Genomic DNA, 144,179 nt, shown 5'->3' with positions numbered 1-144,179 from the left:
TTGAAAAACCACTTTTCGCACTTGTGTTAGTGTTGAAAAACCACTTTTCCCACTTGTGTTAGTGTTGAAAAACCACTGTTCGCACTTGTGTTGGTGCAGGAAACCACTTTTGCACTTGTATTAGTGTGGAAAAAACACTTTTTGCACTTGTGATAGTGTTGAAAAACCACTTTTCGCACTTGTGTTAGTGTTGAAAAAACACTTTTCGCACTTGTGTTGATGCAGGAAACCACTTTTGCACTTGTATTAGTGTGGAAAAACACTTTTTGCACTTGTGATAGTGTTGAAAAACCACTTTTCGCACTTGTGTTAGTGTTGAAAAACCACTTTTCGCACTTGTGTTGGTGCAGGGAACCACTTTTGCACTTGTATTAGTGTGGAAAAAACACTTTTTGCACTTGTGTTAGTGTTGAAAAACCACTTTTCGCACTTGTGTTAGTGTTGAAAAACCACTTTTCGCACTTGTGTTGGTGCAGGAAACCACTTTTGCACTTGTGTTAGTGTTGAAAAACCACTTTTCGCACTTGTGTTGTGGCAGGAAACCACTTTTGCACTTGTATTCGTGTGGAAAACCACTTTTCGCACTTGTGTTAGTGTTGAAAAACCACTTTTCGCACTTGTGTTAGTGTTGAAAAACCACTTTGCGCACTTGTGTTGGTGCAGGAAACCACTTCTGCACTTGTATTAGTGTGGAAAAAACACTTTTTGCACTTGTGATAGTGTTGAAAAACCACGTTTCTCACTTGTGTTAGTGTTGAAAAACCACTTTTTGCACTTGTGTTGGTGCAGGAAACCACTTTTGCACTTGTATTAGTGTGGAAAAAACACTTTTCGCACTTGTGTTAGTGTTGAAAAACCACTTTTCGCACTTGTGTTAGTGTTGAAAAACCACTTTTCGCACTTGTGTTGGTGCAGGAAACCACTTTTGCACTTGTATTAGTGTGGAAAAAACACTTTTTGCACTTGTGATAGTGTTGAAAAACCACTTTTTGCACTTGTGTTAGTGTTGAAAAACCACTTTTCACATTTGTGTTGGTGCAGGAAACCACTTTTGCACTTGTATTAGTGTGGAAAAAACACTTTTCGCACTTGTGTTAGTGTTGAAAAACCACTTTTCGCACTTGTGTTAGTGTTGAAAAACCACTTTTCCCACTTGTGTTAGTGTTGAAAAACCACTGTTCGCACTTGTGTTGGTGCAGGAAACCACTTTTGCACTTGTATTAGTGTGGAAAAAACACTTTTTGCACCTGTGTTAATGTTGAAAAACCACTTTTCGCACTTGTGTTAGTGTTGAAAAACCACTTTTCGCACTTGTGTTAGGGTTGAAAAAACACTTTTCGCACTTGTGTTGGTGCAGGAAACCACTTTTGCACTTGTATTAGTGTGGAAAAAACGCTTTTCGCACTTGTGTTAGTGTTGAAAAACCACTTTTCGCACTTGTGTTAGTGTTGAAAAACCACTTTTCGCACTTGTGTTAGTGTTGAAAAACCACTTTTCGCACTTGTGTTGTTGCAGGAAACCACTTTTGCACTTGTATTAGTGTGGAAAAAACACTTTTTGCACTTGTGATAGTGTTGAAAAACCACATTTCGCACTTGTGTTAGTGTTGAAAAACCACTTTTCTCGCTTGTGTTGGTGCAGGCAACCACTTTTGCACTTGTATTAGTGTGGAAAAACCACTTTTCGCACTTGTGTTAGTGTTGAAAAACCACTTTTCGCACGTGTGTTGGTGCAGGAAACCACTTTTGCACTTGTATTAGTGTGGAAAAACCACTTTTCGCACTTGTGTTAGTGTTGAAAAACCACTTTTCGCACTCGTGTTAGTGTTGAAAACCACTTTTCGCACTTGTGTTATTGTTGAAAAACCACTTTTCGCACTTGTGTTGGTGCAGGAAACCACTTTTCCACTTGTATTAGTGTGGAAAAAACACCTTTTGCACTTGTGATAGTGTTGAAAAACCACTTTTCACACTTGTGTTAGTGTTGAAAAACCACATTTCGCACTTGTGTTAGTGTTGAAAAACCACTTTTCGCACCTGTGTTGGTGCAGGAAACCACTTTTGCACTTGTATTATTGTGGAAAAAACACTTTTTGCACTTGTGATAGTGTTGAAAAACCACTTTTCGCACTTGTGTTAGTGTTGAAAAACCACTTTTCGCACTTGTGGTAGTGTTGAAAACCACTTTTCGCACTTGTGTTGGTGCAGGAAACCACTTTTGCACTTGCATTAGTGTGGAAAAAACACTTTTTGCACTTGTGATAGTGTTGAAAAACCACTTTTCGCACTTGTGTTCGTGTTGAAAAACCACTTTTCGCACTTGTGTTGGCGCAGGAAACCACTTTTGCACTTGTATTAGTGTGGAAAAATCACTTTTTGCACTTGTGATAGTGTTGAAAAACCACTTTTCGCACTTGTGTTAGTGTTGAAAAACCACTTTTCGCTCTTGTGTTAGTGTTGAAAAACCACTTTTCGCACTTGTGTTCGTGTTGAAAAACCACTTTTTGCACTTTTGTTAGTGTTAAAAAACCACTTTTCGCACTTGTGTTGGTGCAGGAAACCACTTTTGCACTTGTATTAGTGTGGAAAAACACTTTTTGCACTTGTGATAGTGTTGAAAAACCACTTTTCGCACTTGTGTTAGTGTTGAAAAACCACTTTTCGCACTTGTGTTGGTGCAGGAAACCACTTTTGCACTTGTATTAGTGTGGAAAAAACACTTTTCGCACTTGTGTTAGTGTTGAAAAACCACTTTTCGCACTTGTGTTAGTGTTGAAAAACCACTTTTCGCACTTGTGTTGGTGCAGGAAACCACTTTTGCACTTGTATTAGTGTGGAAAAAACACTTTTCGCACTTGTGTTAGTGTTGAAAAACCACTTTTCGCACTTGTGTTAGTGTTGAAAAACCACTTTTCGCACTTGTGTTGGTGCAGGAAACCACTTTTGCACTTGTATTAGTGTGGAAAAAACACTTTTTGCACTTGTGATAGTGTTGAAAAACCACTTTTCGCACTTGTGTTAGTGTTGAAAAACCACTTTTCACATTTGTGTTGGTGCAGGAAACCACTTTTGCACTTGTATTAGTGTGGAAAAACCACTTTTCGCACTTGTGTTAGTGTTGAAAAACCACTTTTCGCACTTGTGTTAGTGTTGAAAAACCACTTTTCCCACTTGTGTTAGTGTTGAAAAACCACTGTTCGCACTTGTGTTGGTGCAGGAAACCACTTTTGCACTTGTATTAGTGTGGAAAAAACACTTTTTGCACTTGTGATAGTGTTGAAAAACCACTTTTCGCACTTGTGTTAGTGTTGAAAAAACACTTTTCGCACTTGTGTTGATGCAGGAAACCACTTTTGCACTTGTATTAGTGTGGAAAAACACTTTTTGCACTTGTGATAGTGTTGAAAAACCACTTTTCGCACTTGTGTTAGTGTTGAAAAACCACTTTTCGCACTTGTGTTGGTGCAGGGAACCACTTTTGCACTTGTATTAGTGTGGAAAAAACACTTTTTGCACTTGTGTTAGTGTTGAAAAACCACTTTTCGCACTTGTGTTAGTGTTGAAAAACCACTTTTCGCACTTGTGTTGGTGCAGGAAACCACTTTTGCACTTGTATTAGTGTGGAAAAAACACTTTTTGCACTTGTGATAGTGTTGAAAAACCACTTTTCCCACTTGTGTTAGTGTTGAAAAACCACTTTTCGCACTTGTGTTGGTGCAGGAAACCACTTTTGCACTTGTATTCGTGTGGAAAACCACTTTTCGCACTTGTGTTAGTGTTGAAAAACCACTTTTCGCACTTGTGTTAGTGTTGAAAAACCACTTTTCGCACTTGTGTTGGTGCAGGAAACCACTTCTGCACTTGTATTAGTGTGGAAAAAACACTTTTTGCACTTGTGATAGTGTTGAAAAACCACGTTTCTCACTTGTGTTAGTGTTGAAAAACCACTTTTCGCACTTGTGTTGGTGCAGGAAACCACTTTTGCACTTGTATTAGTGTGGAAAAAACACTTTTCGCACTTGTGTTAGTGTTGAAAAACCACTTTTCGCACTTGTGTTGGTGCAGGAAACCACTTTTGCACTTGTATTAGTGTGGAAAAAACACTTTTTGCACTTGTGATAGTGTTGAAAAACCACTTTTCGCACTTGTGTTAGTGTTGAAAAACCACTTTTCACATTTGTGTTGGTGCATGAAACTACTTTTGCACTTGTATTAGTGTGGAAAAAACACTTTTCGCACTTGTGTTAGTGTTGAAAAACCACTTTTCGCACCTGTGTTAGTGTTGAAAAACCACTTTTCCCACTTGTGTTAGTGTTGAAAAACCACTGTTCGCACTTGTGTTGGTGCAGGAAACCACTTTTGCACTTGTATTAGTGTGGAAAAAACACTTTTTGCACTTGTGTTAATGTTGAAAAACCACTTTTCGCACTTGTGTTAGTGTTGAAAAACCACTTTTCGCACTTGTGTTAGGGTTGAAAAAACACTTTTCGCACTTGTGTTAGTGTTGAAAAACCACTTTTCGCACTTTTGTTGGTGCAGGAAACCACTTTTGCACTTGTGTTAGTGTTGAAAAACCACTTTTTGCACTTTTGTTAGTGTTAAAAAACCACTTTTTGCACTTGTGTTGGTGCAGGAAACCACTTTTGCACTTGTATTAGTGTGGAAAAAACACTTTTTGCACTTGTGATAGTGTTGAAAAACCACTTTTTGCACTTGTGTTAGTGTTGAAAAACCACTTTTCGCACTTTTGTTGGTGCAGGAAACCACTTTTGCACTTGTATTCGTGTGGAAAAACCACTTTTCGCACTTGTGTTAGTGTTGAAAAACCACTTTTCGCACTTGTGTTAGTGTTGAAAAACCACTTTTCGCACTTGTGTTGGTGCAGGAAACCACTTTTGCACTTGTATTAGTGTGGAAAAAACACTTTTTGCACTTGAGATAGTGTTGAAAAACCACGTTTCGCACTTGTGTTAGTGTTGAAAAACCACTTTTCGCACTTGTGTTGGAGCAGGAAACCACTTTTGCACTTGTATTAGTGTGGAAAAACCACTTTTCGCACTTTTGTTAGTGTTGAAAAACCACTTTTCGCACTTGTGTTAGTGTTGAAAAACCACTTTTCGCACTTGTGTTATTGTTGAAAAAACACTTTTCGCACTTGTGTTGGTGCAGGAAACCACTTTTGCACTTATATTAGTGCGGAAAAAACACTTTTTGCACTTGTGATAGTGTTGAAAAACTACTTTTCGCACTTGTGTTAGTGTTGAAAAAACACTTTTCGCACTTGTGTTGATGCAGGAAACCACTTTTGCACTTGTATTAGTGTGGAAAAAACACTTTTTGCACTTGTGATAGTGTTGAAAAACCACTTTTCGCACTTGTGTTAGTGTTGAAAAACCACTTTTCGCACTTGTGTTGGTGCAGGGAACCACTTTTGCACTTGTATTAGTGTGGAAAAAACACTTTTTGCACTTGTGTTAGTGTTGAAAAACCACTTTTCGCACTTGTGTTAGTGTTGAAAAACCACTTTTCGCACTTGTGTTGGTGCAGGAAACCACTTTTGCACTTGTATTAGTGTGGAAAAAACACTTTTTGCACTTGTGATAGTGTTGAAAAACCACTTTTCGCACTTGTGTTAGTGTTGAAAAACCACTTTTCGCACTTGTGTTGTGGCAGGAAACCACTTTTGCACTTGTATTCGTGTGGAAAACCACTTTTCGCACTTGTGTTAGTGTTGAAAAACCACTTTTCGCACTTGTGTTAGTGTTGAAAAACCACTTTTCGCACTTGTGTTGGTGCAGGAAACCACTTCTGCACTTGTATTAGTGTGGAAAAAACACTTTTTGCACTTGTGATAGTGTTGAAAAACCACGTTTCTCACTTGTGTTAGTGTTGAAAAACCACTTTTCGCACTTGTGTTGGTGCAGGAAACCACTTTTGCACTTGTATTAGTGTGGAAAAAACACTTTTCGCACTTGTGTTAGTGTTGAAAAACCACTTTTCGCACTTGTGTTAGTGTTGAAAAACCACTTTTCGCACTTGTGTTGGTGCAGGAAACCACTTTTGCACTTGTATTAGTGTGGAAAACACTTTTTGCACTTGTGATAGTGTTGAAAAACCACTTTTCGCACTTGTGTTAGTGTTGAAAAACCACTTTTCACATTTGTGTTGGTGCAGGAAACCACTTTTGCACTTGTATTAGTGTGGAAAAAACACTTTTCGCACTTGTGTTAGTGTTGAAAAACCACTTTTCGCACTTGTGTTAGTGTTGAAAAACCACTTTTCCCACTTGTGTTAGTGTTGAAAAACCACTGTTCGCACTTGTGTTGGTGCAGGAAACCACTTTTTGCACTTGTATTAGTGTGGAAAAAACACTTTTTGCACCTGTGTTAATGTTGAAAAACCACTTTTCGTACTTGTGTTAGTGTTGAAAAACCACTTTTCGCACTTGTGTTAGGGTTGAAAAAACACTTTTCGCACTTGTGTTGGTGCAGGAAACCACTTTTGCACTTGTATTAGTGTGGAAAAAACGCTTTTCGCACTTGTGTTAGTGTTGAAAAACCACTTTTCGCACTTGTGTTAGTGTTGAAAAACCACTTTTCGCACTTGTGTTAGTGTTGAAAAACCACTTTTCGCACTTGTGTTGTTGCAGGAAACCACTTTTGCACTTGTATTAGTGTGGAAAAAACACTTTTTGCACTTGTGATAGTGTTGAAAAACCACATTTCGCACTTGTGTTAGTGTTGAAAAACCACTTTTCTCACTTGTGTTGGTGCAGGCAACCACTTTTGCACTTGTATTAGTGTGGAAAAACCACTTTTCGGACTTGTGTTAGTGTTGAAAAACCACTTTTCGCACTTGTGTTGGTGCAGGAAACCACTTTTGCACTTGTATTAGTGTGGAAAAACCACTTTTCGCACTTGTGTTAGTGTTGAAAAACCACTTTTCGCACTCGTGTTAGTGTTGAAAACCACTTTTCGCACTTGTGTTATTGTTGAAAAACCACTTTTCGCACTTGTGTTGGTGCAGGAAACCACTTTTCCACTTGTATTAGTGTGGAAAAAACACCTTTTGCACTTGTGATAGTGTTGAAAAACCACTTTTCACACTTGTGTTAGTGTTGAAAAACCACATTTCGCACTTGTGTTAGTGTTGAAAAACCACTTTTCGCACCTGTGTTGGTGCAGGAAACCACTTTTGCACTTGTATTATTGTGGAAAAAACACTTTTTGCACTTGTGATAGTGTTGAAAAACCACTTTTCGCACTTGTGTTAGTGTTGAAAAACCACTTTTCGCACTTGTGGTAGTGTTGAAAACCACTTTTCGCACTTGTGTTGGTGCAGGAAACCACTTTTGCACTTGCATTAGTGTGGAAAAAACACTTTTTGCACTTGTGATAGTGTTGAAAAACCACTTTTCGCACTTGTGTTCGTGTTGAAAAACCACTTTTCGCACTTGTGTTGGCGCAGGAAACAACTTTTGCACTTGTATTAGTGTGGAAAAATCACTTTTTGCACTTGTGATAGTGTTGAAAAACCACTTTTCGCACTTGTGTTAGTGTTGAAAAACCACTTTTCGCACTTGTGTTGGTGCAGGAAACCACTTTTGCACTTGTATTAGTGTGGAAAAAACCACTTTTCGCACCTGTGTTAGTGTTGAAAAACCACTTTTCGCACTTGTGTTAGTGTTGAAAAACTACTTTTCGCACTTGTGTTGGTGCAGGAAACCACTTCTGCACTTGTATTAGTGTGGAAAAAACATTTTTTGCACTTGTGATAGTGTTGAAAAACCACTTTTCGCTCTTGTGTTAGTGTTGAAAAACCACTTTTCGCACTTGTGTTCGTGTTGAAAAACCACTTTTTGCACTTTTGTTAGTGTTAAAAAACCACTTTTCGCACTTGTGTTGGTGCAGGAAACCACTTTTGCACTTGTATTAGTGTGGAAAAAATACTTTTTGCACTTGTGTTAGTGTTGAAAAACCACTTTTCGCACTTGTGTTAGTGTTGAAAAACCACTTTTCGCACTTGTGTTGGTGCAGGAAACCACTTTTGCACTTGTATTAGTGTGGAAAAAACACTTTTCGCACTTGTGTTAGTGTTGAAAAACCACTTTTCGCACTTGTGTTAGTGTTGAAAAACCACTTTTCGCACTTGTGTTGGTGCAGGAAACCACTTTTGCACTTGTATTAGTGTGGAAAAAACACTTTTCGCACTTGTGTTAGTGTTGAAAAACCACTTTTCGCACTTGTGTTAGTGTTGAAAAACCACTTTTCGCACTTGTGTTGGTGCAGGAAACCACTTTTGCACTTGTATTAGTGTGGAAAAAACACTTTTTGCACTTGTGATAGTGTTGAAAAACCACTTTTCGCACTTGTGTTAGTGTTGAAAAACCACTTTTCACATTTGTGTTGGTGCAGGAAACCACTTTTGCACTTGTATTAGTGTGGAAAAACCACTTTTCGCACTTGTGTTAGTGTTGAAAAACCACTTTTCGCACTTGTGTTAGTGTTGAAAAACCACTTTTCCCACTTGTGTTAGTGTTGAAAAACCACTGTTCGCACTTGTGTTGGTGCAGGAAACCACTTTTGCACTTGTATTAGTGTGGAAAAAACACTTTTTGCACTTGTGATAGTGTTGAAAAACCACTTTTCGCACTTGTGTTAGTGTTGAAAAAACACTTTTCGCATTTGTGTTGGTGCAGGAAACCACTTTTGCACTTGTATTAGTGTGGAAAAACACTTTTCGCACTTGTGTTAGTGTTGAAAAACCACTTTTTCCACTTGTGTTAGTGTTGAAAAACCACTTTTCCCACTTGTGTTAGTGTTGAAAAACCACTGTTCGCACTTGTGTTGGTGCAGGAAACCACTTTTGCACTTGTATTAGTGTGGAAAAAACACTTTTTGCACTTGTGTTAATGTTGAAAAACCACTTTTCGCACTTGTGTTAGTGTTGAAAAACCACTTTTCGCACTTGTGTTAGGGTTGAAAAAACACTTTTCGCACTTGTGTTGGTGCAGGAAACCACTTTTGCACTTGTATTAGTGTGGAAAAAACACTTTTCGCACTTGTGTTAGTGTTGAAAAACCACTTTTCGCACTTGTGTTAGTGTTGAAAAACCACTTTTCGCACTTGTGTTAGTGTTGAAAAACCACTTTTCGCACTTGTGTTGTTGCAGGAAACCACTTTTGCACTTGTATTAGTGTGGAAAAAACACTTTTTGCACTTGTGATAGTGTTGAAAAACCACATTTCGCACTTGTGTTAGTGTTGAAAAACCACTTTTCTCACTTGTGTTGGTGCAGGCAACCACTTTTGCACTTGTATTAGTGTGGAAAAACCACTTTTCGCACTTGTGATAGTGTGGAAAAAACACTTTTTGCACTTGTGTTGGTGCAGGAAACCACTTCTGCACTTGTATTAGTGTGGAAAAAACACTTTTTGCACTTGTGATAGTGTTGAAAAACCACTTTTCGCACTTGTGTTAGTGTTGAAAAACCACTTTTCGCACTTGTGTTGGTGCAGGAAACCACTTTTGCACTTGTATTATTGTGGAAAAAATACTTTTTGCACTTGTGATAGTGTTGAAAAACCACTTTTCGCACTTGTGTTAGTGTTGAAAAACCACTTTTCGCACTTGTGTTGGTGCAGGAAACCACTTTTGCACTTGTATTAGTGTGGAAAAAACACTTTTTGCACTTGTGATAGTGTTGAAAAACCACTTTTCGCACTTGTGTTAGTGTTGAAAAACCACTTTTCACATTTGTGTTGGTGCAGGAAACCACTTTTGCACTTGTATTAGTGTGGAAAAACACTTTTCGCACTTGTGTTAGTGTTGAAAAACCACTTTTCGCACTTGTGTTAGTGTTGAAAAACCAATTTTCGCACTTGTGTTAGTGTTGAAAAACCACTTTTCGCACTTGTGTTGGTGCAGGAAACCACTTTTGCACTTGTATTAGTGTGGAAAAAACACTTTTTGCACTTGAGATAGTGTTGAAAAACCACGTTTCGCACTTGTGTTAGTGTTGAAAAACCACTTTTCGCACTTGTGTTGGAGCAGGAAACCACTTTTGCAATTGTATTAGTGTGGAAAAACCACTTTTCGCACTTTTGTTAGTGTTGAAAAACCACTTTTTGCACTTGTGTTAGTGTTGAAAAACCACTTTTCGCACTTGTGTTATTGTTGAAAAAACACTTTTCGCACTTGTGTTGGTGCAGGAAACCACTTTTGCACTTATATTAGTGCGGAAAAAACACTTTTTGCACTTGTGATAGTGTTGAAAAACCACTTTTCGCACTTGTGTTAGTGTTGAAAAAACACTTTTCGCACTTGTGTTGATGCAGGAAACCACTTTTGCACTTGTATTAGTGTGGAAAAAACACTTTTTGCACTTGTGATAGTGTTGAAAAACCACTTTTCGCACTTGTGTTAGTGTTGAAAAACCACTTTTCGCACTTGTGTTGGTGCAGGGAACCACTTTTGCACTTGTATTAGTGTGGAAAAAACACTTTTTGCACTTGTGTTAGTGTTGAAAAACCACTTTTCGCACTTGTGTTAGTGTTGAAAAACCACTTTTCGCACTTGTGTTGGTGCAGGAAACCACTTTTGCACTTGTATTAGTGTGGAAAAAACACTTTTTGCACTTGTGATAGTGTTGAAAAACCACTTTTCGCACTTGTGTTAGTGTTGAAAAACCACTTTTCGCACTTGTGTTGTGGCAGGAAACCACTTTTGCACTTGTATTCGTGTGGAAAACCACTTTTCGCACTTGTGTTAGTGTTGAAAAACCACTTTTCGCACTTGTGTTAGTGTTGAAAAACCACTTTGCGCACTTGTGTTGGTGCAGGAAACCACTTCTGCACTTGTATTAGTGTGGAAAAAACACTTTTTGCACTTGTGATAGTGTTGAAAAACCACGTTTCTCACTTGTGTTAGTGTTGAAAAACCACTTTTCGCACTTGTGTTGGTGCAGGAAACCACTTTTGCACTTGTATTAGTGTGGAAAAAACACTTTTCGCACTTGTGTTAGTGTTGAAAAACCACTTTTCGCACTTGTGTTAGTGTTGAAAAACCACTTTTCGCACTTGTGTTGGTGCAGGAAACCACTTTTGCACTTGTATTAGTGTGGAAAAAACACTTTTTGCACTTGTGATAGTGTTGAAAAACCACTTTTTGCACTTGTGTTAGTGTTGAAAAACCACTTTTCACATTTGTGTTGGTGCAGGAAACCACTTTTGCACTTGTATTAGTGTGGAAAAAACACTTTTCGCACTTGTGTTAGTGTTGAAAAACCACTTTTCGCACTTGTGTTAGTGTTGAAAAACCACTTTTCCCACTTGTGTTAGTGTTGAAAAACCACTGTTCGCACTTGTGTTGGTGCAGGAAACCACTTTTGCACTTGTATTAGTGTGGAAAAAACACTTTTTGCACCTGTGTTAATGTTGAAAAACCACTTTTCGCACTTGTGTTAGTGTTGAAAAACCACTTTTCGCACTTGTGTTAGGGTTGAAAAAACACTTTTCGCACTTGTGTTGGTGCAGGAAACCACTTTTGCACATGTATTAGTGTGGAAAAAACGCTTTTCGCACTTGTGTTAGTGTTGAAAAACCACTTTTCGCACTTGTGTTAGTGTTGAAAAACCACTTTTCGCACTTGTGTTAGTGTTGAAAAACCACTTTTCGCACTTGTGTTGTTGCAGGAAACCACTTTTGCACTTGTATTAGTGTGGAAAAAACACTTTTTGCACTTGTGATAGTGTTGAAAAACCACATTTCGCACTTGTGTTAGTGTTGAAAAACCACTTTTCTCACTTGTGTTGGTGCAGGCAACCACTTTTGCACTTGTATTAGTGTGGAAAAACCACTTTTCGCACTTGTGTTATTGTTGAAAAACCACTTTTCGCACTTGTGTTGGTGCAGGAAACCACTTTTCCACTTGTATTAGTGTGGAAAAAACACCTTTTGCACTTGTGATAGTGTTTTGAAAAACCACTTTTCACACTTGTGTTAGTGTTGAAAAACCACATTTCGCACTTGTGTTAGTGTTGAAAAACCACTTTTCGCACCTGTGTTGGTGCAGGAAACCACTTTTGCACTTGTATTATTGTGGAAAAAACACTTTTTGCACTTGTGATAGTGTTGAAAAACCACTTTTCGCACTTGTGTTAGTGTTGAAAAACCACTTTTCGCACTTGTGGTAGTGTTGAAAACCACTTTTCGCACTTGTGTTGGTGCAGGAAACCACTTTTGCACTTGCATTAGTGTGGAAAAAACACTTTTTGCACTTGTGATAGTGTTGAAAAACCACTTTTCGCACTTTGTGTTCGTGTTGAAAAACCACTTTTCGCACTTGTGTTGGCGCAGGAAACCACTTTTGCACTTGTATTAGTGTGGAAAAATCACTTTTTGCACTTGTGATAGTGTTGAAAAACCACTTTTCGCACTTGTGTTAGTGTTGAAAAACCACTTTTCGCTCTTGTGTTAGTGTTGAAAAACCACTTTTCGCACTTGTGTTCGTGTTGAAAAACCACTTTTTGCACTTTTGTTAGTGTTAAAAAACCACTTTTCGCACTTGTGTTGGTGCAGGAAACCACTTTTGCACTTGTATTAGTGTGGAAAAACACTTTTTGCACTTGTGATAGTGTTGAAAAACCACTTTTCGCACTTGTGTTAGTGTTGAAAAACCACTTTTCGCACTTGTGTTGGTGCAGGAAACCACTTTTGCACTTGTATTAGTGTGGAAAAAACACTTTTCGCACTTGTGTTAGTGTTGAAAAACCACTTTTCGCACTTGTGTTAGTGTTGAAAAACCACTTTTCGCACTTGTGTTGGTGCAGGAAACCACTTTTTGCACTTGTATTAGTGTGGAAAAAACACTTTTCGCACTTGTGTTAGTGTTGAAAAACCACTTTTCGCACTTGTGTTAGTGTTGAAAAACCACTTTTCGCACTTGTGTTGGTGCAGGAAACCACTTTTGCACTTGTATTAGTGTGGAAAAAACACTTTTTGCACTTGTGATAGTGTTGAAAAACCACTTTTCGCACTTGTGTTAGTGTTGAAAAACCACTTTTCACATTTGTGTTGGTGCAGGAAACCACTTTTGCACTTGTATTAGTGTGGAAAAACCACTTTTCGCACTTGTGTTAGTGTTGAAAAACCACTTTTCGCACTTGTGTTAGTGTTGAAAAACCACTTTTCCCACTTGTGTTAGTGTTGAAAAACCACTGTTCGCACTTGTGTTGGTGCAGGAAACCACTTTTGCACTTGTATTAGTGTGGAAAAAACACTTTTTGCACTTGTGATAGTGTTGAAAAACCACTTTTCGCACTTGTGTTAGTGTTGAAAAAACACTTTTCGCACTTGTGTTGATGCAGGAAACCACTTTTGCACTTGTATTAGTGTGGAAAAACACTTTTTGCACTTGTGATAGTGTTGAAAAACCACTTTTCGCACTTGTGTTAGTGTTGAAAAACCACTTTTCGCACTTGTGTTGGTGCAGGGAACCACTTTTGCACTTGTATTAGTGTGGAAAAAACACTTTTTGCACTTGTGTTAGTGTTGAAAAACCACTTTTCGCACTTGTGTTAGTGTTGAAAAACCACTTTTCGCACTTGTGTTGGTGCAGGAAACCACTTTTGCACTTGTGTTAGTGTTGAAAAAACCACTTTTCGCACTTGTGTTGTGGCAGGAAACCACTTTTGCACTTGTATTCGTGTGGAAAACCACTTTTCGCACTTGTGTTAGTGTTGAAAAAACCACTTTTCGCACTTGTGTTAGTGTTGAAAAACCACTTTGCGCACTTGTGTTGGTGCAGGAAACCACTTCTGCACTTGTATTAGTGTGGAAAAAACACTTTTTGCACTTGTGATAGTGTTGAAAAACCACGTTTCTCACTTGTGTTAGTGTTGAAAAACCACTTTTTGCACTTGTGTTGGTGCAGGAAACCACTTTTGCACTTGTATTAGTGTGGAAAAAACACTTTTCGCACTTGTGTTAGTGTTGAAAAACCACTTTTCGCACTTGTGTTAGTGTTGAAAAACCACTTTTCGCACTTGTGTTGGTGCAGGAAACCACTTTTGCACTTGTATTAGTGTGGAAAAAACACTTTTTGCACTTGTGATAGTGTTGAAAAACCACTTTTTGCACTTGTGTTAGTGTTGAAAAACCACTTTTCACATTTGTGTTGGTGCAGGAAACCACTTTTGCACTTGTATTAGTGTGGAAAAAACACTTTTCGCACTTGTGTTAGTGTTGAAAAACCACTTTTCGCACTTGTGTTAGTGTTGAAAAACCACTTTTCCCACTTGTGTTAGTGTTGAAAAACCACTGTTCGCACTTGTGTTGGTGCAGGAAACCACTTTTGCACTTGTATTAGTGTGGAAAAAACACTTTTTGCACCTGTGTTAATGTTGAAAAACCACTTTTCGCACTTGTGTTAGTGTTGAAAAACCACTTTTCGCACTTGTGTTAGGGTTGAAAAAACACTTTTCGCACTTGTGTTGGTGCAGGAAACCACTTTTGCACTTGTATTAGTGTGGAAAAAACGCTTTTCGCACTTGTGTTAGTGTTGAAAAACCACTTTTCGCACTTGTGTTAGTGTTGAAAAACCACTTTTCGCACTTGTGTTAGTGTTGAAAAACCACTTTTCGCACTTGTGTTGTTGCAGGAAACCACTTTTGCACTTGTATTAGTGTGGAAAAAACACTTTTTGCACTTGTGATAGTGTTGAAAAACCACATTTCGCACTTGTGTTAGTGTTGAAAAACCACTTTTCTCGCTTGTGTTGGTGCAGGCAACCACTTTTGCACTTGTATTAGTGTGGAAAAACCACTTTTCGCACTTGTGTTAGTGTTGAAAAACCACTTTTCGCACGTGTGTTGGTGCAGGAAACCACTTTTGCACTTGTATTAGTGTGGAAAAACCACTTTTCGCACTTGTGTTAGTGTTGAAAAACCACTTTTCGCACTCGTGTTAGTGTTGAAAACCACTTTTCGCACTTGTGTTATTGTTGAAAAACCACTTTTCGCACTTGTGTTGGTGCAGGAAACCACTTTTCCACTTGTATTAGTGTGGAAAAAACACCTTTTGCACTTGTGATAGTGTTGAAAAACCACTTTTCACACTTGTGTTAGTGTTGAAAAACCACATTTCGCACTTGTGTTAGTGTTGAAAAACCACTTTTCGCACCTGTGTTGGTGCAGGAAACCACTTTTGCACTTGTATTATTGTGGAAAAAACACTTTTTGCACTTGTGATAGTGTTGAAAAACCACTTTTCGCACTTGTGTTAGTGTTGAAAAACCACTTTTCGCACTTGTGGTAGTGTTGAAAACCACTTTTCGCACTTGTGTTGGTGCAGGAAACCACTTTTGCACTTGCATTAGTGTGGAAAAAACACTTTTTGCACTTGTGATAGTGTTGAAAAACCACTTTTCGCACTTGTGTTCGTGTTGAAAAACCACTTTTCGCACTTGTGTTGGCGCAGGAAACCACTTTTGCACTTGTATTAGTGTGGAAAAATCACTTTTTGCACTTGTGATAGTGTTGAAAAACCACTTTTCGCACTTGTGTTAGTGTTGAAAAACCACTTTTCGCTCTTGTGTTAGTGTTGAAAAACCACTTTTCGCACTTGTGTTCGTGTTGAAAAACCACTTTTTGCACTTTTGTTAGTGTTAAAAAACCACTTTTCGCACTTGTGTTGGTGCAGGAAACCACTTTTGCACTTGTATTAGTGTGGAAAAACACTTTTTGCACTTGTGATAGTGTTGAAAAACCACTTTTCGCACTTGTGTTAGTGTTGAAAAACCACTTTTCGCACTTGTGTTGGTGCAGGAAACCACTTTTGCACTTGTATTAGTGTGGAAAAAACACTTTTCGCACTTGTGTTAGTGTTGAAAAACCACTTTTCGCACTTGTGTTAGTGTTGAAAAACCACTTTTCGCACTTGTGTTGGTGCAGGAAACCACTTTTGCACTTGTATTAGTGTGGAAAAAACACTTTTCGCACTTGTGTTAGTGTTGAAAAACCACTTTTCGCACTTGTGTTAGTGTTGAAAAACCACTTTTCGCACTTGTGTTGGTGCAGGAAACCACTTTTGCACTTGTATTAGTGTGGAAAAAACACTTTTTGCACTTGTGATAGTGTTGAAAAACCACTTTTCGCACTTGTGTTAGTGTTGAAAAACCACTTTTCACATTTGTGTTGGTGCAGGAAACCACTTTTGCACTTGTATTAGTGTGGAAAAACCACTTTTCGCACTTGTGTTAGTGTTGAAAAACCACTTTTCGCACTTGTGTTAGTGTTGAAAAACCACTTTTCCCACTTGTGTTAGTGTTGAAAAACCACTGTTCGCACTTGTGTTGGTGCAGGAAACCACTTTTGCACTTGTATTAGTGTGGAAAAAACACTTTTTGCACTTGTGATAGTGTTGAAAAACCACTTTTCGCACTTGTGTTAGTGTTGAAAAAACACTTTTCGCACTTGTGTTGATGCAGGAAACCACTTTTGCACTTGTATTAGTGTGGAAAAACACTTTTTGCACTTGTGATAGTGTTGAAAAACCACTTTTCGCACTTGTGTTAGTGTTGAAAAACCACTTTTCGCACTTGTGTTGGTGCAGGGAACCACTTTTGCACTTGTATTAGTGTGGAAAAAACACTTTTTGCACTTGTGTTAGTGTTGAAAAACCACTTTTCGCACTTGTGTTAGTGTTGAAAAACCACTTTTCGCACTTGTGTTGGTGCAGGAAACCACTTTTGCACTTGTATTAGTGTGGAAAAAACACTTTTTGCACTTGTGATAGTGTTGAAAAACCACTTTTCCCACTTGTGTTAGTGTTGAAAAACCACTTTTCGCACTTGTGTTGGTGCAGGAAACCACTTTTGCACTTGTATTCGTGTGGAAAACCACTTTTCGCACTTGTGTTAGTGTTGAAAAACCACTTTTCGCACTTGTGTTAGTGTTGAAAAACCACTTTTCGCACTTGTGTTGGTGCAGGAAACCACTTCTGCACTTGTATTAGTGTGGAAAAAACACTTTTTGCACTTGTGATAGTGTTGAAAAACCACGTTTCTCACTTGTGTTAGTGTTGAAAAACCACTTTTCGCACTTGTGTTGGTGCAGGAAACCACTTTTGCACTTGTATTAGTGTGGAAAAAACACTTTTCGCACTTGTGTTAGTGTTGAAAAACCACTTTTCGCACTTGTGTTGGTGCAGGAAACCACTTTTGCACTTGTATTAGTGTGGAAAAAACACTTTTTGCACTTGTGATAGTGTTGAAAAACCACTTTTCGCACTTGTGTTAGTGTTGAAAAACCACTTTTCACATTTGTGTTGGTGCATGAAACTACTTTTGCACTTGTATTAGTGTGGAAAAAACACTTTTCGCACTTGTGTTAGTGTTGAAAAACCACTTTTCGCACCTGTGTTAGTGTTGAAAAACCACTTTTCCCACTTGTGTTAGTGTTGAAAAACCACTGTTCGCACTTGTGTTGGTGCAGGAAACCACTTTTGCACTTGTATTAGTGTGGAAAAAACACTTTTTGCACTTGTGTTAATGTTGAAAAACCACTTTTCGCACTTGTGTTAGTGTTGAAAAACCACTTTTCGCACTTGTGTTAGGGTTGAAAAAACACTTTTCGCACTTGTGTTAGTGTTGAAAAACCACTTTTCGCACTTTTGTTGGTGCAGGAAACCACTTTTGCACTTGTGTTAGTGTTGAAAAACCACTTTTTGCACTTTTGTTAGTGTTAAAAAACCACTTTTTGCACTTGTGTTGGTGCAGGAAACCACTTTTGCACTTGTATTAGTGTGGAAAAAACACTTTTTGCACTTGTGATAGTGTTGAAAAACCACTTTTTGCACTTGTGTTAGTGTTGAAAAACCACTTTTCGCACTTTTGTTGGTGCAGGAAACCACTTTTGCACTTGTATTCGTGTGGAAAAACCACTTTTCGCACTTGTGTTAGTGTTGAAAAACCACTTTTCGCACTTGTGTTAGTGTTGAAAAACCACTTTTCGCACTTGTGTTGGTGCAGGAAACCACTTTTGCACTTGTATTAGTGTGGAAAAAACACTTTTTGCACTTGAGATAGTGTTGAAAAACCACGTTTCGCACTTGTGTTAGTGTTGAAAAACCACTTTTCGCACTTGTGTTGGAGCAGGAAACCACTTTTGCACTTGTATTAGTGTGGAAAAACCACTTTTCGCACTTTTGTTAGTGTTGAAAAACCACTTTTCGCACTTGTGTTAGTGTTGAAAAACCACTTTTCGCACTTGTGTTATTGTTGAAAAAACACTTTTCGCACTTGTGTTGGTGCAGGAAACCACTTTTGCACTTATATTAGTGCGGAAAAAACACTTTTTGCACTTGTGATAGTGTTGAAAAACTACTTTTCGCACTTGTGTTAGTGTTGAAAAAACACTTTTCGCACTTGTGTTGATGCAGGAAACCACTTTTGCACTTGTATTAGTGTGGAAAAAACACTTTTTGCACTTGTGATAGTGTTGAAAAACCACTTTTCGCACTTGTGTTAGTGTTGAAAAACCACTTTTCGCACTTGTGTTGGTGCAGGGAACCACTTTTGCACTTGTATTAGTGTGGAAAAAACACTTTTTGCACTTGTGTTAGTGTTGAAAAACCACTTTTCGCACTTGTGTTAGTGTTGAAAAACCACTTTTCGCACTTGTGTTGGTGCAGGAAACCACTTTTGCACTTGTATTAGTGTGGAAAAAACACTTTTTGCACTTGTGATAGTGTTGAAAAACCACTTTTCGCACTTGTGTTAGTGTTGAAAAACCACTTTTCGCACTTGTGTTGTGGCAGGAAACCACTTTTGCACTTGTATTCGTGTGGAAAACCACTTTTCGCACTTGTGTTAGTGTTGAAAAACCACTTTTCGCACTTGTGTTAGTGTTGAAAAACCACTTTTCGCACTTGTGTTGGTGCAGGAAACCACTTCTGCACTTGTATTAGTGTGGAAAAAACACTTTTTGCACTTGTGATAGTGTTGAAAAACCACGTTTCTCACTTGTGTTAGTGTTGAAAAACCACTTTTCGCACTTGTGTTGGTGCAGGAAACCACTTTTGCACTTGTATTAGTGTGGAAAAAACACTTTTCGCACTTGTGTTAGTGTTGAAAAACCACTTTTCGCACTTGTGTTAGTGTTGAAAAACCACTTTTCGCACTTGTGTTGGTGCAGGAAACCACTTTTGCACTTGTATTAGTGTGGAAAACACTTTTTGCACTTGTGATAGTGTTGAAAAACCACTTTTCGCACTTGTGTTAGTGTTGAAAAACCACTTTTCACATTTGTGTTGGTGCAGGAAACCACTTTTGCACTTGTATTAGTGTGGAAAAAACACTTTTCGCACTTGTGTTAGTGTTGAAAAACCACTTTTCGCACTTGTGTTAGTGTTGAAAAACCACTTTTCCCACTTGTGTTAGTGTTGAAAAACCACTGTTCGCACTTGTGTTGGTGCAGGAAACCACTTTTTGCACTTGTATTAGTGTGGAAAAAACACTTTTTGCACCTGTGTTAATGTTGAAAAACCACTTTTCGTACTTGTGTTAGTGTTGAAAAACCACTTTTCGCACTTGTGTTAGGGTTGAAAAAACACTTTTCGCACTTGTGTTGGTGCAGGAAACCACTTTTGCACTTGTATTAGTGTGGAAAAAACGCTTTTCGCACTTGTGTTAGTGTTGAAAAACCACTTTTCGCACTTGTGTTAGTGTTGAAAAACCACTTTTCGCACTTGTGTTAGTGTTGAAAAACCACTTTTCGCACTTGTGTTGTTGCAGGAAACCACTTTTGCACTTGTATTAGTGTGGAAAAAACACTTTTTGCACTTGTGATAGTGTTGAAAAACCACATTTCGCACTTGTGTTAGTGTTGAAAAACCACTTTTCTCACTTGTGTTGGTGCAGGCAACCACTTTTGCACTTGTATTAGTGTGGAAAAACCACTTTTCGGACTTGTGTTAGTGTTGAAAAACCACTTTTCGCACTTGTGTTGGTGCAGGAAACCACTTTTGCACTTGTATTAGTGTGGAAAAACCACTTTTCGCACTTGTGTTAGTGTTGAAAAACCACTTTTCGCACTCGTGTTAGTGTTGAAAACCACTTTTCGCACTTGTGTTATTGTTGAAAAACCACTTTTCGCACTTGTGTTGGTGCAGGAAACCACTTTTCCACTTGTATTAGTGTGGAAAAAACACCTTTTGCACTTGTGATAGTGTTGAAAAACCACTTTTCACACTTGTGTTAGTGTTGAAAAACCACATTTCGCACTTGTGTTAGTGTTGAAAAACCACTTTTCGCACCTGTGTTGGTGCAGGAAACCACTTTTGCACTTGTATTATTGTGGAAAAAACACTTTTTGCACTTGTGATAGTGTTGAAAAACCACTTTTCGCACTTGTGTTAGTGTTGAAAAACCACTTTTCGCACTTGTGGTAGTGTTGAAAACCACTTTTCGCACTTGTGTTGGTGCAGGAAACCACTTTTGCACTTGCATTAGTGTGGAAAAAACACTTTTTGCACTTGTGATAGTGTTGAAAAACCACTTTTCGCACTTGTGTTCGTGTTGAAAAACCACTTTTCGCACTTGTGTTGGCGCAGGAAACAACTTTTGCACTTGTATTAGTGTGGAAAAATCACTTTTTGCACTTGTGATAGTGTTGAAAAACCACTTTTCGCACTTGTGTTAGTGTTGAAAAACCACTTTTCGCACTTGTGTTGGTGCAGGAAACCACTTTTGCACTTGTATTAGTGTGGAAAAAACCACTTTTCGCACCTGTGTTAGTGTTGAAAAACCACTTTTCGCACTTGTGTTAGTGTTGAAAAACTACTTTTCGCACTTGTGTTGGTGCAGGAAACCACTTCTGCACTTGTATTAGTGTGGAAAAAACATTTTTTGCACTTGTGATAGTGTTGAAAAACCACTTTTCGCTCTTGTGTTAGTGTTGAAAAACCACTTTTCGCACTTGTGTTCGTGTTGAAAAACCACTTTTTGCACTTTTGTTAGTGTTAAAAAACCACTTTTCGCACTTGTGTTGGTGCAGGAAACCACTTTTGCACTTGTATTAGTGTGGAAAAAATACTTTTTGCACTTGTGTTAGTGTTGAAAAACCACTTTTCGCACTTGTGTTAGTGTTGAAAAACCACTTTTCGCACTTGTGTTGGTGCAGGAAACCACTTTTGCACTTGTATTAGTGTGGAAAAAACACTTTTCGCACTTGTGTTAGTGTTGAAAAACCACTTTTCGCACTTGTGTTAGTGTTGAAAAACCACTTTTCGCACTTGTGTTGGTGCAGGAAACCACTTTTGCACTTGTATTAGTGTGGAAAAAACACTTTTCGCACTTGTGTTAGTGTTGAAAAACCACTTTTCGCACTTGTGTTAGTGTTGAAAAACCACTTTTCGCACTTGTGTTGGTGCAGGAAACCACTTTTGCACTTGTATTAGTGTGGAAAAAACACTTTTTGCACTTGTGATAGTGTTGAAAAACCACTTTTCGCACTTGTGTTAGTGTTGAAAAACCACTTTTCACATTTGTGTTGGTGCAGGAAACCACTTTTGCACTTGTATTAGTGTGGAAAAACCACTTTTCGCACTTGTGTTAGTGTTGAAAAACCACTTTTCGCACTTGTGTTAGTGTTGAAAAACCACTTTTCCCACTTGTGTTAGTGTTGAAAAACCACTGTTCGCACTTGTGTTGGTGCAGGAAACCACTTTTGCACTTGTATTAGTGTGGAAAAAACACTTTTTGCACTTGTGATAGTGTTGAAAAACCACTTTTCGCACTTGTGTTAGTGTTGAAAAAACACTTTTCGCATTTGTGTTGGTGCAGGAAACCACTTTTGCACTTGTATTAGTGTGGAAAAACACTTTTCGCACTTGTGTTAGTGTTGAAAAACCACTTTTTCCACTTGTGTTAGTGTTGAAAAACCACTTTTCCCACTTGTGTTAGTGTTGAAAAACCACTGTTCGCACTTGTGTTGGTGCAGGAAACCACTTTTGCACTTGTATTAGTGTGGAAAAAACACTTTTTGCACTTGTGTTAATGTTGAAAAACCACTTTTCGCACTTGTGTTAGTGTTGAAAAACCACTTTTCGCACTTGTGTTAGGGTTGAAAAAACACTTTTCGCACTTGTGTTGGTGCAGGAAACCACTTTTGCACTTGTATTAGTGTGGAAAAAACACTTTTCGCACTTGTGTTAGTGTTGAAAAACCACTTTTCGCACTTGTGTTAGTGTTGAAAAACCACTTTTCGCACTTGTGTTAGTGTTGAAAAACCACTTTTCGCACTTGTGTTGTTGCAGGAAACCACTTTTGCACTTGTATTAGTGTGGAAAAAACACTTTTTGCACTTGTGATAGTGTTGAAAAACCACATTTCGCACTTGTGTTAGTGTTGAAAAACCACTTTTCTCACTTGTGTTGGTGCAGGCAACCACTTTTGCACTTGTATTAGTGTGGAAAAACCACTTTTCGCACTTGTGATAGTGTGGAAAAAACACTTTTTGCACTTGTGTTGGTGCAGGAAACCACTTCTGCACTTGTATTAGTGTGGAAAAAACACTTTTTGCACTTGTGATAGTGTTGAAAAACCACTTTTCGCACTTGTGTTAGTGTTGAAAAACCACTTTTCGCACTTGTGTTGGTGCAGGAAACCACTTTTGCACTTGTATTATTGTGGAAAAAATACTTTTTGCACTTGTGATAGTGTTGAAAAACCACTTTTCGCACTTGTGTTAGTGTTGAAAAACCACTTTTCGCACTTGTGTTGGTGCAGGAAACCACTTTTGCACTTGTATTAGTGTGGAAAAAACACTTTTTGCACTTGTGATAGTGTTGAAAAACCACTTTTCGCACTTGTGTTAGTGTTGAAAAACCACTTTTCACATTTGTGTTGGTGCAGGAAACCACTTTTGCACTTGTATTAGTGTGGAAAAACACTTTTCGCACTTGTGTTAGTGTTGAAAAACCACTTTTCGCACTTGTGTTAGTGTTGAAAAACCAATTTTCGCACTTGTGTTAGTGTTGAAAAACCACTTTTCGCACTTGTGTTGGTGCAGGAAACCACTTTTGCACTTGTATTAGTGTGGAAAAAACACTTTTTGCACTTGAGATAGTGTTGAAAAACCACGTTTCGCACTTGTGTTAGTGTTGAAAAACCACTTTTCGCACTTGTGTTGGAGCAGGAAACCACTTTTGCAATTGTATTAGTGTGGAAAAACCACTTTTCGCACTTTTGTTAGTGTTGAAAAACCACTTTTTGCACTTGTGTTAGTGTTGAAAAACCACTTTTCGCACTTGTGTTATTGTTGAAAAAACACTTTTCGCACTTGTGTTGGTGCAGGAAACCACTTTTGCACTTATATTAGTGCGGAAAAAACACTTTTTGCACTTGTGATAGTGTTGAAAAACCACTTTTCGCACTTGTGTTAGTGTTGAAAAAACACTTTTCGCACTTGTGTTGATGCAGGAAACCACTTTTGCACTTGTATTAGTGTGGAAAAAACACTTTTTGCACTTGTGATAGTGTTGAAAAACCACTTTTCGCACTTGTGTTAGTGTTGAAAAACCACTTTTCGCACTTGTGTTGGTGCAGGGAACCACTTTTGCACTTGTATTAGTGTGGAAAAAACACTTTTTGCACTTGTGTTAGTGTTGAAAAACCACTTTTCGCACTTGTGTTAGTGTTGAAAAACCACTTTTCGCACTTGTGTTGGTGCAGGAAACCACTTTTGCACTTGTATTAGTGTGGAAAAAACACTTTTTGCACTTGTGATAGTGTTGAAAAACCACTTTTCGCACTTGTGTTAGTGTTGAAAAACCACTTTTCGCACTTGTGTTGTGGCAGGAAACCACTTTTGCACTTGTATTCGTGTGGAAAACCACTTTTCGCACTTGTGTTAGTGTTGAAAAACCACTTTTCGCACTTGTGTTAGTGTTGAAAAACCACTTTGCGCACTTGTGTTGGTGCAGGAAACCACTTCTGCACTTGTATTAGTGTGGAAAAAACACTTTTTGCACTTGTGATAGTGTTGAAAAACCACGTTTCTCACTTGTGTTAGTGTTGAAAAACCACTTTTCGCACTTGTGTTGGTGCAGGAAACCACTTTTGCACTTGTATTAGTGTGGAAAAAACACTTTTCGCACTTGTGTTAGTGTTGAAAAACCACTTTTCGCACTTGTGTTAGTGTTGAAAAACCACTTTTCGCACTTGTGTTGGTGCAGGAAACCACTTTTGCACTTGTATTAGTGTGGAAAAAACACTTTTTGCACTTGTGATAGTGTTGAAAAACCACTTTTTGCACTTGTGTTAGTGTTGAAAAACCACTTTTCACATTTGTGTTGGTGCAGGAAACCACTTTTGCACTTGTATTAGTGTGGAAAAAACACTTTTCGCACTTGTGTTAGTGTTGAAAAACCACTTTTCGCACTTGTGTTAGTGTTGAAAAACCACTTTTCCCACTTGTGTTAGTGTTGAAAAACCACTGTTCGCACTTGTGTTGGTGCAGGAAACCACTTTTGCACTTGTATTAGTGTGGAAAAAACACTTTTTGCACCTGTGTTAATGTTGAAAAACCACTTTTCGCACTTGTGTTAGTGTTGAAAAACCACTTTTCGCACTTGTGTTAGGGTTGAAAAAACACTTTTCGCACTTGTGTTGGTGCAGGAAACCACTTTTGCACATGTATTAGTGTGGAAAAAACGCTTTTCGCACTTGTGTTAGTGTTGAAAAACCACTTTTCGCACTTGTGTTAGTGTTGAAAAACCACTTTTCGCACTTGTGTTAGTGTTGAAAAACCACTTTTCGCACTTGTGTTGTTGCAGGAAACCACTTTTGCACTTGTATTAGTGTGGAAAAAACACTTTTTGCACTTGTGATAGTGTTGAAAAACCACATTTCGCACTTGTGTTAGTGTTGAAAAACCACTTTTCTCACTTGTGTTGGTGCAGGCAACCACTTTTGCACTTGTATTAGTGTGGAAAAACCACTTTTCGCACTTGTGTTATTGTTGAAAAACCACTTTTCGCACTTGTGTTGGTGCAGGAAACCACTTTTCCACTTGTATTAGTGTGGAAAAAACACCTTTTGCACTTGTGATAGTGTTGAAAAACCACTTTTCACACTTGTGTTAGTGTTGAAAAACCACATTTCGCACTTGTGTTAGTGTTGAAAAACCACTTTTCGCACCTGTGTTGGTGCAGGAAACCACTTTTGCACTTGTATTATTGTGGAAAAAACACTTTTTGCACTTGTGATAGTGTTGAAAAACCACTTTTCGCACTTGTGTTAGTGTTGAAAAACCACTTTTCGCACTTGTGGTAGTGTTGAAAACCACTTTTCGCACTTGTGTTGGTGCAGGAAACCACTTTTGCACTTGCATTAGTGTGGAAAAAACACTTTTTGCACTTGTGATAGTGTTGAAAAACCACTTTTCGCACTTGTGTTCGTGTTGAAAAACCACTTTTCGCACTTGTGTTGGCGCAGGAAACCACTTTTGCACTTGTATTAGTGTGGAAAAATCACTTTTTGCACTTGTGATAGTGTTGAAAAACCACTTTTCGCACTTGTGTTAGTGTTGAAAAACCACTTTTCGCACTTGTGTTGGTGCAGGAAACCACTTCTGCACTTGTATTAGTGTGGAAAAAACATTTTTTGCACTTGTGATAGTGTTGAAAAACCACTTTTCGCTCTTGTGTTAGTGTTGAAAAACCACTTTTCGCACTTGTGTTCGTGTTGAAAAACCACTTTTTGCACTTTTGTTAGTGTTAAAAAACCACTTTTCGCACTTGTGTTGGTGCAGGAAACCACTTTTGCACTTGTATTAGTGTGGAAAAACACTTTTTGCACTTGTGATAGTGTTGAAAAACCACTTTTCGCACTTGTGTTAGTGTTGAAAAACCACTTTTCGCACTTGTGTTGGTGCAGGAAACCACTTTTGCACTTGTATTAGTGTGGAAAAAACACTTTTCGCACTTGTGTTAGTGTTGAAAAACCACTTTTCGCACTTGTGTTAGTGTTGAAAAACCACTTTTCGCACTTGTGTTGGTGCAGGAAACCACTTTTGCACTTGTATTAGTGTGGAAAAAACACTTTTCGCACTTGTGTTAGTGTTGAAAAACCACTTTTCGCACTTGTGTTAGTGTTGAAAAACCACTTTTCGCACTTGTGTTGGTGCAGGAAACCACTTTTGCACTTGTATTAGTGTGGAAAAAACACTTTTTGCACTTGTGATAGTGTTGAAAAACCACTTTTCGCACTTGTGTTAGTGTTGAAAAGCCACTTTTCACATTTGTGTTGGTGCAGGAAACCACTTTTGCACTTGTATTAGTGTGGAAAAACCACTTTTCGCACTTGTGTTAGTGTTGAAAAACCACTTTTCGCACTTGTGTTAGTGTTGAAAAACCACTTTTCCCACTTGTGTTAGTGTTGAAAAACCACTGTTCGCACTTGTGTTGGTGCAGGAAACCACTTTTGCACTTGTATTAGTGTGGAAAAAATACTTTTTGCACTTGTGTTAGTGTTGAAAAACCACTTTTCGCACTTGTGTTAGTGTTGAAAAACCACTTTTCGCACTTGTGTTGGTGCAGGAAACCACTTTTGCACTTGTATTAGTGTGGAAAAAACACTTTTCGCACTTGTGTTAGTGTTGAAAAACCACTTTTCGCACTTGTGTTAGTGTTGAAAAACCACTTTTCGCACTTGTGTTGGTGCAGGAAACCACTTTTGCACTTGTATTAGTGTGGAAAAAACACTTTTCGCACTTGTGTTAGTGTTGAAAAACCACTTTTCGCACTTGTGTTAGTGTTGAAAAACCACTTTTCGCACTTGTGTTGGTGCAGGAAACCACTTTTGCACTTGTATTAGTGTGGAAAAAACACTTTTTGCACTTGTGATAGTGTTGAAAAACCACTTTTCGCACTTGTGTTAGTGTTGAAAAACCACTTTTCACATTTGTGTTGGTGCAGGAAACCACTTTTGCACTTGTATTAGTGTGGAAAAACCACTTTTCGCACTTGTGTTAGTGTTGAAAAACCACTTTTCGCACTTGTGTTAGTGTTGAAAAACCACTTTTCCCACTTGTGTTAGTGTTGAAAAACCACTGTTCGCACTTGTGTTGGTGCAGGAAACCACTTTTGCACTTGTATTAGTGTGGAAAAAACACTTTTTGCACTTGTGATAGTGTTGAAAAACCACTTTTCGCACTTGTGTTAGTGTTGAAAAAACACTTTTCGCATTTGTGTTGGTGCAGGAAACCACTTTTGCACTTGTATTAGTGTGGAAAAACACTTTTCGCACTTGTGTTAGTGTTGAAAAACCACTTTTTCCACTTGTGTTAGTGTTGAAAAACCACTTTTCCCACTTGTGTTAGTGTTGAAAAACCACTGTTCGCACTTGTGTTGGTGCAGGAAACCACTTTTGCACTTGTATTAGTGTGGAAAAAACACTTTTTGCACTTGTGTTAATGTTGAAAAACCACTTTTCGCACTTGTGTTAGTGTTGAAAAACCACTTTTCGCACTTGTGTTAGGGTTGAAAAAACACTTTTCGCACTTGTGTTGGTGCAGGAAACCACTTTTGCACTTGTATTAGTGTGGAAAAAACACTTTTCGCACTTGTGTTAGTGTTGAAAAACCACTTTTCGCACTTGTGTTAGTGTTGAAAAACCACTTTTCGCACTTGTGTTAGTGTTGAAAAACCACTTTTCGCACTTGTGTTGTTGCAGGAAACCACTTTTGCACTTGTATTAGTGTGGAAAAAACACTTTTTGCACTTGTGATAGTGTTGAAAAACCACATTTCGCACTTGTGTTAGTGTTGAAAAACCACTTTTCTCACTTGTGTTGGTGCAGGCAACCACTTTTGCACTTGTATTAGTGTGGAAAAACCACTTTTCGCACTTGTGATAGTGTGGAAAAAACACTTTTTGCACTTGTGTTGGTGCAGGAAACCACTTCTGCACTTGTATTAGTGTGGAAAAAACACTTTTTGCACTTGTGATAGTGTTGAAAAACCACTTTTCGCACTTGTGTTAGTGTTGAAAAACCACTTTTCGCACTTGTGTTGGTGCAGGAAACCACTTTTGCACTTGTATTATTGTGGAAAAAATACTTTTTGCACTTGTGATAGTGTTGAAAAACCACTTTTCGCACTTGTGTTAGTGTTGAAAAACCACTTTTCGCACTTGTGTTGGTGCAGGAAACCACTTTTGCACTTGTATTAGTGTGGAAAAAACACTTTTTGCACTTGTGATAGTGTTGAAAAACCACTTTTCGCACTTGTGTTAGTGTTGAAAAACCACTTTTCACATTTGTGTTGGTGCAGGAAACCACTTTTGCACTTGTATTAGTGTGGAAAAACACTTTTCGCACTTGTGTTAGTGTTGAAAAACCACTTTTCGCACTTGTGTTAGTGTTGAAAAACCAATTTTCGCACTTGTGTTAGTGTTGAAAAACCACTTTTCGCACTTGTGTTGGTGCAGGAAACCACTTTTGCACTTGTATTAGTGTGGAAAAAACACTTTTTGCACTTGAGATAGTGTTGAAAAACCACGTTTCGCACTTGTGTTAGTGTTGAAAAACCACTTTTCGCACTTGTGTTGGAGCAGGAAACCACTTTTGCAATTGTATTAGTGTGGAAAAACCACTTTTCGCACTTTTGTTAGTGTTGAAAAACCACTTTTTGCACTTGTGTTAGTGTTGAAAAACCACTTTTCGCACTTGTGTTATTGTTGAAAAAACACTTTTCGCACTTGTGTTGGTGCAGGAAACCACTTTTGCACTTATATTAGTGCGGAAAAAACACTTTTTGCACTTGTGATAGTGTTGAAAAACCACTTTTCGCACTTGTGTTAGTGTTGAAAAAACACTTTTCGCACTTGTGTTGATGCAGGAAACCACTTTTGCACTTGTATTAGTGTGGAAAAAACACTTTTTGCACTTGTGATAGTGTTGAAAAACCACTTTTCGCACTTGTGTTAGTGTTGAAAAACCACTTTTCGCACTTGTGTTGGTGCAGGGAACCACTTTTGCACTTGTATTAGTGTGGAAAAAACACTTTTTGCACTTGTGTTAGTGTTGAAAAACCACTTTTCGCACTTGTGTTAGTGTTGAAAAACCACTTTTCGCACTTGTGTTGGTGCAGGAAACCACTTTTGCACTTGTATTAGTGTGGAAAAAACACTTTTTGCACTTGTGATAGTGTTGAAAAACCACTTTTCGCACTTGTGTTAGTGTTGAAAAACCACTTTTCGCACTTGTGTTGTGGCAGGAAACCACTTTTGCACTTGTATTCGTGTGGAAAACCACTTTTCGCACTTGTGTTAGTGTTGAAAAACCACTTTTCGCACTTGTGTTAGTGTTGAAAAACCACTTTGCGCACTTGTGTTGGTGCAGGAAACCACTTCTGCACTTGTATTAGTGTGGAAAAAACACTTTTTGCACTTGTGATAGTGTTGAAAAACCACGTTTCTCACTTGTGTTAGTGTTGAAAAACCACTTTTCGCACTTGTGTTGGTGCAGGAAACCACTTTTGCACTTGTATTAGTGTGGAAAAAACACTTTTCGCACTTGTGTTAGTGTTGAAAAACCACTTTTCGCACTTGTGTTAGTGTTGAAAAACCACTTTTCGCACTTGTGTTGGTGCAGGAAACCACTTTTGCACTTGTATTAGTGTGGAAAAAACACTTTTTGCACTTGTGATAGTGTTGAAAAACCACTTTTTGCACTTGTGTTAGTGTTGAAAAACCACTTTTCACATTTGTGTTGGTGCAGGAAACCACTTTTGCACTTGTATTAGTGTGGAAAAAACACTTTTCGCACTTGTGTTAGTGTTGAAAAACCACTTTTCGCACTTGTGTTAGTGTTGAAAAACCACTTTTCCCACTTGTGTTAGTGTTGAAAAACCACTGTTCGCACTTGTGTTGGTGCAGGAAACCACTTTTGCACTTGTATTAGTGTGGAAAAAACACTTTTTGCACCTGTGTTAATGTTGAAAAACCACTTTTCGCACTTGTGTTAGTGTTGAAAAACCACTTTTCGCACTTGTGTTAGGGTTGAAAAAACACTTTTCGCACTTGTGTTGGTGCAGGAAACCACTTTTGCACATGTATTAGTGTGGAAAAAACGCTTTTCGCACTTGTGTTAGTGTTGAAAAACCACTTTTCGCACTTGTGTTAGTGTTGAAAAACCACTTTTCGCACTTGTGTTAGTGTTGAAAAACCACTTTTCGCACTTGTGTTGTTGCAGGAAACCACTTTTGCACTTGTATTAGTGTGGAAAAAACACTTTTTGCACTTGTGATAGTGTTGAAAAACCACATTTCGCACTTGTGTTAGTGTTGAAAAACCACTTTTCTCACTTGTGTTGGTGCAGGCAACCACTTTTGCACTTGTATTAGTGTGGAAAAACCACTTTTCGCACTTGTGTTATTGTTGAAAAACCACTTTTCGCACTTGTGTTGGTGCAGGAAACCACTTTTCCACTTGTATTAGTGTGGAAAAAACACCTTTTGCACTTGTGATAGTGTTGAAAAACCACTTTTCACACTTGTGTTAGTGTTGAAAAACCACATTTCGCACTTGTGTTAGTGTTGAAAAACCACTTTTCGCACCTGTGTTGGTGCAGGAAACCACTTTTGCACTTGTATTATTGTGGAAAAAACACTTTTTGCACTTGTGATAGTGTTGAAAAACCACTTTTCGCACTTGTGTTAGTGTTGAAAAACCACTTTTCGCACTTGTGGTAGTGTTGAAAACCACTTTTCGCACTTGTGTTGGTGCAGGAAACCACTTTTGCACTTGCATTAGTGTGGAAAAAACACTTTTTGCACTTGTGATAGTGTTGAAAAACCACTTTTCGCACTTGTGTTCGTGTTGAAAAACCACTTTTCGCACTTGTGTTGGCGCAGGAAACCACTTTTGCACTTGTATTAGTGTGGAAAAATCACTTTTTGCACTTGTGATAGTGTTGAAAAACCACTTTTCGCACTTGTGTTAGTGTTGAAAAACCACTTTTCGCACTTGTGTTGGTGCAGGAAACCACTTCTGCACTTGTATTAGTGTGGAAAAAACATTTTTTGCACTTGTGATAGTGTTGAAAAACCACTTTTCGCTCTTGTGTTAGTGTTGAAAAACCACTTTTCGCACTTGTGTTCGTGTTGAAAAACCACTTTTTGCACTTTTGTTAGTGTTAAAAAACCACTTTTCGCACTTGTGTTGGTGCAGGAAACCACTTTTGCACTTGTATTAGTGTGGAAAAACACTTTTTGCACTTGTGATAGTGTTGAAAAACCACTTTTCGCACTTGTGTTAGTGTTGAAAAACCACTTTTCGCACTTGTGTTGGTGCAGGAAACCACTTTTGCACTTGTATTAGTGTGGAAAAAACACTTTTCGCACTTGTGTTAGTGTTGAAAAACCACTTTTCGCACTTGTGTTAGTGTTGAAAAACCACTTTTCGCACTTGTGTTGGTGCAGGAAACCACTTTTGCACTTGTATTAGTGTGGAAAAAACACTTTTCGCACTTGTGTTAGTGTTGAAAAACCACTTTTCGCACTTGTGTTAGTGTTGAAAAACCACTTTTCGCACTTGTGTTGGTGCAGGAAACCACTTTTGCACTTGTATTAGTGTGGAAAAAACACTTTTTGCACTTGTGATAGTGTTGAAAAACCACTTTTCGCACTTGTGTTAGTGTTGAAAAGCCACTTTTCACATTTGTGTTGGTGCAGGAAACCACTTTTGCACTTGTATTAGTGTGGAAAAACCACTTTTCGCACTTGTGTTAGTGTTGAAAAACCACTTTTCGCACTTGTGTTAGTGTTGAAAAACCACTTTTCCCACTTGTGTTAGTGTTGAAAAACCACTGTTCGCACTTGTGTTGGTGCAGGAAACCACTTTTGCACTTGTATTAGTGTGGAAAAAACACTTTTTGCACTTGTGATAGTGTTGAAAAACCACTTTTCGCACTTGTGTTAGTGTTGAAAAAACACTTTTCGCACTTGTGTTGATGCAGGAAACCACTTTTGCACTTGTATTAGTGTGGAAAAAACACTTTTTGCACTTGTGATAGTGTTGAAAAACCACTTTTCGCACTTGTGTTAGTGTTGAAAAACCACTTTTCGCACTTGTGTTGGTGCAGGGAACCACTTTTGCACTTGTATTAGTGTGGAAAAAACACTTTTTGCACTTGTGTTAGTGTTGAAAAACCACTTTTCGCACTTGTGTTAGTGTTGAAAAACCACTTTTCGCACTTGTGTTGGTGCAGGAAACCACTTTTGCACTTGTATTAGTGTGGAAAAAACACTTTTCGCACTTGTGATAGTGTTGAAAAACCACTTTTCCCACTTGTGTTAGTGTTGAAAAACCACTTTTCGCACTTGTGTTGGTGCAGGAAACCACTTTTGCACTTGTATTCGTGTGGAAAACCACTTTTTGCACTTGTGTTAGTGTTGAAAAACCACTTTTCGCACTTGTGTTAGTGTTGAAAAACCACTTTTCGCACTTGTGTTGGTGCAGGAAACCACTTCTGCACTTGTATTAGTGTGGAAAAAACACTTTTTGCACTTGTGATAGTGTTGAAAAACCACGTTTCTCACTTGTGTTAGTGTTGAAAAACCACTTTTCGCACTTGTGTTGGTGCAGGAAACCACTTTTGCACTTGTATTAGTGTGGAAAAAACACTTTTCGCACTTGTGTTAGTGTTGAAAAACCACTTTTCGCACTTGTGTTAGTGTTGAAAAACCACTTTTCGCACTTGTGTTGGTGCAGGAAACCACTTTTGCACTTGTATTAGTGTGGAAAAAACACTTTTTGCACTTGTGATAGTGTTGAAAAACCACTTTTCGCACTTGTGTTAGTGTTGAAAAACCACTTTTCACATTTGTGTTGGTGCATGAAACTACTTTTGCACTTGTATTAGTGTGGAAAAAACACTTTTCGCACTTGTGTTAGTGTTGAAAAACCACTTTTCGCACCTGTGTTAGTGTTGAAAAACCACTTTTCCCACTTGTGTTAGTGTTGAAAAACCACTGTTCGCACTTGTGTTGGTGCAGGAAACCACTTTTGCACTTGTATTAGTGTGGAAAAAACACTTTTTGCACTTGTGTTAATGTTGAAAAACCACTTTTCGCACTTGTGTTAGTGTTGAAAAACCACTTTTCGCACTTGTGTTGGTGCAGGAAACCACTTTTGCACTTGTATTAGTGTGGAAAAAACACTTTTCGAACTTGTGTTAGTGTTGAAAAACCACTTTTTGCACTTTTGTTGGTGCAGGAAACCACTTTTGCACTTGTATTAGTGTGGAAAAAACACTTTTCGCACTTGTGTTAGTGTTGAAAAACCACTTTTTGCACTTTTGTTAGTGTTAAAAAACCACTTTTTGCACTTGTGTTGGTGCAGGAAACCACTTTTGCACTTGTATTAGTGTGGAAAAAACACTTTTTGCACTTGTGATAGTGTTGAAAAACCACTTTTTGCACTTGTGTTAGTGTTGAAAAACCACTTTTCGCACTTTTGTTGGTGCAGGAAACCACTTTTGCACTTGTATTCGTGTGGAAAAACCACTTTTCGCACTTGTGTTAGTGTTGAAAAACCACTTTTCGCACTTGTGTTAGTGTTGAAAAACCACTTTTCGCACTTGTGTTGGTGCAGGAAACCACTTTTGCACTTGTATTAGTGTGGAAAAAACACTTTTTGCACTTGAGATAGTGTTGAAAAACCACGTTTCGCACTTGTGTTAGTGTTGAAAAACCACTTTTCGCACTTGTGTTGGAGCAGGAAACCACTTTTGCACTTGTATTAGTGTGGAAAAACCACTTTTCGCACTTTTGTTAGTGTTGAAAAACCACTTTTCGCACTTGTGTTAGTGTTGAAAAACCACTTTTCGCACTTGTGTTATTGTTGAAAAAACACTTTTCGCACTTGTGTTGGTGCAGGAAACCACTTTTGCACTTATATTAGTGCGGAAAAAACACTTTTTGCACTTGTGATAGTGTTGAAAAACCACTTTTCGCACTTGTGTTAGTGTTGAAAAAACACTTTTCGCACTTGTGTTGATGCAGGAAACCACTTTTGCACTTGTATTAGTGTGGAAAAAACACTTTTTGCACTTGTGATAGTTTTGAAAAACCACTTTTCGCACTTGTGTTAGTGTTGAAAAACCACTTTTCGCACTTGTGTTGGTGCAGGGAACCACTTTTGCACTTGTATTAGTGTGGAAAAAACACTTTTTGCACTTGTGTTAGTGTTGAAAAACCACTTTTCGCACTTGTGTTAGTGTGGAAAAACCACTTTTCGCACTTGTGTTGGTGCAGGAAACCACTTTTGCACTTGTATTAGTGTGGAAAAAACACTTTTTGCACTTGTGATAGTGTTGAAAAACCACTTTTCGCACTTGTGTTAGTGTTGAAAAACCACTTTTCGCACTTGTGTTGTGGCAGGAAACCACTTTTGCACTTGTATTCGTGTGGAAAACCACTTTTCGCACTTGTGTTAGTGTTGAAAAACCACTTTTCGCACTTGTGTTAGTGTTGAAAAACCACTTTTCGCACTTGTGTTGGTGCAGGAAACCACTTCTGCACTTGTATTAGTGTGGAAAAAACACTTTTTGCACTTGTGATAGTGTTGAAAAACCACGTTTCTCACTTGTGTTAGTGTTGAAAAACCACTTTTCGCACTTGTGTTGGTGCAGGAAACCACTTTTGCACTTGTATTAGTGTGGAAAAAACACTTTTCGCACTTGTGTTAGTGTTGAAAAACCACTTTTCGCACTTGTGTTAGTGTTGAAAAACCACTTTTCGCACTTGTGTTGGTGCAGGAAACCACTTTTGCACTTGTATTAGTGTGGAAAACACTTTTTGCACTTGTGATAGTGTTGAAAAACCACTTTTCGCACTTGTGTTAGTGTTGAAAAACCACATTTCACATTTGTGTTGGTGCAGGAAACCACTTTTGCACTTGTATTAGTGTGGAAAAAAACACTTTTCGCACTTGTGTTAGTGTTGAAAAACCACTTTTCGCACTTGTGTTAGTGTTGAAAAACCACTTTTCCCACTTGTGTTAGTGTTGAAAAACCACTGTTCGCACTTGTGTTGGTGCAGGAAACCACTTTTGCACTTGTATTAGTGTGGAAAAAACACTTTTTGCACCTGTGTTAATGTTGAAAAACCACTTTTCGCACTTGTGTTAGTGTTGAAAAACCACTTTTCGCACTTGTGTTAGGGTTGAAAAAACACTTTTCGCACTTGTGTTGGTGCAGGAAACCACTTTTGCACTTGTATTAGTGTGGAAAAAACGCTTTTCGCACTTGTGTTAGTGTTGAAAAACCACTTTTCGCACTTGTGTTAGTGTTGAAAAACCACTTTTCGCACTTGTGTTAGTGTTGAAAAACCACTTTTCGCACTTGTGTTGTTGCAGGAAACCACTTTTGCACTTGTATTAGTGTGGAAAAAACACTTTTTGCACTTGTGATAGTGTTGAAAAACCACATTTCGCACTTGTGTTAGTGTTGAAAAACCACTTTTCTCACTTGTGTTGGTGCAGGCAACCACTTTTGCACTTGTATTAGTGTGGAAAAACCACTTTTCGCACTTGTGTTAGTGTTGAAAAACCACTTTTCGCACTTGTGTTGGTGCAGGAAACCACTTTTGCACTTGTATTAGTGTGGAAAAACCACTTTTCGCACTTGTGTTAGTGTTGAAAAACCACTTTTCGCACTCGTGTTAGTGTTGAAAACCACTTTTCGCACTTGTGTTATTGTTGAAAAACCACTTTTCGCACTTGTGTTAGTGTTGAAAAACCACTTTTCGCACTTGTGTTGGTGCAGGAAACCACTTTTGCACTTGTATTAGTGTGGAAAAACCACTTTTCGCACTTGTGTTAGTGTTGAAAAACCACTTTTCGCACTCGTGTTAGTGTTGAAAACCACTTTTCGCACTTGTGTTATTGTTGAAAAACCACTTTTCGAACTTGTGTTAGTGTTGAAAAACCACTTTTTGCACTTTTGTTGGTGCAGGAAACCACTTTTGCACTTGTATTAGTGTGGAAAAAACACTTTTCGCACTTGTGTTAGTGTTGAAAAACCACTTTTCACACTTGTGTTAGTGTTGAAAAACCACTTTTCGCACTTGTATTAGTGTGGAAAAAACACTTTTCGCACTTGTGATAGTGTTGAAAAACCACTTTTTGCACTTGTGTTAGTGTTGAAAAACCACTTTTCGCACTTTTGTTGGTGCAGGAAACCACTTTTGCACTTGTATTCGTGTGGAAAAACCACTTTTCGCACTTGTGTTAGTGTTGAAAAACCACTTTTCGCACTTGTGTTAGTGTTGAAAAACCACTTTTCGCACTTGTGTTGGTGCAGGAAACCACTTTTGCACTTGTATTAGTGTGGAAAAAACACTTTTTGCACTTGAGATAGTGTTGAAAAACCACGTTTCGCACTTGTGTTAGTGTTGAAAAACCACTTTTCGCACTTGTGTTGGAGCAGGAAACCACTTTTGCACTTGTATTAGTGTGGAAAAACCACTTTTCGCACTTTTGTTAGTGTTGAAAAACCACTTTTCGCACTTGTGTTAGTGTTGAAAAACCACTTTTCGCACTTGTGTTATTGTTGAAAAAACACTTTTCGCACTTGTGTTGGTGCAGGAAACCACTTTTGCACTTATATTAGTGCGGAAAAAACACTTTTTGCACTTGTGATAGTGTTGAAAAACCACTTTTCGCACTTGTGTTAGTGTTGAAAAAACACTTTTCGCACTTGTGTTGATGCAGGAAACCACTTTTGCACTTGTATTAGTGTGGAAAAAACACTTTTTGCACTTGTGATAGTTTTGAAAAACCACTTTTCGCACTTGTGTTAGTGTTGAAAAACCACTTTTCGCACTTGTGTTGGTGCAGGGAACCACTTTTGCACTTGTATTAGTGTGGAAAAAACACTTTTTGCACTTGTGTTAGTGTTGAAAAACCACTTTTCGCACTTGTGTTAGTGTTGAAAAACCACTTTTCGCACTTGTGTTGGTGCAGGAAATCACTTTTGCACTTGTATTAGTGTGGAAAAAACACTTTTTGCACTTGTGATAGTGTTGAAAAACCACTTTTCGCACTTGTGTTAGTGTTGAAAAACCACTTTTCGCACTTGTGTTGTGGCAGGAAACCACTTTTGCACTTGTATTCGTGTGGAAAACCACTTTTCGCACTTGTGTTAGTGTTGAAAAACCACTTTTCGCACTTGTGTTAGTGTTGAAAAACCACTTTTCGCACTTGTGTTGGTGCAGGAAACCACTTCTGCACTTGTATTAGTGTGGAAAAAACACTTTTTGCACTTGTGATAGTGTTGTAAAACCACGTTTCTCACTTGTGTTAGTGTTGAAAAACCACTTTTCGCACTTGTGTTGGTGCAGGAAACCACTTTTGCACTTGTATTAGTGTGGAAAAAACACTTTTCGCACTTGTGTTAGTGTTGAAAAACCACTTTTCGCACTTGTGTTAGTGTTGAAAAACCACTTTTCGCACTTGTGTTGGTGCAGGAAACCACTTTTGCACTTGTATTAGTGTGGAAAACACTTTTTGCACTTGTGATAGTGTTGAAAAACCACTTTTCGCACTTGTGTTAGTGTTGAAAAACCACTTTTCACATTTGTGTTGGTGCAGGAAACCACTTTTGCACTTGTATTAGTGTGGAAAAAACACTTTTCGCACTTGTGTTAGTGTTGAAAAACCACTTTTCGCACTTGTGTTAGTGTTGAAAAACCACTTTTCCCACTTGTGTTAGTGTTGAAAAACCACTGTTCGCACTTGTGTTGGGGCAGGAAACCACTTTTGCACTTGTATTAGTGTGGAAAAAACACTTTTTGCACCTGTGTTAATGTTGAAAAACCACTTTTCGCACTTGTGTTAGTGTTGAAAAACCACTTTTCGCACTTGTGTTAGGGTTGAAAAAACACTTTTCGCACTTGTGTTGGTGCAGGAAACCACTTTTGCACTTGTATTAGTGTGGAAAAAACGCTTTTCGCACTTGTGTTAGTGTTGAAAAACCACTTTTCGCACTTGTGTTAGTGTTGAAAAACCACTTTTCGCACTTGTGTTAGTGTTGAAAAACCACTTTTCGCACTTGTGTTGTTGCAGGAAACCACTTTTGCACTTGTATTAGTGTGGAAAAAACACTTTTTGCACTTGTGATAGTGTTGAAAAACCACATTTCGCACTTGTGTTAGTGTTGAAAAACCACTTTTCTCACTTGTGTTGGTGCAGGCAACCACTTTTGCACTTGTATTAGTGTGGAAAAACCACTTTTCGCACTTGTGTTAGTGTTGAAAAACCACTTTTCGCACTTGTGTTGGTGCAGGAAACCACTTTTGCACTTGTATTAGTGTGGAAAAACCACTTTTCGCACTTGTGTTAGTGTTGAAAAACCACTTTTCGCACTCGTGTTAGTGTTGAAAACCACTTTTCGCACTTGTGTTATTGTTGAAAAACCACTTTTCGCACTTGTGTTGGTGCAGGAAACCACTTTTCCACTTGTATTAGTGTGGAAAAAACACCTTTTGCACTTGTGATAGTGTTGAAAAACCACTTTTCACACTTGTGTTAGTGTTGAAAAACCACATTTCGCACTTGTGTTAGTGTTGAAAAACCACTTTTCGCACCTGTGTTGGTGCAGGAAACCACTTTTGCACTTGTATTATTGTGGAAAAAACACTTTTTGCACTTGTGATAGTGTTGAAAAACCACTTTTCGCACTTGTGTTAGTGTTGAAAAACCACTTTTCGCACTTGTGGTAGTGTTGAAAACCACTTTTCGCACTTGTGTTGGTGCAGGAAACCACTTTTGCACTTGCATTAGTGTGGAAAAAACACTTTTTGCACTTGTGATAGTGTTGAAAAACCACTTTTCGCACTTGTGTTCGTGTTGAAAAACCACTTTTCGCACTTGTGTTGGCGCAGGAAACCACTTTTGCACTTGTATTAGTGTGGAAAAATCACTTTTTGCACTTGTGATAGTGTTGAAAAACCACTTTTCGCACTTGTGTTAGTGTTGAAAAACCACTTTTCGCACTTGTGTTGGTGCAGGAAACCACTTCTGCACTTGTATTAGTGTGGAAAAAACATTTTTTGCACTTGTGATAGTGTTGAAAAACCACTTTTTGCACTTGTGTTAGTGTTGAAAAACCACTTTTCGCACTTTTGTTGGTGCAGGAAACCACTTTTGCACTTGTATTCGTGTGGAAAAACCACTTTTCGCACTTGTGTTAGTGTTGAAAAACCACTTTTCGCACTTGTGTTAGTGTTGAAAAACCACTTTTCGCACTTGTGTTGGTGCAGGAAACCACTTTTGCACTTGTATTAGTGTGGAAAAAACACTTTTTGCACTTGAGATAGTGTTGAAAAACCATGTTTCGCACTTGTGTTAGTGTTGAAAAACCACTTTTCGCACTTGTGTTGGAGCAGGAAACCACTTTTGCACTTGTATTAGTGTGGAAAAACCACTTTTCGCACTTGTGTTAGTGTTGAAAAACCACTTTTCGCACTCGTGTTAGTGTTGAAAACCACTTTTCGCACTTGTGTTATTGTTGAAAAACCACTTTTCGCACTTGTGTTGGTGCAGGAAACCACTTTTCCACTTGTATTAGTGTGGAAAAAACACCTTTTGCACTTGTGATAGTGTTGAAAAACCACTTTTCACACTTGTGTTAGTGTTGAAAAACCACATTTCGCACTTGTGTTAGTGTTGAAAAACCACTTTTCGCACCTGTGTTGGTGCAGGAAACCACTTTTGCACTTGTATTATTGTGGAAAAAACACTTTTTGCACTTGTGATAGTGTTGAAAAACCACTTTTCGCACTTGTGTTAGTGTTGAAAAACCACTTTTCGCACTTGTGGTAGTGTTGAAAACCACTTTTCGCACTTGTGTTGGTGCAGGAAACCACTTTTGCACTTGCATTAGTGTGGAAAAAACACTTTTTGCACTTGTGATAGTGTTGAAAAACCACTTTTCGCACTTGTGTTCGTGTTGAAAAACCACTTTTCGCACTTGTGTTGGCGCAGGAAACAACTTTTGCACTTGTATTAGTGTGGAAAAATCACTTTTTGCACTTGTGATAGTGTTGAAAAACCACTTTTCGCACTTGTGTTAGTGTTGAAAAACCACTTTTCGCACTTGTGTTGGTGCAGGAAACCACTTTTGCACTTGTATTAGTGTGGAAAAAACCACTTTTCGCACCTGTGTTAGTGTTGAAAAACCACTTTTCGCACTTGTGTTAGTGTTGAAAAACTACTTTTCGCACTTGTGTTGGTGCAGGAAACCACTTCTGCACTTGTATTAGTGTGGAAAAAACATTTTTTGCACTTGTGATAGTGTTGAAAAACCACTTTTCGCTCTTGTGTTAGTGTTGAAAAACCACTTTTCGCACTTGTGTTCGTGTTGAAAAACCACTTTTTGCACTTTTGTTAGTGTTAAAAAACCACTTTTCGCACTTGTGTTGGTGCAGGAAACCACTTTTGCACTTGTATTAGTGTGGAAAAAATACTTTTTGCACTTGTGTTAGTGTTGAAAAACCACTTTTCGCAGTTGTGTTAGTGTTGAAAAACCACTTTTCGCACTTGTGTTGGTGCAGGAAACCACTTTTGCACTTGTATTAGTGTGGAAAAAACACTTTTCGCACTTGTGTTAGTGTTGAAAAACCACTTTTCGCACTTGTGTTAGTGTTGAAAAACCACTTTTCGCACTTGTGTTGGTGCAGGAAACCACTTTTGCACTTGTATTAGTGTGGAAAAAACACTTTTCGCACTTGTGTTAGTGTTGAAAAACCACTTTTCGCACTTGTGTTAGTGTTGAAAAACCACTTTTCGCACTTGTGTTGGTGCAGGAAACCACTTTTGCACTTGTATTAGTGTGGAAAAAACACTTTTTGCACTTGTGATAGTGTTGAAAAACCACTTTTCGCACTTGTGTTAGTGTTGAAAAACCACTTTTCACATTTGTGTTGGTGCAGGAAACCACTTTTGCACTTGTATTAGTGTGGAAAAACCACTTTTCGCACTTGTGTTAGTGTTGAAAAACCACTTTTCGCACTTGTGTTAGTGTTGAAAAACCACTTTTCCCACTTGTGTTAGTGTTGAAAAACCACTGTTCGCACTTGTGTTGGTGCAGGAAACCACTTTTGCACTTGTATTAGTGTGGAAAAAACACTTTTTGCACTTGTGATAGTGTTGAAAAACCACTTTTCGCACTTGTGTTAGTGTTGAAAAAACACTTTTCGCATTTGTGTTGGTGCAGGAAACCACTTTTGCACTTGTATTAGTGTGGAAAAACACTTTTCGCACTTGTGTTAGTGTTGAAAAACCACTTTTTCCACTTGTGTTAGTGTTGAAAAACCACTTTTCCCACTTGTGTTAGTGTTGAAAAACCACTGTTCGCACTTGTGTTGGTGCAGGAAACCACTTTTGCACTTGTATTAGTGTGGAAAAAACACTTTTTGCACTTGTGTTAATGTTGAAAAACCACTTTTCGCACTTGTGTTAGTGTTGAAAAACCACTTTTCGCACTTGTGTTAGGGTTGAAAAAACACTTTTCGCACTTGTGTTGGTGCAGGAAACCACTTTTGCACTTGTATTAGTGTGGAAAAAACACTTTTCGCACTTGTGTTAGTGTTGAAAAACCACTTTTCGCACTTGTGTTAGTGTTGAAAAACCACTTTTCGCACTTGTGTTAGTGTTGAAAAACCACTTTTCGCACTTGTGTTGTTGCAGGAAACCACTTTTGCACTTGTATTAGTGTGGAAAAAACACTTTTTGCACTTGTGATAGTGTTGAAAAACCACATTTCGCACTTGTGTTAGTGTTGAAAAACCACTTTTCTCACTTGTGTTGGTGCAGGCAACCACTTTTGCACTTGTATTAGTGTGGAAAAACCACTTTTCGCACTTGTGATAGTGTGGAAAAAACACTTTTTGCACTTGTGTTGGTGCAGGAAACCACTTCTGCACTTGTATTAGTGTGGAAAAAACACTTTTTGCACTTGTGATAGTGTTGAAAAACCACTTTTCGCACTTGTGTTAGTGTTGAAAAACCACTTTTCGCACTTGTGTTGGTGCAGGAAACCACTTTTGCACTTGTATTATTGTGGAAAAAATACTTTTTGCACTTGTGATAGTGTTGAAAAACCACTTTTCGCACTTGTGTTAGTGTTGAAAAACCACTTTTCGCACTTGTGTTGGTGCAGGAAACCACTTTTGCACTTGTATTAGTGTGGAAAAAACACTTTTTGCACTTGTGATAGTGTTGAAAAACCACTTTTCGCACTTGTGTTAGTGTTGAAAAACCACTTTTCACATTTGTGTTGGTGCAGGAAACCACTTTTGCACTTGTATTAGTGTGGAAAAACACTTTTCGCACTTGTGTTAGTGTTGAAAAACCACTTTTCGCACTTGTGTTAGTGTTGAAAAACCAATTTTCGCACTTGTGTTAGTGTTGAAAAACCACTTTTCGCACTTGTGTTGGTGCAGGAAACCACTTTTGCACTTGTATTAGTGTGGAAAAAACACTTTTTGCACTTGAGATAGTGTTGAAAAACCACGTTTCGCACTTGTGTTAGTGTTGAAAAACCACTTTTCGCACTTGTGTTGGAGCAGGAAACCACTTTTGCAATTGTATTAGTGTGGAAAAACCACTTTTCGCACTTTTGTTAGTGTTGAAAAACCACTTTTTGCACTTGTGTTAGTGTTGAAAAACCACTTTTCGCACTTGTGTTATTGTTGAAAAAACACTTTTCGCACTTGTGTTGGTGCAGGAAACCACTTTTGCACTTATATTAGTGCGGAAAAAACACTTTTTGCACTTGTGATAGTGTTGAAAAACCACTTTTCGCACTTGTGTTAGTGTTGAAAAAACACTTTTCGCACTTGTGTTGATGCAGGAAACCACTTTTGCACTTGTATTAGTGTGGAAAAAACACTTTTTGCACTTGTGATAGTGTTGAAAAACCACTTTTCGCACTTGTGTTAGTGTTGAAAAACCACTTTTCGCACTTGTGTTGGTGCAGGGAACCACTTTTGCACTTGTATTAGTGTGGAAAAAACACTTTTTGCACTTGTGTTAGTGTTGAAAAACCACTTTTCGCACTTGTGTTAGTGTTGAAAAACCACTTTTCGCACTTGTGTTGGTGCAGGAAACCACTTTTGCACTTGTATTAGTGTGGAAAAAACACTTTTTGCACTTGTGATAGTGTTGAAAAACCACTTTTCGCACTTGTGTTAGTGTTGAAAAACCACTTTTCGCACTTGTGTTGTGGCAGGAAACCACTTTTGCACTTGTATTCGTGTGGAAAACCACTTTTCGCACTTGTGTTAGTGTTGAAAAACCACTTTTCGCACTTGTGTTAGTGTTGAAAAACCACTTTGCGCACTTGTGTTGGTGCAGGAAACCACTTCTGCACTTGTATTAGTGTGGAAAAAACACTTTTTGCACTTGTGATAGTGTTGAAAAACCACGTTTCTCACTTGTGTTAGTGTTGAAAAACCACTTTTCGCACTTGTGTTGGTGCAGGAAACCACTTTTGCACTTGTATTAGTGTGGAAAAAACACTTTTCGCACTTGTGTTAGTGTTGAAAAACCACTTTTCGCACTTGTGTTAGTGTTGAAAAACCACTTTTCGCACTTGTGTTGGTGCAGGAAACCACTTTTGCACTTGTATTAGTGTGGAAAAAACACTTTTTGCACTTGTGATAGTGTTGAAAAACCACTTTTTGCACTTGTGTTAGTGTTGAAAAACCACTTTTCACATTTGTGTTGGTGCAGGAAACCACTTTTGCACTTGTATTAGTGTGGAAAAAACACTTTTCGCACTTGTGTTAGTGTTGAAAAACCACTTTTCGCACTTGTGTTAGTGTTGAAAAACCACTTTTCCCACTTGTGTTAGTGTTGAAAAACCACTGTTCGCACTTGTGTTGGTGCAGGAAACCACTTTTGCACTTGTATTAGTGTGGAAAAAACACTTTTTGCACCTGTGTTAATGTTGAAAAACCACTTTTCGCACTTGTGTTAGTGTTGAAAAACCACTTTTCGCACTTGTGTTAGGGTTGAAAAAACACTTTTCGCACTTGTGTTGGTGCAGGAAACCACTTTTGCACTTGTATTAGTGTGGAAAAAACGCTTTTCGCACTTGTGTTAGTGTTGAAAAACCACTTTTCGCACTTGTGTTAGTGTTGAAAAACCACTTTTCGCACTTGTGTTAGTGTTGAAAAACCACTTTTCGCACTTGTGTTGTTGCAGGAAACCACTTTTGCACTTGTATTAGTGTGGAAAAAACACTTTTTGCACTTGTGATAGTGTTGAAAAACCACATTTCGCACTTGTGTTAGTGTTGAAAAACCACTTTTCTCACTTGTGTTGGTGCAGGCAACCACTTTTGCACTTGTATTAGTGTGGAAAAACCACTTTTCGCACTTGTGTTATTGTTGAAAAACCACTTTTCGCACTTGTGTTGGTGCAGGAAACCACTTTTCCACTTGTATTAGTGTGGAAAAAACACCTTTTGCACTTGTGATAGTGTTGAAAAACCACTTTTCACACTTGTGTTAGTGTTGAAAAACCACATTTCGCACTTGTGTTAGTGTTGAAAAACCACTTTTCGCACCTGTGTTGGTGCAGGAAACCACTTTTGCACTTGTATTATTGTGGAAAAAACACTTTTTGCACTTGTGATAGTGTTGAAAAACCACTTTTCGCACTTGTGTTAGTGTTGAAAAACCACTTTTCGCACTTGTGGTAGTGTTGAAAACCACTTTTCGCACTTGTGTTGGTGCAGGAAACCACTTTTGCACTTGCATTAGTGTGGAAAAAACACTTTTTGCACTTGTGATAGTGTTGAAAAACCACTTTTCGCACTTGTGTTCGTGTTGAAAAACCACTTTTCGCACTTGTGTTGGCGCAGGAAACCACTTTTGCACTTGTATTAGTGTGGAAAAATCACTTTTTGCACTTGTGATAGTGTTGAAAAACCACTTTTCGCACTTGTGTTAGTGTTGAAAAACCACTTTTCGCACTTGTGTTGGTGCAGGAAACCACTTCTGCACTTGTATTAGTGTGGAAAAAACATTTTTTGCACTTGTGATAGTGTTGAAAAACCACTTTTCGCTCTTGTGTTAGTGTTGAAAAACCACTTTTCGCACTTGTGTTCGTGTTGAAAAACCACTTTTTGCACTTTTGTTAGTGTTAAAAAACCACTTTTCGCACTTGTGTTGGTGCAGGAAACCACTTTTGCACTTGTATTAGTGTGGAAAAACACTTTTTGCACTTGTGATAGTGTTGAAAAACCACTTTTCGCACTTGTGTTAGTGTTGAAAAACCACTTTTCGCACTTGTGTTGGTGCAGGAAACCACTTTTGCACTTGTATTAGTGTGGAAAAAACACTTTTCGCACTTGTGTTAGTGTTGAAAAACCACTTTTCGCACTTGTGTTAGTGTTGAAAAACCACTTTTCGCACTTGTGTTGGTGCAGGAAACCACTTTTGCACTTGTATTAGTGTGGAAAAAACACTTTTCGCACTTGTGTTAGTGTTGAAAAACCACTTTTCGCACTTGTGTTAGTGTTGAAAAACCACTTTTCGCACTTGTGTTGGTGCAGGAAACCACTTTTGCACTTGTATTAGTGTGGAAAAAACACTTTTTGCACTTGTGATAGTGTTGAAAAACCACTTTTCGCACTTGTGTTAGTGTTGAAAAGCCACTTTTCACATTTGTGTTGGTGCAGGAAACCACTTTTGCACTTGTATTAGTGTGGAAAAACCACTTTTCGCACTTGTGTTAGTGTTGAAAAACCACTTTTCGCACTTGTGTTAGTGTTGAAAAACCACTTTTCCCACTTGTGTTAGTGTTGAAAAACCACTGTTCGCACTTGTGTTGGTGCAGGAAACCACTTTTGCACTTGTATTAGTGTGGAAAAAACACTTTTTGCACTTGTGATAGTGTTGAAAAACCACTTTTCGCACTTGTGTTAGTGTTGAAAAAACACTTTTCGCACTTGTGTTGATGCAGGAAACCACTTTTGCACTTGTATTAGTGTGGAAAAAACACTTTTTGCACTTGTGATAGTGTTGAAAAACCACTTTTCGCACTTGTGTTAGTGTTGAAAAACCACTTTTCGCACTTGTGTTGGTGCAGGGAACCACTTTTGCACTTGTATTAGTGTGGAAAAAACACTTTTTGCACTTGTGTTAGTGTTGAAAAACCACTTTTCGCACTTGTGTTAGTGTTGAAAAACCACTTTTCGCACTTGTGTTGGTGCAGGAAACCACTTTTGCACTTGTATTAGTGTGGAAAAAACACTTTTCGCACTTGTGATAGTGTTGAAAAACCACTTTTCCCACTTGTGTTAGTGTTGAAAAACCACTTTTCGCACTTGTGTTGGTGCAGGAAACCACTTTTGCACTTGTATTCGTGTGGAAAACCACTTTTCGCACTTGTGTTAGTGTTGAAAAACCACTTTTCGCACTTGTGTTAGTGTTGAAAAACCACTTTTCGCACTTGTGTTGGTGCAGGAAACCACTTCTGCACTTGTATTAGTGTGGAAAAAACACTTTTTGCACTTGTGATAGTGTTGAAAAACCACGTTTCTCACTTGTGTTAGTGTTGAAAAACCACTTTTCGCACTTGTGTTGGTGCAGGAAACCACTTTTGCACTTGTATTAGTGTGGAAAAAACACTTTTCGCACTTGTGTTAGTGTTGAAAAACCACTTTTCGCACTTGTGTTAGTGTTGAAAAACCACTTTTCGCACTTGTGTTGGTGCAGGAAACCACTTTTGCACTTGTATTAGTGTGGAAAAAACACTTTTTGCACTTGTGATAGTGTTGAAAAACCACTTTTCGCACTTGTGTTAGTGTTGAAAAACCACTTTTCACATTTGTGTTGGTGCATGAAACTACTTTTGCACTTGTATTAGTGTGGAAAAAACACTTTTCGCACTTGTGTTAGTGTTGAAAAACCACTTTTCGCACCTGTGTTAGTGTTGAAAAACCACTTTTCCCACTTGTGTTAGTGTTGAAAAACCACTGTTCGCACTTGTGTTGGTGCAGGAAACCACTTTTGCACTTGTATTAGTGTGGAAAAAACACTTTTTGCACTTGTGTTAATGTTGAAAAACCACTTTTCGCACTTGTGTTAGTGTTGAAAAACCACTTTTCGCACTTGTGTTGGTGCAGGAAACCACTTTTGCACTTGTATTAGTGTGGAAAAAACACTTTTCGAACTTGTGTTAGTGTTGAAAAACCACTTTTTGCACTTTTGTTGGTGCAGGAAACCACTTTTGCACTTGTATTAGTGTGGAAAAAACACTTTTCGCACTTGTGTTAGTGTTGAAAAACCACTTTTTGCACTTTTGTTAGTGTTAAAAAACCACTTTTTGCACTTGTGTTGGTGCAGGAAACCACTTTTGCACTTGTATTAGTGTGGAAAAAACACTTTTTGCACTTGTGATAGTGTTGAAAAACCACTTTTTGCACTTGTGTTAGTGTTGAAAAACCACTTTTCGCACTTTTGTTGGTGCAGGAAACCACTTTTGCACTTGTATTCGTGTGGAAAAACCACTTTTCGCACTTGTGTTAGTGTTGAAAAACCACTTTTCGCACTTGTGTTAGTGTTGAAAAACCACTTTTCGCACTTGTGTTGGTGCAGGAAACCACTTTTGCACTTGTATTAGTGTGGAAAAAACACTTTTTGCACTTGAGATAGTGTTGAAAAACCACGTTTCGCACTTGTGTTAGTGTTGAAAAACCACTTTTCGCACTTGTGTTGGAGCAGGAAACCACTTTTGCACTTGTATTAGTGTGGAAAAACCACTTTTCGCACTTTTGTTAGTGTTGAAAAACCACTTTTCGCACTTGTGTTAGTGTTGAAAAACCACTTTTCGCACTTGTGTTATTGTTGAAAAAACACTTTTCGCACTTGTGTTGGTGCAGGAAACCACTTTTGCACTTATATTAGTGCGGAAAAAACACTTTTTGCACTTGTGATAGTGTTGAAAAACCACTTTTCGCACTTGTGTTAGTGTTGAAAAAACACTTTTCGCACTTGTGTTGATGCAGGAAACCACTTTTGCACTTGTATTAGTGTGGAAAAAACACTTTTTGCACTTGTGATAGTTTTGAAAAACCACTTTTCGCACTTGTGTTAGTGTTGAAAAACCACTTTTCGCACTTGTGTTGGTGCAGGGAACCACTTTTGCACTTGTATTAGTGTGGAAAAAACACTTTTTGCACTTGTGTTAGTGTTGAAAAACCGCTTTTCGCACTTGTGTTAGTGTTGAAAAACCACTTTTCGCACTTGTGTTGGTGCAGGAAACCACTTTTGCACTTGTATTAGTGTGGAAAAAACACTTTTTGCACTTGTGATAGTGTTGAAAAACCACTTTTCGCACTTGTGTTAGTGTTGAAAAACCACTTTTCGCACTTGTGTTGTGGCAGGAAACCACTTTTGCACTTGTATTCGTGTGGAAAACCACTTTTCGCACTTGTGTTAGTGTTGAAAAACCACTTTTCGCACTTGTGTTAGTGTTGAAAAACCACTTTTCGCACTTGTGTTGGTGCAGGAAACCACTTCTGCACTTGTATTAGTGTGGAAAAAACACTTTTTGCACTTGTGATAGTGTTGAAAAACCACGTTTCTCACTTGTGTTAGTGTTGAAAAACCACTTTTCGCACTTGTGTTGGTGCAGGAAACCACTTTTGCACTTGTATTAGTGTGGAAAAAACACTTTTCGCACTTGTGTTAGTGTTGAAAAACCACTTTTCGCACTTGTGTTAGTGTTGAAAAACCACTTTTCGCACTTGTGTTGGTGCAGGAAACCACTTTTGCACTTGTATTAGTGTGGAAAACACTTTTTGCACTTGTGATAGTGTTGAAAAACCACTTTTCGCACTTGTGTTAGTGTTGAAAAACCACTTTTCACATTTGTGTTGGTGCAGGAAACCACTTTTGCACTTGTATTAGTGTGGAAAAAACACTTTTCGCACTTGTGTTAGTGTTGAAAAACCACTTTTCGCACTTGTGTTAGTGTTGAAAAACCACTTTTCCCACTTGTGTTAGTGTTGAAAAACCACTGTTCGCACTTGTGTTGGTGCAGGAAACCACTTTTGCACTTGTATTAGTGTGGAAAAAACACTTTTTGCACCTGTGTTAATGTTGAAAAACCACTTTTCGCACTTGTGTTAGTGTTGAAAAACCACTTTTCGCACTTGTGTTAGGGTTGAAAAAACACTTTTCGCACTTGTGTTGGTGCAGGAAACCACTTTTGCACTTGTATTAGTGTGGAAAAAACGCTTTTCGCACTTGTGTTAGTGTTGAAAAACCACTTTTCGCACTTGTGTTAGTGTTGAAAAACCACTTTTCGCACTTGTGTTAGTGTTGAAAAACCACTTTTCGCACTTGTGTTGTTGCAGGAAACCACTTTTGCACTTGTATTAGTGTGGAAAAAATACTTTTTGCACTTGTGATAGTGTTGAAAAACCACATTTCGCACTTGTGTTAGTGTTGAAAAACCACTTTTCTCACTTGTGTTGGTGCAGGCAACCACTTTTGCACTTGTATTAGTGTGGAAAAACCACTTTTCGCACTTGTGTTAGTGTTGAAAAACCACTTTTCGCACTTGTGTTAGTGTTGAAAAACCACTTTTCGCACTTGTGTTGGTGCAGGAAACCACTTTTGCACTTGTATTAGTGTGGAAAAAACACTTTTCGCACTTGTGTTAGTGTTGAAAAACCACTTTTCGCACTTGTGTTAGTGTTGAAAAACCACTTTTCGCACTTGTGTTGGTGCAGGAAACCACTTTTGCACTTGTATTAGTGTGGAAAAAACACTTTTTGCACTTGTGATAGTGTTGAAAAACCACTTTTCGCACTTGTGTTAGTGTTGAAAAACCACTTTTCACATTTGTGTTGGTGCATGAAACTACTTTTGCACTTGTATTAGTGTGGAAAAAACACTTTTCGCACTTGTGTTAGTGTTGAAAAACCACTTTTCGCACCTGTGTTAGTGTTGAAAAACCACTTTTCCCACTTGTGTTAGTGTTGAAAAACCACTGTTCGCACTTGTGTTGGTGCAGGAAACCACTTTTGCACTTGTATTAGTGTGGAAAAAACACTTTTTGCACTTGTGTTAATGTTGAAAAACCACTTTTCGCACTTGTGTTAGTGTTGAAAAACCACTTTTCGCACTTGTGTTGGTGCAGGAAACCACTTTTGCACTTGTATTAGTGTGGAAAAAACACTTTTCGAACTTGTGTTAGTGTTGAAAAACCACTTTTTGCACTTTTGTTGGTGCAGGAAACCACTTTTGCACTTGTATTAGTGTGGAAAAAACACTTTTCGCACTTGTGTTAGTGTTGAAAAACCACTTTTTGCACTTTTGTTAGTGTTAAAAAACCACTTTTTGCACTTGTGTTGGTGCAGGAAACCACTTTTGCACTTGTATTAGTGTGGAAAAAACACTTTTTGCACTTGTGATAGTGTTGAAAAACCACTTTTTGCACTTGTGTTAGTGTTGAAAAACCACTTTTCGCACTTTTGTTGGTGCAGGAAACCACTTTTGCACTTGTATTCGTGTGGAAAAACCACTTTTCGCACTTGTGTTAGTGTTGAAAAACCACTTTTCGCACTTGTGTTAGTGTTGAAAAACCACTTTTCGCACTTGTGTTGGTGCAGGAAACCACTTTTGCACTTGTATTAGTGTGGAAAAAACACTTTTTGCACTTGAGATAGTGTTGAAAAACCACGTTTCGCACTTGTGTTAGTGTTGAAAAACCACTTTTCGCACTTGTGTTGGAGCAGGAAACCACTTTTGCACTTGTATTAGTGTGGAAAAACCACTTTTCGCACTTTTGTTAGTGTTGAAAAACCACTTTTCGCACTTGTGTTAGTGTTGAAAAACCACTTTTCGCACTTGTGTTATTGTTGAAAAAACACTTTTCGCACTTGTGTTGGTGCAGGAAACCACTTTTGCACTTATATTAGTGCGGAAAAAACACTTTTTGCACTTGTGATAGTGTTGAAAAACCACTTTTCGCACTTGTGTTAGTGTTGAAAAAACACTTTTCGCACTTGTGTTGATGCAGGAAACCACTTTTGCACTTGTATTAGTGTGGAAAAAACACTTTTTGCACTTGTGATAGTTTTGAAAAACCACTTTTCGCACTTGTGTTAGTGTTGAAAAACCACTTTTCGCACTTGTGTTGGTGCAGGGAACCACTTTTGCACTTGTATTAGTGTGGAAAAAACACTTTTTGCACTTGTGTTAGTGTTGAAAAACCGCTTTTCGCACTTGTGTTAGTGTTGAAAAACCACTTTTCGCACTTGTGTTGGTGCAGGAAACCACTTTTGCACTTGTATTAGTGTGGAAAAAACACTTTTTGCACTTGTGATAGTGTTGAAAAACCACTTTTCGCACTTGTGTTAGTGTTGAAAAACCACTTTTCGCACTTGTGTTGTGGCAGGAAACCACTTTTGCACTTGTATTCGTGTGGAAAACCACTTTTCGCACTTGTGTTAGTGTTGAAAAACCACTTTTCGCACTTGTGTTAGTGTTGAAAAACCACTTTTCGCACTTGTGTTGGTGCAGGAAACCACTTCTGCACTTGTATTAGTGTGGAAAAAACACTTTTTGCACTTGTGATAGTGTTGAAAAACCACGTTTCTCACTTGTGTTAGTGTTGAAAAACCACTTTTCGCACTTGTGTTGGTGCAGGAAACCACTTTTGCACTTGTATTAGTGTGGAAAAAACACTTTTCGCACTTGTGTTAGTGTTGAAAAACCACTTTTCGCACTTGTGTTAGTGTTGAAAAACCACTTTTCGCACTTGTGTTGGTGCAGGAAACCACTTTTGCACTTGTATTAGTGTGGAAAACACTTTTTGCACTTGTGATAGTGTTGAAAAACCACTTTTCGCACTTGTGTTAGTGTTGAAAAACCACTTTTCACATTTGTGTTGGTGCAGGAAACCACTTTTGCACTTGTATTAGTGTGGAAAAAACACTTTTCGCACTTGTGTTAGTGTTGAAAAACCACTTTTCGCACTTGTGTTAGTGTTGAAAAACCACTTTTCCCACTTGTGTTAGTGTTGAAAAACCACTGTTCGCACTTGTGTTGGTGCAGGAAACCACTTTTGCACTTGTATTAGTGTGGAAAAAACACTTTTTGCACCTGTGTTAATGTTGAAAAACCACTTTTCGCACTTGTGTTAGTGTTGAAAAACCACTTTTCGCACTTGTGTTAGGGTTGAAAAAACACTTTTCGCACTTGTGTTGGTGCAGGAAACCACTTTTGCACTTGTATTAGTGTGGAAAAAACGCTTTTCGCACTTGTGTTAGTGTTGAAAAACCACTTTTCGCACTTGTGTTAGTGTTGAAAAACCACTTTTCGCACTTGTGTTAGTGTTGAAAAACCACTTTTCTCACTTGTGTTGGTGCAGGCAACCACTTTTGCACTTGTATTAGTGTGGAAAAACCACTTTTCGCACTTGTGTTAGTGTTGAAAAACCACTTTTCGCACTTGTGTTGGTGCAGGAAACCACTTTTGCACTTGTATTAGTGTGGAAAAACCACTTTTCGCACTTGTGTTAGTGTTGAAAAACCACTTTTCGCACTCGTGTTAGTGTTGAAAACCACTTTTCGCACTTGTGTTATTGTTGAAAAACCACTTTTCGCACTTGTGTTAGTGTTGAAAAACCACTTTTCGCACTTGTGTTGGTGCAGGAAACCACTTTTGCACTTGTATTAGTGTGGAAAAACCACTTTTCGCACTTGTGTTAGTGTTGAAAAACCACTTTTCGCACTCGTGTTAGTGTTGAAAACCACTTTTCGCACTTGTGTTATTGTTGAAAAACCACTTTTCGAACTTGTGTTAGTGTTGAAAAACCACTTTTTGCACTTTTGTTGGTGCAGGAAACCACTTTTGCACTTGTATTAGTGTGGAAAAAACACTTTTCGCACTTGTGTTAGTGTTGAAAAACCACTTTTTGCACTTGTGTTAGTGTTGAAAAACCACTTTTCACACTTGTGTTAGTGTTGAAAAACCACTTTTCGCACTTGTATTAGTGTGGAAAAAACACTTTTCGCACTTGTGATAGTGTTGAAAAACCACTTTTTGCACTTGTGTTAGTGTTGAAAAACCACTTTTCGCACTTTTGTTGGTGCAGGAAACCACTTTTGCACTTGTATTCGTGTGGAAAAACCACTTTTCGCACTTGTGTTAGTGTTGAAAAACCACTTTTCGCACTTGTGTTAGTGTTGAAAAACCACTTTTCGCACTTGTGTTGGTGCAGGAAACCACTTTTGCACTTGTATTAGTGTGGAAAAAACACTTTTTGCACTTGAGATAGTGTTGAAAAACCACGTTTCGCACTTGTGTTAGTGTTGAAAAACCACTTTTCGCACTTGTGTTGGAGCAGGAAACCACTTTTGCACTTGTATTAGTGTGGAAAAACCACTTTTCGCACTTTTGTTAGTGTTGAAAAACCACTTTTCGCACTTGTGTTAGTGTTGAAAAACCACTTTTCGCACTTGTGTTATTGTTGAAAAAACACTTTTCGCACTTGTGTTGGTGCAGGAAACCACTTTTGCACTTATATTAGTGCGGAAAAAACACTTTTTGCACTTGTGATAGTGTTGAAAAACCACTTTTCGCACTTGTGTTAGTGTTGAAAAAACACTTTTCGCACTTGTGTTGATGCAGGAAACCACTTTTGCACTTGTATTAGTGTGGAAAAAACACTTTTTGCACTTGTGATAGTTTTGAAAAACCACTTTTCGCACTTGTGTTAGTGTTGAAAAACCACTTTTCGCACTTGTGTTGGTGCAGGGAACCACTTTTGCACTTGTATTAGTGTGGAAAAAACACTTTTTGCACTTGTGTTAGTGTTGAAAAACCACTTTTCGCACTTGTGTTAGTGTTGAAAAACCACTTTTCGCACTTGTGTTGGTGCAGGAAATCACTTTTGCACTTGTATTAGTGTGGAAAAAACACTTTTTGCACTTGTGATAGTGTTGAAAAACCACTTTTCGCACTTGTGTTAGTGTTGAAAAACCACTTTTCGCACTTGTGTTGTGGCAGGAAACCACTTTTGCACTTGTATTCGTGTGGAAAACCACTTTTCGCACTTGTGTTAGTGTTGAAAAACCACTTTTCGCACTTGTGTTAGTGTTGAAAAACCACTTTTCGCACTTGTGTTGGTGCAGGAAACCACTTCTGCACTTGTATTAGTGTGGAAAAAACACTTTTTGCACTTGTGATAGTGTTGTAAAACCACGTTTCTCACTTGTGTTAGTGTTGAAAAACCACTTTTCGCACTTGTGTTGGTGCAGGAAACCACTTTTGCACTTGTATTAGTGTGGAAAAAACACTTTTCGCACTTGTGTTAGTGTTGAAAAACCACTTTTCGCACTTGTGTTAGTGTTGAAAAACCACTTTTCGCACTTGTGTTGGTGCAGGAAACCACTTTTGCACTTGTATTAGTGTGGAAAACACTTTTTGCACTTGTGATAGTGTTGAAAAACCACTTTTCGCACTTGTGTTAGTGTTGAAAAACCACTTTTCACATTTGTGTTGGTGCAGGAAACCACTTTTGCACTTGTATTAGTGTGGAAAAAACACTTTTCGCACTTGTGTTAGTGTTGAAAAACCACTTTTCGCACTTGTGTTAGTGTTGAAAAACCACTTTTCCCACTTGTGTTAGTGTTGAAAAACCACTGTTCGCACTTGTGTTGGGGCAGGAAACCACTTTTGCACTTGTATTAGTGTGGAAAAAACACTTTTTGCACCTGTGTTAATGTTGAAAAACCACTTTTCGCACTTGTGTTAGTGTTGAAAAACCACTTTTCGCACTTGTGTTAGGGTTGAAAAAACACTTTTCGCACTTGTGTTGGTGCAGGAAACCACTTTTGCACTTGTATTAGTGTGGAAAAAACGCTTTTCGCACTTGTGTTAGTGTTGAAAAACCACTTTTCGCACTTGTGTTAGTGTTGAAAAACCACTTTTCGCACTTGTGTTAGTGTTGAAAAACCACTTTTCGCACTTGTGTTGTTGCAGGAAACCACTTTTGCACTTGTATTAGTGTGGAAAAAACACTTTTTGCACTTGTGATAGTGTTGAAAAACCACATTTCGCACTTGTGTTAGTGTTGAAAAACCACTTTTCTCACTTGTGTTGGTGCAGGCAACCACTTTTGCACTTGTATTAGTGTGGAAAAACCACTTTTCGCACTTGTGTTAGTGTTGAAAAACCACTTTTCGCACTTGTGTTGGTGCAGGAAACCACTTTTGCACTTGTATTAGTGTGGAAAAACCACTTTTCGCACTTGTGTTAGTGTTGAAAAACCACTTTTCGCACTCGTGTTAGTGTTGAAAACCACTTTTCGCACTTGTGTTATTGTTGAAAAACCACTTTTCGCACTTGTGTTGGTGCAGGAAACCACTTTTCCACTTGTATTAGTGTGGAAAAAACACCTTTTGCACTTGTGATAGTGTTGAAAAACCACTTTTCACACTTGTGTTAGTGTTGAAAAACCACATTTCGCACTTGTGTTAGTGTTGAAAAACCACTTTTCGCACCTGTGTTGGTGCAGGAAACCACTTTTGCACTTGTATTATTGTGGAAAAAACACTTTTTGCACTTGTGATAGTGTTGAAAAACCACTTTTCGCACTTGTGTTAGTGTTGAAAAACCACTTTTCGCACTTGTGGTAGTGTTGAAAACCACTTTTCGCACTTGTGTTGGTGCAGGAAACCACTTTTGCACTTGCATTAGTGTGGAAAAAACACTTTTTGCACTTGTGATAGTGTTGAAAAACCACTTTTCGCACTTGTGTTCGTGTTGAAAAACCACTTTTCGCACTTGTGTTGGCGCAGGAAACCACTTTTGCACTTGTATTAGTGTGGAAAAATCACTTTTTGCACTTGTGATAGTGTTGAAAAACCACTTTTCGCACTTGTGTTAGTGTTGAAAAACCACTTTTCGCACTTGTGTTGGTGCAGGAAACCACTTCTGCACTTGTATTAGTGTGGAAAAAACATTTTTTGCACTTGTGATAGTGTTGAAAAACCACTTTTTGCACTTGTGTTAGTGTTGAAAAACCACTTTTCGCACTTTTGTTGGTGCAGGAAACCACTTTTGCACTTGTATTCGTGTGGAAAAACCACTTTTCGCACTTGTGTTAGTGTTGAAAAACCACTTTTCGCACTTGTGTTAGTGTTGAAAAACCACTTTTCGCACTTGTGTTGGTGCAGGAAACCACTTTTGCACTTGTATTAGTGTGGAAAAAACACTTTTTGCACTTGAGATAGTGTTGAAAAACCATGTTTCGCACTTGTGTTAGTGTTGAAAAACCACTTTTCGCACTTGTGTTGGAGCAGGAAACCACTTTTGCACTTGTATTAGTGTGGAAAAACCACTTTTCGCACTTTTGTTAGTGTTGAAAAACCACTTTTCGCACTTGTGTTAGTGTTGAAAAACCACTTTTCGCACTTGTGTTATTGTTGAAAAAACACTTTTCGCACTTGTGTTAGTGCAGGAAACCACTTTTGCACTTATATTAGTGCGGAAAAAACACTTTTTGCACTTGTGATAGTGTTGAAAAACCACTTTTCGCACTTGTGTTAGTGTTGAAAAAACACTTTTCGCACTTGTGTTGATGCAGGAAACCACTTTTGCACTTGTATTAGTGTGGAAAAAACACTTTTTGCACTTGTGATAGTGTTGAAAAACCACTTTTCGCACTTGTGTTAGTGTTGAAAAACCACTTTTCGCACTTGTGTTGGTGCAGGGAACCACTTTTGCACTTGTATTAGTGTGGAAAAAACACTTTTTGCACTTGTGATAGTGTTGAAAAACCACATTTCGCACTTGTGTTAGTGTTGAAAAACCACTTTTCTCACTTGTGTTGGTGCAGGCAACCACTTTTGCACTTGTATTAGTGTGGAAAAACCACTTTTCGCACTTGTGTTAGTGTTGAAAAACCACTTTTCGCACTTGTGTTGGTGCAGGAAACCACTTTTGCACTTGTATTAGTGTGGAAAAACCACTTTTCGCACTTGTGTTAGTGTTGAAAAACCACTTTTCGCACTCGTGTTAGTGTTGAAAACCACTTTTCGCACTTGTGTTATTGTTGAAAAACCACTTTTCGCACTTGTGTTGGTGCAGGAAACCACTTTTCCACTTGTATTAGTGTGGAAAAAACACCTTTTGCACTTGTGATAGTGTTGAAAAACCACTTTTCACACTTGTGTTAGTGTTGAAAAACCACATTTCGCACTTGTGTTAGTGTTGAAAAACCACTTTTCGCACCTGTGTTGGTGCAGGAAACCACTTTTGCACTTGTATTATTGTGGAAAAAACACTTTTTGCACTTGTGATAGTGTTGAAAAACCACTTTTCGCACTTGTGTTAGTGTTGAAAAACCACTTTTCGCACTTGTGGTAGTGTTGAAAACCACTTTTCGCACTTGTGTTGGTGCAGGAAACCACTTTTGCACTTGCATTAGTGTGGAAAAAACACTTTTTGCACTTGTGATAGTGTTGAAAAACCACTTTTCGCACTTGTGTTCGTGTTGAAAAACCACTTTTCGCACTTGTGTTGGCGCAGGAAACCACTTTTGCACTTGTATTAGTGTGGAAAAATCACTTTTTGCACTTGTGATAGTGTTGAAAAACCACTTTTCGCACTTGTGTTAGTGTTGAAAAACCACTTTTCGCACTTGTGTTGGTGCAGGAAACCACTTCTGCACTTGTATTAGTGTGGAAAAAACATTTTTTGCACTTGTGATAGTGTTGAAAAACCACTTTTTGCACTTGTGTTAGTGTTGAAAAACCACTTTTCGCACTTTTGTTGGTGCAGGAAACCACTTTTGCACTTGTATTCGTGTGGAAAAACCACTTTTCGCACTTGTGTTAGTGTTGAAAAACCACTTTTCGCACTTGTGTTAGTGTTGAAAAACCACTTTTCGCACTTGTGTTGGTGCAGGAAACCACTTTTGCACTTGTATTAGTGTGGAAAAAACACTTTTTGCACTTGAGATAGTGTTGAAAAACCACGTTTCGCACTTGTGTTAGTGTTGAAAAACCACTTTTCGCACTTGTGTTGGAGCAGGAAACCACTTTTGCACTTGTATTAGTGTGGAAAAACCACTTTTCGCACTTTTGTTAGTGTTCAAAAACCACTTTTCGCACTTGTGTTAGTGTTGAAAAACCACTTTTCGCACTTGTGTTATTGTTGAAAAAACACTTTTCGCACTTGTGTTAGTGCAGGAAACCACTTTTGCACTTATATTAGTGCGGAAAAAACACTTTTTGCACTTGTGATAGTGTTGAAAAACCACTTTTCGCACTTGTGTTAGTGTTGAAAAAACACTTTTCGCACTTGTGTTGATGCAGGAAACCACTTTTGCACTTGTATTAGTGTGGAAAAAACACTTTTTGCACTTGTGATAGTGTTGAAAAACCACTTTTCGCACTTGTGTTAGTGTTGAAAAACCACTTTTCGCACTTGTGTTGGTGCAGGGAACCACTTTTGCACTTGTATTAGTGTGGAAAAAACACTTTTCGCACTTGTGTTAGTGTTGAAAAACCACTTTTCGCACTTGTGTTAGTGTTGAAAAACCACTTTTCGCACTTGTGTTGGTGCAGGAAACCACTTTTGCACTTGTATTAGTGTGGAAAAAACACTTTTTGCACTTGTGATAGTGTTGAAAAACCACTTTTCGCACTTGTGTTAGTGTTGAAAAACCACTTTTCACATTTGTGTTGGTGAATGAAACTACTTTTGCACTTGTATTAGTGTGGAAAAAACACTTTTCGCACTTGTGTTAGTGTTGAAAAACCACTTTTCGCACCTGTGTTAGTGTTGAAAAACCACTTTTCCCACTTGTGTTAGTGTTGAAAAACCACTGTTCGCACTTGTGTTGGTGCAGGAAACCACTTTTGCACTTGTATTAGTGTGGAAAAAACACTTTTTGCACTTGTGTTAATGTTGAAAAACCACTTTTCGCACTTGTGTTAGTGTTGAAAAACCACTTTTCGCACTTGTGTTAGGGTTGAAAAAACACTTTTCGCACTTGTGTTAGTGTTGAAAAACCACTTTTCGCACTTTTGTTGGTGCAGGAAACCACTTTTGCACTTGTATTAGTGTGGAAAAAACACTTTTCGCACTTGTGTTAGTGTTGGAAAACCACTTTTTGCACTTTTGTTAGTGTTAAAAAACCACTTTTTGCACTTGTGTTGGTGCAGGAAACCACTTTTGCACTTGTATTAGTGTGGAAAAAACACTTTTTGCACTTGTGATAGTGTTGAAAAACCACTTTTCGCACTTTTGTTGGTGCAGGAAACCACTTTTGCACTTGTATTCGTGTGGAAAAACCACTTTTCGCACTTGTGTTAGTGTTGAAAAACCACTTTTCGCACTTGTGTTAGTGTTGAAAAACCACTTTTCGCACTTGTGTTGGTGCAGGAAACCACTTTTGCACTTGTATTAGTGTGGAAAAAACACTTTTTGCACTTGAGATAGTGTTGAAAAACCACGTTTCGCACTTGTGTTAGTGTTGAAAAACCACTTTTCGCACTTGTGTTGGAGCAGGAAACCACTTTTGCACTTGTATTAGTGTGGAAAAACCACTTTTCGCACTTTTGTTAGTGTTGAAAAACCACTTTTCGCACTTGTGTTAGTGTTGAAAAACCACTTTTCGCACTTGTGTTATTGTTGAAAAAACACTTTTCGCACTTGTGTTGGTGCAGGAAACCACTTTTGCACTTATATTAGTGCGGAAAAAACACTTTTTGCACTTGTGATAGTGTTGAAAAACCACTTTTCGCACTTGTGTTAGTGTTGAAAAAACACTTTTCGCACTTGTGTTGATGCAGGAAACCACTTTTGCACTTGTATTAGTGTGGAAAAAACACTTTTTGCACTTGTGATAGTGTTGAAAAACCACTTTTCGCACTTGTGTTAGTGTTGAAAAACCACTTTTCGCACTTGTGTTGGTGCAGGGAACCACTTTTGCACTTGTATTAGTGTGGAAAAAACACTTTTTGCACTTGTGTTAGTGTTGAAAAACCACTTTTCGCACTTGTGTTAGTGTTGAAAAACCACTTTTCGCACTTGTGTTGGTGCAGGAAACCACTTTTGCACTTGTATTAGTGTGGAAAAAACACTTTTTGCACTTGTGATAGTGTTGAAAAACCACATTTCGCACTTGTGTTAGTGTTGAAAAACCACTTTTCTCACTTGTGTTGGTGCAGGCAACCACTTTTGCACTTGTATTAGTGTGGAAAAACCACTTTTCGCACTTGTGTTAGTGTTGAAAAACCACTTTTCGCACTTGTGTTGGTGCAGGAAACCACTTTTGCACTTGTATTAGTGTGGAAAAACCACTTTTCGCACTTGTGTTAGTGTTGAAAAACCACTTTTCGCACTCGTGTTAGTGTTGAAAACCACTTTTCGCACTTGTGTTATTGTTGAAAAACCACTTTTCGCACTTGTGTTAGTGTTGAAAAACCACTTTTCGCACTTGTGTTGGTGCAGGAAACCACTTTTGCACTTGTATTAGTGTGGAAAAACCACTTTTCGCACTTGTGTTAGTGTTGAAAAACCACTTTTCGCACTCGTGTTAGTGTTGAAAACCACTTTTCGCACTTGTGTTATTGTTGAAAAACCACTTTTCGAACTTGTGTTAGTGTTGAAAAACCACTTTTTGCACTTTTGTTGGTGCAGGAAACCACTTTTGCACTTGTATTAGTGTGGAAAAAACACTTTTCGCACTTGTGTTAGTGTTGAAAAACCACTTTTTGCACTTGTGTTAGTGTTGAAAAACCACTTTTCGCACTTGTGTTAGTGTTGAAAAACCACTTTTCGCACTTGTATTAGTGTGGAAAAAACACTTTTCGCACTTGTGATAGTGTTGAAAAACCACTTTTTGCACTTGTGTTAGTGTTGAAAAACCACTTTTCGCACTTTTGTTGGTGCAGGACACCACTTTTGCACTTGTATTCGTGTGGAAAAACCACTTTTCGCACTTGTGTTAGTGTTGAAAAACCACTTTTCGCACTTGTGTTAGTGTTGAAAAACCACTTTTCGCACTTGTGTTGGTGCAGGAAACCACTTTTGCACTTGTATTAGTGTGGAAAAAACACTTTTTGCACTTGAGATAGTGTTGAAAAACCACGTTTCGCACTTGTGTTAGTGTTGAAAAACCACTTTTCGCACTTGTGTTGGAGCAGGAAACCACTTTTGCACTTGTATTAGTGTGGAAAAACCACTTTTCGCACTTTTGTTAGTGTTGAAAAACCACTTTTCGCACTTGTGTTAGTGTTGAAAAACCACTTTTCGCACTTGTGTTATTGTTGAAAAAACACTTTTCGCACTTGTGTTGGTGCAGGAAACCACTTTTGCACTTATATTAGTGCGGAAAAAACACTTTTTGCACTTGTGATAGTGTTGAAAAACCACTTTTCGCACTTGTGTTAGTGTTGAAAAAACACTTTTCTCACTTGTGTTGATGCAGGAAACCACTTTTGCACTTGTATTAGTGTGGAAAAAACACTTTTTGCACTTGTGATAGTTTTGAAAAACCACTTTTCGCACTTGTGTTAGTGTTGAAAAACCACTTTTCGCACTTGTGTTGGTGCAGGGAACCACTTTTGCACTTGTATTAGTGTGGAAAAAACACTTTTTGCACTTGTGTTAGTGTTGAAAAACCACTTTTCGCACTTGTGTTAGTGTTGAAAAACCACTTTTCGCACTTGTGTTGGTGCAGGAAACCACTTTTGCACTTGTATTAGTGTGGAAAAAACACTTTTTGCACTTGTGATAGTGTTGAAAAACCACTTTTCGCACTTGTGTTAGTGTTGAAAAACCACTTTTCGCACTTGTGTTGTGGCAGGAAACCACTTTTGCACTTGTATTCGTGTGGAAAACCACTTTTCGCACTTGTGTTAGTGTTGAAAAACCACTTTTCGCACTTGTGTTAGTGTTGAAAAACCACTTTTCGCACTTGTGTTGGTGCAGGAAACCACTTCTGCACTTGTATTAGTGTGGAAAAAACACTTTTTGCACTTGTGATAGTGTTGAAAAACCACGTTTCTCACTTGTGTTAGTGTTGAAAAACCACTTTTCGCACTTGTGTTGGTGCAGGAAACCACTTTTGCACTTGTATTAGTGTGGAAAAAACACTTTTCGCACTTGTGTTAGTGTTGAAAAACCACTTTTCGCACTTGTGTTAGTGTTGAAAAACCACTTTTCGCACTTGTGTTGGTGCAGGAAACCACTTTTGCACTTGTATTAGTGTGGAAAACACTTTTTGCACTTGTGATAGTGTTGAAAAACCACTTTTCGCACTTGTGTTAGTGTTGAAAAACCACTTTTCACATTTGTGTTGGTGCAGGAAACCACTTTTGCACTTGTATTAGTGTGGAAAAAACACTTTTCGCACTTGTGTTAGTGTTGAAAAACCACTTTTCGCACTTGTGTTAGTGTTGAAAAACCACTTTTCCCACTTGTGTTAGTGTTGAAAAACCACTGTTCGCACTTGTGTTGGTGCAGGAAACCACTTTTGCACTTGTATTAGTGTGGAAAAAACACTTTTTGCACCTGTGTTAATGTTGAAAAACCACTTTTCGCACTTGTGTTAGTGTTGAAAAACCACTTTTCGCACTTGTGTTAGGGTTGAAAAAACACTTTTCGCACTTGTGTTGGTGCAGGAAACCACTTTTGCACTTGTATTAGTGTGGAAAAAACGCTTTTCACACTTGTGTTAGTGTTGAAAAACCACTTTTCGCACTTGTGTTAGTGTTGCAAAACCACTTTTCGCACTTGTGTTAGTGTTGAAAAACCACTTTTCGCACTTGTGTTGTTGCAGGAAACCACTTTTGCACTTGTATTAGTGTGGAAAAAACACTTTTTGCACTTGTGATAGTGTTGAAAAACCACATTTCGCACTTGTGTTAGTGTTGAAAAACCACTTTTCTCACTTGTGTTGGTGCAGGCAACCACTTTTGCACTTGTATTAGTGTGGAAAAACCACTTTTCACACTTGTGTTAGTGTTGAAAAACCACTTTTCGCACTTGTGTTGGTGCAGGAAACCACTTTTGCACTTGTATTAGTGTGGAAAAACCACTTTTCGCACTTGTGTTAGTGTTGAAAAACCACTTTTCGCACTCGTGTTAGTGTTGAAAACCACTTTTCGCACTTGTGTTATTGTTGAAAAACCACTTTTCGCACTTGTGTTGGTGCAGGAAACCACTTTTCCACTTGTATTAGTGTGGAAAAAACACCTTTTGCACTTGTGATAGTGTTGAAAAACCACTTTTCACACTTGTGTTAGTGTTGAAAAACCACATTTCGCACTTGTGTTAGTGTTGAAAAACCACTTTTCGCACCTGTGTTGGTGCAGGAAACCACTTTTGCACTTGTATTATTGTGGAAAAAACACTTTTTGCACTTGTGATAGTGTTGAAAAACCACTTTTCGCACTTGTGTTAGTGTTGAAAAACCACTTTTCGCACTTGTGGTAGTGTTGAAAACCACTTTTCGCACTTGTGTTGGTGCAGGAAACCACTTTTGCACTTGCATTAGTGTGGAAAAAACACTTTTTGCACTTGTGATAGTGTTGAAAAACCACTTTTCGCACTTGTGTTCGTGTTGAAAAACCACTTTTCGCACTTGTGTTGGCGCAGGAAACCACTTTTGCACTTGTATTAGTGTGGAAAAATCACTTTTTGCACTTGTGATAGTGTTGAAAAACCACTTTTCGCACTTGTGTTAGTGTTGAAAAACCACTTTTCGCACTTGTGTTGGTGCAGGAAACCACTTCTGCACTTGTATTAGTGTGGAAAAAACATTTTTTGCACTTGTGATAGTGTTGAAAAACCACTTTTTGCACTTGTGTTAGTGTTGAAAAACCACTTTTCGCACTTTTGTTGGTGCAGGAAACCACTTTTGCACTTGTATTCGTGTGGAAAAACCACTTTTCGCACTTGTGTTAGTGTTGAAAAACCACTTTTCGCACTTGTGTTAGTGTTGAAAAACCACTTTTCGCACTTGTGTTGGTGCAGGAAACCACTTTTGCACTTGTATTAGTGTGGAAAAAACACTTTTTGCACTTGAGATAGTGTTGAAAAACCACGTTTCGCACTTGTGTTAGTGTTGAAAAACCACTTTTCGCACTTGTGTTGGAGCAGGAAACCACTTTTGCACTTGTATTAGTGTGGAAAAACCACTTTTCGCACTTTTGTTAGTGTTGAAAAACCACTTTTCGCACTTGTGTTAGTGTTGAAAAACCACTTTTCGCACTTGTGTTATTGTTGAAAAAACACTTTTCGCACTTGTGTTAGTGCAGGAAACCACTTTTGCACTTATATTAGTGCGGAAAAAACACTTTTTGCACTTGTGATAGTGTTGAAAAACCACTTTTCGCACTTGTGTTAGTGTTGAAAAAACACTTTTCGCACTTGTGTTGATGCAGGAAACCACTTTTGCACTTGTATTAGTGTGGAAAAAACACTTTTTGCACTTGTGATAGTGTTGAAAAACCACTTTTCGCACTTGTGTTAGTGTTGAAAAACCACTTTTCGCACTTGTGTTGGTGCAGGGAACCACTTTTGCACTTGTATTAGTGTGGAAAAAACACTTTTCGCACTTGTGTTAGTGTTGAAAAACCACTTTTCGCACTTGTGTTAGTGTTGAAAAACCACTTTTCGCACTTGTGTTGGTGCAGGAAACCACTTTTACACTTGTATTAGTGTGGAAAAAACACTTTTTGCACTTGTGATAGTGTTGAAAAACCACTTTTCGCACTTGTGTTAGTGTTGAAAAACCACTTTTCACATTTGTGTTGGTGCATGAAACTACTTTTGCACTTGTATTAGTGTGGAAAAAACACTTTTCGCACTTGTGTTAGTGTTGAAAAACCACTTTTCGCACCTGTGTTAGTGTTGAAAAACCACTTTTCCCACTTGTGTTAGTGTTGAAAAACCACTGTTCGCACTTGTGTTGGTGCAGGAAACCACTTTTGCACTTGTATTAGTGTGGAAAAAACACTTTTTGCACTTGTGTTAATGTTGAAAAACCACTTTTCGCACTTGTGTTAGTGTTGAAAAACCACTTTTCGCACTTGTGTTAGGGTTGAAAAAACACTTTTTGCACTTGTGTTAGTGTTGAAAAACCACTTTTCGCACTTTTGTTGGTGCAGGAAACCACTTTTGCACTTGTATTAGTGTGGAAAAAACACTTTTCGCACTTGTGTTAGTGTTGAAAAACCACTTTTTGCACTTTTGTTAGTGTTAAAAAACCACTTTTTGCACTTGTGTTGGTGCAGGAAACCACTTTTGCACTTGTATTAGTGTGGAAAAAACACTTTTTGCACTTGTGATAGTGTTGAAAAACCACTTTTCGCACTTTTGTTGGTGCAGGAAACCACTTTTGCACTTGTATTCGTGTGGAAAAACCACTTTTCGCACTTGTGTTAGTGTTGAAAAACCACTTTTCGCACTTGTGTTAGTGTTGAAAAACCACTTTTCGCACTTGTGTTGGTGCAGGAAACCACTTTTGCACTTGTATTAGTGTGGAAAAAACACTTTTTGCACTTGAGATAGTGTTGAAAAACCACGTTTCGCACTTGTGTTAGTGTTGAAAAACCACTTTTCGCACTTGTGTTGGAGCAGGAAACCACTTTTGCACTTGTATTAGTGTGGAAAAACCACTTTTCGCACTTTTGTTAGTGTTGAAAAACCACTTTTCGCACTTGTGTTAGTGTTGAAAAACCACTTTTCGCACTTGTGTTATTGTTGAAAAAACACTTTTCGCAGTTGTGTTGGTGCAGGAAACCACTTTTGCACTTATATTAGTGCGGAAAAAACACTTTTTGCACTTGTGATAGTGTTGAAAAACCACTTTTCGCACTTGTGTTAGTGTTGAAAAAACACTTTTCGCACTTGTGTTGATGCAGGAAACCACTTTTGCACTTGTATTAGTGTGGAAAAAACACTTTTTGCACTTGTGATAGTGTTGAAAAACCACTTTTCGCACTTGTGTTAGTGTTGAAAAACCACTTTTCGCACTTGTGTTGGTGCAGGGAACCACTTTTGCACTTGTATTAGTGTGGAAAAAACACTTTTTGCACTTGTGTTAGTGTTGAAAAACCACTTTTCGCACTTGTGTTAGTGTTGAAAAACCACTTTTCGCACTTGTGTTGGTGCAGGAAACCACTTTTGCACTTGTATTAGTGTGGAAAAAACACTTTTTGCACTTGTGATAGTGTTGAAAAACCACATTTCGCACTTGTGTTAGTGTTGAAAAACCACTTTTCGCACTTGTGTTGTGGCAGGAAACCACTTTTGCACTTGTATTCGTGTGGAAAACCACTTTTCGCACTTGTGTTAGTGTTGAAAAACCACTTTTCGCACTTGTGTTAGTGTTGAAAAACCACTTTTCGCACTTGTGTTGGTGCAGGAAACCACTTCTGCACTTGTATTAGTGTGGAAAAAACACTTTTTGCACTTGTGATAGTGTTGAAAAACCACGTTTCTCACTTGTGTTAGTGTTGAAAAACCACTTTTCGCACTTGTGTTGGTGCAGGAAACCACTTTTGCACTTGTATTAGTGTGGAAAAAACACTTTTCGCACTTGTGTTAGTGTTGAAAAACCACTTTTCGCACTTGTGTTAGTGTTGAAAAACCACTTTTCGCACTTGTGTTGGTGCAGGAAACCACTTTTGCACTTGTATTAGTGTGGAAAACACTTTTTGCACTTGTGATAGTGTTGAAAAACCACTTTTCGCACTTGTGTTAGTGTTGAAAAACCACTTTTCACATTTGTGTTGGTGCAGGAAACCACTTTTGCACTTGTATTAGTGTGGAAAAAACACTTTTCGCACTTGTGTTAGTGTTGAAAAACCACTTTTCGCACTTGTGTTAGTGTTGAAAAACCACTTTTCCCACTTGTGTTAGTGTTGAAAAACCACTGTTCGCACTTGTGTTGGTGCAGGAAACCACTTTTGCACTTGTATTAGTGTGGAAAAAACACTTTTTGCACCTGTGTTAATGTTGAAAAACCACTTTTCGCACTTGTGTTAGTGTTGAAAAACCACTTTTCGCACTTGTGTTAGGGTTGAAAAAACACTTTTCGCACTTGTGTTGGTGCAGGAAACCACTTTTGCACTTGTATTAGTGTGGAAAAAACGCTTTTCGCACTTGTGTTAGTGTTGAAAAACCACTTTTCGCACTTGTGTTAGTGTTGAAAAACCACTTTTCGCACTTGTGTTAGTGTTGAAAAACCACTTTTCGCACTTGTGTTGTTGCAGGAAACCACTTTTGCACTTGTATTAGTGTGGAAAAAACACTTTTTGCACTTGTGATAGTGTTGAAAAACCACATTTCGCACTTGTGTTAGTGTTGAAAAACCACTTTTCTCACTTGTGTTGGTGCAGGCAACCACTTTTGCACTTGTATTAGTGTGGAAAAACCACTTTTCGCACTTGTGTTAGTGTTGAAAAACCACTTTTCGCACTTGTGTTGGTGCAGGAAACCACTTTTGCACTTGTATTAGTGTGGAAAAACCACTTTTCGCACTTGTGTTAGTGTTGAAAAACCACTTTTCGCACTCGTGTTAGTGTTGAAAACCACTTTTCGCACTTGTGTTATTGTTGAAAAACCACTTTTCGCACTTGTGTTGGTGCAGGAAACCACTTTTCCACTTGTATTAGTGTGGAAAAAACACCTTTTGCACTTGTGATAGTGTTGAAAAACCACTTTTCACACTTGTGTTAGTGTTGAAAAACCACATTTCGCACTTGTGTTAGTGTTGAAAAACCACTTTTCGCACCTGTGTTGGTGCAGGAAACCACTTTTGCACTTGTATTATTGTGGAAAAAACACTTTTTGCACTTGTGATAGTGTTGAAAAACCACTTTTCGCACTTGTGTTAGTGTTGAAAAACCACTTTTCGCACTTGTGGTAGTGTTGAAAACCACTTTTCGCACTTGTGTTGGTGCAGGAAACCACTTTTGCACTTGCATTAGTGTGGAAAAAACACTTTTTGCACTTGTGATAGTGTTGAAAAACCACTTTTCGCACTTGTGTTCGTGTTGAAAAACCACTTTTCGCACTTGTGTTGGCGCAGGAAACCACTTTTGCACTTGTATTAGTGTGGAAAAATCACTTTTTGCACTTGTGATAGTGTTGAAAAACCACTTTTCGCACTTGTGTTAGTGTTGAAAAACCACTTTTCGCACTTGTGTTGGTGCAGGAAACCACTTCTGCACTTGTATTAGTGTGGAAAAAACATTTTTTGCACTTGTGATAGTGTTGAAAAACCACTTTTTGCACTTGTGTTAGTGTTGAAAAACCACTTTTCGCACTTTTGTTGGTGCAGGAAACCACTTTTGCACTTGTATTCGTGTGGAAAAACCACTTTTCGCACTTGTGTTAGTGTTGAAAAACCACTTTTCGCACTTGTGTTAGTGTTGAAAAACCACTTTTCGCACTTGTGTTGGTGCAGGAAACCACTTTTGCACTTGTATTAGTGTGGAAAAAACACTTTTTGCACTTGAGATAGTGTTGAAAAACCACGTTTCGCACTTGTGTTAGTGTTGAAAAACCACTTTTCGCACTTGTGTTGGAGCAGGAAACCACTTTTGCACTTGTATTAGTGTGGAAAAACCACTTTTCGCACTTTTGTTAGTGTTGAAAAACCACTTTTCGCACTTGTGTTAGTGTTGAAAAACCACTTTTCGCACTTGTGTTATTGTTGAAAAAACACTTTTCGCACTTGTGTTGGTGCAGGAAACCACTTTTGCACTTATATTAGTGCGGAAAAAACACTTTTTGCACTTGTGATAGTGTTGAAAAACCACTTTTCGCACTTGTGTTAGTGTTGAAAAAACACTTTTCGCACTTGTGTTGATGCAGGAAACCACTTTTGCACTTGTATTAGTGTGGAAAAAACACTTTTTGCACTTGTGATAGTGTTGAAAAACCACTTTTCGCACTTGTGTTAGTGTTGAAAAACCACTTTTCGCACTTGTGTTGGTGCAGGGAACCACTTTTGCACTTGTATTAGTGTGGAAAAAACACTTTTTGCACTTGTGTTAGTGTTGAAAAACCACTTTTCGCACTTGTGTTAGTGTTGAAAAACCACTTTTCGCACTTGTGTTGGTGCAGGAAACCACTTTTGCACTTGTATTAGTGTGGAAAAAACACTTTTTGCACTTGTGATAGTGTTGAAACACCACTTTTCGCACTTGTGTTAGTGTTGAAAAACCACTTTTCGCACTTGTGTTGTGGCAGGAAACCACTTTTGCACTTGTATTCGTGTGGAAAACCACTTTTCGCACTTGTGTTAGTGTTGAAAAACCACTTTTCGCACTTGTGTTAGTGTTGAAAAACCACTTTTCGCACTTGTGTTGGTGCAGGAAACCACTTCTGCACTTGTATTAGTGTGGAAAAAACACTTTTTGCACTTGTGATAGTGTTGAAAAACCACGTTTCTCACTTGTGTTAGTGTTGAAAAACCACTTTTCGCACTTGTGTTGGTGCAGGAAACCACTTTTGCACTTGTATTAGTGTGGAAAAAACACTTTTCGCACTTGTGTTAGTGTTGAAAAACCACTTTTCGCACTTGTGTTAGTGTTGAAAAACCACTTTTCGCACTTGTGTTGGTGCAGGAAACCACTTTTGCACTTGTATTAGTGTGGAAAACACTTTTTGCACTTGTGATAGTGTTGAAAAACCACTTTTCGCACTTGTGTTAGTGTTGAAAAACCACTTTTCACATTTGTGTTGGTGCAGGAAACCACTTTTGCACTTGTATTAGTGTGGAAAAAACACTTTTCGCACTTGTGTTAGTGTTGAAAAACCACTTTTCGCACTTGTGTTAGTGTTGAAAAACCACTTTTCCCACTTGTGTTAGTGTTGAAAAACCACTGTTCGCACTTGTGTTGGTGCAGGAAACCACTTTTGCACTTGTATTAGTGTGGAAAAAACACTTTTTGCACCTGTGTTAATGTTGAAAAACCACTTTTCGCACTTGTGTTAGTGTTGAAAAACCACTTTTCGCACTTGTGTTAGGGTTGAAAAAACACTTTTCGCACTTGTGTTGGTGCAGGAAACCACTTTTGCACTTGTATTAGTGTGGAAAAAACGCTTTTCGCACTTGTGTTAGTGTTGAAAAACCACTTTTCGCACTTGTGTTAGTGTTGAAAAACCACTTTTCGCACTTGTGTTAGTGTTGAAAAACCACTTTTCGCACTTGTGTTGTTGCAGGAAACCACTTTTGCACTTGTATTAGTGCGGAAAAAACACTTTTTGCACTTGTGATAGTGTTGAAAAACCACTTTTCGCACTTGTGTTAGTGTTGAAAAAACACTTTTCGCACTTGTGTTGATGCAGGAAACCACTTTTGCACTTGTATTAGTGTGGAAAAAACACTTTTTGCACTTGTGATAGTGTTGAAAAACCACTTTTCGCACTTGTGTTAGTGTTGAAAAACCACTTTTCGCACTTGTGTTGGTGCAGGGAACCACTTTTGCACTTGTATTAGTGTGGAAAAAACACTTTTTGCACTTGTGTTAGTGTTGAAAAACCACTTTTCGCACTTGTGTTAGTGTTGAAAAACCACTTTTCGCACTTGTGTTGTGGCAGGAAACCACTTTTGCACTTGTATTCGTGTGGAAAACCACTTTTCGCACTTGTGTTAGTGTTGAAAAACCACTTTTCGCACTTGTGTTAGTGTTGAAAAACCACTTTTCGCACTTGTGTTGGTGCAGGAAACCACTTCTGCACTTGTATTAGTGTGGAAAAAACACTTTTTGCACTTGTGATAGTGTTGAAAAACCACGTTTCTCACTTTGTTAGTGTTGAAAAACCACTTTTCGCACTTGTGTTGGTGCAGGAAACCACTTTTGCACTTGTATTAGTGTGGAAAAAACACTTTTCGCACTTGTGTTAGTGTTGAAAAACCACTTTTCGCACTTGTGTTAGTGTTGAAAAACCACTTTTCGCACTTGTGTTGGTGCAGGAAACCACTTTTGCACTTGTATTAGTGTGGAAAACACTTTTTGCACTTGTGATAGTGTTGAAAAACCACTTTTCGCACTTGTGTTAGTGTTGAAAAACCACTTTTCACATTTGTGTTGGTGCAGGAAACCACTTTTGCACTTGTATTAGTGTGGAAAAAACACTTTTCGCACTTGTGTTAGTGTTGAAAAACCACTTTTCGCACTTGTGTTAGTGTTGAAAAACCACTTTTCCCACTTGTGTTAGTGTTGAAAAACCACTGTTCGCACTTGTGTTGGTGCAGGAAACCACTTTTGCACTTGTATTAGTGTGGAAAAAACACTTTTTGCACCTGTGTTAATGTTGAAAAACCACTTTTCGCACTTGTGTTAGTGTTGAAAAACCACTTTTCGCACTTGTGTTAGGGTTGAAAAAACACTTTTCGCACTTGTGTTGGTGCAGGAAACCACTTTTGCACTTGTATTAGTGTGGAAAAAACGCTTTTCGCACTTGTGTTAGTGTTGAAAAACCACTTTTCGCACTTGTGTTAGTGTTGAAAAACCACTTTTCGCACTTGTGTTAGTGTTGAAAAACCACTTTTCGCACTTGTGTTGTTGCAGGAAACCACTTTTGCACTTGTATTAGTGTGGAAAAAACACTTTTTGCACTTGTGATAGTGTTGAAAAACCACATTTCGCACTTGTGTTAGTGTTGAAAAACCACTTTTCTCACTTGTGTTGGTGCAGGCAACCACTTTTGCACTTGTATTAGTGTGGAAAAACCACTTTTCGCACTTGTGTTAGTGTTGAAAAACCACTTTTCGCACTTGTGTTGGTGCAGGAAACCACTTTTGCACTTGTATTAGTGTGGAAAAACCACTTTTCGCACTTGTGTTAGTGTTGAAAAACCACTTTTCGCACTCGTGTTAGTGTTGAAAACCACTTTTCGCACTTGTGTTATTGTTGAAAAACCACTTTTCGCACTTGTGTTGGTGCAGGAAACCACTTTTCCACTTGTATTAGTGTGGAAAAAACACCTTTTGCACTTGTGATAGTGTTGAAAAACCACTTTTCACACTTGTGTTAGTGTTGAAAAACCACATTTCGCACTTGTGTTAGTGTTGAAAAACCACTTTTCGCACCTGTGTTGGTGCAGGAAACCACTTTTGCACTTGTATTATTGTGGAAAAAACACTTTTTGCACTTGTGATAGTGTTGAAAAACCACTTTTCGCACTTGTGTTAGTGTTGAAAAACCACTTTTCGCACTTGTGGTAGTGTTGAAAACCACTTTTCGCACTTGTGTTGGTGCAGGAAACCACTTTTGCACTTGCATTAGTGTGGAAAAAACACTTTTTGCACTTGTGATAGTGTTGAAAAACCACTTTTCGCACTTGTGTTCGTGTTGAAAAACCACTTTTCGCACTTGTGTTGGCGCAGGAAACCACTTTTGCACTTGTATTAGTGTGGAAAAATCACTTTTTGCACTTGTGATAGTGTTGAAAAACCACTTTTCGCACTTGTGTTAGTGTTGAAAAACCACTTTTCGCACTTGTGTTGGTGCAGGAAACCACTTTTGCACTTGTATTAGTGTGGAAAAACCACTTTTCGCACCTGTGTTAGTGTTGAAAAACCACTTTTTGCACTTGTGTTAGTGTTGAAAAACTACTTTTCGCACTTGTGTTGGTGCAGGAAACCACTTCTGCACTTGTATTAGTGTGGAAAAAACATTTTTTGCACTTGTGATAGTGTTGAAAAACCACTTTTCGCTCTTGTGTTAGTGTTGAAAAACCACTTTTCGCACTTGTGTTCGTGTTGAAAAACCACTTTTTGCACTTTTGTTAGTGTTAAAAAACCACTTTTCGCACTTGTGTTGGTGCAGGAAACCACTTTTGCACTTGTATTAGTGTGGAAAAAATACTTTTTGCACTTGTGTTAGTGTTGAAAAACCACTTTTCGCACTTGTGTTAGTGTTGAAAAACCACTTTTCGCACTTGTGTTGGTGCAGGAAATCACTTTTGCACTTGTATTAGTGTGGAAAAAACACTTTTCGCACTTGTGTTAGTGTTGAAAAACCACTTTTCGCACTTGTGTTAGTGTTGAAAAACCACTTTTCGCACTTGTGTTGGTGCAGGAAACCACTTTTGCACTTGTATTAGTGTGGAAAAACCACTTTTCGCACTTGTGTTAGTGTTGAAAAACCACTTTTCGCACTTGTGTTAGTGTTGAAAAACCACTTTTCGCACTTGTGTTGGTGCAGGAAACCACTTTTGCACTTGTATTAGTGTGGAAAAAACACTTTTTGCACTTGTGATAGTGTTGAAAAACCACTTTTCGCACTTGTGTTAGTGTTGAAAAACCACTTTTCACATTTGTGTTGGTGCAGGAAACCACTTTTGCACTTGTATTAGTGTGGAAAAAACCACTTTTCGCACTTGTGTTAGTGTTGAAAAACCACTTTTCGCACTTGTGTTAGTGTTGAAAAACCACTTTTCCCACTTGTGTTAGTGTTGAAAAACCACTGTTCGCACTTGTGTTGGTGCAGGAAACCACTTTTGCACTTGTATTAGTGTGGAAAAAAGCACTTTTTGCACTTGTGATAGTGTTGAAAAAACCACTTTTCGCACTTGTGTTAGTGTTGAAAAAACACTTTCGCATTTGTGTTGGTGCAGGAACCACTTTTGCACTTGTATTAGTGTGGAAAAACACTTTTCACACTTGTGTTAGTGTTGAAAAACCACTTTTCCCACTTGTGTTAGTGTTGAAAAACCACTTTTCCCACTTGTGTTAGTGTTGAAAAACCACTGTTCGCACTTGTGTTGGTGCAGGAAACCACTTTTGCACTTGTATTAGTGTGGAAAAAACACTTTTTGCACTTGTGTTAATGTTGAAAAACCACTTTTCGCACTTGTGTTAGTGTTGAAAAACCACTTTTCGCACTTGTGTTAGGGTTGAAAAAACACTTTCGCACTTGTGTTGGTGCAGGAAACCACTTTTGCACTTGTATTAGTGTGGAAAAAAACACTTTTCGCACTTGTGTTAGTGTTGAAAAACCACTTTTCGCACTTGTGTTAGTGTTGAAAAACCACTTTTCGCACTTGTGTTAGTGTTGAAAAACCACTTTTCGCACTTGTGTTGGTGCAGGAAACCACTTTTGCACTTGTATTATTGTGGAAAAAATACTTTTTGCACTTGTGATAGTGTTGAAAAACCACTTTTCGCACTTGTGTTAGTGTTGAAAAACCACTTTTCGCACTTGTGTTGGTGCAGGAAACCACTTTTGCACTTGTATTAGTGTGGAAAAAACACTTTTTGCACTTGTGATAGTGTTGAAAAACCACTTTTCGCACTTGTGTTAGTGTTGAAAAACCACTTTTCACATTTGTGTTGGTGCAGGAAACCACTTTTGCACTTGTATTAGTGTGGAAAAACACTTTTCGCACTTGTGTTAGTGTTGAAAAACCACTTTTCGCACTTGTGTTAGTGTTGAAAAACCACTTTTCCCACTTGTGTTAGTGTTGAAAAACCACTGTTCGCACTTGTGTTGGTGCAGGAAACCACTTTTGCACTTGTATTAGTGTGGAAAAACACTTTTTGCACTTGTGTTAATGTTGAAAAACCACTTTTCGCACTTGTGTTAGTGTTGAAAAACCACTTTTCGCACTTGTGTTAGGGTTGAAAAAACACTTTTCGCACTTGTGTTGGTGCAGGAAACCACTTTTGCACTTGTATTAGTGTGGAAAAAACACTTTTCGCACTTGTGTTAGTGTTGAAAAACCACTTTTCGCACTTGTGTTAGTGTTGAAAAACCACTTTTCGCACTTGTGTTAGTGTTGAAAAACCACTTTTCGCACTTGTGTTGTTGCAGGAAACCACTTTTGCACTTGTATTAGTGTGGAAAAAACACTTTTTGCACTTGTGATAGTGTTGAAAAACCACATTTCGCACTTGTGTTAGTGTTGAAAAACCACTTTTCTCACTTGTGTTGGTGCAGGCAACCACTTTTGCACTTGTATTAGTGTGGAAAAAACACTTTTTGCACTTGTGATAGTGTTGAAAAACCACTTTTCGCTCTTGTGTTAGTGTTGAAAAACCACTTTTCGCACTTGTGTTAGTGTTGAAAAACCACTTTTTGCACTTTTGTTAGTGTTAAAAAACCACTTTTTGCACTTGTGTTGGTGCAGGAAACCACTTTTGCACTTGTATTAGTGTGGAAAAAACACTTTTCGCACTTGTGTTAGTGTTGAAAAACCACTTTTCGCACTTGTGTTAGTGTTGAAAAACCACTTTTCGCACTTGTGTTAGTGTTGAAAAACCACTTTTCGCACTTTTGTTGGTGCAGGAAACCACTTTTGCACTTGTATTCGTGTGGAAAAACCACTTTTCGCACTTGTGTTAGTGTTGAAAAACCACTTTTCGCACTTGTGTTAGTGTTGAAAAACCACTTTTCGCACTTGTGTTGGTGCAGGAAACCACTTTTGCACTTGTATTAGTGTGGAAAAAACACTTTTTGCACTTGTGATAGTGTTGAAAAACCACTTTTCGCACTTGTGTTAGTGTTGAAAAACCACTTTTCGCACTTGTGTTGGTGCAGGAAACCACTTTTGCACTTGTATTAGTGTGGAAAAACCACTTTTCGCACTTTTGTTAGTGTTGAAAAACCACTTTTCGCACTTGTGTTAGTGTTGAAAAACCACTTTTCGCACTTGTGTTATTGTTGAAAAACCACTTTTCGCACTTGTGTTGGTGCAGGAAACCACTTTTGCACTTGTATTAGTGTGGAAAAAACACTTTTCGCACTTGTGTTAGTGTTGAAAAACCACTTTTCGCACTTGTGTTAGTGTTGAAAAACCACTTTTCGCACTTGTGTTGGTGCAGGAAACCACTTTTGCACTTGTATTAGTGTGGAAAAAACACTTTTTGCACTTGTGATAGTGTTGAAAAACCACTTTTCGCACTTGTGTTAGTGTTGAAAAACCACTTTTCACATTTGTGTTGGTGCAGGAAACCACTTTTGCACTTGTATTAGTGTGGAAAAACCACTTTTCGCACTTGTGTTAGTGTTGAAAAACCACTTTTCGCACTTGTGTTAGTGTTGAAAAACCACTTTTCCCACTTGTGTTAGTGTTGAAAAACCACTGTTCGCACTTGTGTTGGTGCAGGAAACCACTTTTGCACTTGTATTAGTGTGGAAAAAACACTTTTTGCACTTGTGATAGTGTTGAAAAACCACTTTTCGCACTTGTGTTAGTGTTGAAAAAACACTTTTCGCATTTGTGTTGGTGCAGGAAACCACTTTTGCACTTGTATTAGTGTGGAAAAACACTTTTCGCACTTGTGTTAGTGTTGAAAAACCACTTTTCGCACTTGTGTTAGTGTTGAAAAACCACTTTTCCCACTTGTGTTAGTGTTGAAAAACCACTGTTCGCACTTGTGTTGGTGCAGGAAACCACTTTTGCACTTGTATTAGTGTGGAAAAAACACTTTTTGCACTTGTGTTAATGTTGAAAAACCACTTTTCGCACTTGTGTTAGTGTTGAAAAACCACTTTTCGCACTTGTATTAGGGTTGAAAAAACACTTTTCGCACTTGTGTTGGTGCAGGAAACCACTTTTGCACTTGTATTAGTGTGGAAAAAACACTTTTCGCACTTGTGTTAGTGTTGAAAAACCACTTTTCGCACTTGTGTTAGTGTTGAAAAACCACTTTTCGCACTTGTGTTAGTGTTGAAAAACCACTTTTCGCACTTGTGTTGTTGCAGGAAACCACTTTTGCACTTGTATTAGTGTGGAAAAAACACTTTTTGCACTTGTGATAGTGTTGAAAAACCACATTTCGCACTTGTGTTAGTGTTGAAAAACCACTTTTCTCACTTGTGTTGGTGCAGGTAACCACTTTTGCACTTGTATTAGTGTGGAAAAACCACTTTTCGCACTTGTGATAGTGTGGAAAAAACACTTTTTGCACTTGTGTTGGTGCAGGAAACCACTTCTGCACTTGTATTAGTGTGGAAAAAACACTTTTTGCACTTGTGATAGTGTTGAAAAACCACTTTTCGCACTTGTGTTAGTGTTGAAAAACCACTTTTCGCACTTGTGTTGGTGCAGGAAACCACTTTTGCACTTGTATTATTGTGGAAAAAATACTTTTTGCACTTGCGATAGTGTTGAAAAACCACTTTTCGCACTTGTGTTAGTGTTGAAAAACCACTTTTCGCACTTGTGTTGGTGCAGGAAACCACTTTTGCACTTGTATTAGTGTGGAAAAAACACTTTTTGCACTTGTGATAGTGTTGAAAAACCACTTTTCGCACTTGTGTTAGTGTTGAAAAACCACTTTTCGCACTTGTGTTAGTGTTGAAAAACCACTTTTCGCACTTGTGTTGTTGCAGGAAACCACTTTTGCACTTGTATTAGTGTGGAAAAAACACTTTTTGCACTTGTGATAGTGTTGAAAAACCACATTTCGCACTTGTGTTAGTGTTGAAAAACCACTTTTCTCACTTGTGTTGGTGCAGGCAACCACTTTTGCACTTGTATTAGTGTGGAAAAACCACTTTTCGCACTTGTGATAGTGTGGAAAAAACACTTTTTGCACTTGTGATAGTGTTGAAAAACCACTTTTCGCTCTTGTGTTAGTGTTGAAAAACCACTTTTCGCACTTGTGTTAGTGTTGAAAAACCACTTTTTGCACTTTTGTTAGTGTTAAAAAACCACTTTTTGCACTTGTGTTGGTGCAGGAAACCACTTTTGCACTTGTATTAGTGTGGAAAAAACACTTTTTGCACTTGTGATAGTGTTGAAAAACCACTTTTTGCACTTGTGTTAGTGTTGAAAAACCACTTTTCGCACTTTTGTTGGTGCAGGAAACCACTTTTGCACTTGTATTCGTGTGGAAAAACCACTTTTCGCACTTGTGTTAGTGTTGAAAAACCACTTTTCGCACTTGTGTTAGTGTTGAAAAACCACTTTTCGCACTTGTGTTGGTGCAGGAAACCACTTTTGCACTTGTATTAGTGTGGAAAAAACACTTTTTGCACTTGTGATAGTGTTGAAAAACCACTTTTCGCACTTGTGTTAGTGTTGAAAAACCACTTTTCGCACTTGTGTTGGTGCAGGAAACCACTTTTGCACTTGTATTAGTGTGGAAAAACCACTTTTCGCACTTTTGTTAGTGTTGAAAAACCACTTTTCGCACTTGTGTTAGTGTTGAAAAACCACTTTTCGCACTTGTGTTATTGTTGAAAAACCACTTTTCGCACTTGTGTTGGTGCAGGAAACCACTTTTGCACTTATATTAGTGTGGAAAAAACACTTTTTGCACTTGTGATAGTGTTGAAAAACCACTTTTCGCACTTGTGTTAGTGTTGAAAAAACACTTTTCGCACTTGTGTTGATGCAGGAAACCACTTTTGCACTTGTATTCGTGTGGAAAACCACTTTTCGCACTTGTGTTAGTGTTGAAAAACCACTTTTCGCACTTGTGTTAGTGTTGAAAAACCACTTTTCGCACTTGTGTTGGTGCAGGAAACCAATTCTGCACTTGTATTAGTGTGGAAAAAACACTTTTTGCACTTGTGATAGTGTTGAAAAACCACTTTTCGCACTTGTGTTAGTGTTGAAAAACCACTTTTCGCACTTGTGTTGGTGCAGGAAACCACTTTTGCACTTGTATTAGTGTGGAAAAAATACTTTTTGCACTTGTGATAGTGTTGAAAAACCACTTTTCGCACTTGTGTTAGTGTTGAAAAACCACTTTTCGCACTTGTGTTGGTGCAGGAAACCACTTTTGCACTTGTATTAGTGTGGAAAAAACACTTTTTGCACTTGTGATAGTGTTGAAAAACCACTTTTCGCACTTGTGTTAGTGTTGAAAAACCACTTTTCACATTTGTGTTGGTGCAGGAAACCACTTTTGCACTTGTATTAGTGTGGAAAAACACTTTTCGCACTTGTGTTAGTGTTGAAAAACCACTTTTCGCACTTGTGTTAGTGTTGAAAAACCACTTTTCCCACTTGTGTTAGTGTTGAAAAAACACTGTTCGCACTTGTGTTGGTGCAGGAAACCACTTTTGCACTTGTATTAGTGTGGAAAAAACACTTTTTGCACTTGTGTTAATGTTGAAAAACCACTTTTCGCACTTGTGTTAGTGTTGAAAAACCACTTTTCGCACTTGTGTTAGGGTTGAAAAAACACTTTTCGCACTTGTGTTGGTGCAGGAAACCACTTTTGCACTTGTATTAGTGTGGAAAAAACACTTTTCGCACTTGTGTTAGTGTTGAAAAACCACTTTTCGCACTTGTGTTAGTGTTGAAAAACCACTTTTCGCACTTGTGTTAGTGTTGAAAAACCACTTTTCGCACTTGTGTTGTTGCAGGAAACCACTTTTGCACTTGTATTAGTGTGGAAAAAACACTTTTTGCACTTGTGATAGTGTTGAAAAACCACATTTCGCACTTGTGTTAGTGTTGAAAAACCACTTTTCTCACTTGTGTTGGTGCAGGCAACCACTTTTGCACTTGTATTAGTGTGGAAAAAACACTTTTTGCACTTGTGATAGTGTTGAAAAACCACTTTTTGCACTTGTGTTAGTGTTGAAAAACCACTTTTCGCACTTTTGTTGGTGCAGGAAACCACTTTTGCACTTGTATTCGTGTGGAAAAAACACTTTTCGCACTTGTGTTAGTGTTGAAAAACCACTTTTCGCACTTGTGTTGGTGCAGGAAACCACTTTTGCACTTGTATTAGTGTGGAAAAAACACTTTTTGCACTTGTGATAGTGTTGAAAAACCACTTTTCGCACTTGTGTTAGTGTTGAAAAACCACTTTTCGCACTTGTGTTGGTGCAGGAAACCACTTTTGCACTTGTATTAGTGTGGAAAAACCACTTTTCGCACTTTTGTTAGTGTTGAAAAACCACTTTTCGCACTTGTGTTAGTGTTGAAAAACCACTTTTCGCACTTGTGTTGGTGCAGGAAACCACTTTTGCACTTGTATTAGTGTGGAAAAAACACTTTTTGCACTTGTGATAGTGTTGAAAAACCACTTTTCGCACTTGTGTTAGTGTTGAAAAACCACTTTTCACATTTGTGTTGGTGCATGAAACTACTTTTGCACTTGTATTAGTGTGGAAAAAACACTTTTCGCACTTGTGTTAGTGTTGAAAAACCACTTTTCGCACCTGTGTTAGTGTTGAAAAACCACTTTTCCCACTTGTGTTAGTGTTGAAAAACCACTGTTCGCACTTGTGTTGGTGCAGGAAACCACTTTTGCACTTGTATTAGTGTGGAAAAAACACTTTTTGCACTTGTGTTAATGTTGAAAAACCACTTTTCGCACTTGTGTTAGTGTTGAAAAACCACTTTTCGCACTTGTGTTAGGGTTGAAAAAACACTTTTCGCACTTGTGTTAGTGTTGAAAAACCACTTTTCGCACTTTTGTTGGTGCAGGAAACCACTTTTGCACTTGTATTAGTGTGGAAAAAACACTTTTCGCACTTGTGTTAGTGTTGAAAAACCACTTTTTGCACTTTTGTTAGTGTTAAAAAACCACTTTTTGCACTTGTGTTGGTGCAGGAAACCACTTTTGCACTTGTATTAGTGTGGAAAAAACACTTTTTGCACTTGTGATAGTGTTGAAAAACCACTTTTCGCACTTTTGTTGGTGCAGGAAACCACTTTTGCACTTGTATTCGTGTGGAAAAACCACTTTTCGCACTTGTGTTAGTGTTGAAAAACCACTTTTCGCACTTGTGTTAGTGTTGAAAAACCACTTTTCGCACTTGTGTTGGTGCAGGAAACCACTTTTGCACTTGTATTAGTGTGGAAAAAACACTTTTTGCACTTGAGATAGTGTTGAAAAACCACATTTCGCACTTGTGTTAGTGTTGAAAAACCACTTTTCGCACTTGTGTTGGAGCAGGAAACCACTTTTGCACTTGTATTAGTGTGGAAAAACCACTTTTCGCACTTTTGTTAGTGTTGAAAAACCACTTTTCGCACTTGTGTTAGTGTTGAAAAACCACTTTTCGCACTTGTGTTATTGTTGAAAAAACACTTTTCGCACTTGTGTTGGTGCAGGAAACCACTTTTGCACTTATATTAGTGCGGAAAAAACACTTTTTGCACTTGTGATAGTGTTGAAAAACCACTTTTCGCACTTGTGTTAGTGTTGAAAAAACACTTTTCGCACTTGTGTTGATGCAGGAAACCACTTTTGCACTTGTATTAGTGTGGAAAAAACACTTTTTGCACTTGTGATAGTGTTGAAAAACCACTTTTCGCACTTGTGTTAGTGTTGAAAAACCACTTTTCGCACTTGTGTTGGTGCAGGGAACCACTTTTGCACTTGTATTAGTGTGGAAAAAACACTTTTTGCACTTGTGTTAGTGTTGAAAAACCACTTTTCGCACTTGTGTTAGTGTTGAAAAACCACTTTTCGCACTTGTGTTGGTGCAGGAAACCACTTTTGCACTTGTATTAGTGTGGAAAAAACACTTTTTGCACTTGTGATAGTGTTGAAAAACCACTTTTCGCACTTGTGTTAGTGTTGAAAAACCACTTTTCGCACTTGTGTTGTGGCAGGAAACCACTTTTGCACTTGTATTCGTGTGGAAAACCACTTTTCGCACTTGTGTTAGTGTTGAAAAACCACTTTTCGCACTTGTGTTAGTGTTGAAAAACCACTTTTCGCACTTGTGTTGGTGCAGGAAACCACTTCTGCACTTGTATTAGTGTGGAAAAAACACTTTTTGCACTTGTGATAGTGTTGAAAAACCACGTTTCTCACTTGTGTTAGTGTTGAAAAACCACTTTTCGCACTTGTGTTGGTGCAGGAAACCACTTTTGCACTTGTATTAGTGTGGAAAAAACACTTTTCGCACTTGTGTTAGTGTTGAAAAACCACTTTTCGCACTTGTGTTAGTGTTGAAAAACCACTTTTCGCACTTGTGTTGGTGCAGGAAACCACTTTTGCACTTGTATTAGTGTGGAAAACACTTTTTGCACTTGTGATAGTGTTGAAAAACCACTTTTCGCACTTGTGTTAGTGTTGAAAAACCACTTTTCACATTTGTGTTGGTGCAGGAAACCACTTTTGCACTTGTATTAGTGTGGAAAAAACACTTTTCGCACTTGTGTTAGTGTTGAAAAACCACTTTTCGCACTTGTGTTAGTGTTGAAAAACCACTTTTCCCACTTGTGTTAGTGTTGAAAAACCACTGTTCGCACTTGTGTTGGTGCAGGAAACCACTTTTGCACTTGTATTAGTGTGGAAAAAACACTTTTTGCACCTGTGTTAATGTTGAAAAACCACTTTTCGCACTTGTGTTAGTGTTGAAAAACCACTTTTCGCACTTGTGTTAGGGTTGAAAAAACACTTTTCGCACTTGTGTTGGTGCAGGAAACCACTTTTGCACTTGTATTAGTGTGGAAAAAACGCTTTTCGCACTTGTGTTAGTGTTGAAAAACCACTTTTCGCACTTGTGTTAGTGTTGAAAAACCACTTTTCGCACTTGTGTTAGTGTTGAAAAACCACTTTTCGCACTTGTGTTGTTGCAGGAAACCACTTTTGCACTTGTATTAGTGTGGAAAAAACACTTTTTGCACTTGTGATAGTGTTGAAAAACCACATTTCGCACTTGTGTTAGTGTTGAAAAACCACTTTTCTCACTTGTGTTGGTGCAGGCAACCACTTTTGCACTTGTATTAGTGTGGAAAAACCACTTTTCCCACTTGTGTTAGTGTTGAAAAACCACTTTTCGCACTTGTGTTGGTGCAGGAAACCACTTTTGCACTTGTATTAGTGTGGAAAAACCACTTTTCGCACTTGTGTTAGTGTTGAAAAACCACTTTTCGCACTCGTGTTAGTGTTGAAAACCACTTTTCGCACTTGTGTTATTGTTGAAAAACCACTTTTCGCACTTGTGTTGGTGCAGGAAACCACTTTTCCACTTGTATTAGTGTGGAAAAAACACCTTTTGCACTTGTGATAGTGTTGAAAAACCACTTTTCACACTTGTGTTAGTGTTGAAAAACCACATTTCGCACTTGTGTTAGTGTTGAAAAACCACTTTTCGCACCTGTGTTGGTGCAGGAAACCACTTTTGCACTTGTATTATTGTGGAAAAAACACTTTTTGCACTTGTGATAGTGTTGAAAAACCACTTTTCGCACTTGTGTTAGTGTTGAAAAACCACTTTTCGCACTTGTGGTAGTGTTGAAAACCACTTTTCGCACTTGTGTTGGTGCAGGAAACCACTTTTGCACTTGCATTAGTGTGGAAAAAACACTTTTTGCACTTGTGATAGTGTTGAAAAACCACTTTTCGCACTTGTGTTCGTGTTGAAAAACCACTTTTCGCACTTGTGTTGGCGCAGGAAACCACTTTTGCACTTGTATTAGTGTGGAAAAATCACTTTTTGCACTTGTGATAGTGTTGAAAAACCACTTTTCGCACTTGTGTTAGTGTTGAAAAACCACTTTTCGCACTTGTGTTGGTGCAGGAAACCACTTCTGCACTTGTATTAGTGTGGAAAAAACATTTTTTGCACTTGTGATAGTGTTGAAAAACCACTTTTTGCACTTGTGTTAGTGTTGAAAAACCACTTTTCGCACTTTTGTTGGTGCAGGAAACCACTTTTGCACTTGTATTCGTGTGGAAAAACCACTTTTCGCACTTGTGTTAGTGTTGAAAAACCACTTTTCGCACTTGTGTTAGTGTTGAAAAACCACTTTTCGCACTTGTGTTGGTGCAGGAAACCACTTTTGCACTTGTATTAGTGTGGAAAAAACACTTTTTGCACTTGAGATAGTGTTGAAAAACCACGTTTCGCACTTGTGTTAGTGTTGAAAAACCACTTTTCGCACTTGTGTTGGAGCAGGAAACCACTTTTGCACTTGTATTAGTGTGGAAAAACCACTTTTCGCACTTTTGTTAGTGTTGAAAAACCACTTTTCGCACTTGTGTTAGTGTTGAAAAACCACTTTTCGCACTTGTGTTATTGTTGAAAAAACACTTTTCGCACTTGTGTTGGTGCAGGAAACCACTTTTGCACTTATATTAGTGCGGAAAAAACACTTTTTGCACTTGTGATAGTGTTGAAAAACCACTTTTCGCACTTGTGTTAGTGTTGAAAAAACACTTTTCGCACTTGTGTTGATGCAGGAAACCACTTTTGCACTTGTATTAGTGTGGAAAAAACACTTTTTGCACTTGTGATAGTGTTGAAAAACCACTTTTCGCACTTGTGTTAGTGTTGAAAAACCACTTTTCGCACTTGTGTTGGTGCAGGGAACCACTTTTGCACTTGTATTAGTGTGGAAAAAACACTTTTTGCACTTGTGTTAGTGTTAAAAAACCACTTTTCGCACTTGTGTTAGTGTTGAAAAACCACTTTTCGCACTTGTGTTGGTGCAGGAAACCACTTTTGCACTTGTATTAGTGTGGAAAAAACACTTTTTGCACTTGTGATAGTGTTGAAACACCACTTTTCGCACTTGTGTTAGTGTTGAAAAACCACTTTTCGCACTTGTGTTGTGGCAGGAAACCACTTTTGCACTTGTATTCGTGTGGAAAACCACTTTTCGCACTTGTGTTAGTGTTGAAAAACCACTTTTCGCACTTGTGTTAGTGTTGAAAAACCACTTTTCGCACTTGTGTTGGTGCAGGAAACCACTTCTGCACTTGTATTAGTGTGGAAAAAACACTTTTTGCACTTGTGATAGTGTTGAAAAACCACGTTTCTCACTTGTGTTAGTGTTGAAAAACCACTTTTCGCACTTGTGTTGGTGCAGGAAACCACTTTTGCACTTGTATTAGTGTGGAAAAAACACTTTTCGCACTTGTGTTAGTGTTGAAAAACCACTTTTCGCACTTGTGTTAGTGTTGAAAAACCACTTTTCGCACTTGTGTTGGTGCAGGAAACCACTTTTGCACTTGTATTAGTGTGGAAAACACTTTTTGCACTTGTGATAGTGTTGAAAAACCACTTTTCGCACTTGTGTTAGTGTTGAAAAACCACTTTTCACATTTGTGTTGGTGCAGGAAACCACTTTTGCACTTGTATTAGTGTGGAAAAAACACTTTTCGCACTTGTGTTAGTGTTGAAAAACCACTTTTCGCACTTGTGTTAGTGTTGAAAAACCACTTTTCCCACTTGTGTTAGTGTTGAAAAACCACTGTTCGCACTTGTGTTGGTGCAGGAAACCACTTTTGCACTTGTATTAGTGTGGAAAAAACACTTTTTGCACCTGTGTTAATGTTGAAAAACCACTTTTCGCACTTGTGTTAGTGTTGAAAAACCACTTTTCGCACTTGTGTTAGGGTTGAAAAAACACTTTTCGCACTTGTGTTGGTGCAGGAAACCACTTTTGCACTTGTATTAGTGTGGAAAAAACGCTTTTCGCACTTGTGTTAGTGTTGAAAAACCACTTTTCGCACTTGTGTTAGTGTTGAAAAACCACTTTTCGCACTTGTGTTAGTGTTGAAAAACCACTTTTCGCACTTGTGTTGTTGCAGGAAACCACTTTTGCACTTGTATTAGTGCGGAAAAAACACTTTTTGCACTTGTGATAGTGTTGAAAAACCACTTTTCGCACTTGTGTTAGTGTTGAAAAAACACTTTTCGCACTTGTGTTGATGCAGGAAACCACTTTTGCACTTGTATTAGTGTGGAAAAAACACTTTTTGCACTTGTGATAGTGTTGAAAAACCACTTTTCGCACTTGTGTTAGTGTTGAAAAACCACTTTTCGCACTTGTGTTGGTGCAGGGAACCACTTTTGCACTTGTATTAGTGTGGAAAAAACACTTTTTGCACTTGTGTTAGTGTTGAAAAACCACTTTTCGCACTTGTGTTAGTGTTGAAAAACCACTTTTCGCACTTGTATTGGTGCAGGAAACCACTTTTGCACTTGTATTAGTGTGGAAAAAACACTTTTTGCACTTGTGATAGTGTTGAAAAACCACTTTTCGCACTTGTGTTAGTGTTGAAAAACCACTTTTCGCACTTGTGTTGTGGCAGGAAACCACTTTTGCACTTGTATTCGTGTGGAAAACCACTTTTCGCACTTGTGTTAGTGTTGAAAAACCACTTTTCGCACTTGTGTTAGTGTTGAAAAACCACTTTTCGCACTTGTGTTGGTGCAGGAAACCACTTCTGCACTTGTATTAGTGTGGAAAAAACACTTTTTGCACTTGTGATAGTGTTGAAAAACCACGTTTCTCACTTGTGTTAGTGTTGAAAAACCACTTTTCGCACTTGTGTTGGTGCAGGAAACCACTTTTGCACTTGTATTAGTGTGGAAAAAACACTTTTCGCACTTGTGTTAGTGTTGAAAAACCACTTTTCGCACTTGTGTTAGTGTTGAAAAACCACTTTTCGCACTTGTGTTGGTGCAGGAAACCACTTTTGCACTTGTATTAGTGTGGAAAACACTTTTTGCACTTGTGATAGTGTTGAAAAACCACTTTTCGCACTTGTGTTAGTGTTGAAAAACCACTTTTCACATTTGTGTTGGTGCAGGAAACCACTTTTGCACTTGTATTAGTGTGGAAAAAACACTTTTCGCACTTGTGTTAGTGTTGAAAAACCACTTTTCGCACTTGTGTTAGTGTTGAAAAACCACTTTTCCCACTTGTGTTAGTGTTGAAAAACCACTGTTCGCACTTGTGTTGGTGCAGGAAACCACTTTTGCACTTGTATTAGTGTGGAAAAAACACTTTTTGCACCTGTGTTAATGTTGAAAAACCACTTTTCGCACTTGTGTTAGTGTTGAAAAACCACTTTTCGCACTTGTGTTAGGGTTGAAAAAACACTTTTCGCACTTGTGTTGGTGCAGGAAACCACTTTTGCACTTGTATTAGTGTGGAAAAAACGCTTTTCGCACTTGTGTTAGTGTTGAAAAACCACTTTTCGCACTTGTGTTAGTGTTGAAAAACCACTTTTCGCACTTGTGTTAGTGTTGAAAAACCACTTTTCGCACTTGTGTTGTTGCAGGAAACCACTTTTGCACTTGTATTAGTGTGGAAAAAACACTTTTTGCACTTGTGATAGTGTTGAAAAACCACATTTCGCACTTGTGTTAGTGTTGAAAAACCACTTTTCTCACTTGTGTTGGTGCAGGCAACCACTTTTGCACTTGTATTAGTGTGGAAAAACCACTTTTCGCACTTGTGTTAGTGTTGAAAAACCACTTTTCGCACTTGTGTTGGTGCAGGAAACCACTTTTGCACTTGTATTAGTGTGGAAAAACCACTTTTCGCACTTGTGTTAGTGTTGAAAAACCACTTTTCGCACTCGTGTTAGTGTTGAAAACCACTTTTCGCACTTGTGTTATTGTTGAAAAACCACTTTTCGCACTTGTGTTGGTGCAGGAAACCACTTTTCCACTTGTATTAGTGTGGAAAAAACACCTTTTGCACTTGTGATAGTGTTGAAAAACCACTTTTCACACTTGTGTTAGTGTTGAAAAACCACATTTCGCACTTGTGTTAGTGTTGAAAAACCACTTTTCGCACCTGTGTTGGTGCAGGAAACCACTTTTGCACTTGTATTATTGTGGAAAAAACACTTTTTGCACTTGTGATAGTGTTGAAAAACCACTTTTCGCACTTGTGTTAGTGTTGAAAAACCACTTTTCGCACTTGTGGTAGTGTTGAAAACCACTTTTCGCACTTGTGTTGGTGCAGGAAACCACTTTTGCACTTGCATTAGTGTGGAAAAAACACTTTTTGCACTTGTGATAGTGTTGAAAAACCACTTTTCGCACTTGTGTTCGTGTTGAAAAACCACTTTTCGCACTTGTGTTGGCGCAGGAAACCACTTTTGCACTTGTATTAGTGTGGAAAAATCACTTTTTGCACTTGTGATAGTGTTGAAAAACCACTTTTCGCACTTGTGTTAGTGTTGAAAAACCACTTTTCGCACTTGTGTTGGTGCAGGAAACCACTTTTGCACTTGTATTAGTGTGGAAAAACCACTTTTCGCACCTGTGTTAGTGTTGAAAAACCACTTTTTGCACTTGTGTTAGTGTTGAAAAACTACTTTTCGCACTTGTGTTGGTGCAGGAAACCACTTCTGCACTTGTATTAGTGTGGAAAAAACATTTTTTGCACTTGTGATAGTGTTGAAAAACCACTTTTCGCTCTTGTGTTAGTGTTGAAAAACCACTTTTCGCACTTGTGTTCGTGTTGAAAAACCACTTTTTGCACTTTTGTTAGTGTTAAAAAACCACTTTTCGCACTTGTGTTGGTGCAGGAAACCACTTTTGCACTTGTATTAGTGTGGAAAAAATACTTTTTGCACTTGTGTTAGTGTTGAAAAACCACTTTTCGCACTTGTGTTAGTGTTGAAAAACCACTTTTCGCACTTGTGTTGGTGCAGGAAACCACTTTTGCACTTGTATTAGTGTGGAAAAAACACTTTTCGCACTTGTGTTAGTGTTGAAAAACCACTTTTCGCACTTGTGTTAGTGTTGAAAAACCACTTTTCGCACTTGTGTTGGTGCAGGAAACCACTTTTGCACTTGTATTAGTGTGGAAAAAACACTTTTCGCACTTGTGTTAGTGTTGAAAAACCACTTTTCGCACTTGTGTTAGTGTTGAAAAACCACTTTTCGCACTTGTGTTGGTGCAGGAAACCACTTTTGCACTTGTATTAGTGTGGAAAAAACACTTTTTGCACTTGTGATAGTGTTGAAAAACCACTTTTCGCACTTGTGTTAGTGTTGAAAAACCACTTTTCACATTTGTGTTGGTGCAGGAAACCACTTTTGCACTTGTATTAGTGTGGAAAAAACCACTTTTCGCACTTGTGTTAGTGTTGAAAAACCACTTTTCGCACTTGTGTTGGTGCAGGAAACCACTTTTGCACTTGTATTAGTGTGGAAAAACCACTTTTCGCACTTGTGTTAGTGTTGAAAAACCACTTTTCGCACTCGTGTTAGTGTTGAAAAACCACTTTTCTCACTTGTGTTGGTGCAGGCAACCACTTTTGCACTTGTATTAGTGTGGAAAAACCACTTTTCGCACTTGTGTTAGTGTTGAAAAACCACTTTTCGCACTTGTGTTGGTGCAGGAAACCACTTTTGCACTTGTATTAGTGTGGAAAAACCACTTTTCGCACTTGTGTTAGTGTTGAAAAACCACTTTTCGCACTCGTGTTAGTGTTGAAAACCACTTTTCGCACTTGTGTTATTGTTGAAAAACCACTTTTCGCACTTGTGTTGGTGCAGGAAACCACTTTTCCACTTGTATTAGTGTGGAAAAAACACCTTTTGCACTTGTGATAGTGTTGAAAAACCACTTTTCACACTTGTGTTAGTGTTGAAAAACCACATTTCGCACTTGTGTTAGTGTTGAAAAACCACTTTTCGCACCTGTGTTGGTGCAGGAAACCACTTTTGCACTTGTATTATTGTGGAAAAAACACTTTTTGCACTTGTGATAGTGTTGAAAAACCACTTTTCGCACTTGTGTTAGTGTTGAAAAACCACTTTTCGCACTTGTGGTAGTGTTGAAAACCACTTTTCGCACTTGTGTTGGTGCAGGAAACCACTTTTGCACTTGCATTAGTGTGGAAAAAACACTTTTTGCACTTGTGATAGTGTTGAAAAACCACTTTTCGCACTTGTGTTCGTGTTGAAAAACCACTTTTCGCACTTGTGTTGGCGCAGGAAACCACTTTTGCACTTGTATTAGTGTGGAAAAATCACTTTTTGCACTTGTGATAGTGTTGAAAAACCACTTTTCGCACTTGTGTTAGTGTTGAAAAACCACTTTTCGCACTTGTGTTGGTGCAGGAAACCACTTCTGCACTTGTATTAGTGTGGAAAAAACATTTTTTGCACTTGTGATAGTGTTGAAAAACCACTTTTTGCACTTGTGTTAGTGTTGAAAAACCACTTTTCGCACTTTTGTTGGTGCAGGAAACCACTTTTGCACTTGTATTCGTGTGGAAAAAACCACTTTTCGCACTTGTGTTAGTGTTGAAAAACCACTTTTCGCACTTGTGTTAGTGTTGAAAAACCACTTTTCGCACTTGTGTTGGTGCAGGAAACCACTTTTGCACTTGTATTAGTGTGGAAAAAACACTTTTTGCACTTGAGATAGTGTTGAAAAACCACGTTTCGCACTTGTGTTAGTGTTGAAAAACCACTTTTCGCACTTGTGTTGGAGCAGGAAACCACTTTTGCACTTGTATTAGTGTGGAAAAACCACTTTTCGCACTTTTGTTAGTGTTGAAAAACCACTTTTCGCACTTGTGTTAGTGTTGAAAAACCACTTTTCGCACTTGTGTTATTGTTGAAAAAACACTTTTCGCACTTGTGTTGGTGCAGGAAACCACTTTTGCACTTATATTAGTGCGGAAAAAACACTTTTTGCACTTGTGATAGTGTTGAAAAACCACTTTTCGCACTTGTGTTAGTGTTGAAAAAACACTTTTCGCACTTGTGTTGATGCAGGAAACCACTTTTGCACTTGTATTAGTGTGGAAAAAACACTTTTTGCACTTGTGATAGTGTTGAAAAACCACTTTTCGCACTTGTGTTAGTGTTGAAAAACCACTTTTCGCACTTGTGTTGGTGCAGGGAACCACTTTTGCACTTGTATTAGTGTGGAAAAAACACTTTTTGCACTTGTGTTAGTGTTGAAAAACCACTTTTCGCACTTGTGTTAGTGTTGAAAAACCACTTTTCGCACTTGTGTTGGTGCAGGAAACCACTTTTGCACTTGTATTAGTGTGGAAAAAACACTTTTTGCACTTGTGATAGTGTTGAAACACCACTTTTCGCACTTGTGTTAGTGTTGAAAAACCACTTTTCGCACTTGTGTTGTGGCAGGAAACCACTTTTGCACTTGTATTCGTGTGGAAAACCACTTTTCGCACTTGTGTTAGTGTTGAAAAACCACTTTTCGCACTTGTGTTAGTGTTGAAAAACCACTTTTCGCACTTGTGTTGGTGCAGGAAACCACTTCTGCACTTGTATTAGTGTGGAAAAAACACTTTTTGCACTTGTGATAGTGTTGAAAAACCACGTTTCTCACTTGTGTTAGTGTTGAAAAACCACTTTTCGCACTTGTGTTGGTGCAGGAAACCACTTTTGCACTTGTATTAGTGTGGAAAAAACACTTTTCGCACTTGTGTTAGTGTTGAAAAACCACTTTTCGCACTTGTGTTAGTGTTGAAAAACCACTTTTCGCACTTGTGTTGGTGCAGGAAACCACTTTTGCACTTGTATTAGTGTGGAAAACACTTTTTGCACTTGTGATAGTGTTGAAAAACCACTTTTCGCACTTGTGTTAGTGTTGAAAAACCACTTTTCACATTTGTGTTGGTGCAGGAAACCACTTTTGCACTTGTATTAGTGTGGAAAAAACACTTTTCGCACTTGTGTTAGTGTTGAAAAACCACTTTTCGCACTTGTGTTAGTGTTGAAAAACCACTTTTCCCACTTGTGTTAGTGTTGAAAAACCACTGTTCGCACTTGTGTTGGTGCAGGAAACCACTTTTGCACTTGTATTAGTGTGGAAAAAACACTTTTTGCACCTGTGTTAATGTTGAAAAACCACTTTTCGCACTTGTGTTAGTGTTGAAAAACCACTTTTCGCACTTGTGTTAGGGTTGAAAAAACACTTTTCGCACTTGTGTTGGTGCAGGAAACCACTTTTGCACTTGTATTAGTGTGGAAAAAACGCTTTTCGCACTTGTGTTAGTGTTGAAAAACCACTTTTCGCACTTGTGTTAGTGTTGAAAAACCACTTTTCGCACTTGTGTTAGTGTTGAAAAACCACTTTTCGCACTTGTGTTGTTGCAGGAAACCACTTTTGCACTTGTATTAGTGCGGAAAAAACACTTTTTGCACTTGTGATAGTGTTGAAAAACCACTTTTCGCACTTGTGTTAGTGTTGAAAAAACACTTTTCGCACTTGTGTTGATGCAGGAAACCACTTTTGCACTTGTATTAGTGTGGAAAAAACACTTTTTGCACTTGTGATAGTGTTGAAAAACCACTTTTCGCACTTGTGTTAGTGTTGAAAAACCACTTTTCGCACTTGTGTTGGTGCAGGGAACCACTTTTGCACTTGTATTAGTGTGGAAAAAACACTTTTTGCACTTGTATTAGTGTGGAAAAAACACTTTTTGCACTTGTGTTAGTGTTGAAAAACCACTTTTCGCACTTGTGTTAGTGTTGAAAAACCACTTTTCGCACTTGTGTTGGTGCAGGAAACCACTTTTGCACTTGTATTAGTGTGGAAAAAACACTTTTTGCACTTGTGATAGTGTTGAAAAACCACTTTTCGCACTTGTGTTAGTGTTGAAAAACCACTTTTCGCACTTGTGTTGTGGCAGGAAACCACTTTTGCACTTGTATTCGTGTGGAAAACCACTTTTCGCACTTGTGTTAGTGTTGAAAAACCACTTTTCGCACTTGTGTTAGTGTTGAAAAACCACTTTTCGCACTTGTGTTGGTGCAGGAAACCACTTCTGCACTTGTATTAGTGTGGAAAAAACACTTTTTGCACTTGTGATAGTGTTGAAAAACCACGTTTCTCACTTGTGTTAGTGTTGAAAAACCACTTTTCGCACTTGTGTTGGTGCAGGAAACCACTTTTGCACTTGTATTAGTGTGGAAAAAACACTTTTCGCACTTGTGTTAGTGTTGAAAAACCACTTTTCGCACTTGTGTTAGTGTTGAAAAACCACTTTTCGCACTTGTGTTGGTGCAGGAAACCACTTTTGCACTTGTATTAGTGTGGAAAACACTTTTTGCACTTGTGATAGTGTTGAAAAACCACTTTTCGCACTTGTGTTAGTGTTGAAAAACCACTTTTCACATTTGTGTTGGTGCAGGAAACCACTTTTGCACTTGTATTAGTGTGGAAAAAACACTTTTCGCACTTGTGTTAGTGTTGAAAAACCACTTTTCGCACTTGTGTTAGTGTTGAAAAACCACTTTTCCCACTTGTGTTAGTGTTGAAAAACCACTGTTCGCACTTGTGTTGGTGCAGGAAACCACTTTTGCACTTGTATTAGTGTGGAAAAAACACTTTTTGCACCTGTGTTAATGTTGAAAAACCACTTTTCGCACTTGTGTTAGTGTTGAAAAACCACTTTTCGCACTTGTGTTAGGGTTGAAAAAACACTTTTCGCACTTGTGTTGGTGCAGGAAACCACTTTTGCACTTGTATTAGTGTGGAAAAAACGCTTTTCGCACTTGTGTTAGTGTTGAAAAACCACTTTTCGCACTTGTGTTAGTGTTGAAAAACCACTTTTCGCACTTGTGTTAGTGTTGAAAAACCACTTTTCGCACTTGTGTTGTTGCAGGAAACCACTTTTGCACTTGTATTAGTGTGGAAAAAACACTTTTTGCACTTGTGATAGTGTTGAAAAACCACATTTCGCACTTGTGTTAGTGTTGAAAAACCACTTTTCTCACTTGTGTTGGTGCAGGCAACCACTTTTGCACTTGTATTAGTGTGGAAAAACCACTTTTCGCACTTGTGTTAGTGTTGAAAAACCACTTTTCGCACTTGTGTTGGTGCAGGAAACCACTTTTGCACTTGTATTAGTGTGGAAAAACCACTTTTCGCACTTGTGTTAGTGTTGAAAAACCACTTTTCGCACTCGTGTTAGTGTTGAAAACCACTTTTCGCACTTGTGTTATTGTTGAAAAACCACTTTTCGCACTTGTGTTGGTGCAGGAAACCACTTTTCCACTTGTATTAGTGTGGAAAAAACACCTTTTGCACTTGTGATAGTGTTGAAAAACCACTTTTCACACTTGTGTTAGTGTTGAAAAACCACATTTCGCACTTGTGTTAGTGTTGAAAAACCACTTTTCGCACCTGTGTTGGTGCAGGAAACCACTTTTGCACTTGTATTATTGTGGAAAAAACACTTTTTGCACTTGTGATAGTGTTGAAAAACTACTTTTCGCACTTGTGTTAGTGTTGAAAAACCACTTTTCGCACTTGTGGTAGTGTTGAAAACCACTTTTCGCACTTGTGTTGGTGCAGGAAACCACTTTTGCACTTGCATTAGTGTGGAAAAAACACTTTTTGCACTTGTGATAGTGTTGAAAAACCACTTTTCGCACTTGTGTTCGTGTTGAAAAACCACTTTTCGCACTTGTGTTGGCGCAGGAAACCACTTTTGCACTTGTATTAGTGTGGAAAAATCACTTTTTGCACTTGTGATAGTGTTGAAAAACCACTTTTCGCACTTGTGTTAGTGTTGAAAAACCACTTTTCGCACTTGTGTTGGTGCAGGAAACCACTTTTGCACTTGTATTAGTGTGGAAAAACCACTTTTCGCACCTGTGTTAGTGTTGAAAAACCACTTTTTGCACTTGTGTTAGTGTTGAAAAACTACTTTTCGCACTTGTGTTGGTGCAGGAAACCACTTCTGCACTTGTATTAGTGTGGAAAAAACATTTTTTGCACTTGTGATAGTGTTGAAAAACCACTTTTCGCTCTTGTGTTAGTGTTGAAAAACCACTTTTCGCACTTGTGTTCGTGTTGAAAAACCACTTTTTGCACTTTTGTTAGTGTTAAAAAACCACTTTTCGCACTTGTGTTGGTGCAGGAAACCACTTTTGCACTTGTATTAGTGTGGAAAAAATACTTTTTGCACTTGTGTTAGTGTTGAAAAACCACTTTTCGCACTTGTGTTAGTGTTGAAAAACCACTTTTCGCACTTGTGTTGGTGCAGGAAACCACTTTTGCACTTGTATTAGTGTGGAAAAAACACTTTTCGCACTTGTGTTAGTGTTGAAAAACCACTTTTCGCACTTGTGTTAGTGTTGAAAAACCACTTTTCGCACTTGTGTTGGTGCAGGAAACCACTTTTGCACTTGTATTAGTGTGGAAAAAACACTTTTCGCACTTGTGCTAGTGTTGAAAAACCACTTTTCGCACTTGTGTTAGTGTTGAAAAACCACTTTTCGCACTTGTGTTGGTGCAGGAAACCACTTTTGCACTTGTATTAGTGTGGAAAAAACACTTTTTGCACTTGTGATAGTGTTGAAAAACCACTTTTCGCACTTGTGTTAGTGTTGAAAAACCACTTTTCACATTTGTGTTGGTGCAGTAAACCACTTTTGCACTTGTATTAGTGTGGAAAAAACCACTTTTCGCACTTGTGTTAGTGTTGAAAAACCACTTTTCGCACTTGTGTTAGTGTTGAAAAACCACTTTTCCCACTTGTGTTAGTGTTGAAAAACCACTGTTCGCACTTGTGTTGGTGCAGGAAACCACTTTTGCACTTGTATTAGTGTGGAAAAAAACACTTTTTGCACTTGTGATAGTGTTGAAAAACCACTTTTCGCACTTGTGTTAGTGTTGAAAAAACACTTTTCGCATTTGTGTTGGTGCAGGAAACCACTTTTGCACTTGTATTAGTGTGGAAAAACACTTTTCACACTTGTGTTAGTGTTGAAAAACCACTTTTCCCACTTGTGTTAGTGTTGAAAAACCACTTTTCCCACTTGTGTTAGTGTTGAAAAACCACTGTTCGCACTTGTGTTGGTGCAGGAAACCACTTTTGCACTTGTATTAGTGTGGAAAAAACACTTTTTGCACTTGTGTTAATGTTGAAAAACCACTTTTCGCACTTGTGTTAGTGTTGAAAAACCACTTTTCGCACTTGTGTTAGGGTTGAAAAAACACTTTTCGCACTTGTGTTGGTGCAGGAAACCACTTTTGCACTTGTATTAGTGTGGAAAAAACACTTTTCGCACTTGTGTTAGTGTTGAAAAACCACTTTTCGCACTTGTGTTAGTGTTGAAAAACCACTTTTCGCACTTGTGTTAGTGTTGAAAAACCACTTTTCGCACTTGTGTTGTTGCAGGAAACCACTTTTGCACTTGTATTAGTGTGGAAAAAACACTTTTTGCACTTGTGATAGTGTTGAAAAACCACATTTCGCACTTGTGTTAGTGTTGAAAAACCACTTTTCTCACTTGTGTTGGTGCAGGCAACCACTTTTGCACTTGTATTAGTGTGGAAAAACCACTTTTCGCACTTGTGATAGTGTGGAAAAAACACTTTTTGCACTTGTGTTGGTGCAGGAAACCACTTCTGCACTTGTATTAGTGTGGAAAAAACACTTTTTGCACTTGTGATAGTGTTGAAAAACCACTTTTCGCACTTGTGTTAGTGTTGAAAAACCACTTTTCGCACTTGTGTTGGTGCAGGAAACCACTTTTGCACTTGTATTATTGTGGAAAAAATACTTTTTGCACTTGTGATAGTGTTGAAAAACCACTTTTCGCACTTGTGTTAGTGTTGAAAAACCACTTTTCGCACTTGTGTTGGTGCAGGAAACCACTTTTGCACTTGTATTAGTGTGGAAAAAACACTTTTTGCACTTGTGATAGTGTTGAAAAACCACTTTTCGCACTTGTGTTAGTGTTGAAAAACCACTTTTCACATTTGTGTTGGTGCAGGAAACCACTTTTGCACTTGTATTAGTGTGGAAAAACACTTTTCGCACTTGTGTTAGTGTTGAAAAACCACTTTTCGCACTTGTGTTAGTGTTGAAAAACCACTTTTCCCACTTGTGTTAGTGTTGAAAAACCACTGTTCGCACTTGTGTTGGTGCAGGAAACCACTTTTGCACTTGTATTAGTGTGGAAAAACACTTTTTGCACTTGTGTTAATGTTGAAAAACCACTTTTCGCACTTGTGTTAGTGTTGAAAAACCACTTTTCGCACTTGTGTTAGGGTTGAAAAAACACTTTTCGCACTTGTGTTGGTGCAGGAAACCACTTTTGCACTTGTATTAGTGTGGAAAAAACACTTTTCGCACTTGTGTTAGTGTTGAAAAACCACTTTTCGCACTTGTGTTAGTGTTGAAAAACCACTTTTCGCACTTGTGTTAGTGTTGAAAAACCACTTTTCGCACTTGTGTTGTTGCAGGAAACCACTTTTGCACTTGTATTAGTGTGGAAAAAACACTTTTTGCACTTGTGATAGTGTTGAAAAACCACATTTCGCACTTGTGTTAGTGTTGAAAAACCACTTTTCTCACTTGTGTTGGTGCAGGCAACCACTTTTGCACTTGTATTAGTGTGGAAAAACCACTTTTCGCACTTGTGATAGTGTGGAAAAAACACTTTTTGCACTTGTGATAGTGTTGAAAAACCACTTTTCGCTCTTGTGTTAGTGTTGAAAAACCACTTTTCGCACTTGTGTTAGTGTTGAAAAACCACTTTTTGCACTTTTGTTAGTGTTAAAAAACCACTTTTTGCACTTGTGTTGGTGCAGGAAACCACTTTTGCACTTGTATTAGTGTGGAAAAAACACTTTTTGCACTTGTGATAGTGTTGAAAAACCACTTTTTGCACTTGTGTTAGTGTTGAAAAACCACTTTTCGCACTTTTGTTGGTGCAGGAAACCACTTTTGCACTTGTATTCGTGTGGAAAAACCACTTTTCGCACTTGTGTTAGTGTTGAAAAACCACTTTTCGCACTTGTGTTAGTGTTGAAAAACCACTTTTCGCACTTGTGTTGGTGCAGGAAACCACTTTTGCACTTGTATTAGTGTGGAAAAAACACTTTTTGCACTTGTGATAGTGTTGAAAAACCACTTTTCGCACTTGTGTTAGTGTTGAAAAACCACTTTTCGCACTTGTGTTGGTGCAGGAAACCACTTTTGCACTTGTATTAGTGTGGAAAAACCACTTTTCGCACTTTTGTTAGTGTTGAAAAACCACTTTTCGCACTTGTGTTAGTGTTGAAAAACCACTTTTCGCACTTGTGTTATTGTTGAAAAACCACTTTTCGCACTTGTGTTGGTGCAGGAAACCACTTTTGCACTTGTATTAGTGTGGAAAAAACACTTTTCGCACTTGTGTTAGTGTTGAAAAACCACTTTTCGCACTTGTGTTAGTGTTGAAAAACCACTTTTCGCACTTGTGTTGGTGCAGGAAACCACTTTTGCACTTGTATTAGTGTGGAAAAAACACTTTTTGCACTTGTGATAGTGTTGAAAAACCACTTTTCGCACTTGTGTTAGTGTTGAAAAACCACTTTTCACATTTGTGTTGGTGCAGGAAACCACTTTTGCACTTGTATTAGTGTGGAAAAACCACTTTTCGCACTTGTGTTAGTGTTGAAAAACCACTTTTCGCACTTGTGTTAGTGTTGAAAAACCACTTTTCCCACTTGTGTTAGTGTTGAAAAACCACTGTTCGCACTTGTGTTGGTGCAGGAAACCACTTTTGCACTTGTATTAGTGTGGAAAAAACACTTTTTGCACTTGTGATAGTGTTGAAAAACCACTTTTCGCACTTGTGTTAGTGTTGAAAAAACACTTTTCGCATTTGTGTTGGTGCAGGAAACCACTTTTGCACTTGTATTAGTGTGGAAAAACACTTTTCGCACTTGTGTTAGTGTTGAAAAACCACTTTTCGCACTTGTGTTAGTGTTGAAAAACCACTTTTCCCACTTGTGTTAGTGTTGAAAAACCACTGTTCGCACTTGTGTTGGTGCAGGAAACCACTTTTGCACTTGTATTAGTGTGGAAAAAACACTTTTTGCACTTGTGTTAATGTTGAAAAACCACTTTTCGCACTTGTGTTAGTGTTGAAAAACCACTTTTCGCACTTGTATTAGGGTTGAAAAAACACTTTTCGCACTTGTGTTGGTGCAGGAAACCACTTTTGCACTTGTATTAGTGTGGAAAAAACACTTTTCGCACTTGTGTTAGTGTTGAAAAACCACTTTTCGCACTTGTGTTAGTGTTGAAAAACCACTTTTCGCACTTGTGTTAGTGTTGAAAAACCACTTTTCGCACTTGTGTTGTTGCAGGAAACCACTTTTGCACTTGTATTAGTGTGGAAAAAACACTTTTTGCACTTGTGATAGTGTTGAAAAACCACATTTCACACTTGTGTTAGTGTTGAAAAACCACTTTTCTCACTTGTGTTGGTGCAGGTAACCACTTTTGCACTTGTATTAGTGTGGAAAAACCACTTTTCGCACTTGTGATAGTGTGGAAAAAACACTTTTTGCACTTGTGTTGGTGCAGGAAACCACTTCTGCACTTGTATTAGTGTGGAAAAAACACTTTTTGCACTTGTGATAGTGTTGAAAAACCACTTTTCGCACTTGTGTTAGTGTTGAAAAACCACTTTTCGCACTTGTGTTGGTGCAGGAAACCACTTTTGCACTTGTATTATTGTGGAAAAAATACTTTTTGCACTTGCGATAGTGTTGAAAAACCACTTTTCGCACTTGTGTTAGTGTTGAAAAACCACTTTTCGCACTTGTGTTGGTGCAGGAAACCACTTTTGCACTTGTATTAGTGTGGAAAAAACACTTTTTGCACTTGTGATAGTGTTGAAAAACCACTTTTCGCACTTGTGTTAGTGTTGAAAAACCACTTTTCACATTTGTGTTGGTGCAGGAAACCACTTTTGCACTTGTATTAGTGTGGAAAAACACTTTTCGCACTTGTGTTAGTGTTGAAAAACCACTTTTCGCACTTGTGTTAGTGTTGAAAAACCACTTTTCCCACTTGTGTTAGTGTTGAAAAACCACTGTTCGCACTTGTGTTGGTGCAGGAAACCACTTTTGCACTTGTATTAGTGTGAAAAAACACTTTTTGCACTTGTGTTAATGTTGAAAAACCACTTTTCGCACTTGTGTTAGTGTTGAAAAACCACTTTTCGCACTTGTGTTAGGGTTGAAAAAACACTTTTCGCACTTGTGTTGGTGCAGGAAACCACTTTTGCACTTGTATTAGTGTGGAAAAAACACTTTTCACACTTGTGTTAGTGTTGAAAAACCACTTTTCGCACTTGTGTTAGTGTTGAAAAACCACTTTTCGCACTTGTGTTAGTGTTGAAAAACCACTTTTCGCACTTGTGTTGTTGCAGGAAACCACTTTTGCACTTGTAATAGTGTGGAAAAAACACTTTTTGCACTTGTGATAGTGTTGAAAAACCACATTTCGCACTTGTGTTAGTGTTGAAAAACCACTTTTCTCACTTGTGTTGGTGCAGGCAACCACTTTTGCACTTGTATTAGTGTGGAAAAACCACTTTTCGCACTTGTGATAGTGTGGAAAAAACACTTTTTGCACTTGTGATAGTGTTGAAAAACCACTTTTCGCTCTTGTGTTAGTGTTGAAAAACCACTTTTCGCACTTGTGTTAGTGTTGAAAAACCACTTTTTGCACTTTTGTTAGTGTTAAAAAACCACTTTTTGCACTTGTGTTGGTGCAGGAAACCACTTTTGCACTTGTATTAGTGTGGAAAAAACACTTTTTGCACTTGTGATAGTGTTGAAAAACCACTTTTTGCACTTGTGTTAGTGTTGAAAAACCACTTTTCGCACTTTTGTTGGTGCAGGAAACCACTTTTGCACTTGTATTCGTGTGGAAAAACCACTTTTCGCACTTGTGTTAGTGTTGAAAAACCACTTTTCGCACTTGTGTTAGTGTTGAAAAACCACTTTTCGCACTTGTGTTGGTGCAGGAAACCACTTTTGCACTTGTATTAGTGTGGAAAAAACACTTTTTGCACTTGTGATAGTGTTGAAAAACCACTTTTCGCACTTGTGTTAGTGTTGAAAACCACTTTTCGCACTTGTGTTGGTGCAGGAAACCACTTTTGCACTTGTATTAGTGTGGAAAAACCACTTTTCGCACTTTTGTTAGTGTTGAAAAACCACTTTTCGCACTTGTGTTAGTGTTGAAAAACCACTTTTCGCACTTGTGTTATTGTTGAAAAACCACTTTTCGCACTTGTGTTGGTGCAGGAAACCACTTTTGCACTTATATTAGTGTGGAAAAAACACTTTTTGCACTTGTGATAGTGTTGAAAAACCACTTTTCGCACTTGTGTTAGTGTTGAAAAAACACTTTTCGCACTTGTGTTGATGCAGGAAACCACTTTTGCACTTGTATTCGTGTGGAAAACCACTTTTCGCACTTGTGTTAGTGTTGAAAAACCACTTTTCGCACTTGTGTTAGTGTTGAAAAACCACTTTTCGCACTTGTGTTGGTGCAGGAAACCAATTCTGCACTTGTATTAGTGTGGAAAAAACACTTTTTGCACTTGTGATAGTGTTGAAAAACCACTTTTCGCACTTGTGTTAGTGTTGAAAAACCACTTTTCGCACTTGTGTTGGTGCAGGAAACCACTTTTGCACTTGTATTAGTGTGGAAAAAATACTTTTTGCACTTGTGATAGTGTTGAAAAACCACTTTTCGCACTTGTGTTAGTGTTGAAAAACCACTTTTCGCACTTGTGTTGGTGCAGGAAACCACTTTTGCACTTGTATTAGTGTGGAAAAAACACTTTTTGCACTTGTGATAGTGTTGAAAAACCACTTTTCGCACTTGTGTTAGTGTTGAAAAACCACTTTTCACATTTGTGTTGGTGCAGGAAACCACTTTTGCACTTGTATTAGTGTGGAAAAACACTTTTCGCACTTGTGTTAGTGTTGAAAAACCACTTTTCGCACTTGTGTTAGTGTTGAAAAACCACTTTTCCCACTTGTGTTAGTGTTGAAAAAACACTGTTCGCACTTGTGTTGGTGCAGGAAACCACTTTTGCACTTGTATTAGTGTGGAACAAACACTTTTTGCACTTGTGTTAATGTTGAAAAACCACTTTTCGCACTTGTGTTAGTGTTGAAAAACCACTTTTCGCACTTGTGTTAGGGTTGAAAAAACACTTTTCGCACTTGTGTTGGTGCAGGAAACCACTTTTGCACTTGTATTAGTGTGGAAAAAACACTTTTCGCACTTGTGTTAGTGTTGAAAAACCACTTTTCGCACTTGTGTTAGTGTTGAAAAACCACTTTTCGCACTTGTGTTAGTGTTGAAAAACCACTTTTCGCACTTGTGTTGTTGCAGGAAACCACTTTTGCACTTGTATTAGTGTGGAAAAAACACTTTTTGCACTTGTGATAGTGTTGAAAAACCACATTTCGCACTTGTGTTAGTGTTGAAAAACCACTTTTCTCACTTGTGTTGGTGCAGGCAACCACTTTTGCACTTGTATTAGTGTGGAAAAAACACTTTTTGCACTTGTGATAGTGTTGAAAAACCACTTTTTGCACTTGTGTTAGTGTTGAAAAACCACTTTTCGCACTTTTGTTGGTGCAGGAAACCACTTTTGCACTTGTATTCGTGTGGAAAAAACACTTTTCGCACTTGTGTTAGTGTTGAAAAACCACTTTTCGCACTTGTGTTGGTGCAGGAAACCACTTTTGCACTTGTATTAGTGTGGAAAAAACACTTTTTGCACTTGTGATAGTGTTGAAAAACCACTTTTCGCACTTGTGTTAGTGTTGAAAAACCACTTTTCGCACTTGTGTTGGTGCAGGAAACCACTTTTGCACTTGTATTAGTGTGGAAAAAACACTTTTTGCACTTGTGATAGTGTTGAAAAACCACATTTCGCACTTGTGTTAGTGTTGAAAAACCACTTTTCTCACTTGTGTTGGTGCAGGCAACCACTTTTGCACTTGTATTAGTGTGGAAAAACCACTTTTCGCACTTGTGATAGTGTGGAAAAAACACTTTTTGCACTTGTGATAGTGTTGAAAAACCACTTTTCGCTCTTGTGTTAGTGTTGAAAAACCACTTTTCGCACTTGTGTTAGTGTTGAAAAACCACTTTTTGCACTTTTGTTAGTGTTAAAAAACCACTTTTTGCACTTGTGTTGGTGCAGGAAACCACTTTTGCACTTGTATTAGTGTGGAAAAAACACTTTTTGCACTTGTGATAGTGTTGAAAAACCACTTTTTGCACTTGTGTTAGTGTTGAAAAACCACTTTTCGCACTTTTGTTGGTGCAGGAAACCACTTTTGCACTTGTATTCGTGTGGAAAAACCACTTTTCGCACTTGTGTTAGTGTTGAAAAACCACTTTTCGCACTTGTGTTAGTGTTGAAAAACCACTTTTCGCACTTGTGTTGGTGCAGGAAACCACTTTTGCACTTGTATTAGTGTGGAAAAAACACTTTTTGCACTTGTGATAGTGTTGAAAAACCACTTTTCGCACTTGTGTTAGTGTTGAAAAACCACTTTTCGCACTTGTGTTGGTGCAGGAAACCACTTTTGCACTTGTATTAGTGTGGAAAAACCACTTTTCGCACTTTTGTTAGTGTTGAAAAACCACTTTTCGCACTTGTGTACCAGTGTTGAAAAACCACTTTTCGCACTTGTGTTATTGTTGAAAAACCACTTTTCGCACTTGTGTTGGTGCAGGAAACCACTTTTGCACTTGTATTAGTGTGGAAAAAACACTTTTCGCACTTGTGTTAGTGTTGAAAAACCACTTTTCGCACTTGTGTTAGTGTTGAAAAACCACTTTTCGCACTTGTGTTGGTGCAGGAAACCACTTTTGCACTTGTATTAGTGTGGAAAAAACACTTTTTGCACTTGTGATAGTGTTGAAAAACCACTTTTCGCACTTGTGTTAGTGTTGAAAAACCACTTTTCACATTTGTGTTGGTGCAGGAAACCACTTTTGCACTTGTATTAGTGTGGAAAAACCACTTTTCGCACTTGTGTTAGTGTTGAAAAACCACTTTTCGCACTTGTGTTAGTGTTGAAAAACCACTTTTCCCACTTGTGTTAGTGTTGAAAAACCACTGTTCGCACTTGTGTTGGTGCAGGAAACCACTTTTGCACTTGTATTAGTGTGGAAAAAACACTTTTTGCACTTGTGATAGTGTTGAAAAACCACTTTTCGCACTTGTGTTAGTGTTGAAAAAACACTTTTCGCATTTGTGTTGGTGCAGGAAACCACTTTTGCACTTGTATTAGTGTGGAAAAACACTTTTCGCACTTGTGTTAGTGTTGAAAAACCACTTTTCGCACTTGTGTTAGTGTTGAAAAACCACTTTTCCCACTTGTGTTAGTGTTGAAAAACCACTGTTCGCACTTGTGTTGGTGCAGGAAACCACTTTTGCACTTGTATTAGTGTGGAAAAAACACTTTTTGCACTTGTGTTAATGTTGAAAAACCACTTTTCGCACTTGTGTTAGTGTTGAAAAACCACTTTTCGCACTTGTATTAGGGTTGAAAAAACACTTTTCGCACTTGTGTTGGTGCAGGAAACCACTTTTGCACTTGTATTAGTGTGGAAAAAACACTTTTCGCACTTGTGTTAGTGTTGAAAAACCACTTTTCGCACTTGTGTTAGTGTTGAAAAACCACTTTTCGCACTTGTGTTAGTGTTGAAAAACCACTTTTCGCACTTGTGTTGTTGCAGGAAACCACTTTTGCACTTGTATTAGTGTGGAAAAAACACTTTTTGCACTTGTGATAGTGTTGAAAAACCACATTTCGCACTTGTGTTAGTGTTGAAAAACCACTTTTCTCACTTGTGTTGGTGCAGGTAACCACTTTTGCACTTGTATTAGTGTGGAAAAACCACTTTTCGCACTTGTGATAGTGTGGAAAAAACACTTTTTGCACTTGTGTTGGTGCAGGAAACCACTTCTGCACTTGTATTAGTGTGGAAAAAACACTTTTTTCACTTGTGATAGTGTTGAAAAACCACTTTTCGCACTTGTGTTAGTGTTGAAAAACCACTTTTCGCACTTGTGTTGGTGCAGGAAACCACTTTTGCACTTGTATTATTGTGGAAAAAATACTTTTTGCACTTGCGATAGTGTTGAAAAACCACTTTTCGCACTTGTGTTAGTGTTGAAAAACCACTTTTCGCACTTGTGTTGGTGCAGGAAACCACTTTTGCACTTGTATTAGTGTGGAAAAAACACTTTTTGCACTTGTGATAGTGTTGAAAAACCACTTTTCGCACTTGTGTTAGTGTTGAAAAACCACTTTTCACATTTGTGTTGGTGCAGGAAACCACTTTTGCACTTGTATTAGTGTGGAAAAACACTTTTCGCACTTGTGTTAGTGTTGAAAAACCACTTTTCGCACTTGTGTTAGTGTTGAAAAACCACTTTTCCCACTTGTGTTAGTGTTGAAAAACCACTGTTCGCACTTGTGTTGGTGCAGGAAACCACTTTTGCACTTGTATTAGTGTGGAAAAAACACTTTTTGCACTTGTGTTAATGTTGAAAAACCACTTTTCGCACTTGTGTTAGTGTTGAAAAACCACTTTTCGCACTTGTGTTAGGGTTGAAAAAACACTTTTCGCACTTGTGTTGGTGCAGGAAACCACTTTTGCACTTGTATTAGTGTGGAAAAAACACTTTTCGCACTTGTGTTAGTGTTGAAAAACCACTTTTCGCACTTGTGTTAGTGTTGAAAAACCACTTTTTGCACTTTTGTTAGTGTTAAAAAACCACTTTTTGCACTTGTGTTGGTGCAGGAAACCACTTTTGCACTTGTATTAGTGTGGAAAAAACACTTTTTGCACTTGTGATAGTGTTGAAAAACCACTTTTTGCACTTGTGTTAGTGTTGAAAAACCACTTTTCGCACTTTTGTTGGTGCAGGAAACCACTTTTGCACTTGTATTCGTGTGGAAAAACCACTTTTCGCACTTGTGTTAGTGTTGAAAAACCACTTTTCCCACTTGTGTTAGTGTTGAAAAACCACTGTTCGCACTTGTGTTGGTGCAGGAAACCACTTTTGCACTTGTATTAGTGTGGAAAAAACACTTTTTGCACTTGTGATAGTGTTGAAAAACCACTTTTCGCACTTGTGTTAGTGTTGAAAAAACACTTTTCGCATTTGTGTTGGTGCAGGAAACCACTTTTGCACTTGTATTAGTGTGGAAAAACACTTTTCGCACTTGTGTTAGTGTTGAAAAACCACTTTTCTCACTTGTGTTGGTGCAGGTAACCACTTTTGCACTTGTATTAGTGTGGAAAAACCACTTTTCGCACTTGTGATAGTGTGGAAAAAACACTTTTTGCACTTGTGTTGGTGCAGGAAACCACTTCTGCACTTGTATTAGTGTGGAAAAAACACTTTTTGCACTTGTGATAGTGTTGAAAAACCACTTTTCGCACTTGTGTTAGTGTTGAAAAACCACTTTTCGCACTTGTGTTGGTGCAGGAAACCACTTTTGCACTTGTATTATTGTGGAAAAAATACTTTTTGCACTTGCGATAGTGTTGAAAAACCACTTTTCGCACTTGTGTTAGTGTTGAAAAACCACTTTTCGCACTTGTGTTGGTGCAGGAAACCACTTTTGCACTTGTATTAGTGTGGAAAAAACACTTTTTGCACTTGTGATAGTGTTGAAAAACCACTTTTCGCACTTGTGTTAGTGTTGAAAAACCACTTTTCACATTTGTGTTGGTGCAGGAAACCACTTTTGCACTTGTATTAGTGTGGAAAAACACTTTTCGCACTTGTGTTAGTGTTGAAAAACCACTTTTCGCACTTGTGTTAGTGTTGAAAAACCACTTTTCCCACTTGTGTTAGTGTTGAAAAACCACTGTTCGCACTTGTGTTGGTGCAGGAAACCACTTTTGCACTTGTATTAGTGTGGAAAAAACACTTTTTGCACTTGTGTTAATGTTGAAAAACCACTTTTCGCACTTGTGTTAGTGTTGAAAAACCACTTTTCGCACTTGTGTTAGGGTTGAAAAAACACTTTTCGCACTTGTGTTGGTGCAGGAAACCACTTTTGCACTTGTATTAGTGTGGAAAAAACACTTTTCACACTTGTGTTAGTGTTGAAAAACCACTTTTCGCACTTGTGTTAGTGTTGAAAAACCACTTTTCACACTTGTGTTATTGTTGAAAAACCACTTTTCGCACTTGTGTTGTTGCAGGAAACCACTTTTGCACTTGTAATAGTGTGGAAAAAACACTTTTTGCACTTGTGATAGTGTTGAAAAACCACATTTCGCACTTGTGTTAGTGTTGAAAAACCACTTTTCTCACTTGTGTTGGTGCAGGCAACCACTTTTGCACTTGTATTAGTGTGGAAAAACCACTTTTCGCACTTGTGATAGTGTGGAAAAAACACTTTTTGCACTTGTGATAGTGTTGAAAAACCACTTTTCGCTCTTGTGTTAGTGTTGAAAAACCACTTTTCGCACTTGTGTTAGTGTTGAAAAACCACTTTTTGCACTTTTGTTAGTGTTAAAAAACCACTTTTTGCACTTGTGTTGGTGCAGGAAACCACTTTTGCACTTGTATTAGTGTGGAAAAAACACTTTTTGCACTTGTGATAGTGTTGAAAAACCACTTTTTGCACTCGTGTTAGTGTTGAAAAACCACTTTTCGCACTTTTGTTGGTGCAGGAAACCACTTTTGCACTTGTATTCGTGTGGAAAAACCACTTTTCGCACTTGTGTTAGTGTTGAAAAACCACTTTTCGCACTTGTGTTAGTGTTGAAAAACCACTTTTCGCACTTGTGTTGGTGCAGGAAACCACTTTTGCACTTGTATTAGTGTGGAAAAAACACTTTTTGCACTTGTGATAGTGTTGAAAAACCACTTTTCGCACTTGTGTTAGTGTTGAAAACCACTTTTCGCACTTGTGTTGGTGCAGGAAACCACTTTTGCACTTGTATTAGTGTGGAAAAACCACTTTTCGCACTTTTGTTAGTGTTGAAAAACCACTTTTCGCACTTGTGTTAGTGTTGAAAAACCACTTTTCGCACTTGTGTTATTGTTGAAAAACCACTTTTCGCACTTGTGTTGGTGCAGGAAACCACTTTTGCACTTATATTAGTGTGGAAAAAACACTTTTTGCACTTGTGATAGTGTTGAAAAACCACTTTTCGCACTTGTGTTAGTGTTGAAAAAACACTTTTCGCACTTGTGTTGATGCAGGAAACCACTTTTGCACTTGTATTCGTGTGGAAAACCACTTTTCGCACTTGTGTTAGTGTTGAAAAACCACTTTTCGCACTTGTGTTAGTGTTGAAAAACCACTTTTCGCACTTGTGTTGGTGCAGGAAACCAATTCTGCACTTGTATTAGTGTGGAAAAAACACTTTTTGCACTTGTGATAGTGTTGAAAAACCACTTTTCGCACTTGTGTTAGTGTTGAAAAACCACTTTTCGCACTTGTGTTGGTGCAGGAAACCACTTTTGCACTTGTATTAGTGTGGAAAAAATACTTTTTGCACTTGTGATAGTGTTGAAAAACCACTTTTCGCACTTGTGTTAGTGTTGAAAAACCACTTTTCGCACTTGTGTTGGTGCAGGAAACCACTTTTGCACTTGTATTAGTGTGGAAAAAACACTTTTTGCACTTGTGATAGTGTTGAAAAACCACTTTTCGCACTTGTGTTAGTGTTGAAAAACCACTTTTCACATTTGTGTTGGTGCAGGAAACCACTTTTGCACTTGTATTAGTGTGGAAAAACACTTTTCGCACTTGTGTTAGTGTTGAAAAACCACTTTTCGCACTTGTGTTAGTGTTGAAAAACCACTTTTCCCACTTGTGTTAGTGTTGAAAAAACACTGTTCGCACTTGTGTTGGTGCAGGAAACCACTTTTGCACTTGTATTAGTGTGGAACAAACACTTTTTGCACTTGTGTTAATGTTGAAAAACCACTTTTCGCACTTGTGTTAGTGTTGAAAAACCACTTTTCGCACTTGTGTTAGGGTTGAAAAAACACTTTTCGCACTTGTGTTGGTGCAGGAAACCACTTTTGCACTTGTATTAGTGTGGAAAAAACACTTTTCGCACTTGTGTTAGTGTTGAAAAACCACTTTTCGCACTTGTGTTAGTGTTGAAAAACCACTTTTCGCACTTGTGTTAGTGTTGAAAAACCACTTTTCGCACTTGTGTTGTTGCAGGAAACCACTTTTGCACTTGTATTAGTGTGGAAAAAACACTTTTTGCACTTGTGATAGTGTTGAAAAACCACATTTCGCACTTGTGTTAGTGTTGAAAAACCACTTTTCTCACTTGTGTTGGTGCAGGCAACCACTTTTGCACTTGTATTAGTGTGGAAAAAACACTTTTTGCACTTGTGATAGTGTTGAAAAACCACTTTTTGCACTTGTGTTAGTGTTGAAAAACCACTTTTCGCACTTTTGTTGGTGCAGGAAACCACTTTTGCACTTGTATTCGTGTGGAAAAAACACTTTTCGCACTTGTGTTAGTGTTGAAAAACCACTTTTCGCACTTGTGTTGGTGCAGGAAACCACTTTTGCACTTGTATTAGTGTGGAAAAAACACTTTTTGCACTTGTGATAGTGTTGAAAAACCACTTTTCGCACTTGTGTTAGTGTTGAAAAACCACTTTTCGCACTTGTGTTGGTGCAGGAAACCACTTTTGCACTTGTATTAGTGTGGAAAAAACACTTTTTGCACTTGTGATAGTGTTGAAAAACCACATTTCGCACTTGTGTTAGTGTTGAAAAACCACTTTTCTCACTTGTGTTGGTGCAGGCAACCACTTTTGCACTTGTATTAGTGTGGAAAAACCACTTTTCGCACTTGTGATAGTGTGGAAAAAACACTTTTTGCACTTGTGATAGTGTTGAAAAACCACTTTTCGCTCTTGTGTTAGTGTTGAAAAACCACTTTTCGCACTTGTGTTAGTGTTGAAAAACCACTTTTTGCACTTTTGTTAGTGTTAAAAAACCACTTTTTGCACTTGTGTTGGTGCAGGAAACCACTTTTGCACTTGTATTAGTGTGGAAAAAACACTTTTTGCACTTGTGATAGTGTTGAAAAACCACTTTTTGCACTTGTGTTAGTGTTGAAAAACCACTTTTCGCACTTTTGTTGGTGCAGGAAACCACTTTTGCACTTGTATTCGTGTGGAAAAACCACTTTTCGCACTTGTGTTAGTGTTGAAAAACCACTTTTCGCACTTGTGTTAGTGTTGAAAAACCACTTTTCGCACTTGTGTTGGTGCAGGAAACCACTTTTGCACTTGTATTAGTGTGGAAAAAACACTTTTTGCACTTGTGATAGTGTTGAAAAACCACTTTTCGCACTTGTGTTAGTGTTGAAAAACCACTTTTCGCACTTGTGTTGGTGCAGGAAACCACTTTTGCACTTGTATTAGTGTGGAAAAACCACTTTTCGCACTTTTGTTAGTGTTGAAAAACCACTTTTCGCACTTGTGTACCAGTGTTGAAAAACCACTTTTCGCACTTGTGTTATTGTTGAAAAACCACTTTTCGCACTTGTGTTGGTGCAGGAAACCACTTTTGCACTTGTATTAGTGTGGAAAAAACACTTTTCGCACTTGTGTTAGTGTTGAAAAACCACTTTTCGCACTTGTGTTAGTGTTGAAAAACCACTTTTCGCACTTGTGTTGGTGCAGGAAACCACTTTTGCACTTGTATTAGTGTGGAAAAAACACTTTTTGCACTTGTGATAGTGTTGAAAAACCACTTTTCGCACTTGTGTTAGTGTTGAAAAACCACTTTTCACATTTGTGTTGGTGCAGGAAACCACTTTTGCACTTGTATTAGTGTGGAAAAACCACTTTTCGCACTTGTGTTAGTGTTGAAAAACCACTTTTCGCACTTGTGTTAGTGTTGAAAAACCACTTTTCCCACTTGTGTTAGTGTTGAAAAACCACTGTTCGCACTTGTGTTGGTGCAGGAAACCACTTTTGCACTTGTATTAGTGTGGAAAAAACACTTTTTGCACTTGTGATAGTGTTGAAAAACCACTTTTCGCACTTGTGTTAGTGTTGAAAAAACACTTTTCGCATTTGTGTTGGTGCAGGAAACCACTTTTGCACTTGTATTAGTGTGGAAAAACACTTTTCGCACTTGTGTTAGTGTTGAAAAACCACTTTTCGCACTTGTGTTAGTGTTGAAAAACCACTTTTCCCACTTGTGTTAGTGTTGAAAAACCACTGTTCGCACTTGTGTTGGTGCAGGAAACCACTTTTGCACTTGTATTAGTGTGGAAAAAACACTTTTTGCACTTGTGTTAATGTTGAAAAACCACTTTTCGCACTTGTGTTAGTGTTGAAAACCACTTTTCGCACTTGTATTAGGGTTGAAAAAACACTTTTCGCACTTGTGTTGGTGCAGGAAACCACTTTTGCACTTGTATTAGTGTGGAAAAAACACTTTTCGCACTTGTGTTAGTGTTGAAAAACCACTTTTCGCACTTGTGTTAGTGTTGAAAAACCACTTTTCGCACTTGTGTTAGTGTTGAAAAACCACTTTTCGCACTTGTGTTGTTGCAGGAAACCACTTTTGCACTTGTATTAGTGTGGAAAAAACACTTTTTGCACTTGTGATAGTGTTGAAAAACCACATTTCGCACTTGTGTTAGTGTTGAAAAACCACTTTTCTCACTTGTGTTGGTGCAGGTAACCACTTTTGCACTTGTATTAGTGTGGAAAAACCACTTTTCGCACTTGTGATAGTGTGGAAAAAACACTTTTTGCACTTGTGTTGGTGCAGGAAACCACTTCTGCACTTGTATTAGTGTGGAAAAAACACTTTTTTCACTTGTGATAGTGTTGAAAAACCACTTTTCGCACTTGTGTTAGTGTTGAAAAACCACTTTTCGCACTTGTGTTGGTGCAGGAAACCACTTTTGCACTTGTATTATTGTGGAAAAAATACTTTTTGCACTTGCGATAGTGTTGAAAAACCACTTTTCGCACTTGTGTTAGTGTTGAAAAACCACTTTTCGCACTTGTGTTGGTGCAGGAAACCACTTTTGCACTTGTATTAGTGTGGAAAAAACACTTTTTGCACTTGTGATAGTGTTGAAAAACCACTTTTCGCACTTGTGTTAGTGTTGAAAAACCACTTTTCACATTTGTGTTGGTGCAGGAAACCACTTTTGCACTTGTATTAGTGTGGAAAAACACTTTTCGCACTTGTGTTAGTGTTGAAAAACCACTTTTCGCACTTGTGTTAGTGTTGAAAAACCACTTTTCCCACTTGTGTTAGTGTTGAAAAACCACTGTTCGCACTTGTGTTGGTGCAGGAAACCACTTTTGCACTTGTATTAGTGTGGAAAAAACACTTTTTGCACTTGTGTTAATGTTGAAAAACCACTTTTCGCACTTGTGTTAGTGTTGAAAAACCACTTTTCGCACTTGTGTTAGGGTTGAAAAAACACTTTTCGCACTTGTGTTGGTGCAGGAAACCACTTTTGCACTTGTATTAGTGTGGAAAAAACACTTTTCGCACTTGTGTTAGTGTTGAAAAACCACTTTTCGCACTTGTGTTAGTGTTGAAAAACCACTTTTTGCACTTTTGTTAGTGTTAAAAAACCACTTTTTGCACTTGTGTTGGTGCAGGAAACCACTTTTGCACTTGTATTAGTGTGGAAAAAACACTTTTTGCACTTGTGATAGTGTTGAAAAACCACTTTTTGCACTTGTGTTAGTGTTGAAAAACCACTTTTCGCACTTTTGTTGGTGCAGGAAACCACTTTTGCACTTGTATTCGTGTGGAAAAACCACTTTTCGCACTTGTGTTAGTGTTGAAAAACCACTTTTCGCACTTGTGTTAGTGTTGAAAAACCACTTTTCGCACTTGTGTTGGTGCAGGAAACCACTTTTGCACTTGTATTAGTGTGGAAAAAACACTTTTTGCACTTGTGATAGTGTTGAAAAACCACTTTTCGCACTTGTGTTAGTGTTGAAAACCACTTTTCGCACTTGTGTTGGTGCAGGAAACCACTTTTGCACTTGTATTAGTGTGGAAAAACCACTTTTCGCACTTTTGTTAGTGTTGAAAAACCACTTTTCGCACTTGTGTTAGTGTTGAAAAACCACTTTTCGCACTTGTGTTATTGTTGAAAAACCACTTTTCGCACTTGTGTTGGTGCAGGAAACCACTTTTGCACTTATATTAGTGTGGAAAAAACACTTTTTGCACTTGTGATAGTGTTGAAAAACCACTTTTCGCACTTGTGTTAGTGTTGAAAAAACACTTTTCGCACTTGTGTTGATGCAGGAAACCACTTTTGCACTTGTATTCGTGTGGAAAACCACTTTTCGCACTTGTGTTAGTGTTGAAAAACCACTTTTCGCACTTGTGTTAGTGTTGAAAAACCACTTTTCGCACTTGTGTTGGTGCAGGAAACCAATTCTGCACTTGTATTAGTGTGGAAAAAACACTTTTTGCACTTGTGATAGTGTTGAAAAACCACTTTTCGCACTTGTGTTAGTGTTGAAAAACCACTTTTCGCACTTGTGTTGGTGCAGGAAACCACTTTTGCACTTGTATTAGTGTGGAAAAAATACTTTTTGCACTTGTGATAGTGTTGAAAAACCACTTTTCGCACTTGTGTTAGTGTTGAAAAACCACTTTTCGCACTTGTGTTGGTGCAGGAAACCACTTTTGCACTTGTATTAGTGTGGAAAAAACACTTTTTGCACTTGTGATAGTGTTGAAAAACCACTTTTCGCACTTGTGTTAGTGTTGAAAAACCACTTTTCACATTTGTGTTGGTGCAGGAAACCACTTTTGCACTTGTATTAGTGTGGAAAAACACTTTTCGCACTTGTGTTAGTGTTGAAAAACCACTTTTCGCACTTGTGTTAGTGTTGAAAAACCACTTTTCCCACTTGTGTTAGTGTTGAAAAAACACTGTTCGCACTTGTGTTGGTGCAGGAAACCACTTTTGCACTTGTATTAGTGTGGAAAAAACACTTTTTGCACTTGTGTTAATGTTGAAAAACCACTTTTCGCACTTGTGTTAGTGTTGAAAAACCACTTTTCGCACTTGTGTTAGGGTTGAAAAAACACTTTTCGCACTTGTGTTGGTGCAGGAAACCACTTTTGCACTTGTATTAGTGTGGAAAAAACACTTTTCGCACTTGTGTTAGTGTTGAAAAACCACTTTTCGCACTTGTGTTAGTGTTGAAAAACCACTTTTCGCACTTGTGTTAGTGTTGAAAAACCACTTTTCGCACTTGTGTTGTTGCAGGAAACCACTTTTGCACTTGTATTAGTGTGGAAAAAACACTTTTTGCACTTGTGATAGTGTTGAAAAACCACATTTCGCACTTGTGTTAGTGTTGAAAAACCACTTTTCTCACTTGTGTTGGTGCAGGCAACCACTTTTGCACTTGTATTAGTGTGGAAAAAACACTTTTTGCACTTGTGATAGTGTTGAAAAACCACTTTTTGCACTTGTGTTAGTGTTGAAAAACCACTTTTCGCACTTTTGTTGGTGCAGGAAACCACTTTTGCACTTGTATTCGTGTGGAAAAAACACTTTTCGCACTTGTGTTAGTGTTGAAAAACCACTTTTCGCACTTGTGTTGGTGCAGGAAACCACTTTTGCACTTGTATTAGTGTGGAAAAAACACTTTTTGCACTTGTGATAGTGTTGAAAAACCACTTTTCGCACTTGTGTTAGTGTTGAAAAACCACTTTTCGCACTTGTGTTGGTGCAGGAAACCACTTTTGCACTTGTATTAGTGTGGAAAAACCACTTTTCGCACTTTTGTTAGTGTTGAAAAACCACTTTTCGCACTTGTGTTAGTGTTGAAAAACCACTTTTCGCACTTGTGTTATTGTTGAAAAACCACTTTTCGCACTTGTGTTGGTGCAGGAAACCACTTTTGCACTTATATTAGTGTGGAAAAAACACTTTTTGCACTTGTGATAGTGTTGAAAAACCACTTTTCGCACTTGTGTTAGTGTTGAAAAAACACTTTTCGCACTTGTGTTGATGCAGGAAACCACTTTTGCACTTGTATTCGTGTGGAAAACCACTTTTCGCACTTGTGTTAGTGTTGAAAAACCACTTTTCGCACTTGTGTTAGTGTTGAAAAACCACTTTTCGCACTTGTGTTGGTGCAGGAAACCACTTCTGCACTTGTATTAGTGTGGAAAAAACACTTTTTGCACTTGTGATAGTGTTGAAAAACCACTTTTCGCACTTGTGTTAGTGTTGAAAAACCACTTTTCGCACTTGTGTTGGTGCAGGAAACCACTTTTGCACTTGTATTAGTGTGGAAAAAATACTTTTTGCACTTGTGATAGTGTTGAAAAACCACTTTTCGCACTTGTGTTAGTGTTGAAAAACCACTTTTCGCACTTGTGTTGGTGCAGGAAACCACTTTTGCACTTGTATTAGTGTGGAAAAAACACTTTTTGCACTTGTGATAGTGTTGAAAAACCACTTTTCGCACTTGTGTTAGTGTTGAAAAACCACTTTTCACATTTGTGTTGGTGCAGGAAACCACTTTTGCACTTGTATTAGTGTGGAAAAACACTTTTCGCACTTGTGTTAGTGTTGAAAAACCACTTTTCGCACTTGTGTTAGTGTTGAAAAACCACTTTTCCCACTTGTGTTAGTGTTGAAAAAACACTGTTCGCACTTGTGTTGGTGCAGGAAACCACTTTTGCACTTGTATTAGTGTGGAAAAAACACTTTTTGCACTTGTGTTAATGTTGAAAAACCACTTTTCGCACTTGTGTTAGTGTTGAAAAACCACTTTTCGCACTTGTGTTAGGGTTGAAAAAACACTTTTCGCACTTGTGTTGGTGCAGGAAACCACTTTTGCACTTGTATTAGTGTGGAAAAAACACTTTTCGCACTTGTGTTAGTGTTGAAAAACCACTTTTCGCACTTGTGTTAGTGTTGAAAAACCACTTTTCGCACTTGTGTTAGTGTTGAAAAACCACTTTTCGCACTTGTGTTGTTGCAGGAAACCACTTTTGCACTTGTATTAGTGTGGAAAAAACACTTTTTGCACTTGTGATAGTGTTGAAAAACCACATTTCGCACTTGTGTTAGTGTTGAAAAACCACTTTTCTCACTTGTGTTGGTGCAGGCAACCACTTTTGCACTTGTATTAGTGTGGAAAAACCACTTTTCGCACTTGTGATAGTGTGGAAAAAACACTTTTTGCACTTGTGTTGGTGCACTAAACCACTTCTGCACTTGTATTAGTGTGGAAAAAACACTTTTTGCACTTGTGATAGTGTTGAAAAACCACTTTTCGCACTTGTGTTAGTGTTGAAAAACCACTTTTCGCACTTGTGTTGGTGCAGGAAACCACTTTTGCACTTGTATTAGTGTGGAAAAAATACTTTTTGCACTTGTGATAGTGTTGAAAAACCACTTTTCGCACTTGTGTTAGTGTTGAAAAACCACTTTTCGCACTTGTGTTGGTGCAGGAAACCACTTTTGCACTTGTATTAGTGTGGAAAAAACACTTTTTGCACTTGTGATAGTGTTGAAAAACCACTTTTCGCACTTGTGTTAGTGTTGAAAAACCACTTTTCACATTTGTGTTGGTGCAGGAAACCACTTTTGCACTTGTATTAGTGTGGAAAAACACTTTTCGCACTTGTGTTAGTGTTGAAAAACCACTTTTCGCACTTGTGTTAGTGTTGAAAAACCACTTTTCCCACTTGTGTTAGTGTTGAAAAACCACTGTTCGCACTTGTGTTGCTGCAGGAAACCACTTTTGCACTTGTATTAGTGTGGAAAAAACACTTTTTGCACTTGTGATAGTGTTGAAAAACCACTTTTCGCACTTGTGTTAGTGTTGAAAAACCACTTTTCGCACTTGTGTTGGTGCAGGAAACCACTTTTGCACTTGTATTAGTGTGGAAAAACCACTTTTCGCACTTTTGTTAGTGTTGAAAAACCACTTTTCGCACTTGTGTTAGTGTTGAAAAACCACTTTTCGCACTTGTGTTATTGTTGAAAAACCACTTTTCGCACTTGTGTTGGTGCAGGAAACCACTTTTGCACTTATATTAGTGTGGAAAAAACACTTTTTGCACTTGTGATAGTGTTGAAAAACCACTTTTCGCACTTGTGTTAGTGTTGAAAAAACACTTTTCGCACTTGTGTTGATGCAGGAAACCACTTTTGCACTTGTATTCGTGTGGAAAACCACTTTTCGCACTTGTGTTAGTGTTGAAAAACCACTTTTCGCACTTGTGTTAGTGTTGAAAAACCACTTTTCGCACTTGTGTTGGTGCAGGAAACCACTTCTGCACTTGTATTAGTGTGGAAAAAACACTTTTTGCACTTGTGATAGTGTTGAAAAACCACTTTTCGCACTTGTGTTAGTGTTGAAAAACCACTTTTCGCACTTGTGTTGGTGCAGGAAACCACTTTTGCACTTGTATTAGTGTGGAAAAAATACTTTTTGCACTTGTGATAGTGTTGAAAAACCACTTTTCGCACTTGTGTTAGTGTTGAAAAACCACTTTTCGCACTTGTGTTGGTGCAGGAAACCACTTTTGCACTTGTATTAGTGTGGAAAAAACACTTTTTGCACTTGTGATAGTGTTGAAAAACCACTTTTCGCACTTGTGTTAGTGTTGAAAAACCACTTTTCACATTTGTGTTGGTGCAGGAAACCACTTTTGCACTTGTATTAGTGTGGAAAAACACTTTTCGCACTTGTGTTAGTGTTGAAAAACCACTTTTCGCACTTGTGTTAGTGTTGAAAAACCACTTTTCCCACTTGTGTTAGTGTTGAAAAAACACTGTTCGCACTTGTGTTGGTGCAGGAAACCACTTTTGCACTTGTATTAGTGTGGAAAAAACACTTTTTGCACTTGTGTTAATGTTGAAAAACCACGCTTCGCACTTGTGTTAGTGTTGAAAAACCACTTTTCGCACTTGTGTTAGGGTTGAAAAAACACTTTTCGCACTTGTGTTGGTGCAGGAAACCACTTTTGCACTTGTATTAGTGTGGAAAAAACACTTTTCGCACTTGTGTTAGTGTTGAAAAACCACTTTTAGCACTTGTGTTAGTGTTGAAAAACCACTTTTCGCACTTGTGTTAGTGTTGAAAAACCACTTTTCGCACTTGTGTTGTTGCAGGAAACCACTTTTGCACTTGTATTAGTGTGGAAAAAACACTTTTTGCACTTGTGATAGTGTTGAAAAACCACATTTCGCACTTGTGTTAGTGTTGAAAAACCACTTTTCTCACTTGTGTTGGTGCAGGCAACCACTTTTGCACTTGTATTAGTGTGGAAAAACCACTTTTCGCACTTGTGATAGTGTGGAAAAAACACTTTTTGCACTTGTGTTGGTGCAGGAAACCACTTCTGCACTTGTATTAGTGTGGAAAAAACACTTTTTGCACTTGTGATAGTGTTGAAAAACCACTTTTCGCACTTGTGTTAGTGTTGAAAAACCACTTTTCGCACTTGTGTTGGTGCAGGAAACCACTTTTGCACTTGTATTAGTGTGGAAAAAATACTTTTTGCACTTGTGATAGTGTTGAAAAACCACTTTTCGCACTTGTGTTAGTGTTGAAAAACCACTTTTCGCACTTGTGTTGGTGCAGGAAACCACTTTTGCACTTGTATTAGTGTGGAAAAAACACTTTTTGCACTTGTGATAGTGTTGAAAAACCACTTTTCGCACTTGTGTTAGTGTTGAAAAACCACTTTTCACATTTGTGTTGGTGCAGGAAACCACTTTTGCACTTGTATTAGTGTGGAAAAACACTTTTCGCACTTGTGTTAGTGTTGAAAAACCACTTTTCGCACTTGTGTTAGTGTTGAAAAACCACTTTTCCCACTTGTGTTAGTGTTGAAAAACCACTGTTCGCACTTGTGTTGCTGCAGGAAACCACTTTTGCACTTGTATTAGTGTGGAAAAAACACTTTTTGCACTTGTGTTAATGTTGAAAAACCACTTTTCGCACTTGTGTTAGTGTTGAAAAACCACTTTTCGCACTTGTGTTAGGGTTGAAAAAACACTTTTCGCACTTGTGTTGGTGCAGGAAACCACTTTTGCACTTGTATTAGTGTGGAAAAAACACTTTTCGCACTTGTGTTAGTGTTGAAAAACCACTTTTCGCACTTGTGTTAGTGTTGAAAAACCACTTTTCGCACTTGTGTTAGTGTTGAAAAACCACTTTTCGCACTTGTGTTGTTGCAGGAAACCACTTTTGCACTTGTATTAGTGTGGAAAAAACACTTTTTGCACTTGTGATAGTGTTGAAAAACCACATTTCGCACTTGTGTTAGTGTTGAAAAACCACTTTTCTCACTTGTGTTGGTGCAGGCAACCACTTTTGCACTTGTATTAGTGTGGAAAAACCACTTTTCGCACTTGTGATAGTGTGGAAAAAACACTTTTTGCACTTGTGATAGTGTTGAAAAACCACTTTTCGCTCTTGTGTTAGTGTTGAAAAACCACTTTTCGCACTTGTGTTAGTGTTGAAAAACCACTTTTTGCACTTTTGTTAGTGTTAAAAAACCACTTTTTGCACTTGTGTTGGTGCAGGAAACCACTTTTGCACTTGTATTAGTGTGGAAAAAACACTTTTTGCACTTGTGATAGTGTTGAAAAACCACTTTTTGCACTTGTGTTAGTGTTGAAAAACCACTTTTCGCACTTTTGTTGGTGCAGAAAACCACTTTTGCACTTGTATTCGTGTGGAAAAACCACTTTTCGCACTTGTGTTAGTGTTGAAAAACCACTTTTCGCACATGTGTTACTGTTGAAAAACCACTTTTCGCACTTGTGTTGGTGCAGGAAACCACTTTTGCACTTGTATTAGTGTGGAAAAAACACTTTTTGCACTTGTGATAGTGTTGAAAAACCACTTTTCGCACTTGTGTTAGTGTTGAAAAACCACTTTTCGCACTTGTGTTGGTGCAGGAAACCACTTTTGCACTTGTATTAGTGTGGAAAAACCACTTTTCGCACTTTTGTTAGTGTTGAAAAACCACTTTTCGCACTTGTGTTAGTGTTGAAAAAACACTTTTCGCACTTGTGTTATTGTTGAAAAACCACTTTTCGCACTTGTGTTGGTGCAGGAAACCACTTTTGCACTTATATTAGTGTGGAAAAAACACTTTTTGCACTTGTGATAGTGTTGAAAAACCACTTTTCGCACTTGTGTTAGTGTTGAAAAAACACTTTTCGCACTTGTGTTGATGCAGGAAACCACTTTTGCACTTGTATTCGTGTGGAAAACCACTTTTCGCACTTGTGTTAGTGTTGAAAAACCACTTTTCGCACTTGTGTTAGTGTTGAAAAACCACTTTTCGCACTTGTGTTGGTGCAGGAAACCACTTCTGCACTTGTATTAGTGTGGAAAAAACACTTTTTGCACTTGTGTTAGTGTTGAAAAACCACTTTTCGCACTTGTGTTGTTGCAGGAAACCACTTTTGCACTTGTATTAGTGTGGAAAAAACACTTTTTGCACTTGTGATAGTGTTGAAAAACCACATTTCGCACTTGTGTTAGTGTTGAAAAACCACTTTTCTCACTTGTGTTGGTGCAGGCAACCACTTTTGCACTTGTATTAGTGTGGAAAAACCACTTTTCGCACTTGTGATAGTGTGGAAAAAACACTTTTTGCACTTGTGTTGGTGCAGGAAACCACTTCTGCACTTGTATTAGTGTGGAAAAAACACTTTTTGCACTTGTGATAGTGTTGAAAAACCACTTTTCGCACTTGTGTTAGTGTTGAAAAACCACTTTTCGCACTTGTGTTGGTGCAGGAAACCACTTTTGCACTTGTATTATTGTGGAAAAAATACTTTTTGCACTTGTGATAGTGTTGAAAAACCACTTTTCGCACTTGTGTTAGTGTTGAAAAACCACTTTTCGCACTTGTGTTGGTGCAGGAAACCACTTTTGCACTTGTATTAGTGTGGAAAAAACACTTTTTGCACTTGTGATAGTGTTGAAAAACCACTTTTCGCACTTGTGTTAGTGTTGAAAAACCACTTTTCACATTTGTGTTGGTGCAGGAAACCACTTTTGCACTTGTATTAGTGTGGAAAAACACTTTTCGCACTTGTGTTAGTGTTGAAAAACCACTTTTCGCACTTGTGTTAGTGTTGAAAAACCACTTTTCCCACTTGTGTTAGTGTTGAAAAACCACTGTTCGCACTTGTGTTGGTGCAGGAAACCACTTTTGCACTTGTATTAGTGTGGAAAAAACACTTTTTGCACTTGTGTTAATGTTGAAAAACCACTTTTCGCACTTGTGTTAGTGTTGAAAAACCACTTTTCGCACTTGTGTTAGGGTTGAAAAAACACTTTTCGCACTTGTGTTGGTGCAGGAAACCACTTTTGCACTTGTATTAGTGTGGAAAAAACACTTTTCGCACTTGTGTTAGTGTTGAAAAACCACTTTTCGCACTTGTGTTAGTGTTGAAAAACCACTTTTCGCACTTGTGTTAGTGTTGAAAAACCACTTTTCGCACTTGTGTTGTTGCAGGAAACCACTTTTGCACTTGTATTAGTGTGGAAAAAACACTTTTTGCACTTGTGATAGTGTTGAAAAACCACATTTCGCACTTGTGTTAGTGTTGAAAAACCACTTTTCTCACTTGTGTTGGTGCAGGCAACCACTTTTGCACTTGTATTAGTGTGGAAAAACCACTTTTCGCACTTGTGATAGTGTGGAAAAAACACTTTTTGCACTTGTGATAGTGTTGAAAAACCACTTTTCGCTCTTGTGTTAGTGTTGAAAAACCACTTTTCGCACTTGTGTTAGTGTTGAAAAACCACTTTTTGCACTTTTGTTAGTGTTAAAAAACCACTTTTTGCACTTGTGTTGGTGCAGGAAACCACTTTTGCACTTGTATTAGTGTGGAAAAAACACTTTTTGCACTTGTGATAGTGTTGAAAAACCACTTTTTGCACTTGTGTTAGTGTTGAAAAACCACTTTTCGCACTTTTGTTGGTGCAGGAAACCACTTTTACACTTGTATTCGTGTGGAAAAACCACTTTTCGCACTTGTGTTAGTGTTGAAAAACCACTTTTCGCACTTGTGTTAGTGTTGAAAAACCACTTTTCGCACTTGTGTTGGTGCAGGAAACCACTTTTGCACTTGTATTAGTGTGGAAAAAACACTTTTTGCACTTGTGATAGTGTTGAAAAACCACTTTTCGCACTTGTGTTAGTGTTGAAAAACCACTTTTCGCACTTGTGTTGGTGCAGGAAACCACTTTTGCACTTGTATTAGTGTGGAAAAACCACTTTTCGCACTTTTGTTAGTGTTGAAAAACCACTTTTCGCACTTGTGTTAGTGTTGAAAAACCACTTTTCGCACTTGTGTTATTGTTGAAAAACCACTTTTCGCACTTGTGTTGGTGCAGGAAACCACTTTTGCACTTGTATTAGTGTGGAAAAAACACTTTTCGCACTTGTGTTAGTGTTGAAAAACCACTTTTCGCACTTGTGTTAGTGTTGAAAAACCACTTTTCGCACTTGTGTTGGTGCAGGAAACCACTTTTGCACTTGTATTAGTGTGGAAAAAACACTTTTTGCACTTGTGATAGTGTTGAAAAACCACTTTTCGCACTTGTGTTAGTGTTGAAAAACCACTTTTCACATTTGTGTTGGTGCAGGAAACCACTTTTGCACTTGTATTAGTGTGGAAAAACCACTTTTCGCACTTGTGTTAGTGTTGAAAAACCACTTTTCGCACTTGTGTTAGTGTTGAAAAACCACTTTTCCCACTTGTGTTAGTGTTGAAAAACCACTGTTCGCACTTGTGTTGGTGCAGGAAACCACTTTTGCACTTGTATTAGTGTGGAAAAAACACTTTTTGCACTTGTGATAGTGTTGAAAAACCACTTTTCGCACTTGTGGTAGTGTTGAAAAAACACTTTTCGCATTTGTGTTGGTGCAGGAAACCACTTTTGCACTTGTATTAGTGTGGAAAAACACTTTTCGCACTTGTGTTAGTGTTGAAAAACCACTTTTCGCACTTGTGTTAGTGTTGAAAAACCACTTTTCCCACTTGTGTTAGTGTTGAAAAACCACTGTTCGCACTTGTGTTGGTGCAGGAAACCACTTTTGCACTTGTATTAGTGTGGAAAAAACACTTTTTGCACTTGTGTTAATGTTGAAAAACCACTTTTCGCACTTGTGTTAGTGTTGAAAAACCACTTTTCGCACTTGTGTTAGGGTTGAAAAAACACTTTTCGCACTTGTGTTGGTGCAGGAAACCACTTTTGCACTTGTATTAGTGTGGAAAAAACACTTTTCGCACTTGTGTTAGTGTTGAAAAACCACTTTTCGCACTTGTGTTAGTGTTGAAAAACCACTTTTCGCACTTGTGTTAGTGTTGAAAAACCACTTTTCGCACTTGTGTTGTTGCAGGAAACCACTTTTGCACTTGTATTACTGTGGAAAAAACACTTTTTGCACTTGTGATAGTGTTGAAAAACCACATTTCGCACTTGTGTTAGTGTTGAAAAACCACTTTTCTCACTTGTGTTGGTGCAGGCAACCACTTTTGCACTTGTATTAGTGTGGAAAAACCACTTTTCGCACTTGTGATAGTGTGGAAAAAACACTTTTTGCACTTGTGTTGGTGCAGGAAACCACTTCTGCACTTGTATTAGTGTGGAAAAAACACTTTTTGCACTTGTGATAGTGTTGAAAAACCACTTTTCGCACTTGTGTTAGTGTTGAAAAACCACTTTTCGCACTTGTGTTGGTGCAGGAAACCACTTTTGCACTTGTATTATTGTGGAAAAAATACTTTTTGCACTTGCGATAGTGTTGAAAAACCACTTTTCGCACTTGTGTTAGTGTTGAAAAACCACTTTTCGCACTTGTGTTGGTGCAGGAAACCACTTTTGCACTTGTATTAGTGTGGAAAAAACACTTTTTGCACTTGTGATAGTGTTGAAAAACCACTTTTCGCACTTGTGTTAGTGTTGAAAAACCACTTTTCACATTTGTGTTGGTGCAGGAAACCACTTTTGCACTTGTATTAGTGTGGAAAAACACTTTTCGCACTTGTGTTAGTGTTGAAAAACCACTTTTCGCACTTGTGTTAGTGTTGAAAAACCACTTTTCCCACTTGTGTTAGTGTTGAAAAACCACTGTTCGCACTTGTGTTGGTGCAGGAAACCACTTTTGCACTTGTATTAGTGTGGAAAAAACACTTTTTGCACTTGTGTTAATGTTGAAAAACCACTTTTCGCACTTGTGTTAGTGTTGAAAAACCACTTTTCGCACTTGTGTTAGGGTTGAAAAAACACTTTTCGCACTTGTGTTGGTGCAGGAAACCACTTTTGCACTTGTATTAGTGTGGAAAAAACACTTTTCACACTTGTGTTAGTGTTGAAAAACCACTTTTCGCACTTGTGTTAGTGTTGAAAAACCACATTTCGCACTTGTGTTAGTGTTGAAAAACCACTTTTCGCACTTGTGTTGTTGCAGGAAACCACTTTTGCACTTGTATTAGTGTGGAAAAAACACTTTTTGCACTTGTGATAGTGTTGAAAAACCACATTTCGCACTTGTGTTAGTGTTGAAAAACCACTTTTCTCACTTGTGTTGGTGCAGGCAACCACTTTTGCACTTGTATTAGTGTGGAAAAACCACTTTTCGCACTTGTGATAGTGTGGAAAAAACACTTTTTGCACTTGTGATAGTGTTGAAAAACCACTTTTCGCTCTTGTGTTAGTGTTGAAAAACCACTTTTCGCACTTGTGTTAGTGTTGAAAAACCACTTTTTGCACTTTTTTTAGTGTTAAAAAACCACTTTTTGCACTTGTGTTGGTGCAGGAAACCACTTTTGCACTTGTATTAGTGTGGAAAAAACACTTTTTGCACTTGTGATAGTGTTGAAAAACCACTTTTTGCACTTGTGTTAGTGTTGAAAAACCACTTTTCGCACTTTTGTTGGTGCAGGAAACCACTTTTGCACTTGTATTCGTGTGGAAAAACCACTTTTCGCACTTGTGTTAGTGTTGAAAAACCACTTTTCGCACTTGTGTTAGTGTTGAAAAACCACTTTTCGCACTTGTGTTGGTGCAGGAAACCACTTTTGCAGTTGTATTAGTGTGGAAAAAACACTTTTTGCACTTGTGATAGTGTTGAAAAACCACTTTTCGCACTTGTGTTAGTGTTGAAAAACCACTTTTCGCACTTGTGTTGGTGCAGGAAACCACTTTTGCACTTGTATTAGTGTGGAAAAACCACTTTTCGCACTTTTGTTAGTGTTGAAAAACCACTTTTCGCACTTGTGTTAGTGTTGAAAAACCACTTTTCGCACTTGTGTTATTGTTGAAAAACCACTTTTCGCACTTGTGTTGGTGCAGGAAACCACTTTTGCACTTATATTAGTGTGGAAAAAACACTTTTTGCACTTGTGATAGTGTTGAAAAACCACTTTTCGCACTTGTGTTAGTGTTGAAAAAACACTTTTCGCACTTGTGTTGATGCAGGAAACCACTTTTGCACTTGTATTCGTGTGGAAAACCACTTTTCGCACTTGTGTTAGTGTTGAAAAACCACTTTTCGCACTTGTGTTAGTGTTGAAAAACCACTTTTCGCACTTGTGTTGGTGCAGGAAACCAATTCTGCACTTGTATTAGTGTGGAAAAAACACTTTTTGCACTTGTGATAGTGTTGAAAAACCACTTTTTGCACTTGTGTTAGTGTTGAAAAACCACTTTTCGCACTTGTGTTGGTGCAGGAAACCACTTTTGCACTTGTATTAGTGTGGAAAAAATACTTTTTGCACTTGTGATAGTGTTGAAAAACCACTTTTCGCACTTGTGTTAGTGTTGAAAAACCACTTTTCGCACTTGTGTTGGTGCAGGAAACCACTTTTGCACTTGTATTAGTGTGGAAAAAACACTTTTTGCACTTGTGATAGTGTTGAAAAACCACTTTTCACACTTGTGTTAGTGTTGAAAAACCACTTTTCACATTTGTGTTGGTGCAGGAAACCACTTTTGCACTTGTATTAGTGTGGAAAAACACTTTTCGCACTTGTGTTAGTGTTGAAAAACCACTTTTCGCACTTGTGTTAGTGTTGAAAAACCACTTTTCCCACTTGTGTTAGTGTTGAAAAAACACTGTTCGCACTTGTGTTGGTGCAGGAAACCACTTTTGCACTTGTATTAGTGTGGAAAAAACACTTTTCGCACTTGTGTTAGTGTTGAAAAACCACTTTTCGCACTTGTGTTAGTGTTGAAAAACCACTTTTCGCACTTGTGTTAGTGTTGAAAAACCACTTTTCGCACTTGTGTTGGTGCAGGCAACCACTTTTGCACTTGTATTAGTGTGGAAAAAACACTTTTTGCACTTGTGATAGTGTTGAAAAACCACTTTTTGCACTTGTGTTAGTGTTGAAAAACCACTTTTCGCACTTTTGTTGGTGCAGGAAACCACTTTTGCACTTGTATTCGTGTGGAAAAAACACTTTTCGCACTTGTGTTAGTGTTGAAAAACCACTTTTCGCACTTGTGTTGGTGCAGGAAACCACTTTTGCACTTGTATTAGTGTGGAAAAAACACTTTTTGCACTTGTGATAGTGTTGAAAAACCACTTTTCGCACTTGTGTTAGTGTTGAAAAACCACTTTTCGCACTTGTGTTGGTGCAGGAAACCACTTTTGCACTTGTATTAGTGTGGAAAAACCACTTTTCGCACTTTTGTTAGTGTTGAAAAACCACTTTTCGCACTTGTGTTAGTGTTGAAAAACCACTTTTCGCACTTGTGTTATTGTTGAAAAACCACTTTTCGCACTTGTGTTGGTGCAGGAAACCACTTTTGCACTTATATTAGTGTGGAAAAAACACTTTTTGCACTTGTGATAGTGTTGAAAAACCACTTTTCGCACTTGTGTTAGTGTTGAAAAAACACTTTTCGCACTTGTGTTGATGCAGGAAACCACTTTTGCACTTGTATTCGTGTGGAAAACCACTTTTCGCACTTGTGTTAGTGTTGAAAAACCACTTTTCGCACTTGTGTTAGTGTTGAAAAACCACTTTTCGCACTTGTGTTGGTGCAGGAAACCACTTCTGCACTTGTATTAGTGTGGAAAAAACACTTTTTGCACTTGTGATAGTGTGGAAAAACCACTTTTCGCACTTGTGTTAGTGTTGAAAAACCACTTTTCGCACTTGTGTTGGTGCAGGAAACCACTTTTGCACTTGTATTAGTGTGGAAAAAATACTTTTTGCACTTGTGATAGTGTTGAAAAACCACTTTTCGCACTTGTGTTAGTGTTGAAACACCACTTTTCGCACTTGTGTTGGTGCAGGAAACCACTTTTGCACTTGTATTAGTGTGGAAAAAACACTTTTTGCACTTGTGATAGTGTTGAAAAACCACTTTTCTCACTTGTGTTAGTGTTGAAAAACCACTTTTCACATTTGTGTTGGTGCAGGAAACCACTTTTGCACTTGTATTAGTGTGGAAAAACACTTTTCGCACTTGTGTTAGTGTTGAAAAACCACTTTTCGCACTTGTGTTAGTGTTGAAAAACCACTTTTCCCACTTGTGTTAGTGTTGAAAAAACACTGTTCGCACTTGTGTTGGTGCAGGAAACCACTTTTGCACTTGTATTAGTGTGGAAAAAACACTTTTTGCACTTGTGTTAATGTTGAAAAACCACTTTTCGCACTTGTGTTAGTGTTGAAAAACCACTTTTCGCACTTGTGTTAGGGTTGAAAAAACACTTTTCGCACTTGTGTTGGTGCAGGAAACCACTTTTGCACTTGTATTAGTGTGGAAAAAACACTTTTCGCACTTGTGTTAGTGTTGAAAAACCACTTTTTGCACTTGTGTTAGTGTTGAAAAACCACTTTTCGCACTTGTGTTAGTGTTGAAAAACCACTTTTCGCACTTGTGTTGTTGCAGGAAACCACTTTTGCACTTGTATTAGTGTGGAAAAAACACTTTTTGCACTTGTGATAGTGTTGAAAAACCACATTTCGCACTTGTGTTAGTGTTGAAAAACCACTTTTCTCACTTGTGTTGGTGCAGGCAACCACTTTTGCACTTGTATTAGTGTGGAAAAACCACTTTTCGCACTTGTGATAGTGTGGAAAAAACACTTTTTGCACTTGTGTTGGTGCAGGAAACCACTTCTGCACTTGTATTAGTGTGGAAAAAACACTTTTTGCACTTGTGACAGTGTTGAAAAACCACTTTTCGCACTTGTGTTAGTGTTGAAAAACCACTTTTCGCACTTGTGTTGGTGCAGGAAACCACTTTTGCACTTGTATTAGTGTGGAAAAAATACTTTTTTGCACTAGTGATGGTGTTGAAAAACCACTTTTCGCACTTGTGTTAGTGTTGAAAAACCACTTTTCGCACTTGTGTTGGTGCAGGAAACCACTTTTGCACTTGTATTAGTGTGGAAAAAACACTTTTTGCACTTGTGATAGTGTTGAAAAACCACTTTTCGCACTTGTGTTAGTGTTGAAAAACCACTTTTCACATTTGTGTTGGTGCAGGAAACCACTTTTGCACTTGTATTAGTGTGGAAAAACACTTTTCGCACTTGTGTTAGTGTTGAAAAACCACTTTTCGCACTTGTGTTAGTGTTGAAAAACCACTTTTCCCACTTGTGTTAGTGTTGAAAAACCACTGTTCGCACTTGTGTTGCTGCAGGAAACCACTTTTGCACTTGTATTAGTGTGGAAAAAACACTTTTTGCACTTGTGTTAATGTTGAAAAACCACTTTTCGCACTTGTGTTAGTGTTGAAAAACCACTTTTCGCACTTGTGTTAGGGTTGAAAAAACACTTTTCGCACTTGTGTTGGTGCAGGAAACCACTTTTGCACTTGTATTAGTGTGGAAAAAACACTTTTCGCACTTGTGTTAGTGTTGAAAAACCACTTTTTGCACTTGTGTTAGTGTTGAAAAACCACTTTTCGCACTTGTGTTAGTGTTGAAAAACCACTTTTCGCACTTGTGTTGTTGCAGGAAACCACTTTTGCACTTGTATTAGTGTGGAAAAAACACTTTTTGCACTTGTGATAGTGTTGAAAAACCACATTTCGCACTTGTGTTAGTGTTGAAAAACCACTTTTCTCACTTGTGTTGGTGCAGGCAACCACTTTTGGACTTGTATTAGTGTGGAAAAACCACTTTTCGCACTTGTGATAGTGTGGAAAAAACACTTTTTGCACTTGTGATAGTGTTGAAAAACCACTTTTCGCTCTTGTGTTAGTGTTGAAAAACCACTTTTCGCACTTGTGTTAGTGTTGAAAAACCACTTTTTGCACTTTTGTTAGTGTTAAAAAACCACTTTTTGCACTTGTGTTGGTGCAGGAAACCACTTTTGCACTTGTATTAGTGTGGAAAAAACACTTTTTGCACTTGTGATAGTGTTGAAAAACCACTTTTTGCACTTGTGTTAGTGTTGAAAAACCACTTTTCGCACTTTTGTTGGTGCAGAAAACCACTTTTGCACTTGTATTCGTGTGGAAAAACCACTTTTCGCACTTGTGTTAGTGTTGAAAAACCACTTTTCGCACATGTGTTACTGTTGAAAAACCACTTTTCGCACTTGTGTTGGTGCAGGAAACCACTTTTGCACTTGTATTAGTGTGGAAAAAACACTTTTTGCACTTGTGATAGTGTTGAAAAACCACTTTTCGCACTTGTGTTAGTGTTGAAAAACCACTTTTCGCACTTGTGTTGGTGCAGGAAACCACTTTTGCACTTGTATTAGTGTGGAAAAACCACTTTTCGCACTTTTGTTAGTGTTGAAAAACCACTTTTCGCACTTGTGTTAGTGTTGAAAAAACACTTTTCGCACTTGTGTTATTGTTGAAAAACCACTTTTCGCACTTGTGTTGGTGCAGGAAACCACTTTTGCACTTATATTAGTGTGGAAAAAACACTTTTTGCACTTGTGATAGTGTTGAAAAACCACTTTTCGCACTTGTGTTAGTGTTGAAAAAACACTTTTCGCACTTGTGTTGATGCAGGAAACCACTTTTGCACTTGTATTCGTGTGGAAAACCACTTTTCGCACTTGTGTTAGTGTTGAAAAACCACTTTTCGCACTTGTGTTAGTGTTGAAAAACCACTTTTCGCACTTGTGTTGGTGCAGGAAACCACTTCTGCACTTGTATTAGTGTGGAAAAAACACTTTTTGCACTTGTGATAGTGTTGAAAAACCACTTTTCGCACTTGTGTTAGTGTTGAAAAACCACTTTTCGCACTTGTGTTGGCGCAGGAAACCACTTTTGCACTTGTATTAGTGTGGAAAAAACATTTTTTGCACTTGTGATAGTGTTGAAAAACCACTTTTCGCTCTTGTGTTAGTGTTGAAAAACCACTTTTCGCACTTGTGTTCGTGTTGAAAAACCACTTTTTGCACTTTTGTTAGTGTTAAAAAACCACTTTTCGCACTTGTGTTGGTGCAGGAAACCACTTTTGCACTTGTATTAGTGTGGAAAAAACACTTTTTGCACTTGTGATAGTGTTGAAAAACCACTTTTCGCACTTGTGTTAGTGTTGAAAAACCACTTTTCGCACTTGTGTTGGTGCAGGAAACCACTTTTGCACTTGTATTAGCGTGGAAAAAACACTTTTTGCACTTGTGATAGTGTTGAAAAACCACTTTTCGCACTTGTGTTAGTTTTGAAAAACCACTTTTCGCACTTGTGTTGGTGCAGGAAACCACTTTTGCACTTGTATTAGTGTTGAAAAACCACTTTTCGCACTTGTGTTAATGTTGAAAAACCACTTTCCGCACTTGTGTTAGTGTTGAAAAACCACTTTTCGCACTTGTGTTGGTGCAGGAAACCACTTTTGCATTTGTATTAGTGTGGAAAAAACACTTTTTGCACTTGTGATAGTGTTGAACAACCACTTTTCGCACTTGTGTTGGTGCAGGAAACCACTTTTGCACTTGTATTAGTGTGGAAAAAACACTTTTTGCACTTGTGTTAATGTTGAAAAACCATTTTTCGCACTTTTGTTAGTGTTGAAAAACCACTTTTCGCACTTGTGTTAGGGTTGAAAAAACACTTTTCGCACTTGTGTTAGTGCAGGAAACCACTTTTGCACTTGTATTAGTGTGGAAAAAACACTTTTCGCACTTGTGTTAGTGTTGAAAAACCACTTTTCGCACTTGTGTTAGTGTTGAAAAACCACTTTTGGCACTTGTGTTAGTGTTGAAAAACCACTTTTCGCACTTGTGTTGTTGCAGGAAACCACTTTTGCACTTGTATTAGTGTGGAAAAAACACTTTTTGCACTTGTGATAGTGTTAAAAAACCACATTTCGCACTTGTGTTAGTGTTGAAAAACCACTTTTCTCACTTGTGTTGGTGCAGGCAACCACTTTTGCACTTGTATTAGTGTGGAAAAACCACTTTTCGCACTTGTGTTAGTGTTGAAAAACCACTTTTCGCACTAGTGTTAGTGCAGGAAACCACTTTTGCACTTGTATTAGTGTGGAAAAACCACTTTTCGCACTTGTGTTAGTGTTGAAAAACCACTTTTCGCACTTGTGTTAGTGTTGAAAACCACTTTTCGCACTTGTGTCATTGTTGAAAAACCACTTTTCGCACTTGTGTTGGTGCAGGAAACCACTTTTGCACTTGTATTAGTGTGGAAAAAACACCTTTTGCACTTGTGATAGTGTTGAAAAACCACTTTTCACACTTGTGTTAGTGTTGAAAAACCACATTTCGCACTTGTGTTAGTGTTGAAAAACCACTTTTCGTAACCTGTGTTGGTGCAGGAAACCACTTTTGCACTTGTATTAGTGTAGAAAAAACACTTTTTGCACTTGTGATAGTGTTGAAAAACCACTTTTCGCACTTGTGTTAGTGTTGAAAAACCACTTTTAGCACTTGTGGTAGTGTTGAAAAACCACTTTTCGCACTTGTGTTGGTGCAGGAAACCACTTTTGTACTTGCATTGGTGTGGAAAAAACACTTTTTGCACTTGTGATAGTGTTGAAAAACCACTTTTCGCACTTGTGTTAGTGTTGAAAAACCACTTTTCGCACTTGTGTTGGCGCAGGAAACCACTTTTGCACTTGTATTAGTGTGGAAAAATCACTTTTTGCACTTGTGATAGTGTTGAAAAACCACTTTTCGCACTTGTGTTAGTGTTGAAAAACCACTTTTCGCACTTGTGTTGGTGCAGGAAGCCACTTTTGCACTTGTATTAGTGTGGAAAAACCACTTTTCGCACCTGTGTTAGTGTTGAAAAACCACTTTTTGCACTTGTGTTAGTGTTGAAAAACTACTTTTCGCACTTGTGTTGGTGCAGGAAACCACTTCTGCACTTGTATTAGTGTGGAAAAAACACTTTTTGCACTTGTGATAGTGTTGAAAAACCACTTTTCGCTCTTGTGTTAGTGTTGAAAAACCACTTTTCGCACTTGTGTTAGTGTTGAAAAACCACTTTTTGCACTTTTGTTAGTGTTAAAAAACCACTTTTTGCACTTGTGTTGGTGCAGGAAACCACTTTTGCACTTGTATTAGTGTGGAAAAAACACTTTTTGCACTTGTGATAGTGTTGAAAAAACACTTTTTGCACTTGTGTTAGTGTTGAAAAACCACTTTTCGCACTTTTGTTGGTGCAGGAAACCAGTTTTGCACTTGTATTCGTGTGGAAAACCACTTTTCGCACTTGTGTTAGTGTTGAAAAACCACTTTTCGCACTTGTGTTAGTGTTGAAAAACCACTTTTCGCACTTGTGTTGGTGCAGGAAACCACTTTTGCACTTGTATTAGTGTGGAAAAAACACTTTTTGCACTTGTGATAGTGTTGAAAAACCACTTTTCGCACTTGTGTTAGTGTTGAAAAACCACTTTTCGCACTTGTGTTGGTGCAGGAAACCACTTTTGCACTTGTATTAGTGTGGAAAAACCACTTTTCACACTTTTGTTAGTGTTGAAAAACCACTTTTCGCACTTGTGTTAGTGTTGAAAAACCACTTTTCGCACTTGTGTTATTGTTGAAAAACCACTTTTCGCACTTGTGTTGGTGCAGGAAACCACTTTTGCACTTATATTAGTGTGGAAAAAACACTTTTTGCACTTGTGATAGTGTTGAAAAACCACTTTTCGCACTTGTGTTAGTGTTGAAAAAACACTTATCGCACTTGTGTTGATGCAGGAAACCACTTTTGCACTTGTATTCGTGTGGAAAACCACTTTTCGCACTTGTGTTAGTGTTGAAAAACCACTTTTCGCACTTGTGTTAGTGTTGAAAAACCACTTTTCGCACTTGTGTTGGTGCAGGAAACCACTTCTGCACTTGTATTAGTGTGGAAAAAACACTTTTTGCACTTGTGATAGTGTTGAAAAACCACTTTTCGCACTTGTGTTAGTGTTGAAAAACCACTTTTCGCACTTGTGTTGGTGCAGGAAACCACTTTTGCACTTGTATTAGTGTGGAAAAAATACTTTTTGCACTTGTGATAGTGTTGAAAAACCACTTTTCGCACTTGTGTTAGTGTTGAAAAACCACTTTTCGCACTTGTGTTGGTGCAGGAAACCACTTTTGCACTTGTATTAGTGTGGAAAAAACACTTTTTGCACTTGTGATAGTGTTGAAAAACCACTTTTCGCACTTGTGTTAGTGTTGAAAAACCACTTTTCACATTTGTGTTGGTGCAGGAAACCACTTTTGCACTTGTATTAGTGTGGAAAAACACTTTTCGCACTTGTGTTAGTGTTGAAAAACCACTTTTCGCACTTGTGTTAGTGTTGAAAAACCACTTTTCCCACTTGTGTTAGTGTTGAAAAACCACTGTTCGCACTTGTGTTGGTGCAGGAAACCACTTTTGCACTTGTATTAGTGTGGAAAAAACACTTTTTGCACTTGTGTTAATGTTGAAAAACCACTTTTCGCACTTGTGTTAGTGTTGAAAAACCACTTTTCGCACTTGTGTTAGGGTTGAAAAAACACTTTTCGCACTTGTGTTGGTGCAGGAAACCACTTTTGCACTTGTATTAGTGTGGAAAAAACACTTTTCGCACTTGTGTTAGTGTTGAAAAACCACTTTTCGCACTTGTGTTAGTGTTGAAAAACCACTTTTCGCACTTGTGTTAGTGTTGAAAAACCACTTTTCGCACTTGTGTTGTTGCAGGAAACCACTTTTGCACTTGTATTAGTGTGGAAAAAACACTTTTTGCACTTGTGATAGTGTTGAAAAACCACATTTCGCACTTGTGTTAGTGTTGAAAAACCACTTTTCTCACTTGTGTTGGTGCAGGCAACCACTTTTGCACTTGTATTAGTGTGGAAAAACCACTTTTCGCACTTGTGATAGTGTGGAAAAAACACTTTTTGCACTTGTGTTGGTGCAGGAAACCACTTCTGCACTTGTATTAGTGTGGAAAAAACACTTTTTGCACTTGTGATAGTGTTGAAAAACCACTTTTCGCACTTGTGTTAGTGTTGAAAAACCACTTTTCGCACTTGTGTTGGTGCAGGAAACCACTTTTGCACTTGTATTAGTGTGGAAAAAACACTTTTTGCACTTGTGATAGTGTTGAAAAACCACTTTTCGCACTTGTGTTAGTGTTGAAAAACCACTTTTCACATTTGTGTTGGTGCAGGAAACCACTTTTGCACTTGTATTAGTGTGGAAAAACACTTTTCGCACTTGTGTTAGTGTTGAAAAACCACTTTTCGCACTTGTGTTAGTGTTGAAAAACCACTTTTCCCACTTGTGTTAGTGTTGAAAAACCACTGTTCGCACTTGTGTTGGTGCAGGAAACCACTTTTGCACTTGTATTAGTGTGGAAAAAACACTTTTTGCACTTGTGTTAATGTTGAAAAACCACTTTTCGCACTTGTGTTAGTGTTGAAAAACCACTTTTCGCACTTGTGTTAGGGTTGAAAAAACACTTTTCGCACTTGTGTTGGTGCAGGAAACCACTTTTGCACTTGTATTAGTGTGGAAAAAACACTTTTCGCACTTGTGTTAGTGTTGAAAAACCACTTTTCGCACTTGTGTTAGTGTTGAAAAACCACTTTTCGCACTTGTGTTAGTGTTGAAAAACCACTTTTCGCACTTGTGTTGTTGCAGGAAACCACTTTTGCACTTGTATTAGTGTGGAAAAAACACTTTTTGCACTTGTGATAGTGTTGAAAAACCACATTTCGCACTTGTGTTAGTGTTGAAAAACCACTTTTCTCACTTGTGTTGGTACAGGCAACCACTTTTGCACTTGTATTAGTGTGGAAAAACCACTTTTCGCACTTGTGATAGTGTGGAAAAAACACTTTTTGCACTTGTGATTGTGTTGAAAAACCACTTTTCGCTCTTGTGTTAGTGTTGAAAAACCACTTTTCGCACTTGTGTTAGTGTTGAAAAACCACTTTTTGCACTTTTGTTAGTGTTAAAAAACCACTTTTTGCACTTGTGTTGGTGCAGGAAATCACTTTTGCACTTGTATTAGTGTGGAAAAAACACTTTTTGCACTTGTGATAGTGTTGAAAAACCACTTTTTGCACTTGTGTTAGTGTTGAAAAACCACTTTTCGCACTTTTGTTGGTGCAGGAAACCACTTTTGCACTTGTATTCGTGTGGAAAAACCACTTTTCGCACTTGTGTTAGTGTTGAAAAACCACTTTTCGCACTTGTGTTAGTGTTGAAAAACCACTTTTCGCACTTGTGTTGGTGCAGGAAACCACTTTTGCACTTGTATTAGTGTGGAAAAAACACTTTTTGCACTTGTGATAGTGTTGAAAAACCACTTTTCGCACTTGTGTTAGTGTTGAAAAACCACTTTTCGCACTTGTGTTGGTGCAGGAAACCACTTTTGCACTTATATTAGTGTGGAAAAAACACTTTTTGCACTTGTGTTAGTGTTGAAAAACCACTTTTCTCACTTGTGTTGGTGCAGGCAACCACTTTTGCACTTGTATTAGTGTGGAAAAACCACTTTTCGCACTTGTGATAGTGTGGAAAAAACACTTTTTGCACTTGTGTTGGTGCAGGAAACCACTTCTGCACTTGTATTAGTGTGGAAAAAACACTTTTTGCACTTGTGATAGTGTTGAAAAACCACTTTTCGCACTTGTGTTAGTGTTGAAAAACCACTTTTCGCACTTGTGTTGGTGCAGGAAACCACTTTTGCACTTGTATTAGTGTGGAAAAAACACTTTTTGCACTTGTGATAGTGTTGAAAAACCACTTTTCGCACTTGTGTTAGTGTTGAAAAACCACTTTTCACATTTGTGTTGGTGCAGGAAACCACTTTTGCACTTGTGTTAGTGTTGAAAAACCACTTTTCGCACTTGTGTTAGTGTTGAAAAACCACTTTTCCCACTTGTGTTAGTGTTGAAAAACCACTGTTCGCACTTGTGTTGGTGCAGGAAACCACTTTTGCACTTGTATTAGTGTGGAAAAAACACTTTTTGCACTTGTGTTAATGTTGAAAAACCACTTTTCGCACTTGTGTTAGTGTTGAAAAACCACTTTTCGCACTTGTGTTAGGGTTGAAAAAACACTTTTCGCACTTGTGTTGGTGCAGGAAACCACTTTTGCACTTGTATTAGTGTGGAAAAAACACTTTTCGCACTTGTGTTAGTGTTGAAAAACCACTTTTCGCACTTGTGTTAGTGTTGAAAAACCACTTTTCGCACTTGTGTTGGTGCAGGAAACCACTTTTGCACTTGTATTAGTGTGGAAAAAACACTTTTTGCACTTGTGATAGTGTTGAAAAACCACTTTTCGCACTTGTGTTAGTGTTGAAAAACCACTTTTCACATTTGTGTTGGTGCAGGAAACCACTTTTGCACTTGTATTAGTGTGGAAAAACACTTTTCGCACTTGTGTTAGTGTTGAAAAACCACTTTTCGCACTTGTGTTAGTGTTGAAAAACCACTTTTCCCACTTGTGTTAGTGTTGAAAAACCACTGTTCGCACTTGTGTTGGTGCAGGAAACCACTTTTGCACTTGTATTAGTGTGGAAAAATCACTTTTTGCACTTGTGTTAATGTTGAAAAACCACTTTTCGCACTTGTGTTAGTGTTGAAAAACCACTTTCGCACTTGTGTTAGGGTTGAAAAAACACTTTTCGCACTTGTGTTGGTGCAGGAAACCACTTTTGCACTTGTATTAGTGTGGAAAAAACACTTTTCGCACTTGTGTTAGTGTTGAAAAACCACTTTTCGCACTTGTGTTAGTGTTGAAAAACCACTTTTCGCACTTGTGTTAGTGTTGAAAAACCACTTTTCGCACTTGTGTTGTTGCAGGAAACCACTTTTGCACTTGTATTAGTGTGGAAAAAACACTTTTTGCACTTGTGATAGTGTTGAAAAACCACATTTCGCACTTGTGTTAGTGTTGAAAAACCACTTTTCTCACTTGTGTTGGTACAGGCAACCACTTTTGCACTTGTATTAGTGTGGAAAAACCACTTTTCGCACTTGTGATAGTGTGGAAAAAACACTTTTTGCACTTGTGATTGTGTTGAAAAACCACTTTTCGCTCTTGTGTTAGTGTTGAAAAACCACTTTTCGCACTTGTGTTAGTGTTGAAAAACCACTTTTTGCACTTTTGTTAGTGTTAAAAAACCACTTTTTGCACTTGTGTTGGTGCAGGAAATCACTTTTGCACTTGTATTAGTGTGGAAAAAACACTTTTTGCACTTGTGATAGTGTTGAAAAACCACTTTTTGCACTTGTGTTAGTGTTGAAAAACCACTTTTCGCACTTTTGTTGGTGCAGGAAACCACTTTTGCACTTGTATTCGTGTGGAAAAACCACTTTTCGCACTTGTGTTAGTGTTGAAAAACCACTTTTCGCACTTGTGTTAGTGTTGAAAAACCACTTTTCGCACTTGTGTTGGTGCAGGAAACCACTTTTGCACTTGTATTAGTGTGGAAAAAACACTTTTTGCACTTGTGATAGTGTTGAAAAACCACTTTTCGCACTTGTGTTAGTGTTGAAAAACCACTTTTCGCACTTGTGTTGGTGCAGGAAACCACTTTTGCACTTATATTAGTGTGGAAAAAACACTTTTTGCACTTGTGTTAGTGTTGAAAAACCACTTTTCTCACTTGTGTTGGTGCAGGCAACCACTTTTGCACTTGTATTAGTGTGGAAAAACCACTTTTCGCACTTGTGATAGTGTGGAAAAAACACTTTTTGCACTTGTGTTGGTGCAGGAAACCACTTCTGCACTTGTATTAGTGTGGAAAAAACACTTTTTGCACTTGTGATAGTGTTGAAAAACCACTTTTCGCACTTGTGTTAGTGTTGAAAAACCACTTTTCGCACTTGTGTTGGTGCAGGAAACCACTTTTGCACTTGTATTAGTGTGGAAAAAACACTTTTTGCACTTGTGATAGTGTTGAAAAACCACTTTTCGCACTTGTGTTAGTGTTGAAAAACCACTTTTCACATTTGTGTTGGTGCAGGAAACCACTTTTGCACTTGTGTTAGTGTTGAAAAACCACTTTTCGCACTTGTGTTAGTGTTGAAAAACCACTTTTCCCACTTGTGTTAGTGTTGAAAAACCACTGTTCGCACTTGTGTTGGTGCAGGAAACCACTTTTGCACTTGTATTAGTGTGGAAAAAACACTTTTTGCACTTGTGTTAATGTTGAAAAACCACTTTTCGCACTTGTGTTAGTGTTGAAAAACCACTTTTCGCACTTGTGTTAGGGTTGAAAAAACACTTTTCGCACTTGTGTTGGTGCAGGAAACCACTTTTGCACTTGTATTAGTGTGGAAAAAATACTTTTCGCACTTGTGTTAGTGTTGAAAAACCACTTTTCGCACTTGTGTTAGTGTTGAAAAACCACTTTTCGCACTTGTGTTAGTGTTGAAAAACCACTTTTCGCACTTGTGTTGTTGCAGGAAACCACTTTTGCACTTGTATTAGTGTGGAAAAAACACTTTTTGCACTTGTGATAGTGTTGAAAAACCACATTTCGCACTTGTGTTAGTGTTGAAAAACCACTTTTCTCACTTGTGTTGGTACAGGCAACCACTTTTGCACTTGTATTAGTGTGGAAAAACCACTTTTCGCACTTGTGATAGTGTGGAAAAAACACTTTTTGCACTTGTGATAGTGTTGAAAAACCACTTTTCGCTCTTGTGTTAGTGTTGAAAAACCACTTTTCGCACTTGTGTTAGTGTTGAAAAACCACTTTTTGCACTTTTGTTAGTGTTAAAAAACCACTTTTTGCACTTGTGTTGGTGCAGGAAATCACTTTTGCACTTGTATTAGTGTGGAAAAAACACTTTTTGCACTTGTGATAGTGTTGAAAAACCACTTTTTGCACTTGTGTTAGTGTTGAAAAACCACTTTTCGCACTTTTGTTGGTGCAGGAAACCACTTTTGCACTTGTATTCGTGTGGAAAAACCACTTTTCGCACTTGTGTTAGTGTTGAAAAACCACTTTTCGCACTTGTGTTAGTGTTGAAAAACCACTTTTCGCACTTGTGTTGGTGCAGGAAACCACTTTTGCACTTGTATTAGTGTGGAAAAAACACTTTTTGCACTTGTGATAGTGTTGAAAAACCACTTTTCGCACTTGTGTTAGTGTTGAAAAACCACTTTTCGCACTTGTGTTGGTGCAGGAAACCACTTTTGCACTTGTATTAGTGTGGAAAAACCACTTTTCGCACTTTTGTTAGTGTTGAAAAACCACTTTTCGCACTTGTGTTAGTGTTGAAAAACCACTTTTCGCACTTGTGTTATTGTTGAAAAACCACTTTTCGCACTTGTGTTGGTGCAGGAAACCACTTTTGCACTTATATTAGTGTGGAAAAAACACTTTTTGCACTTGTGTTAGTGTTGAAAAACCACTTTTCTCACTTGTGTTGGTGCAGGCAACCACTTTTGCACTTGTATTAGTGTGGAAAAACCACTTTTCGCACTTGTGATAGTGTGGAAAAAACACTTTTTGCACTTGTGTTGGTGCAGGAAACCACTTCTGCACTTGTATTAGTGTGGAAAAAACACTTTTTGCACTTGTGATAGTGTTGAAAAACCACTTTTCGCACTTGTGTTAGTGTTGAAAAACCACTTTTCGCACTTGTGTTAGTGTTGAAAAACCACTTTTCGCACTTGTGTTGTTGCAGGAAACCACTTTTGCACTTGTATTAGTGTGGAAAAAACACTTTTTGCACTTGTGATAGTGTTGAAAAACCACATTTCGCACTTGTGTTAGTGTTGAAAAACCACTTTTCTCACTTGTGTTGGTACAGGCAACCACTTTTGCACTTGTATTAGTGTGGAAAAACCACTTTTCGCACTTGTGATAGTGTGGAAAAAACACTTTTTGCACTTGTGATTGTGTTGAAAAACCACTTTTCGCTCTTGTGTTAGTGTTGAAAAACCACTTTTCGCACTTGTGTTAGTGTTGAAAAACCACTTTTTGCACTTTTGTTAGTGTTAAAAAACCACTTTTTGCACTTGTGTTGGTGCAGGAAATCACTTTTGCACTTGTATTAGTGTGGAAAAAACACTTTTTGCACTTGTGATAGTGTTGAAAAACCACTTTTTGCACTTGTGTTAGTGTTGAAAAACCACTTTTCGCACTTTTGTTGGTGCAGGAAACCACTTTTGCACTTGTATTCGTGTGGAAAAACCACTTTTCGCACTTGTGTTAGTGTTGAAAAACCACTTTTCGCACTTGTGTTAGTGTTGAAAAACCACTTTTCGCACTTGTGTTGGTGCAGGAAACCACTTTTGCACTTGTATTAGTGTGGAAAAAACACTTTTTGCACTTGTGATAGTGTTGAAAAACCACTTTTCGCACTTGTGTTAGTGTTGAAAAACCACTTTTCGCACTTGTGTTGGTGCAGGAAACCACTTTTGCACTTATATTAGTGTGGAAAAAACACTTTTTGCACTTGTGTTAGTGTTGAAAAACCACTTTTCTCACTTGTGTTGGTGCAGGCAACCACTTTTGCACTTGTATTAGTGTGGAAAAACCACTTTTCGCACTTGTGATAGTGTGGAAAAAACACTTTTTGCACTTGTGTTGGTGCAGGAAACCACTTCTGCACTTGTATTAGTGTGGAAAAAACACTTTTTGCACTTGTGATAGTGTTGAAAAACCACTTTTCGCACTTGTGTTAGTGTTGAAAAACCACTTTTCGCACTTGTGTTGGTGCAGGAAACCACTTTTGCACTTGTATTAGTGTGGAAAAAACACTTTTTGCACTTGTGATAGTGTTGAAAAACCACTTTTCGCACTTGTGTTAGTGTTGAAAAACCACTTTTCACATTTGTGTTGGTGCAGGAAACCACTTTTGCACTTGTGTTAGTGTTGAAAAACCACTTTTCGCACTTGTGTTAGTGTTGAAAAACCACTTTTCCCACTTGTGTTAGTGTTGAAAAACCACTGTTCGCACTTGTGTTGGTGCAGGAAACCACTTTTGCACTTGTATTAGTGTGGAAAAAACACTTTTTGCACTTGTGTTAATGTTGAAAAACCACTTTTCGCACTTGTGTTAGTGTTGAAAAACCACTTTTCGCACTTGTGTTAGGGTTGAAAAAACACTTTTCGCACTTGTGTTGGTGCAGGAAACCACTTTTGCACTTGTATTAGTGTGGAAAAAACACTTTTCGCACTTGTGTTAGTGTTGAAAAACCACTTTTCGCACTTGTGTTAGTGTTGAAAAACCACTTTTCGCACTTGTGTTGGTGCAGGAAACCACTTTTGCACTTGTATTAGTGTGGAAAAAACACTTTTTGCACTTGTGATAGTGTTGAAAAACCACTTTTCGCACTTGTGTTAGTGTTGAAAAACCACTTTTCACATTTGTGTTGGTGCAGGAAACCACTTTTGCACTTGTATTAGTGTGGAAAAACACTTTTCGCACTTGTGTTAGTGTTGAAAAACCACTTTCGCACTTGTGTTAGTGTTGAAAAACCACTTTTCCCACTTGTGTTAGTGTTGAAAAACCACTGTTCGCACTTGTGTTGGTGCAGGAAACCACTTTTGCACTTGTATTAGTGTGGAAAAAACACTTTTTGCACTTGTGTTAATGTTGAAAAACCACTTTTCGCACTTGTGTTAGTGTTGAAAAACCACTTTCGCACTTGTGTTAGGGTTGAAAAAACACTTTTCGCACTTGTGTTGGTGCAGGAAACCACTTTTGCACTTGTATTAGTGTGGAAAAAACACTTTTCGCACTTGTGTTAGTGTTGAAAAACCACTTTTCGCACTTGTGTTAGTGTTGAAAAACCACTTTTCGCACTTGTGTTAGTGTTGAAAAACCACTTTTCGCACTTGTGTTGTTGCAGGAAACCACTTTTGCACTTGTATTAGTGTGGAAAAAACACTTTTTGCACTTGTGATAGTGTTGAAAAACCACATTTCGCACTTGTGTTAGTGTTGAAAAACCACTTTTCTCACTTGTGTTGGTACAGGCAACCACTTTTGCACTTGTATTAGTGTGGAAAAACCACTTTTCGCACTTGTGATAGTGTGGAAAAAACACTTTTTGCACTTGTGATTGTGTTGAAAAACCACTTTTCGCTCTTGTGTTAGTGTTGAAAAACCACTTTTCGCACTTGTGTTAGTGTTGAAAAACCACTTTTTGCACTTTTGTTAGTGTTAAAAAACCACTTTTTGCACTTGTGTTGGTGCAGGAAATCACTTTTGCACTTGTATTAGTGTGGAAAAAACACTTTTTGCACTTGTGATAGTGTTGAAAAACCACTTTTTGCACTTGTGTTAGTGTTGAAAAACCACTTTTCGCACTTTTGTTGGTGCAGGAAACCACTTTTGCACTTGTATTCGTGTGGAAAAACCACTTTTCGCACTTGTGTTAGTGTTGAAAAACCACTTTTCGCACTTGTGTTAGTGTTGAAAAACCACTTTTCGCACTTGTGTTGGTGCAGGAAACCACTTTTGCACTTGTATTAGTGTGGAAAAAACACTTTTTGCACTTGTGATAGTGTTGAAAAACCACTTTTCGCACTTGTGTTAGTGTTGAAAAACCACTTTTCGCACTTGTGTTGGTGCAGGAAACCACTTTTGCACTTATATTAGTGTGGAAAAAACACTTTTTGCACTTGTGTTAGTGTTGAAAAACCACTTTTCTCACTTGTGTTGGTGCAGGCAACCACTTTTGCACTTGTATTAGTGTGGAAAAACCACTTTTCGCACTTGTGATAGTGTGGAAAAAACACTTTTTGCACTTGTGTTGGTGCAGGAAACCACTTCTGCACTTGTATTAGTGTGGAAAAAACACTTTTTGCACTTGTGATAGTGTTGAAAAACCACTTTTCGCACTTGTGTTAGTGTTGAAAAACCACTTTTCGCACTTGTGTTGGTGCAGGAAACCACTTTTGCACTTGTATTAGTGTGGAAAAAACACTTTTTGCACTTGTGATAGTGTTGAAAAACCACTTTTCGCACTTGTGTTAGTGTTGAAAAACCACTTTTCACATTTGTGTTGGTGCAGGAAACCACTTTTGCACTTGTGTTAGTGTTGAAAAACCACTTTTCGCACTTGTGTTAGTGTTGAAAAACCACTTTTCCCACTTGTGTTAGTGTTGAAAAACCACTGTTCGCACTTGTGTTGGTGCAGGAAACCACTTTTGCACTTGTATTAGTGTGGAAAAAACACTTTTTGCACTTGTGTTAATGTTGAAAAACCACTTTTCGCACTTGTGTTAGTGTTGAAAAACCACTTTTCGCACTTGTGTTAGGGTTGAAAAAACACTTTTCGCACTTGTGTTGGTGCAGGAAACCACTTTTGCACTTGTATTAGTGTGGAAAAAATACTTTTCGCACTTGTGTTAGTGTTGAAAAACCACTTTTCGCACTTGTGTTAGTGTTGAAAAACCACTTTTCGCACTTGTGTTAGTGTTGAAAAACCACTTTTCGCACTTGTGTTGTTGCAGGAAACCACTTTTGCACTTGTATTAGTGTGGAAAAAACACTTTTTGCACTTGTGATAGTGTTGAAAAACCACATTTCGCACTTGTGTTAGTGTTGAAAAACCACTTTTCTCACTTGTGTTGGTACAGGCAACCACTTTTGCACTTGTATTAGTGTGGAAAAACCACTTTTCGCACTTGTGATAGTGTGGAAAAAACACTTTTTGCACTTGTGATAGTGTTGAAAAACCACTTTTCGCTCTTGTGTTAGTGTTGAAAAACCACTTTTCGCACTTGTGTTAGTGTTGAAAAACCACTTTTTGCACTTTTGTTAGTGTTAAAAAACCACTTTTTGCACTTGTGTTGGTGCAGGAAATCACTTTTGCACTTGTATTAGTGTGGAAAAAACACTTTTTGCACTTGTGATAGTGTTGAAAAACCACTTTTTGCACTTGTGTTAGTGTTGAAAAACCACTTTTCGCACTTTTGTTGGTGCAGGAAACCACTTTTGCACTTGTATTCGTGTGGAAAAACCACTTTTCGCACTTGTGTTAGTGTTGAAAAACCACTTTTCGCACTTGTGTTAGTGTTGAAAAACCACTTTTCGCACTTGTGTTGGTGCAGGAAACCACTTTTGCACTTGTATTAGTGTGGAAAAAACACTTTTTGCACTTGTGATAGTGTTGAAAAACCACTTTTCGCACTTGTGTTAGTGTTGAAAAACCACTTTTCGCACTTGTGTTGGTGCAGGAAACCACTTTTGCACTTGTATTAGTGTGGAAAAACCACTTTTCGCACTTTTGTTAGTGTTGAAAAACCA

This window comes from Myxine glutinosa, unplaced genomic scaffold (assembly GCF_964187855.1).
Source record: "Myxine glutinosa unplaced genomic scaffold, kmMyxGlut1.1 SCAFFOLD_685, whole genome shotgun sequence".
Classification (NCBI taxonomy): domain Eukaryota; kingdom Metazoa; phylum Chordata; class Myxini; order Myxiniformes; family Myxinidae; genus Myxine; species Myxine glutinosa.
The sequence above is the reverse complement of the archived record's forward strand: the minus strand, read 5'-3'. Positions refer to the sequence as shown.